The sequence below is a fragment of the Eriocheir sinensis genome, chromosome 19 (assembly GCF_024679095.1).
Source record: "Eriocheir sinensis breed Jianghai 21 chromosome 19, ASM2467909v1, whole genome shotgun sequence".
Classification (NCBI taxonomy): Eukaryota; Metazoa; Arthropoda; class Malacostraca; order Decapoda; family Varunidae; genus Eriocheir; species Eriocheir sinensis.
In genome coordinates this window covers 10,665,265-10,791,066 of record NC_066527.1, presented here as the reverse complement: position 1 = coordinate 10,791,066, position 125,802 = coordinate 10,665,265, and the positions used below count along the sequence as shown (strand labels likewise).

General features: G+C 44.4%; 2 protein-coding genes across 2 annotated transcripts; both read left to right on the top strand.

Annotated features, from left to right (window-relative positions):
• Positions 1-28,719: 28,719 nt before the first annotated feature.
• On the top strand, positions 28,720-123,099 carry LOC127000964 (uncharacterized). The gene is made up of 8 exons (XM_050865136.1): positions 28,720-28,889; positions 29,468-29,667; positions 33,831-34,028; positions 47,845-47,941; positions 52,722-52,828; positions 84,310-84,443; positions 98,771-98,868; positions 122,184-123,099. The coding sequence occupies exons 1-8, from the start codon at positions 28,720-28,722 to the stop codon at positions 122,281-122,283; spliced, it is 1,104 nt and encodes a 367-aa protein (XP_050721093.1). The 3' UTR covers positions 122,284-123,099.
• Positions 40,295-43,805, top strand: LOC127000680 (uncharacterized). The gene is made up of 2 exons (XM_050864656.1): positions 40,295-40,662; positions 43,666-43,805. The coding sequence occupies exons 1-2, from the start codon at positions 40,376-40,378 to the stop codon at positions 43,781-43,783; spliced, it is 405 nt and encodes a 134-aa protein (XP_050720613.1). The 5' UTR covers positions 40,295-40,375; the 3' UTR covers positions 43,784-43,805.
• Positions 123,100-125,802: the final 2,703 nt, after the last annotated feature.

Here is a 125,802-nt window from a genome sequence, read left to right as displayed (position 1 = left end):
CCCGCAATGGGTGTGTCATGGACCAGCTTAAGCGTCACGGGGACGTATTTGTCTGGGATGACCAGTTGTTCTATAGGTACAGGCTTGGTTGGCCATGACCTACAAATGAGGTTGTCCTCTGATAGGAAGAATTGTGAAAAGGGAACTGGCAAATCAGGAAGGTTTGCTTCGTCTCCCGACTCTAGGGCGTAAATTAACCTCTTCCACACCGGGTGGTCTCGCTGAGCAGTGTGTAGCTCCGGTGAAGTGAAGTTGTGGATGACCTCTGGGGTGGTAATCGCGCCTATCGGAGTATTTCGAGATAAGGCATCTGCGACCACATTTGTTTTCCCGGTGATATATTTTATCTCCGGATTGTATGCTTGGATCGTTAAGAACCATCTTACCAGACGACCGTGTAGGTTTTTTCCTTTGAAAAGATCAGTGATGGCCGTGTGGTCCGTATACACCACAATTTTGTACCCCATCATTATGTCTCGAAAATGCTTCAGAGCCCACACAATGGCAAGAGCCTCTAGGTGGGTAACAGAATAGTTCTTTTCCGGAGCTGTTAGTGCTCGACTGGCGAACGCTATTACATGCTTTTTGCCGGACTTATCTGTTTGCATAAGAGCGGTTCCTAGTCCACTAGCCGAAGCGTCGGTACAAAGCTGAAAGGGGTCCTTGAAATCTGGAAAGACAAGGACCGGAGCCTGTGTAAGCGCTTTCTTTAAATCCTCAAAACTCGTTTGTTGAGCTGGGAGCCACTGAAATGGTACGTCTTTCTTTAATAGATGGGTTAGGGAACTCGCGCGTGCTGTAATAACCTGCGACACCCAAGATAGACCGTACCTTGTCTGTAGACGTTGGGTGAGGGAACTCGGCAATGGCTTTTACTTTGTCGTCCACTGTGTGAATGCCGAATTCGTCCACGACATGCCCCAAGAACTTGATCCGAGGCTTTAAGAATTCACATTTGGTGAGTTTGAGCTTTAATCCGACCTCTTGAAGTCTGTGCAGGACTGCTTTTAGTGTTGCCATTTGTGCATGCATGTCTTTACTTGCTATGATGATGTCGTCTAAATACACATAGACAGAGTTGCCCAGCAAATCTCCAAAAATACTGTTCATTGTCCTTTGGAAGGTCAAGGGAACACCTTTGAGCCGGAACGGCATCCTCGTCCACTCATAGTGACCATGAGGCGTGCTAAAAGCCGTTATTTCCCGGGACTCGGGGGCCATAGGCAATTGCCAGTAGCCACTGACCAGATCTAGACTCGTAAAGACTTTATTTCCTCTACCGAGACACATCAGAAGATCTCTAAGAAAGGGAAGCGGAAAATGATCATCCACGGTCGCGTCGTTCACACGCCGGAAATCAATCACAGAACGGTAAGAACCGTCTTTCTTTGGAACCAGAAACAAGGGTGAATTCCACGGGGAGTTCGATTCTTTGATGACACCTTGTTCTAACATATCAGATATAAGTTGCTGCACAACTTCCCTCTGACTGTGGGGGAGCTTGTATGCATTGATATAGACAGGATTGGTATTGGGTTTTAACTTAATGTGGTGTTCAGCACACTGCGTAACTCCAAGCGGCTCGCCTGGCAGAGCAAGCGCCCCCCTATATTGTTCCAGCAGCTGGACTAAGGTAGGCTTATTTTCGGATTAGTGTGCAACTTTTAGGAATGCCTCTAATAGCATCTTCCATTTAGCGTAACCGTTTCTGGGTCGTGATCTGGCGTGTTCCATTTAGCGGAACCGATCAGCTGACGTCACAGCCTGCACCCATTTTAGAGGATCTGGGTGACCCGGAGGGACCTCACTGCCGAGCAGGGTTAGCCAGATCACTTTCGACCCAAGACCCAGGCCAGGACCAAGAGTATCGCCGTCGCCGCCATTTGCATGCCTTATTTCCCATATTTGAGTATTTTTTGCTACAACCACTGCATCCAGGTGGTGCCTGGTGATCCGAAATTGTAGGTACTGTATGCCAGTTACATATTTACCCATAGATATGTGCCGAAAACCATGAATAAGAAGTTAAAAGTGGTGCAGTGGGCAGGGCGTTGAAATTTTCATTTCGGGCCCAGCAAGAGGCCTGTAGTGGCTTTAAACGAAAACAGTTGGATGAATAGATGTGTGGAGAGCCATATATGTATGGCGGGGCAAGGGTTTTGTGGCCGGGCGAGGGAGGGGAGTGAAACGCGACGGCTGTGTTTTATACAGAATAGCACCCACCCGGGTGTCAAATTGGCGCTGTGTCCAGGGGTAATGGGCTCCCTCCCACCACAGGCTCAAGGGCCAATGCGACGGAGATGAGCACCGAGGCCACGCGCTGCTACAGCATATGCCCCCCATTTTACCTTTACCTTACAGTGACTGACGTGTTTATTGCCGATACATGTTGATTTATTATTTATCATTACCTACCCAGTTAATTTTCATCATCATTGGTAACCCCCATTTATGCATAATGTAAAGATGAATCGTTTGTTTCAGTGACTTTGTGTTATTTGGGTCACTGATATCACAAAAAAATACCAATTAGGTTAGATTATCAATGAGTGAAGCAGTAACAATTCAATATTATATTTAAATGGTAATCAATTGGGCAAAACTTAAGAATAACCACTCCAAACCAATATTCGTATTAATTTAGCACGTGAAAGAATTATTATTATAATGCATTTTTGTATACGTTTTACCTTGGGGAGGGGCCAGGGGGGCAAGCCTCTTTAATTATAGAGTTAGGTGGCTCGGATTTTCTAAGTCCATTGTTATTGTTTCACAACCGCCTCTATACACAGACTGAGCCTCATACCTGCCTTGCAGTGCACCCTGCAAACTAGTTCCTAAGTCAGTGCGCGCAGGTCGTAAAGTTCAGTTGGAGTAGTTTAAATATATTTGACATGTGGCGTGGCCCGTCAAAATTTACGCTCCGCGGGACGGATTGGGAGGGCGGCGGTGGGGGGAGGGGGGGGGGCAGCATGCCCACCATCTGATGACACGCCTGACACTCGTCAACAGATTGAATGCTAGGTCATATTGGAATAGACTACAAGGGTATGCGTTAGGGACTTTCCTTACTTTCAAGACTTGGGAATTTTTCCTGATTTAGGGATTTTTCAAGGGAAATTTTGGAAGGCCATTTTTCAGTGATATGGGCTCCCCCCCCCAATACCCCGGTTCCCCACAGGTCCCCAGGTTTGTCTTGGGGGTTAAGGGGGGCTGGGGTGGTGGAGGGGGTGGAGTGGTAATTCTTAAGATTTACCGTGGCTCTTCCGTCATGCTGGTCGCGGGTTCAAGATAAGTACAAGATAAGTAATAATGCGGCTATAGGTCCAAATAGGTTGTTTCCTAAATGACGAGTTTTGTTTAAAATTATATTCCATCATATTTTTGCTGCCGAGGTATAATTTGAAGGCATGAATAGTATTCCAATTGTTGTAGAAAGTATCCAATTTGGATTATCAATATACAGTCATCTATCAAAGGTGGCATATGCTGGGGTGTGTGTCGCCTCACCCACCCTGCAACACCAACTCCGAGGGTCCCTCCGGACAAGTCTCCATGCAGGGCCCCCTTTCATCCTGAGTACCTCCTGGCAGGATTTATCAACTTGCTCAAGTCACAAACTCTGTAGGTGTCATTATTAGTTTCCTCTGATCTTAGAGTGAGTCAAAACTGTAAAGTTAACATGTACCCAGTTATGATAATCATTATTAATAGTTTCGTGTATTTTTTTTATTTCGTGTCAACGTGTTCCATCAGTGTCCCCAATCACACCTGGGAACCCAGTAATGTCTTGAAATTCAGTTTCTTTCTTGATTAATCTGTGTAATAAGAAAAAAAAAATTGTACCTGTTGTTAATTGTGCTCAATGTTTTTATTAGTTAAAAAATGCATTTGTATAGTGGTTTTGATTTATTTTCTTATGTCGGAGGATATAATTGATCTTGATTTTCATGACCCTATTTGTGCTGAGTGAATGAGAGAGTTACAGTTCAGCAGTGTTATCATTAGGTAAGGTTGGAGGCATTTGATAAGCTGTGTGTTGTCTTCTCTCCTGTCCTACAAGTAATGCACAGGGCACCAGTACAGGTGCATAACACGGATATTTGTGTTGGCTGCTGGGGGAACTGGGGTGCCGAGTGTGTAGGGAAGGGAAATGAATAGGTGTACTACTAGTTAGTCTTGGTGTGTTGTGACAAGTGAGTGTGTATTTGTTTTCTGAATGAGTTTATTGTACCGCAGTCTAAAGTCTGTAGGGGGAGGCTGTTCCAGTCACATGTGGTGCGTGGAAAGTATGAGTCCGTACATGTGTCAGTGTTTGTGTGATATGTTTGGTATTTTTGGCTGAGTGTGTTATGAGTACGCTGACTGTTTGCGTCCTGTAAGTATGTGTGTGGGTCAATGTCAATGTAAGTGTATGTGATCTTGTACAGAATTTTAAGTGTGTGCTTGTCTGCACATGTGAAGAGGTTACATATTAATCTGTTGTTTGATCTGTGTTATGATGCCTGGTGTTCAAGTTCATTGTTTATAATGAACCGAGCCACCTTGGTGTTGATTAGTGCTAACTTATAAATGTTTGTGTGTGTGTGAGTGTAAGGATTCCACACCGTAGAACAGCATGCTAGTGTTGGTCTCACAAGTGTGTTGTTCATCAGCGCTTATTTGTCTCTGGCCCTTAAGCCTGCGTCAAGTGAGAACCTATTACCCTGGGACACAGGCAAGTATCTAATGTCTAAGTTAAAAGAGTTTGCTTTCCCAGAAAACCCATTTATCCATCAGCCTGATAGGGTATCAGGACACCTCACTCCCGAAATTGATCTTTCTTTCGGCCACCTCTTTTAATTATTTTTTGGGAGCAGGGAGTAGCGGGCTTTTTTTATTATTGTTTTCTTTTTTTGTGCCCTTGAGCTGCCTTCTTTGTTGTAAAAAAGGGAAGATGAACAGGTGGTGTGCCATCTGCCTAGGCTGGGCCTATGCATTTTAGAGTAAAAGAGTCGACATTAAGATGGTACAGCAAGACAGAAGCTAGAGGGAGTAGACTGGCATGTAGGAGACTGGGGGAGCAGGTTGATGTTTAAAGCAAGAACGAGAACCCCGCAGCTAAATGGCAGGAATAGGGAAGGGGGAAACCAGAACTGTAGCTGTAGGACAGGGGAGAAAGAATCAGTGGAACATCCAATAGTAGAATGCAGCAACCATGAGAGGCAGAGAGGGGAGTTATTAGTAGCACCAGGGAGGAGTGGGCTAGGCTAGAGGAGGACAACGGGGCCATCGCACGGTACGTGTTGGCTGGAGATGCAGTGCTGGGAAAAAAGGGCACAAATGCTTGAATAAGCGCACGGATAAGCAATGTCAGTAAGTTATTCCAGCAACAAACTGAAAAGTAAAGTGTGATAGTATATTGCAGTGAAGAAAAATTAAGCTACACAGCACAATTGAAAGGAAAAGTGTGTGAATAAACAGGAGAGACGCCCGAGAGGAGGAGGACAGCTCAAAAGAAGAAGAGGAAGAATGTTTGTTTACATATCCGCCTAAAAATGCGTTCCATTTACGGCGCGAAAACCTGGACCTGGGTCTGGGTTTATCCCCGAACCTGGTTCCGGGTTTTGTGTCAAATGGAAGATGCTATAAATTAGCTGTGTCTTGTTTGTGAGAATCCTGACACGCCGAGGTTATGCCTGAGACTTGGGCTGAAGGGTATTCAGTTGGTTCCGGGGCTACATTTTTCCCATACACTAGACACTGACATAATCTAACACCGTGTGTTAAGGACACAGGGGATGCCGACGTGTTTATTACCAATGCCTCCGCGATACCTCCCTCCTTGACTGTCGCGAGAGTTACCTCCACCGTCACCCGGTGTATGTGAGGTGCTCTGTCGATACACACATCACTGCCCGTTGGAGGGGCGTTAGGTAACCGGATTTTAACTTTTTTTTTCAGCACGATCCGGAACTATTTGAGGACCTTCTACAACTGCCGTTACTGTCCGCCACAAGTCTGTAATGTTTTCGTGTGGTTTGACCGTAAGAGGTGACACTTGGGCGGTGGCAGACCCTGAGTCTGTGGTGGGTTGGTCAATTTGCCCCTCTGAGGGCGGGATGACAGGTGACATAGGCGATGGATTTACCATCCCCTGTATGCGTCGTCCTTGATACACGATCGCGCTGCTTTCAGGGTTTATGGTTATGTGCAGGTCTTTCATGGCGTTTAATCCTAAGATCCCATCTACAGGTAAAGCAAACCTGCTAGATACATAAAAGAAATCCCGAAAAGGACATGCCTTTTCATGCAAGCTGACTGTTAGTGGTACTCGCCCTAGGATTCCCAACGTGGTGCCTGTCACGCCTACCACGTTCAGGTCGTTCTCTTGGAGCGGCCAATTTTCCCCTCTCGCCTGTCGTGTCAGTGACCTGTAAGCGGAGTCTGAGATTACACTGACTGTCGCACCTGTGTCTACCGCTAAGGTGAGTGAAATTTTGCCCACCTTGCAAGGGAGGGCAATTATGCTTGTCCGTCCCAAGGCGGCAATGACGGAGTCAAGTTGCTCCCAATTAGTATCGTCCTTATGGGATACTTGGATGTACGCCTTGTGGCTGTCACGCAGTCATGCCTTTTTATTCTGAGAAGAGGAGGAGTGTGGTTTACTGTCCGCCGAGGACTTGTTCTTCTGTTCCTCCTTGGCCTTTTGTATTGCATAACAACTGTCTGAATCATGAAAACAATTCCCGTGGACATGGCAAAAGGCAGCCTTCCGCTGATGGTTTGGCCTAGGGTTCCTGTGTGATGAATGATGCCCGCCCCTGTAACCTCCTGATCTCCTATCAGAGCCCTGTCTTGAGTGTGTTGATTCCCTACGTTTCGCGAAGTAAGAATGTTCAGAATGTCCTGATTGTTTGCAAAAACTACAGGTGAGAGATACCTTACTTTGAGCCTGCAATACTGCGGCTGTGGCGAGGGGTTGATGGATAGTGTGTTCTTGAACCTTGACTTCTAACTCTGAAACGAAGTCAACCAACTTTCCGCCCGGTTTGAAGGTCAAGGGAAGGGCAGAACGGCGGTTCTTCTCTGAAATATGAAATAAGTAAAAAAGCAACTCGAAGACTGTCTTCACCTGTTGTTTCTGCATACCGCCCCCGGAGAGCCATTGCGCGTCCTCTAGACTTTTGACACAGTCAACCGTCAGCTGATTTGCCTCAGTCATGGCGTCCCAAATCGGCTTTGTTGAGGAATTCTTTTGGAGGGACTCAACCGTGTGTGCGATCTGTCTAACGATGCTTGGTTTACTCCCGCCTCCGAAGATTTTTACGAAATTCTTTTTTAAAAATCTCATAGTTTACTCCAATGTCCCCCGAAGTGAACGCTGAGGACTGCATCAAAATTGATTGGTAGGCATCGTGATCGGTTGAGTGGGGGTTAAGTATTCCGTAGAACCCGTAGGTAAAGGGGCTCTTTCCCCCGGGATTGAGGAGTATTAAGTACCTGAACGTAAATTTACAACATTAAGATCATCGGTGCCTGCAATGTGCTCCAATTCCTCCTCACTTGAAGGACGAGCCAACTGTTTAAAGGTGTCGCCGAGTTTAGCGAGAGTGTCTTTGTTCATACTATGGTTTAAATCAGTTACAATATATAAGCATATTTTGATAGCTGTAAATATTAACGTAACGTGTCTGAGTTAAAAGCTTGCGCAGTACCCCTAAAAACAAGAAAGGATGGCTAGGAAGGTGCCTGTTAGACGTAATAGAAGTTAAGGGTATAATGTAATGTTATAATGTTATGGTTATATGAAATAATAACCAATAATAGCAGCGGGTTGTTGGGAAGTAAGTGAGTATGCCCTTAAAAGTGCGGGTTCCCCCCCCGAGCGGCGAAGAGAAAAACGTAGCAAGGGCACACTGAGGAAGATGAAATTAGATAAGGGAAATCACAGTTTTACCGCTAGCAGACAACAAGAAGGCTCACTAACGTAAGCGAATGATCGTTACTTTCACAATTATGACTGGTTAACCGTGTTAGATATACAGAAATAAAAGATTCGTGGCTCTGATGTAAAGTTGCTGAGTTTGCATTTGGAGAAGTATTTGGAACAGGTACAATACCGAGAAAATCAGGTGACGTAGAGCTGGGGACGAAAGGGTGTCGACGCCCTGGGGTACGTGCAGCCTGTGGAGTCGCGTTGGAAGACCATGGCCGCGGCAGGAAGGCGGTGAGAGTTGATTGAAGGGCGGACCTCGGGAGACTCGTAATGGCTGCTGGAAACTGCTGACGAGGTGATCTGACTGGCAGGGCAGGGCGGGCGGCCGGAACACTGCTGCCAGACGTAGGACGGCTGCGTGGTTTTTGTTATATTGAGAGATGGGGCAGCGGTTGTAGATAAGGCGACCTGGGTGTGTAACCTCTTGAGAAGACGCCTTGCAGGAACGGTAATGGTAACTGCTTGCAGTCACCGGGAGATGTCCGCGGTTGCCCTGGTCGACTGTTTGCTGGAAGAGGTTTGGACCGATGCTCCAGCGGCAGCCTGTGGTTGTGTGGGCGCAGCAGCGAGTGCCTCCTTCTGCGTGACGCGGAGGGCTTGGAGTGCTTGTAGCTTGTAGCTTAAATCTCGAGTCAATTGAGACAATGTCTGTTCTGAAGTTGATAATATTCAGTGGCATACTATTTTTCGATCCAATGACCCAGTCTCTGCTCTTAATACTTGTCTATTATATATTTTACCCAGAAGAGTTCCATATAAGATAATCAAATCTCGTATGAGATAAAGTATGGTTTAATGATGACTGTAAGCGGGCCTATGGTGATAAGCAAGCTGCTTATCACCTATGGAGACATAATTGATGCCAGTTGCTATGGGATAATTATGTTGGTCTTAAAGCTCATGCTCAGAGAATCTATAATGCAGCTGAAGCTGCATATAATTCTCATATACAGGAGGTTTTTGCAAGAACTACTAAACCACACAAATGGTTGGCTTCTCTTAAATACTCCTTGTTTGGTGTCGATTCTAGCATGCCTCCATTACGCGAGTCTGATGGTTCAATGGCCTTTGATCCTTAAGAAAGGCTAATTTACTTTCTGATTTTTTTTATATTACCAAACAGTGTGATGATGAATTACCAACCTTTGACTTGTTTCCCCTTTCCAAAACTTAGCTCAGCTGCATTTAGATCCAGTAAATTGAAAAGGTACCTTCTAGATCTTGATATATATGGTGGGACGGACCCAGATGTTATTTTTCCTCTATTCTTTAAGAAGATTGCTACGTTCTTAGCACCAAAACTTGCTGTACTATCTAAGTTACTACTGAAGTCTGGTAGTTTTCCTTTTTGTTGGCGCAGGCCAGAATCCCGAAGGGAGCCTCAGCTTCAACTTTTCTTACTGAGTACCGCCCAATTTCAATTACTCCTATCCTCTGTAAGATCTTTGAGAAACTTTTGGCTAAACGGCTTTCCCTATACTGTGATAAATTCAATCAGTTACCTGATTCTTAGTTCGGACTCCGTAATGGTTTGGGAACATGTGACGCTCTCTTGACGCTGCCTCATGACCTGCAGTCTTCTTTGGATAGTGGGCATGATTCTCGAGTTGTTGCTATTGATTTTAATTCTGCTCTTGATGTTGTGAATCAGAGGGCTCTAATTTATAAACTACAACTCCTCGGTATTGGTGGAAGTTTTCACAGTATTTTTAAGGGGAGCATCCGCCTGTTTCTTATAACTAGCCCTAGGGTCTTGATTTCAATGTATATAATGAACCATGATCCTGGTCGTCATACCACAAAGATCAAATGAATCATGCATATTTCTTTTTTTTTCCTTTTTTAGTGTTTTTTTCAATAATTTTGAAATCGATCTCCTCCGTCATTTGTGCACCGTTCTTCTTGTCCTTTACACACAAAATACTTTATAACCTTCTTAACAAAGTCTTTAAAAAAATATTGTTAATTGTATTTTGTTTAGTTGCAAAAAAAAAAAAATTGCATTTTAGAATGTATTGTACTGTATTATGCAATAAAGAAATGAAATTTATATTTTTTTTAACCACTATGTTCTATAACATGTCTAGCTCCTAACCCTAAAGTTGTATAGCAGTCGCGCTAAAACTAAAGGAAGAGATACGTTTTATGGGTGTACTACACTAGTTTTGAGAAAACGGTGATTAAAGATTTTCTTCCACTTTCGTATCATACTGCAATATAAAACAGTATAATGTCCCAGACCTGTTATTGTTTGATTCCTCAGGGTTGATTAATCACATATCAATGCATTTATCTAATGATGGGACTCCTGGCTCCCCCTTTCAAAGGTATTAACCACTCTAAGTCGAAGTATCGCGACGCGCCAAGTCATTAATTGTTGCCCGGTTTGATCTTTCAAACTCGCCTGGTTTATACTCATTGCTTGCAGTGTCATCTGCTTTTCTTTTTCTTTTGCCTTTGGTTGGAGTGGTAGTTCTTCTTTGGTTTCCGCGTTTCAACCCTTTTCTCTATTGATGTTTGTTCCCAACATGCTTGTAAGTGGATGACACTTGTCATGACCAAAATTGTGTTCTATCACTGTCACTTGGGTAGCAATTTCACTCTAAAGTGTCCTGCATATTTGACTTATATGCATTTCAACCATACTTTTAAATGAAACGATTGGTTTGGTGGTTGTGCTAGTGGTAAGAGCTCTTGTAGTGGGGAGTCGCTTGACCTTGAACTTGAGTGTTGGCGTGTAGCATTTATTTGTATTTTCCTTGTATGAGCTGCCACTCTGCGGTTCTTCTCCACATGCCGTTTCCGCCTTGACCAGATGTCAGTGAAAGGCTTCATGGCAAAAGTAACTGCTGTACTGCCTTATCAAAAGCTCATGAAGGAAGATCGCAGTGTAAAAAAAAACAGTATTCCCTGAGGCACCAGTTCAACTGAGTAGGAAGCAGGAAAGCCGTGGTGGATCGGGGGGGGGGGGATGTTGCCAGCTGCACGAGAATATATTAGTATGTCATTATTTTGTCATATTTGTCGAAAATAATGGAACCATGGAGGTATTATAAAAGGAGGCGCCTTACCGCGCCGTCCCCATACAGGCGAGTGAAGCCAGTGGGCGGAGCTTACGAGTCTGTGGGCGGAGCTTACAATCGGCAGATAGACCCAAGACATTGCGATCTCCTGGGCTGAACTAAGGGAATTTACCATTTGTGTTTGCATACTAGACGAAAAAAAAATGATGGTTGGAGTTACGAAAAGTACATAATATTTTCCAATATATTTAATGTAGATCTATTATCAACGGCATTTAAGGTCAAAGCAGTCCCGTGGCTTAAATTTAGCAATGAAAGGGCGTTCCATGACATAGTGTTGCAGTGTGTGGCCCCTCGGCCTGGCACACAGCGTGCAGCAGACACAGGGGAGTTACTAACCTGCAATAGTACCTATAGCCTAGCCTAAGGCGCATTGCTACCACATCCTGAGATGCACTGTGTCGCCCATAGAGGTAAGTAAACACAGTGGTGGGAGACACTAGCATAATGGAGGCTGCTGGTGTTACCAGAGTCACAGCAGTGTCTGAGTTGGGTAGCAATGCTAGTGTTGTGCTGGAAGCTTCCCCCGGCGTCCATGGGGCTCTAGAAGGCTCCGGCCAGGCCAGGCGCCAGGCGGGAAGTGTTGCCAACTCGCATATATTTTTGCTACATGTTCTTGTATGATCTAAAATATACTGTAACATTCTAGACTGTACTGTTCTGGATATATATAGGAGAAGAGGGCGAGAGAGAGTCCAGTCCCACTCATAGTAAGCTAGTGGTAAGTAAACAGTCAGAGTGAAGTGTACTACTAAGGAAGAATATTAAACTACAGAAGCTGTGCAAAGTGTTTACATATCTCCCTCCCACGGAGTCTCCTGACGGCGACACGGAACCCAAGTAACACGTCCGGCATAACACTATTATGGAAATAATCAATAATTCTATTCTTAACATAGCTAAGCGTATAGTCAGTCCCAGGGTCCGAGCACCAGGTGTCGAGGAAGGCAGACTGCCTTTTCATTGTGCTGGATGCCCACATGGGAGGGCACCCAGGTGAAGTGGACCGTGGCACCTGCGGCCTCAAGGGCACGGAGGGCAGTCAGGCACTTAGTCACAAGATCACAGTCTGTAGGGAAGGAGGACACTAGTTTATATAATGCAGCCTGGCTATCGACAAACAAGTATACATCTTTGCGGAAAGCTGCTACAGTGTGGAGTGCCTCAAGTATGGCATACAGCTCAGTCCGGTTCGAGGACAGGTACCCTGGCAGCAGCCTGGTAACCTCAATGTCAGTGTAGAACAGAACTGCAGATTTTTGTCATATGTAGCCCTATCTGATTATACAGTTCACAACTCCTGAAATCAACCACTCAGCGAATGACCAGTGTTGTGTAGTTCTCCAGACTGAAATTGAGAGAGTTCGTAACATGACCGATCATGGTTATTAATCAGTGTCTGTACTCAAAGATAAATTGTGTGTGATGAATGCTCAGTGTGCTGGAAATAATTGTTGGATACTTAATTGTGATACTATAATGAAAATAGCAGACATGAACACTGAGCTAATTGTTATATGTGATATTATTCGTGAAAGAAATTAAGACACTCACTCACTCACTACGATGTTTGAGAATAAATGCATCGAAGACTATTATTGAGGCTAACGTTGAAATTGTTGACGGCCCTCGTAGAGCGCTGCATCAGCGGCGGAGCAGGGCCTGAAACCTCATCAACGGTAACGGTAAACGGTAAACTCACCTGTGAAATGATGTAGAACCCTACGCTCCCTTTTCCTACACCCATATGCTGAACAGGCAGGCATTGTATGCACTTTCAATGCGTCCACTGGATCAGCTGACTGATGTTTTGAGTCTAAGGGGGGAGGGGAGACAGCGGACAAATAGCGCGTTGGCTTCACGTTCGTGACGTCATGGCGGCTCCTCCCATAATACCTCCATGAATGGAATGAAACGATTCCTGTCACCCGCACTAGGACCAGCTCGCCACACCCCGTTATTAGGCATTTAAACTCAGTCTCGGTGGGACATTAAAGTTCGCGGGGGAAAGAAATAAAAACTGCCATTTGATAGCTTATGCAGAGATGGTAATACCAGAACATATAACTTATTTCCGATATTTATCAAATAATTAAAAAAAAATGGGGTGTTGGATCGTCCCCTTAAATAATTTTTAGCTAATCGATTACAGTGTGTGATTGTTGATGGTGTCTGCTCTGCTTCTCGGCCTGTTGTTTCTGGTGTTCCTCAGGGCAGTGTCATTGAACCTTTATTTTTTAACATTTTTATTTCTGACTTAGGCATTGACCTCGAAAATAAGCTTATTTCATATGCTGATGATACAACCCTATACTCCTCTGTCCACTCTCCTAGCAACAGAAGTGAAGTTGCTGCATCTCTGAATAGGGACTTGGCAATGATCACCGCTTGGTGTCAACTTTGGGACATGATGTTAATGCTAATAAAACACATTCCATTACCATCAGTAGATCCCGTACCTTGAATCCACCTCATCCTTGTTTGCATTTTTTTGGTGAACAGATTAACGATGTTTCTAGTATTCGTTTGTTGGGAGTCACTCTTGATTCTAAACTGACATTTGAGAAGCACATCCGTTCCATTGTAGTGCGGCGACGGCCTGATGAACGAGCCTCCCATAACCCACTTAGCCAGTGGGGTACCTCTTTGGCCGACTCGATAAGGAGTGGCTCTCCCGTCACGCTGGTCGCGGGTTCAATCCCAGGCAGCCGGGGAATACCCTCTCCTTGTCTTGATTAATTTCTCGTGTTGGGAAATAGAAAGGATGGAAAATAAGCTCGTCGGGGCATTACAGTGGTGGCATAGCGGTGGGCATCCTCTCCTGCAGTTCTGTTGAGCTTCCCCGAAGGGGTAACAGGTAGGATGGCCCATGCTCCGAGGGTAATAGAAAATGGGAAGAGTTGGAGGTATGTCTCAAAGGGACATTGTGGAGTTATGTCTCAAAGGGACATTGTCAACACACAGAAATTAATATACATAGGGGGGAAAGCCGTGTAGTGCGGCGACGGCCTGATGAACGAGCCTCCCATAACCCACTTAGCCAGTGGGGTACCTCTTTGGCCGACTCGGTAAGGAGTGGCTCTCCCGTCACGCTGGTCGCGGGTTCAATCCCAGGCAGCCGGGGAATACCCTCTCCTTGTCTTGATTAATTTCTCGTGTGTTTCGATACACGCAGAGGCCGTGTTGGGAAATAGAAAGGATGGAAAATAAGCTCGTCGGGGCATTACACCACGTCTTCCACTATTGGACAGAAGACAGGCTTATTTCGTAAGTGCTTCAAAATATTTGCTTATGACTCAACTGTAATCAAATTTTTTTTTTCATGCATTCATTTTGCCCCACTTTGAGTATTGTGCTCCTGTTTGGATGTCTGCTGCCAACCGCCATTCAAAGTTACTTGACAGAGCTATCAATTCAATTAAATTTATTTCCCCGGCACTTGTTCTTGATCTTGATCATCGGCGTTAAGTTGGTGCCCTTAGCATTTTATTTAAAATTTTTACGAATAATCGGCATCCCTTACACAATGCTTTGCCTGATCCTTTTACTCCTGCCCGGGTCACGAGGTTTGCTCTTAGTCAAAACGATCTTGCTTTTAATGCTATGAATTTTTGTACGACAAAATTCTCCCGAAGTTTCTTCCGTCGTTCACAATGTCATGGATTCACTTCCTCAATGAGATTGTCCTTTCTGCAGACATTTCTACATTTAAATCTAGTGTGAATGTCTTTTTGAAACAGTAATTTGATTGTTCCTCCTTTTGGCTTTGACTGGCCAGTTTCTTAACTATTCGTTGCCTTTGCTTTTCTCCAGTACCTTTTGGTATTTTGTGCGGTTCAACTTGTTATATCTGCACCCTGATGGGAGGCTTTGGTAGCTTATCATAATACTAATACTAATACTACTACTAATAATAATCATGATCTTTACCTTTCCGCCCGGAATCGTGCCAAATCTGTTCTTCAATTCACCAAAAATACTTTCATCAATAGAAAATGTCACAACCTTGCTTTCTCTAATTCTTCCCGAGACTTCTCGATCCTAGCCAACAATATCTCTTCCAATTTCACTTCTTCATTTTTCCCTCCTCTCCTTAATCCTGACGGCAGCACTGTCGTCACATCTATCTAAAACTGAACTCCTCTCTCTAACTTTCTGTAAAAACTCTACTCTGGATGATTATAGGCATATTCCTCTAACTCATCCCCCCTCTGACTTCTTTATGCCTGTTATTAAGATTCTTAAGAATGATGTTTTCTATGCCCTCCCTGGCCTCAACCCTCAGAAGGCTTATGGGCCTGATGGAGTGCCTCCTATTGTCCTTAAAAACTGTGCTTCCGAGCTGACGCCCTGCCTGGTCAAACTCTTTAGCAACATCTGCCTTTCCTTCCTGCTGAAAGTAAGCCTACATATAGCCTGTGCCTAAGAAGGGTGACCGTTCCAACCCTTCAAACTACATCCTAGAGCTTTACTTTCCAGCCTTTCTAAATCTTTTAAATATATTTAACTGGAAGATTCATCAGCATCTATCCACTTCTGACCTTCTATCTGATCGCCAGTATGGGTTTCGCAAGGGGCGTTCTATTGGTGATCTTCCTTTCTTAACTGACTCCTGGTAATCCTCTATCAGCCGTTTCGGTGAAAATTTTTCAGTTGGACTAGACCTCTCGAAAGCTTTCGGTAGAGTCTGGCACAACTCTTTGCTTTCTAAACTACCCTACTACGGATTCTATCCTTCTCTCTGTACCTTTATCTCCAGTTTCCTTTAAGGTCGTTCCATCTCTGCTGTGGTAAACGGTCACTGTTCTTCCCCTAAACCTATCAACAGTGGTGTCGCGCAGGGCTCTGTCCTATCTCCCAATTTCTTTCTGATATTCAATAATGATTTTTCCACGACAAAATGTCCTATCCACTCATGCACTGATGACTCTACTCTGGATTATTCAAATTCTTTCAATAGAAGACCCTAGACTCTAGACTGGAGGCTGCAGAACGCTTAACCTCTGACCTTGCTATTATTTCCTATTCGGGCAGAAGAAATCGGGTGTCCTTCAATGCATCAAAAACTCAATTTCTCCACCTATCAACTCGACACAATCTTCCAAAGACCTATCCCCTATTCTTTGACAGCACTCAGCTGTCACCTTCTTCTACACTAAACATCCTCGGTCTATCTATAAAAGTCTTAACTGGAAACCACATTTCTTTCCTCACAAAATAAGCTTCCTCGAGGTTGGGCGTCCTGTATCGTCTCCGCCAGTTCTTTTCCTCCATGCATCACGTGTGAGGGGCTCCACACACACTCAGCTGTCTTGGACAAAGTAGAGTCTAAGACTCTTTGTCTCATTAGCTCCCCTCCTCTTATTGATATTCTTCTACCTCTTAAGTTCCGCCGCCATGTTGCCTCTCTCTTTATCTTTTATCGATATTTTTACGCTGACCACTCTTCTGAACTTGCTAACTGCATACCTCCCTCCCGCCCGAGGCCTCGCTGCACACGACTTTCTACTCAAGCTCATCCCTTTACTGTCCAAACCCCTTACGCACGAGTTAACCAGCATCTTCACTCTTTCATCCCCCACTCTGGTAAACTCTGGAACAATTTCCCTTCACCTGTATTTCCTCCTGCCTACGACTTACACCTTTTCAAGAGGAGAGTATCAGAACACCTCTCCTCCCGAAATTGACCTCTCTTTCGCCCACTCCTCTGAACTCATTTTTATAGGAGCAGTGAGTAGCGCTTTTTTTTTCTTTCATTATTGTTTCCTTCTTTTTATGCCCCTGAACTGTTTTCTTTGCTGTAAAAAAAATAATAATAGCCGGTGATGAGGGACTTTGTCGAACGCTTTACTAAAATCTACATATATTATGTCATAGTTTTTACCTTTGTCAACCGCCTCTATTAATTAGTGTAGAAGGACAACAGTTTAGTAAGGAAAGCCCTACCCTTTGTGAGCCCATGCTGCGAGTCATGAATTAAACTATGCTTCTCTAAATTGTCCCGAATGCTCCAGGCTATAATTGACTCCAACATCTTGCTTACAACTGATGTTAAGCTAATTGGGCGATAATTAGAGGTAGCCGACTTGTCTCCCTATTTGAAAATCGGCGTCACATAAGCTACTTTCCATTGGGCGGGCACATAGCCAGAATTCACCGACATCTTAAAGATATGGATTAGTAGGCCACTGAGGATTTCCCTGCATTATTTCAGGACCAGTGGGAATATTTCGTCTGGACCTGGAGATTTGTTTTTCTTCAACATGTCAATCTCATTCTGGATTACCTACCTAGTGATGATTACATCCCTCAACTTGTCGTTATCTTCGCCCTCATTTACCTGAACTATCCCTGGAATGATTGTTAGATTTTCCTGGGTGAAAACTGAGAGGAAGTAGTCGTTCAACATTTGACTCGTATCTTATCCATTCTCAACGAGCTCACCTGTGTTTGTTTTCAACGGTCCAAGCCTCTCCCTTGTTTTCGTTCTGTACAGTTTAAAAAAAACCTTGGAATCGCTCTTAGCCTCGTTGGCTACCCTTATCTCGTAATTCCTATTTGTTAGGCGGGTGTTGTTCTTTACTGAACTGGCTAGTTCAACATACTTTTTTTTTTTTTACAACAAAGGAGACAGCTCAAGGGCACACAAAAAAGGAAACAATAATAAAAAAAAAAGCCCGCTACGCGCTGCTCCTAAAAAAAGAATGAAAAGAGGTGGCCGAAAGAGAGGTCAATTTCGGGAGGAGAGGTTTCCTGATACCCTCCTTTTAAAATAGTTCAAGTCGTAGGCAGGAGGAAATACAGATGAAGGAAGGCTGTTCCATAGTTTACCAACGTGAGGGATGAAAGAGTGAAGATGCTGGTTAACTCTTGCATAAGGGGTTTGGACAGTATAGGGATGAGCATGAGTAGAAAGTCGTGTGCAGTGGGGCCGCGGGAAAGGGGGGAGGCATGCAGTTAGCAAGTTCAGAAGAGCAGTCAGCGTGAAAATAGTGATAGAAGATAGAGAGGCAACATCGCGACAGTATTTAAGAGGTAGAAGACTATCAATAGGAGGAGGAGAGCTGATGAGACGAAGAGCCTTAGACTCCACTCTGTCCAGAAGAGCTGTGTGAATGGACCCCCCCCAAACGTGAGATGCATACTTCATACCTACCCCTGAGGTGAGTTTCCCCATTCTTTTTTTTTTCCTATAAATTCCTCTCTTTAAGACAGTCTCATGCTTGAGCTTGCAAATCATCCATTTATTGCAGTTATGTTCCTATCTACGTGCTTGGTTGGGGATATGCAGTCTCTGAACCTCTATTTTTACTCTGACTAAATTATTGCACGTCATTTCTAAATGGCTTCCCTGACCATCAGGTTCCCGCCCTAAGATCTGGCACTCATATATCCCTAAGGTTCCCCAATTTACCTCCTCAATATGTTTTCTAAGCCCCTCGTAATAGGCTCTTCTAAAGTCTGGCACAAACACAGGGTTGAGTTCATGGGTTACCGCCCAGTCCAAGTTAAATTTAAGCTACTTGTGGTCACTACAACCTAGCTCTCCCTCCAACGTCTACCTCCCTAATCATATTCTCGTTGTTAGTTAAGACTAAGTCTAAAGTGTTGTTACCTCTGGTAGGCTCAGTTACTGTCAGCTTTAGAAAATCATCTTGTAGTACTTTCAGAAAATCCTTGGATTCTAAAGCTACCACCACGCCTTCCCAGTCTATATTCCTATAGTTGAAATCCCCCATTATGCAGACAGTTTTGCTCCTGCTCGCCCTGCCAACCTCTTGTAGTAAAATGTCCGTGTCCTGTCTGCTAAGGTTGCGTGGCCTGTAAAGAATCCATAGAGTTAGTTTGTCTTTCCCTTTGTGGACGTCCACCCAAGCTGATTCTGAGTCGATGTTTCTTTGAACAGAATCGGTAGAGGAACATTAAAGTGTTTTTTTAACATAACGTGCCACCCCTCCTTCCCTTCTTCCCATTCTATCTTTTCTTTAAACATATAATAACCATTTATTTCCAATTCCGACATCAAGTTTTTGTTTGCAATATCCAACCATGTTTCCGTGAATGCTATAATGTCGAATTTCTCTACACATTCTCTCACCCTCAGTAGATCTATTTTATTCCTGAGACTCCTACTGTTGGTATAATAAGCCGTTAGACCATCCTTTGTTGCACCCTTTCGATTTATCCTAAGCTCCCTAGTCCCATCTGCGATGCATAGCCACTGATGTTATGCCCTCCCCCCTTCCCTATCCTAAAAATCCTGCAGGGTGCTAAGTCATCGCTCGAGGAAATCAGCGAGTACCTGAACCACTTTGAGTGTTTTTTTTTTTTTTTTTTATTTTACAACAAAGGAGGCAGCTCAAGGGCACACACACAAAAAAAACAATAATAAAAAAAACCCCGCTAATCGCTGCTCCCATAAAAGAATCAGAAGAGGTGGCCAAAAGCAAGGTCAAATTCGGGAGGAGAGGTGTCCTGATACCCTCCTTTTGAAAGAGTTCAAGTCGTAGGCAGGAGGAAATACAGATGAAGGAAGTTTGTTCCAGAGTTTACCAGCGTGAGGGATGAAAGAGTGAAGATGCTGGTTAACTCTTGCATAAGGGGTTTGGACAGTATAGGGATGAGCATGAGTAGAAAGTCGTGTGCAGCGGGGCCGCAGGAGGGGGGGAGGCATGCAGTTAGCAAGTTCAGAAGAGCAGTCAGCATGGAAATATAGATAGAAGATAGAAAGAGAGGCAACATCGCGGCGGAATTTAAGAGGTAGAAGACTATCAGTAGGAGGAGGAGAGCTGATGAGACGAAGAGCCTTAGCCTCCACTCTGTAGTCTGTCCAGAAGAGCTGTGTGGGTGGAGCCCCCCTACACGTGGGATGCATACTCCATACGAGGGCGGACAAGGCCCCTGTATATGGATAGCAACTGCGCGGGGAGAAAAACTGTCGGAGACGATACAGAACGCCCAACCTCGAGGAAGCTGATTTAGCGAGAGAGGAGATATGAAGTTTCCAGTTGAGATTTTGAGTTAAGGATAGACCGAGGATGTTTAGTGTTGAAGAAGGTGACAGCTGAGTGTTGTCGAAGAATAGGGGATAGGTGTTTGGAAGATTGTGTCGAGTTGACAGGTGGAGAAATTGAGTTTTTGAGGCATTGAAGGACACAAGGTTTCTTCTGCCCCAATCGGAAATGATAACAAGGTCTGAGGTTAAGCGTTCTGCAGCCTCCAGTCTGGAGTCGTGTACTTCCTGTTGTGATGGTCTTCTGTTGAAAGAAGTTGAATAATACAGAGTGGAGTCGTCGGCGTACGAGTGGACAGGACAGTTTGTTATGGAAAGAAGATCATTGATGAATAACAGGAAGAGAGTGGGTGATAGGACATAGCCCTGTGGAACGCCACTGTTGATAGGTTTTAGGGGAAGAGCAGTGACCGTCTACCACCGCAGAGATAGAACGGCCGGAAAGGAAACTGGAGATAAAGGAACAGAGAGAGGGAAAGAATCCGAAAGAATGCAGTTTAGAAAGCAAAGACTGGTGCCAGACTCCATCGAAGGCTTTCGATATGTCTAGCGCAACAGAGAAAGTTTCACCGAAACTGCTAAGAGAGGATGACCAAGAGTCAGTTAAGAGAGCAAGAAGATCGCCAGTAGAACGCCCCTTGCGGAATCCATACTGGCGATCAGATAGAAGATTAGAAGTGGAATACAAGGTGCCCTTATCGTAGAAGAGGTCCGAGTTATCTGTGTAAACTGTAAAGCCATCCATCACGCTTACAGTGAGCAGCCAGCCAGAGGTTCAATGCTAAGGCCCTGGAAAGACATACCTCACCTTCTTGGCAAAACACCACACACGACTAGAAGCCCACCAAGTGTCTCACTTTACGAACTACTCTCTAAAGCGCCTAAAAATCTCTTCGCTTCCCACTCTACCACTATTATTACTTGCAGAAGGCGATAGGCTGTGAACGCGCCTCAGCTAAAATTTCCTCACTCGTGTCAGATACGTGATGTATACCTGCCTCGGGAAAGCACACTCAAAGCCTATTCCCCTTATCCCTTGAACAAAAGTACCTGTCAATGAGCCTGACTTGATTCTCCCACTACTGGAACCTGTCTTTCAGAAAAGAAGCCAGGAGAGGAAAGGGAGCTGAAACTGAAAGAAAGGGGGAGAGAGGGAGGGATGGGTGGCAACTTAGTGGGAATGTGAGGAACGGGAAAGAGCGTTGGAGGGGGGAAGGGTAATGGCAATCAGTGGCTGCGGAAAAGGCAGGGAAGGAGGAGGAGGAGAAGAACGAGGAGGAGAAGGAGGAGGACGAGGAGAAGGAGGAGGAAACATAGAAACATGGAAATGCAGGCAACAGATAGCCTTTTGGCTCATTACGAGGTCGCCCGCTCTGGTGATTTAATCAGCTCGACAGTCACTTGGTGCCCACAGAGCAGATTAAAGCACTTCGGTATTCAATTTACTCTGGTCGCAATGAAATGACGATCGATTCGATTTTTAAAGAAATTGATGGAATTCGCATTTATTGCTTCTGAGGGAAGATTGTTCCAGTGGCGGATGACTCGGTCTGAGAAGAAACTCCTGCCAATATCTGTATTATATCGCTTCGCTTGAATATGTAGACCGTTGTTTCTAGATCTTAAGTTAGTCTGTAGCTCAAAAAACTTGGAGTGGTTGACATTACTGAAGTTCTTCAGGTACTTGAACACCTGTATCATTTCTTCTCGTAAGCGTCTCTTTTCCACCGTAAAGAGATTGAGTCGATTGAGTCGTTCTTCATATGTGTGAAGGAAAGTGACCCGGCGTAGTTTGGCGGAGGTGACGCCAGATCAAACCCCTCTTCAGGCCCGGTATCCCTCAGCTTCCCCGGGCGCAAGCAAGATAAACACAAGTGACGTTTTAATCGACCCTTGGAGAGGTGGAGGAGGGGTCGAGGTACCGCTTCCAGGAGTGAAGCAGGGATTAAAAACAGTCTTCCCTCACAATATGGATGAGCTCTCAATGGTGGAATAATTTTCGTAGCACGTCGCTGAACTCGCTCTAATAATTATCTGTCCTTCCTGTAGCTAGGTGAACCGAGACTATACCGCATACTCAAGGTGAGGTTTTACCATCGAGTTATATAAGGATAACATTACTTACGGTGTCTCATACTCGAAGTTCCTTGTTATGAACCCGAGGATGGTGTTGGCTTTATTATCTGCTTTTTTTCACAGTGCTTTTCATGTTGATGGTGACTCCAAGATGCGATGCTGCACGACCTGCAGTGGTTTCCCATGCATGATGTACGTATGGTCACTGTTTCTGGATCCAAAGTGCATGACTTTACGTTTGTCCACGTTGAATGACACTGGCCACTTTTCTGACCAATGGATGATCTCGTCAAGGTCCCTTTAGATGCTTTCGCAATCTGCGGTCGTGAGGGCCCTTGCACCCACTTAGGTGTCGTCAGCAAACTTTGATAGGGAGGATTTCAATACTGCTACTAAATCGTTGATGTTTAAAATAAATAGAATGGGTCCCTGCACTGATCGTTGCGGTACTTCACTAGTGACTGGAAGCCACTTAGGACCCTGCCCGTTGAGTAACACTCGTTGTTTACTATTGGTAAGCCAGTCTCTTATTCATGCAGTCAGGTTGTTTCCTATACCCGCTGACTGTAGTTTCTTTAGGAGTCGCTCATGTGGTACCTTGTCAAAGGCTTTTTGGGAGTCCAGATATATGTCATCGCTTGGGATGTGATTATCCCAGTTTTCCAATATACCTTGGAAGAAGTCTAGTAGATCACTACAGCAGGAACGCTTGTTTCTGAAACCGTGCTCGGCATCCGACATTATATTATTGTCCTCTTGAAAACTGACAAGTTTGTCTCTAACGATCTTTTCGAGAATTTTGCCTGCTTCTGATGTTAAACGTATGGGCCTTTCGGGTTAGGGCAACGCTCTTAGCTCCTTTTTTTAAAATCGGTGGCCATTTTTCACTCTTTAGGTACCTTGTTTTGTTGTAGTGATCGATTAAATATGCAAGTAAGTGGCTGTAGTATTTGTTGTTTTATTTACTTTTTCAATAACCGAGGGGACAAGTTGTTGGGTCCTGTTGATTTGTTCGTTTCGAGTTTGTCAAAGTACTTTTTCACATCGTGGGCGCTTAAGGGGCGCGTTTGAGCCAAGAATAAGAAATATCCCCCTAAAATTCTATTTTCTGTTTTTCGCATTTCTACTTTGGTCTATGTTCATGGATAACTGTTTTAAAATATCTTTGGCGGTACGATGCCTGTTTTCAAAGGAAATTAGTCATTATCTGACACTATCTCAGGCCTAGAGTGGCGCGTGACCGCGCGACCGCGCTCTAGAACAAAAGTGTTATGTGTTTATTACGTTATTTATATGATTTTTAGGCAGTTTTTCAATATATGTAGCTGCAAAGCAGCTGACTGACGAAGTTATTGACAAGCTCTCCTCATACTATACAAAGGCTGTCAGAGACAAGCATGAGACTGTTGGTAGCATGAGGTCAGCGATAATGGCCAGCTATTATCACCACACTGCCACCAAAAATGAATAACATCGGCTGTGCCCCAAGAGTCAATCCTCATGGTGCTGGGTGCAGAGAAGCCTGGCAAAAGGGGAGAGACCAGCACCACACACTGACAAGAGGATTTACTTGTCCCACATATCATATGACAACCTCAGCCTCATCAAGACAGTGTACCGTGACCTCACAAGACCAGAGCTGCTGGAGAAGTGCTTGGAGGGGAGGACACAGAACATAAATGAGAGCCTACACGGAAAGGTCTGGAGGAAGGCTTCAAAAGACAAATTATGTGGCCTACATAGGACTGTCTTTGTGTCCCACGTCACAATCCTGGAGCATAACTTTGGGCACAGTGAAGCCAACCTCCTGACCTCGCTTGGGTTCAAGAGGTCCTCCAACTTCATAGATTCTCTTGAGCGGAAGGAAAAGAGGACAAGCAGAACCAAGAACGAGAAGAGGAAGAAGAAAAAGACAAGAAAACAAGTCAGCAAGGCAGCAGAAAAAAACATTATAAGCCTGGAGGCTTCTGAGTAAAAACCTATCAACAATGAGTGGGGTGGTTCCCCATGATACCCACACCATCGAGTGTATAATATCCTGCCTAATATCATGCCAGACAATCAATGAATTCATGTTTAACACTGACACTGAAACGGATTAAGTGATGGTCGCAGCCGCTTAATTGTTCATATACCTCACAATCGCGTATGAGGACACGGAGGAGGAGGAGGAGGAGATGGAGGAGGAAAAGTAGGAGGAGGGCTTGGAGGAGATGGAAGAGTTGGAGGAGGAAGAGTGGGAGGAAGGGAGAGAGGAGGGGAAGGAGGAAGAGGGGAGGGAGGAGGAGGGGGTAATAGCTGTGAAGGATGGGGGAGGGTAGGCAAGGGAGGAAGAGGAAAAAGAATGAAAAGGAGAGAAGGAAGAGACGGATGAAGGGGAAGAAGAGGAGGAAAGGGGGGAGGAGGAAGAAAAGGAATGAGAGGAGGCAGAAGGGAAGGGGAAAGAGGAAGGTATCGCCGATGAGGATGAGAGAGAAGCGGCGAAGGGAGAGGAAAGGAAGGGGTAGATACGAGAGGAGGAAGAAGTGGGGGACGAGGCCACGAGCGAGGAGAGAGGGGCAGGGAGGGATGCGTGCGGAGCTTGGCGACACCCACAAGCAATGCAACATTTAAGTGGGGAGGACATTGTTTTCTTTATTTTTTCCAGGAACGAGGAGGCAGGTAGTGAGACAAAAGGATCTCCTGAGATTCACCTAAGTCCACTGGGATTTCGGCCAAACGGCGGAGAAAGGCAGCCGGGGACTTTCCGTTCAAAAACGTAAACAGTATACCACCCTGAAACAGTACCTCCTAGTAACACTTACAGTATAATGAATAAAAAAAAAATCCTGGAGTAAAGTTAAGAGGAACTGTGTGTGTGTGTGTGTGTGTGTGTGTGTGTGTGTGTGTGTGTGTGTGTGTGTGTGTGTGTGTGTGTTGACCCTGCCCCAGCCTCAATTGACCCTGCCCCAGCCTCGGGGATTCACGTGTGTCAGCTGCTCTCAGTGCTTCGGCGCTTTGGCTCTCCTTATCTTCTACCCAGCGGTTCCTGAGGCTGTTCTGTTGCTGTAGTGCTGCTGCTGTGACTGAACAACAACTACTACTACCACCCAACACTCTGCTAAGTGTTGTTTCTGATACATTCCATTCCATCACCCTCACCCTAACACACTTGCTTTCCCTCGCTGTACTAACCCCATACATCTCACAACTTCACAGTGGTGCACGCAAACTCCTTCTAAACGTTTTACACGTATTTTTTTCGTATTCATTTTCCAGGAAGTGTTTATATTAGATACTGTTTCAGGCTGTAATTTTCCTTGATAAACGGAAATTCCCAGTCCACCAGACAACCCCCCGCTCGCCGGCCGTATTCCCCTGGAAGCCTTTGTTTCACCTGGGACCCTTTGTTTCACTATACGCTCCGCGGAAGGATCAGCCAATATGCCCTCAAATTTGAAACGTGGTTTTAATTGTGGCCTTCCCCAAGCTCCGTAATACTTTAGGACAAGTAACGGGGCAAGCGAGACTTGCCGTTTCTGCGTCAAGGTAGGGCATGATGAAAGAAAAATCAAGCACCTGGAATCCACGATCCACTCGTTGACACGCGACATTAAATATTTGGCGGAGAGAGTCACAGCGTGTCGCAGGTGTGCCTGCTCATCTACTCGCGGGGGTACCTCACCCCCCCTTCCTTCCACCCCTGCTTCTCCCCATACAGTGCCTTCTCCCTTCACTTCTCCCTCCCCCTGCATCTCCCCCTCCCCCTCAACCGCTTCTCCCCTCTCCTCACCCGCCATACTTCCCTTCCCTTCTGCCGCCGCTGACTCTCATTCATCACCCCCCTCTCCCCTTTCCTCCACCTCTTTCCCCCCTTCCATCTCTTCCTGCTCTTCCTCGCATTCTCTCTCCTTGTCCTCCATTACATCACCTCCCCCCTCCTCTGCTACCGCTACCTCCCCCGCCTCCCTCCTTTCCCCTCCTCCTCCCCCCCTCTTTCCCCTCCCCCCCCGCCTCCCCCATCACCGCCTCCGCCACCTCCGCCACCACCTCAGCTACCTCCTCCTCACCCCCTTCCCCTTCGACGTCATCCCCCTCCTCCCCAACCACCTCCGCCACCACCTCAGCCACCTCCTCCTCTCCCCCTTCCCCTTCGACGCCATTCCCCTCCTCTCTCTCCTTCTCCCACTCATCGTCCTCCTCCTCCTCCTCCTCCTCCTCGTCCTCCTCCCCTGTTGCCGCCCCTCCCTCTCCTCCTGTAGCGGCTTCCCTTCCGTCTACTGACACAGTTTCTAAGAGGAAAGTCCTGGTAGTTAGGGATGGTCAAGTCAGGTTCTTTGACAGGTACTTTTGTTCAAGGGATAAGGAAAACAGGCTTCGAGTGTGCTTTCCCGGGGCAGGCATACAGCACGTATCTGACAGGATGGAAGAAATTTTAACAGGGGAGGGGACACAACCTATCGTCTTCTGCAGTTTCGGTGGTAATGACATCGGTAGAGTATGTAGCGAAGAGATATTTCGACGCTTCAGGGAATCGTTCGCTAAAGTGAGAGACTTCGGAGGGGTGCCGGCCGTTTGTAGTGTTTAGCCGAGGAGGGGGGTAGTTGAGGGGTGGCTTTCCAGAGCCTTAACAGTAGACAGCAGGCTGGCGTCCCACTGTAACCGAAATGGTTGGCTTTTCCATGATAATTGAGACCTCTTCTACGATAAAGGCACCTTGTATGCCAAGGATGGCGTGCACCTGTCACTCCAGGGGGTGGAGGTTCTCGCAGACTCCCTCGAGCAATCACTTAGCACCCTACAGGATTTTTTAGAGTAGGCGACGGATATAAGAAAGGATGGAACAAGATGAATCTACTGAGGGGGAAACCAAGTGTCGAGAAATTCGACATTATAGCTATAACGGAAACATGGGTGGATACTGCAAACAAAAACTTCATGTCGGAGTATGAAATAGATGGTTATCAGATGTTTCACAAAGATAGAAAAGGAAGAAGGGGTTATAGTTAAGACACACTTAAATGTTCCGCTAACAACTCTGTTCATCAGTTTGAGGGGTTATATTGCTCCAAGATTGCATAATGAGGGATTTTAAGTATAGAAATATAGACTGGGAGAGGCGTGGTGGGTGATCTAGAATCTGAGCATTTTCTGAAAGTAGTTCAAAATAATTTTCTCAAGGAGACAGTAAATGAGCCCACCAGGGGTAACAACATTCTAGACTTGGTCTTAACTAACACCGAGAATATGATCAACGATTTTTGATGTTAGGGGAGAATTAGGTTGCAGTGATCACAGGGAAATTACGTTTAAATTAGATTGGGCGGTTACCCATGAACTCAACTCTGTGTTGGTGCCTGACTTTAGAAGAGTCCAGGATGAGATTAGTATGTTGAAGAAAAACAAATCTTGGCCCAGATCTGACCGATTTCTTTAAGATGTCGGTAAATTCTCAAATCGCCCAATTAGCTTAATATCAGTTGTAGGAAAGATGTTGGCATAATTTAATTACTAACCTGTGTCCTTCTGTACTAAAAGTAATCGAGACGGTTGACCGAGATGAAAACTATGATATATTATATTTAGATTTCATGATACCAAGATAGCGCTGAAGTCATCCTCAAACTTTACTTAGCACTAGTTAGACCTCATCTCGATTATGCAGTTCAGTTCTGGTCCCCATACTATAGAATGGATATCAAGATGTTAGAATCTGTACAGAGGAGGATGACAAAAATGATTCAGGGGGTGAGAAACTTGCCTTATGGAGACAGGCTGAAGCATTTAAATCTACACTCTCTAGAAAGGCGAAGATTGGTAGGAGACTTGATTGAAGTCTATAAATGGATGAAGGGCTTTAATAAAGGGGATTTCAATAAGATTTTGAAAGTGAAAGAGCCAGGTAGGACGCGTGGCAGTGGTTTTAAGTTAGACAAATTCAGATTCAACAAAGACAAGGCAAGAATTGGTTCACCAATATAGTGGTGGACGATTGGAACAGGCTTGGGAGCCATGTTGTGGGTGCCAATACCATAGATACACTCAAGAAGAGGTTAGATAAAGCCATGGATGGTGAGGTAAGGTGGGGTTGAGTGTACAGGAGCTTCCTTGTATAGGCCAACCGGCCTCTTGCAGACTCCTTACGTTCTTATGTTCTTATGTTTTTATGTGTGTGTAATTCACCACGGCCTGATCATGAGTTGGACTCGTAATCGCCGGTAGGTACCCTCCCGACATGAGCAAGTGCTCTTTTATAGTCGATCTATGGGTACTTCCAGGACCTCACACACCACACACCCCATCTCCCTTTCTCAAGGGGGAACAGTAACCACTCCTAGTCAACGGAAAGAATCCGGCCTGAGCGTGCTCGAACCGTCGCCCTGCCAGGCTGGGAAGCCTAGGAGCGCAGCGCTCTAACCAGTTGCGCCACGGTGTGTGTGTGTGTGTGTGTGTGTGTGTGTGTGCGCGCGGGGGGAGGAAGTGTAAGGTGTGGGCAAAGCAAGAACAAAGCAAGTGTTTTAGATGCAATGTGTTGTGATTTATGCAACCAAAATTAACACTTAGCGGAGCAGTGTTGTGCAGTAGGTAGGATGGCTATAGCAGCAGCAGCTGTAGCGAGCAGAGAGCCTCAGGAAGGTGCAAAGAGCACAGAGCAAGGAAACAAGGTGGCGCGCGAGGCACGACAGAGCTCAAGTAGACACGTCTACCTCCAAGGCCAGGGAAAAGTCAACTCTAAGAAAAGGTCAACTAACACATTAGGGTAAAGAGAAACTATTCATTAACACAACAGTAGGGCATGGATTATTTATTCCCGGGTGTCCTGAGGGACGTGGTCGACGAAAAACGTACTTGAGAAAGAATATGGCGACTGAATATGATGTCTTATGTCGTCTTATACAATCGCGCCTTCTATAGACATGACTGAAATGGGCATCTTATCCATAATTCAACACTCTCTTGACTACCGTTTATTCTTTTGCGTAGAATAGGTGTAAATTTTACTACTGATTAGAATGAATCCAACGGTTATCAAAATTTAAATCAAAGCAAGGAAAATAATTCCTAATCAATAGACGATGTCAACTCACTCACTAGAGCTAAATGCTTTGCATATGCCAATGGTTAAGTATTGTACACTAGTTATAGATTGTGGCTGTTGTTTTGATACACGTGTGTGTGTGTGGGGGGGGGGGGGGGTTGCATTCCCCCAGAGAGAGAGAGAGAGAGAGTGATTGGTAATAATTTTTCCGGCATTACATTCTTATATAATTATCTACTTATATTGGCTTATTTCTAGGTACCAGCTTATTCATTTATCTATTCATTTATTTATCACAGGTTCGGAGTTGACTTAGAGCGGCTACAACAAAAAGAAACGCAGAAGTCAAGGTCAGGTCAAACTCGTGATGGTGAGTGGCTCAGGCACTGGTTCAACCTGTCGGGGCCATCCACGTGTTCTGACTTTGCCACACAGAGAGGAGGAGGCCAGCACGTGATTGCCTACTCTTATTACAACACCAACGCCACCATCAGCAAGGGTATGTGTGTGTGGAGGTGTGGAAGGAAGAAGTGGAGAGTGGGAGAAGAGGAGGAAAGAAAGGAAGGAAAAAAGTTGAGGAATGGAAAAAAGAAAGTAATGGAAGAAGCGAAACATGGAAGAAATTACGAAAAGGAGTTTAAATAATGGAAGGACTGCAGAACAGACGAATGAGAAGGAAAGTGAAAAGAGAAAGGGAGAGAGAAAGAAGGACTGAGGGAAAGAAATTAAGAGCAAGGGAAGGAAGGAAGGAGGTAGAATTGAGGGAGGGAAGGAAATAAGAGTGTAAGAATGTCAAGAAGTAAATAAAAAGATAAAAGATAATAAAAATGGAAAAGTTAATAAAGAGAATTGAGATCGAGAAGTGATAATTATGAAGAACCAGCAAATTTTAACCTCCGGTAATTTGCAAAATTCAGGATAGAACATCTGGGCCTTCCGGTACCAAAATCATGGGGATGAAAACGTTTATTTTTTTTTCTTTACATTTGGCATATAACACCGATGATTAGCGCGGCCACGTATGCCCCCAAATTACCTTTACCTTAATATTTTTTTGGGGGGGTGGCTGAGTGGATAACGTGACGGCGCCGCGTTCAGGATGACGCGGGTTCACGCTCCCCGCCCGGTGCCACAAACTGGGATTTTTCAGTCACCGCCGAGTGACTAGATTCTAGGATCAAAGATGAGCTCCGAGGGGCAGCATGAGCCATTGAATGATGGTGCCGCTATAAAACGTTTGCCTGCGCCACAACAGGCTGGGGCCGACCATCAGGCCCTATGAAGAAAGCCTAACGGCGCCATAGGCAAAAAAGAAAAAAAAAATACGATTGAGAGGAGATCAGTTCATGGCAGATTTTAATGACGTGGTAGATAATTTTGTAGTGTAGGTTGCGAGGAAATGAAAGATTTGATTGTGCTATACGCAGATGTAAAATTTTAATTTGTGTTTTGATATCATTGCCATCAACGTGTTTTAAATCTATTATATGATAAATAAAGGTAAGAAGTATTCCGCTATGTATGGTCTATGGCCTGAGTCAAACTTTTCATATTCCTAAAATGTTACGTATGCAGGCAATATGAACAGCCATCTGTGAAATCTCACTGAATATATTGATTTTGCTGAAATTTTATCGCCTGCGCGGTCTCGACGTTCAAGACAAAAATAAATTTAAAATGTCATCTATCAAGCTGCAGTTCAGTCTTGTTGGGCATGTGAGTAATTTACGTGGGCAGGATTGTCAGGTAACCTAACATAACATTCCTCGCCATTTACACTCAGTTGAGTCGTGTCAGTCAAATGTCAAAGAAAGACATCAAAGTCACCACACCAGGTTTCGCCACTGGCTATGTCTGCCTCGGTGTGAGCGTTCAGAGTTACCAATCTTTGTTTCGTCAGCAAATTTGAAAGTGTAATTACTGAATCAAACCAGCTATATCACTGAGGTAGAATATGAACAGTAGCAGTTCAAAAACAGAGCCCTGAGAACCATCACTCAAGTGGAAAAGAGCACAAAGAGTTGAGGAAAAAATCCTATTTAGGAAATTCATATTGAAATCAAAGGGTAAAGAAGAACGAAAGAGTGGAGAGGTTGATAAAGTGAGACTGAAGGGTGGAAAGTACCTGTAGAGTCTGTCCTAAACCCTATTCACGCACATCGGCGATCTTGGGACGAAACTGCGACGAACCTGGTTCGTTCTGATATCGTTGGAAACTGGTGCACTCTGGCCCGTCCTACTGCGTGGAATATTTTGGCACGACGCTTGCACAAGTATTGCCCGAATGCTGGACGGAAGGTACACACCAATAACGATGCCTGCCCGTTATACGAACTATAGAGCAATCTTGAGATTTGATTTTTTTTCAGAAGACTATTCCTGCCCGACTAGTACCCGGCAACGAAACGACAATAAAAAATACTGCCCGATTGCTAAACGAATGCCGCTCATTTGTTAGACGAATGGAGAACGACTCCTGTCAAGGTATGTGCAGCGCCCTTTCTCTCACTCGCTAATCCCTAGGTCTGGAAACAAGATGCGGCCTTGACATTAATTTTGTGCTGCTGTCCTGAACCCACCCAACACCCACCCCCCAACCCATACCCACACCCATACTCACACACACTTACGCTGTCTCTCTCTCTCTCTCTCTCTCTCTCTCTCTCTCTCTCTCTCTCTCTCTCTCTCTCTCTCTCACAAAGAGAGAGAGAGAGAGAGAGAGAGAGAGAGAGAGAGAGAGAGAGAGAGAGAGAGAGAGAGATTACAGGTGTCAACTCATCCCACGAGTCCATGCCCTGAGAATCATGGGTCTCGGGCCTCTCCTCCGTGAGCTCATTGTGCTCCTCCAGCATCTGTGTCTGACTCTCGGTAGCGAAGCTGTCAGGTGACTGGGCCATGATGTCAGGTGGATATGCAAGGGCAGCAAGCAGGGGTGTCAGGCCAGAGCAGCACGCAGGGGGGCGCCAGGTGGGTTGTTAGCAGCGTAGGGTAGCAAGCAGGGCGACAAGGAGAACCAGGACGTCAAGTAGGGTTGCAGGTCTTCGAGGGGAAACGAGCGTGGTGGAGGTTTTTGTAGCCAACAGGCTGCCACGTTGCCAAACCACTTATAAATATACTCGCATATCGGGCAGCATTCGTTTAGCTATCGTCCAGCATTCGATCAGATGAACGATTCTCTGGACAGCTATCGTGCAGCTGCTATGCAGCTGTCGGGCAGCTGTTGTAAGGGCCAAAAACCGATCACTGCACGAGTGCTTGCTGACGAAAGCTGCACGATTGCTGCACTATAGCTGGACGATCACTGAGATTTCCTTTACCTACAGCACTCCTGCCCGATCTTTGACAAGGTCACGGCCACACCGAGGGCTGCAAGAAAAATAAGCGCAGCGCTTATTTTTCGTCCACCTTGCCGACTCATCGGCTAACATTGTTGTGCACGGATGTAAGGGCCGCCGGCAACCCTCACATAACTATGTGTGTGTGTGTGTGTGTGTGTGTGTGTGTGTGTGTGTTTCCGTGTGCGTAGGAACATCACGCCACCGTAACTACCACTTAACCACGCGTGATGCTTCACGTGAGTTGCCGATGCACGCTTCGAACCCGCGAGGAGAATCGGTGATGTTGACTGATATCCGTCTGTTAATATCCGCAGTGACCTCCAGCCTTCTGATGGCAACATACATCTACTCCACTCAGCTGAGGTCCTCATTTACATAGAAGACATCACTTTCGTGGGCTGAAGTGATTCATCATTGAGAGTGGAGAGGATGCTAGACGGTTAGATTACTGTACGTGTTGGAGGAGTTATGTTAGTGTTATTAACTTGTTATTTAATACACCTAAGGTTAAGTTAGCAAGTGTTTGCCTTCCCACTTCCTGAGATACCTATCATTTTCTGTCCTGAACCTTCGGCATTGGAGGCGAACGTAGTTCTCGCAATCTCTAAGCTTTTACAATGGATTTCCCCAACGATGACTAGACGATGTGCTACGATTATAAACTCGAATGCTGCACGAATGCCAATAGTGCAGGTGTCGCTTTCAAGATCATATATGTGTGAAAGCCCCTCGAGTTGTCTTCCACTCTCCCGACTGCCCCTGAATTTTCTCTGCTCACGACTGCCTCACGACCGCGCTCGTCACATCCGAGTCGACCGCGAGGCGACGGAGCTAGGAGTGAACCACAAACGAAACAGGACTGCGTATCGCAGTCGTGGTGCACCGTGTTCAGCAGTCCTGACGCAGTCGTGACGCTGTTGCAACGACTTTTCATCGCCGACTGCATCAAGGCACGGTACCAACGCATCAGAAAGCATCTGATTGATCTAACTGCTTAACTTCGACCCACGTCACATCCGACGATGAGGCGGACACGATTTTTTAAGGAGCGCTTTAAAAAATCGTGAGGCGCGACAAGTCACGCCATCAAGTTACGAACGACCTAAAAATCTGCGCTTTATTGGCAAATTAAAGTACAAATTAAAGACAGATGAAAAGATGTGTTAAAACCTTGCGTGGCGGTGCGGTCGGACCTTTAGTCGCGCATGTGTGACAGGGGCTGAAGGGAATAAAGAGGAAGAGTAGATTAGGAATTGATATAGATTTTTGGAATTGATTGATTGAAATATCCAACCCCTCAACCTCCCTTCCATCACCCCTACAGCTAGCACCAACTACAAGAAGTATTTTGCCTCCCTCCACAAGCGGGCCCGCCGGATAGCCAAGGTATACCCAGGCTACCTGATGCGAGTGTACCATAACGTGACGACAGACGACACCACCGCTATGACATTCCTCTGCAAGTTGCTATGTACCCATGCCCATCTCGACTTGTGTGACGTCACCAAACTCCCGAATCTTGGTGAGTTATGGTAAAAGTAGAAGTAGTAGTAGCAGTAGTAATAGTAGTAGTAGTAGTAGTAGTACCCGCAGAAGTAGTAGTAGTAGTTTTGGTAGAAGCAGTAGTAGTAGCAGTAGTAGCAGTAGCAGTAGTAGTAGTAGTAGTAGTAATAGGGATCACCAACCCATGAGAAGCTGCCTGGTAAGAAGAACCAAAACTCCATCAGCCTTACCAGATCCCTCATCAACAGGATCATCGCTCAGGAGGCAGTGGGCGAAATAGACCAAACAGAAATAAGAGAAATCAAAAGAAGAATCTCAGAAGAAATACAACAGGCCCAAAAAGACGAGCTGGACTGTCTAACACACCACCTGTCCACAGAAATGAGTAGACAAATCCACACAGCACAGGAGGCAGGCGCCTCTAACTGGCTGACGTCACTACCAATCAGAGCAAAAGGCTTCAGCCTCAACAAACAAGAATTTGTCAACACCGTAGCTCTGAGATATGGCTGGCCAGTTGAAGGGCTGCCTGATCTCTGTGCATTTGGATCACCAAATGATGTCACTCACACTATGAGATGTGAAAAGGGAGGTTTCGTCTGTATTAGACACGATGAGGTGAAGGATCTGACAGCCAGCATGCTCGGGAAGGTATGGCAAGACGTCACTATCGAGCCGGCACTGCTTCCCCTGGACGGCGAACCCTTTCGGTACAGGACGGCCAATACCTCACAGGAGGCACGGGTAGATGTAAGTGCCCGCGGATTCTGGGTGCGCGGACAGCGGGCGTTCATGGACATTCGCATATTTGACCGGATGGCTGCCTGTCACCGTGAGCTCCCCCCCGGATGCCGCCCACCATAGGAACGAGCAGGAGAAGACAAGGGCATACAATGTAAAAAAAGAATCTAACCTGTGGATCAGGGCAGCTTCACCCCCCTCGTCTTCACCACATCCGGCGGGAAGGATCCGATGCTTCTACGCTCGACTCGCGGAACTGTTCTCAGAAAAGAAGCATCAGCCAAGGAGCCACATTGTAGCCTCGATGAGGTGTCGCCTCTCGTTCTCCCTGCTCAGATCGGCCATCCTATGTCTCAGGTGCAGAAGACACTCTGACCCAAAAGCCACCAACATCTCCAATATGGACTAAGAGCCCACAGTGGTGGAGAGTGACATTAGGGTGGGTCGTGAGTGACATGAGTAGGGAAGGAAAGGGGGATCTAGACGCAATAGATGATAGGGAATTATGAACAGTGCTAAGTAGTATAAGTGATATGGTTGGATGCCACAGTCAATAGCGAACAGAGTTGGGGCTAATGACCTCCAAGCTATGGAACCCTCCATGACTTTGTGTCGGGAAAGTAAACATGGGTGGAGATATCTTTTATGTAGTAGTAGTAGTAGTAGTAGTAGTAGTAGTAGTATAAACTGTAGGAGTAACAGTGGCAATAATAGAAGTAGCAGTGGCAGTAGTAGTAATAGCAGTAGTAGTAGTAGTGATAGTAATAGTAGTAGTAGTTGTAGCAGTAGTAGTTGTTCTTGTTGTTGTAATAGTAGTTGTTGTAATAGTAGTTGTATTATTATTATTATTATTATTATTATTATTATTATTATTATTAGTAGTAGTAGTAGTAGTAGTAGTAGTAGTAGTAGTAGTATGCATATCAAGTGTTGGGGGGGCTCCATTCACACAGCTCTTCTGGACAGAGTGGAGTCTAAGGCTGTTCGTCTCATCAGCTCTCCTCCTCTTACTGATAGTCTTCTACCTCTTAAATTCCGTTGCGATGTTGCCTCTCTATCTTCTATCGATATTTTCACGCTGACTGCTCTTCTGAACTTGCTAACTGCATGCCTCCCCACTCCTGCGGCCTCGCCTCACACGACTTTCTGATCAAGCTCATCCCTATACTGGCCAAACCCTTATACAAGAGTTAACCAACATCTTCACTCTTTCATCCCTCACGCTGGTAAACACTGGAACGATCTTCCCTCATCTGTATTTCCTCCTGCCTACGACTTCTACTCTTTCAAGAGGAGGGTATCAGGACACCTCTCCTCCCGAAATTGATTTCTCTTTTTGGCCACTCCTCTCTACTCTATTCAGGAGCAGTAAGTAGCGGACTCTTTTTTTTCATTATTGTTTTCTTTTTTTAAGCCCTTGAACTGCCTCCTCTACTGTAAAAAAAAGTAGTAATAGTAGTATAGTAGTAGTTAGTGGTAGTAGTAGTAGTAGTCGTAGTAGTAGTAGTAAGAGTTGTGGTAGTGGTAGTCACTGACCAGCCTGGTGAACAAGCCTACAACTTTGCTCTCCTCAACGACCTGGAGCAGATGGGTCAGCACCCTACTCGTATTCCCGACCGTCTTGGAGACAGGCCCAACATTCTAGACCTCTTCCTTACCTATAATCCTTCTGCTTACTCTGTCAAACTGTTCTCTCCGTTGGGCTCCTCCGATCATAACCTTATTTCTGTATCCTGTCCTATCGCTCCTGTACATCCTCTGGACCCACCGAAGAGGCGACGCTTCTGGCATTTTGCTTCAGCTCGGTGGGACAACCTGAGGATGTACTTATCCGATTTCCCGTGGAATGACTACTGCTTCCAGGAGAGAGACCCCTCTGAGTGTGCTCAGCGCATCACAGAAGTGATTGTCTCTGGAATGGAGGCATACATTCCACGTACTTTCTCTACTCCTCATGCCCAACGCCTTGGTTTAATCATGTTTGTTCTCGTGCTATTAAAGATAGAGAGGCAGCTCACAAAAGGTTCCAGAGCCTTCGAACTCCCGCTAACTTTGATCTTTACATTTCAGCCCGGAATCTTGTCAAATCTATTCTCCGACTTAGCAAAACTTCTTTCATTAATAGAAAATGTCAACACCTTGCTTCTTCTAATTCTTCCCGTGACTTCTGGCATCTAGCCAAAAATATCTCTTCCAATTTCACTTCTTCCTCTTTCCCTCCTCTCCTTAACCCTGACGGCAGCACTGCCGTCTCATCTGTCTCTAAGGCTGAACTCTTCGCTCAAACTTTCTGTAAGAACTCCACCCTGGACGATTCTGGGCATATTCCTCCTACTCATCTCCCCTCTGACTCCTTTATGCCTGTTATTGAGATTCTTCAAAATGATGTTTTCTATGCCCTCTCTGGCCTCAACTCTCAGAAGGCTTATGGACATGATGGAGTGCCTCCTATTGTCCTTAAAAACTGTGCTTCTGTGCTGACACCCTGCCTGGTCAAACTCTTACGTCTCTGCCTATCAACATCTATCTTTCCTTCCTGCTGAAAGTATGCCTTTGTACAGCCTGTGCCTAAGAAGGGTGACCGTTCCAATCATTCAAACTACCACCCTATAGCTTTACTTTCCTGTCTATCTAAAGCTTTTGAATCAATCCTTAACCGGAAGATTCAAAATCAACTTTCCACCTCTAACCTTCTATCTGATCGCCAGTATGGATTCCGCAAGGGGCGTTCTACTGGCGATCTTCTTGCTCTCTTAACTGACTCTTGGTCATCCTCTCTTAGCCGTTTCGATGAAACTTTCTCTGTTGCGCTACACATATCGAAAGCCTTCGATAGAGCCAGGCACCAGTCTCTGCTTTCTAAACTGCCCTCTTTCGGATTATATCCCTCTCTCTGTTCCTTTATCTCCAGTTTCCTTTCCGGCCGTTCTATATCTGCGGTGGTAGACGGTCACTGCTCTTCCCCTAAACCTATCAACAGTAGCGTTCCACTGATCAATGATCTTCTTTCCATAACAAACTGTCCTGTCCACTCATACGCCGACGACTCCACTCTGCATTATTCAACTTCTTTCAATAGAAGACCATCACAACAGGAAGTACACGACTCCAGACTGGAGGCTGCAGAACAATTAACCTCAGACATTGCTATCATTTCCGATTGGGGCAGAAGGAACCTTGTGTCCTTCAATGCCTCAAAAACTCAATTTATCCACCTATCAACTCGACACAACCTTCCAAACATCTATCCCCTATTCTTCGACAACACTCAGCTGTCTCCTTCTTCAACACTAAACATCCTCGGTCTATCCTTAACTCAAAATCTCAACTGGAAACTTCATATCTCCTCTCTTGCTAAATCAGCTTCCTCGAGGTTGGGCGTTCTGTATCGTCTCCGCCAGTTCTTCTCCCCCGCGCAGTTGCTATCCATATACAGGGGCCTTGTCAGCCCTCGTATGTAGTATGCATCTCACGTGTGGGGGGGCTCCACTCACACAGCTCTTCTGGACAGAGTGGAGTCTAAGGCTCTTCGTCTCATCAGCTCTCCTCCTCCTACTGATAGAGCCGCGATGTTGCCTTCTTTTTCTATCTTCTATCGATATTTCCACGCTGACTGCTCTTCTGAACTTGCTAACTGCATGCCTCCCCCCCTCCCGCGGGCCCGCAGCACACGAATTTCTACTCATGCTCATCCCTACACTGTCCAAACCCCTTATGCAAGAGACTCTCTCACCCAGACAACTTGGGAGCCCGTCTCATCTGTCTCTAAAGCTGAACTCTTCGCTCAAACTTTCTGTAAGAACTCCACCCTGGACGATTCTGGTCTTATTCCTCCTACTCCTCCCCCCTCTGACTCCTTTATGCCTGTTATTAAGATTCTTCCAAATTATGTTTTCTATGGTTCTCTTGGTCATCCTCTCTTAGCCGTTTCGGTGAAACTTTCTCAGTTGCGCTAGACATATTGAAAGCCTTCGACAGAGTCTGGCACAAGGCTTTGCTCTCTAAACTGCCCTCTTTCGGATTCTATCCCTCTCTCTGTTCCTTTATCTCCAGTTTCCTTTCCGGCCGTTCTATCTCTGCGGTGGTAGACGGTCACTGCTCTTCCCCTAAACCTATCAACAGTGGCGTTTCACAGGGCTCTGTCCTATCACCCATTCTCTTCCTGTTATTCATCAATGATCTTCTTTCCATAACAAACTGTCCTGTCCACTCATACGCCGACGACTCCACTCTGCATTATTCAACTACTTTTAATAGAAGACCCTCTCAACAGGAAGTACACGACTCCAGACTGGAGGCTGCAGAACGCTTAACCTCAGACCTTGCTATCATTTCAGATTGGGGCAGAAGGAACCTTGTGTCCTTCAATGCCTCAAAAACTCAATTTCTCCACCTATCAACTCGACACAATCTTCCAAACACCTATCCCCTATTCTTCGACAACACTCAGCTGTCACCGTCTTCAACACTAAACATCCTCGGTCTATCCTTAACTCAAAATCTCAACTGGAAACTTCATATCTCCTCTCTCGCTAAATCAACTTCCTCGAGGTTGGGCGTTCTGTATTGTCTCCGCCAGTTCTTCTCCCCCGCGCAGTTGCTATCCATATACAGGGGCCTTGTCAGCCCTCGTATGGAGTATGCATCTCACGTGTGGGGAGGCTCCACTCACACAGCTCTTCTGGAGAGAGTGGAGTCTAAGGCTCTTCGTCTCATCATCTCTCCTCCTCCCACTGATAGTCTTCTACCTCTTAAATTCCGCCGCGATGTTGCCTCTTTCTATTTTCTATCGATATTTCCACGCTGACTGCTCTTCTGAACTTGCTAACTGCATCCCTCCCCTCCTCCCGCGGCCCGGCTGCACTCGACTTTCTACTCATGCTCATCCCTATACTGTCCAAACCCCTTATGCAAGAGTTAACCAGCATCTTCACCCTTTCATCCCTCACGTTGTTAAACTCTGGAACAATCTTCTTTCATTTGTATTTCCCCCTGCCTACGACTTGAACTTTTTCAAAAGGAGGGTATCAGGACACCTCTCCTCCCGAAATTGACCTTTCTTTCGGCCACCTCTTTTGATTCTTTTTTGGGAGCAGCGAGTAGCGGGCTTTTTTTTTATTATTGTTTTCTTTTTTTGTGTTCCCTTGAGCTGTCTCCTTTGTTGTAAAAAAAAAAAGTAGAAGGACTCAGGTCGGCCATCCAATGTCTCAATGGTACCAGACACTCTGGGCCTAAAGGCACCAACATCTCCAATATGGACCATGAGGCCACAGTGGTGGAGAGTGACATTAGGATGGGTCGGAAGTGACATGAGTAGGGAAGGGAAGGAAAATCTAAACGCAATAGATGATAAGGAGTTATGTATACATTTAGTGCATGTATAGATTTAGTGCTAAATAGTATTAGTAATATTGTTGGATGCCACAGTCATTAGTGAACAGAGTTGGGGGTTGAGTGAGCAGAGTTGGAGCAATCCATGATTGTATCGGGAAAATAAACATGGGTGGAGGTATCTTTTATGTATTAGAAAAAAAAGTAGTAGTAGCAGTAGTAGTAGTAGTAGTAGTAGTAGTAGTAGTTGATGTAAGTGCCCGCGGATTCTGGGTGCGCGGACAGCGGGCGTTCATGGACATCCGCATATTCGACCCGATGGCTGCCTGTCACCGTGAGCTGCCCCTGCAAGCCGCCAACCACAGGAACGAGCAGGAGAAGACAAGGGCATACGGTGAAAGAATCCAACATGTGGATCAGGGCAGCTTCACCCCCCTCGTCTTCACCACATCCGGCGGGATGGGTCCCAGGGCCCAATGCTTCTACGCACGCCTCGCGGAACTAATCTCAGAAAAGAAGCATCAGCCAAGGAGTCACGTTGTCGCCTGGATGAGGTGTCGCCTCTCGTTCTCCCTGCTCAGGTCGGCCATCCTATGTCTCACTGGCACCAGACACTCTGGCCCAAAAGCCACCAACATCTACAATATGGGCTATGAAGCCACAGTGGTAGAGAGTGACATTAGGGTGGGTCGGGAGTGACTTGAGTATGGAAGGAAAGGGGGATCTAGACGTGACAGATGATAGGCGATTTCGTGTCAGGTAGTATTAGTGATATGGTTGGATGCCACAGTCATTAGCGAACAGAGTTGGGGCTAATGACCTCCAAGCTATGGAGCCCTCCATGATTATGTGTCGGGAAAATAAACATGGGTGGAGGTATCATTTATGTGGTAGTAGTAGTAGTAGTAGTAGTAGTAGTAGAAGTAGTAGAAGAATATAGTAGTAGTAGTAGTAGTAGTAGTGGGGGTGGTATTATTATCATTATTATTATTATTATTATTATTATTATTATTATTATTATTATTATTATTATTATTATTATTATTATTATTAGTAGTAGTAGTAGTAGTAGTAGTAGTAGTAGTGGTGGTGGTATTATTATTATTATTATTATTATTATTATTATTATTATTATTATTATTATTATTGTTATTATTGTTATTATTATTATTATTGTTATTATTATTATTGGTAGTAGTAGTAGTAGTAGTAGTAGTAGTAGTAGTGGTGGTGGTATTATTATTATTATTATTATTATTAGTAGTAGTAGTAGTAGTAGTAGTAGTGGTGGTGGTGGTATTATTATTATTATTATTATTATTATTAGTAGTAGTAGTAGTAGTAGTAGTAGTAGTAGTAGTAGTAGTAGTAGTAGTAGTAGTAGTAGTGGTGGTATTATTATCATTATTATTATTATTAGTAGTAGTAGTAGTAGTAGTATTAGTATTAGTATTAGTAGTAGTAGTAGTACTGGTGGTATTATTATTATTATTAGTAGTAGTAGTATTAGTAGTAGTAGTAGTAGTGGTAGTGGTGGTGGTATTATTATTATTAGTAGTAGTAGTAGTAGCAGTAGTAGTAGTAGTAGCAGTAGTAGTAGCATCGGTAGTGGTATTATTTTTTATTATTATTATTAGTAGCGGTAATGGTAATAGAAGGATATAAGTTCGGCTCCGATGGTCAATACGAGCTAAGTAAATTATCATTATTATTATTATTATTATTATTATTATTATTAGTAGTAGTAGTAGTAGTAGTAGTAGTAGTAGTAGTAGTAGTAGTAGTAGTGGTGGTGGTATTATTATTATTATTATTATTAGTAGTAGTAGTAGTAGTAGTAGTAGTAGTAATAGTAGTAGTAGTAGTAGTAGTAGTAGTAGTAGTAGTGATGGTGGTATTATTATTATTATTATTGTTATTATTATTATTATTATTATTATTATTATTATTATTATTATTATTATTATTATTATTATTATTAGTAGTAGTAGTAGTAGTAGTAGTAGTAGTAGTAGTAGTAGTATTTGAATTATCATTATTACAATAATAATAATAATAATTATTATTATTATTATTATTATTATTATTATTATCATTAGTAGTAGTTGTAGTAGTAGTAGTAGTAGTGTTAAAATCATTTGAGGGAACAACACACGGTGACCCAATAGCCATGGCTATGTACGCCCTGGGCCTATCAGTCCTCCAAAATGAAATCGTGTTCGCAGAAACACGGGTGAAACAGTTGGCTTATGCGGATGACCACTCAGGTGCTGGTAAAATCTCAGACTTAAAAGGGTGGTGGGACACTGTGAACACCGCCGGCCCTGAGATAGGATACATCCCTAACGACACCAAATCTGTCCTTATTGTCAAACCTGAACATTATGACCATGGGGCAGAAACTTTTAGAGGAAGTGGCGTCATTGTGACAAAAGACGGACAACGACACGTAGGTGCAGTGATCGGGACAGAGGTATATAAGAAGGAGTACGTTGGAGACAAAGTAGCTGAATGGGTGAAGGAAATAGCTTTGTCTGCCATTGCCAAGACTGAGCCACACGCTGCCTGTTCAGCGTACACCCACGGCATCCAACATCGGTGGACGTTCCTGATGCGCACCATCCCGGCATCAGTCCACTCCTCCGACCACTGGAAAATGCCGTCAAGAATGTATTCTTGCCAGCGCTAGTGAAATCTCATGCTTTGCGGGAGGAGGAGAGGGATATGCTAGCACTTTCCCCAAGACTGGGTGGGATGTGGATCACCAACCCTGAGAAGCTGGCTGATAAGGAAAAGCAAAACTCCATCAGCCTTACCAGATCACTCATCAACAGGATCATCGCTCAGGAGGCAGAGGGCGAGATAGAGCAAACAGAAATAAGAGATATTAAAAGAAAAATACACACAGCACAGGAGGCAGGCGCCTCTAACTGGCTAACGTCATTACCAATCAGAGCAAAGGGCTTCAGCCTCAACAAACAAGAATTTGTCGACGTCATTGCTCTGAGATATGGCTGGCCGATTGAGGGACTGCCTGATCTCTGTGCATGTGGATCACCAAATGATGTCACCCACACCATGACATGTAAAAAAGGAGGCTTCGTCTGTATTCGACACGATGAAGTGAGGGATCTGACAGCCAGCATGCTCGGGAAGGTATGCCAAGACGTCACTACCGAGCCGGCACTGCTTTCCCTGGACGGCGAACACTTTAGGTACAGGACGGCCAATACCTCACAGGAGGCACGGGTTGATGTATGTGCCCGCGGATTCTGGGTGCGCGGACAGCGGGCGTTCATGGACATCCGCATATTCGACCCGATGGCTGCCTGTCACCGTGAGCTGCCCCTGCAAGCCGCCCACCACAGGAACGAGCAGGAGAAGACAAGGGCATACGGTGAAAGAATCCAACATGTGGTTCAGGGCAGCTTCACCCCCCTCGTCTTCACCACATCCGGCGGGATGGGTCCCACGGCCCAATGCTACTACGCACGCCTCGCGGAACTAATCTCAGAAAAGAAGCATCAGCCAAAGAGCCACGTTGTCGCCTGGATGAGGTGCCGCCTCTCGTTCTCTCTGCTCAGGTCGGCCATCCTATGTCTCAGGGGCACCAGACACTCTTGCCCAAAAGCCACCAACATCTCCAATATGGACTATGAAGCCACAGTGGTGGAGAGTGACGTTAGGGTGGGTCGGGAGTGACTTGAGTAGGGAAGGAAAGGGGATCTGGATGTAATAGATGATAGGCGATTTAGTGCTAGGTAGTATTAGTGATATGGTTGGATGCCACAGTCATTAGCGAACAGAGTTAGGGCTAATGACCTCCAAGCTATGGAGCCCTCCATGATTATGTGTCGGGAAAATAAACATGGGTGGAGGTATCATTTATGTAGTAGTACTACTAATAGTAGTAGTAGTAGTAGTAGTAGTAGTTGAGTGAAGGAGGAGGAAGGAAACATGGGGTGTGTTTAAGATGAGTTTATTCCCGACTAGTTTCGCTTTCGCTTCTTCAGGCCAAGGAATTGAGGTGGCTCAGGTGTCATCGCGCTATATATATGACACTTGAGACGTCGCTATATATAGGACACTTGAGACGTCTTGCTCGCAACTCAGAGGCAAGGTCAAAGGTCAAGTCACGCCCCTCTGCCCGTCTACCGTCGAGTGGCACGAGGGTGTCACTTTCCTTTTCTTATTTTGTCGCATCGTTCCCACGACGGCTGCACACACCTTAGCTGCTGGTAGTAGTAGTAGTAGTTGTTGTGATTGTAGTAGTAGTAGTAGTAGTAGTAGCAGTGTTGGTGGTAGCGAGTGTTCTAGGTGCTAATCGGTTCATGGATAGAGAAAGGGGGGGGGGGGGGAGAGGGAGCACGGGCCTTTGCCATAGGCGGCCCGTAGCAGGGAGCCGACAGACCGACTCTGTCGGCGATCGAAATCTAGCCGACCAAGTCGGTCTGTCGACGAGGACTGGCGTGTCTCTGTGACTATTGGGCAAACATCACACAGGTCATGGACATGGACAAGACACTTAAAAGAGGTGATTGTGTGTATGTGTGTTTGTGTGAATGTTGTCTGTATAGGTTAACATTTAAGTGTTGGTGTATGTGTGGAACAATGTGTATGAGTGGACAACAAGAGGGCATGGACGGACAGTCAAAGATAAACGAGTACAAGAAAAGTTAAACCTTGAAGACGCATAAGACACACAGACAGACAAGGGAAATACACTTAACGAGTCTGCTCTGCAGCGCCCATTTTCTTAATGTCACTGAGGGGAAGGAGCACGCAGTTTGAGCGGTGACTGCTACAGTAGTAGTAGTAGTAGTAGTAGTTATTAAGAACATAAGAACGTAAGAAGTCTACTAGAGGCCGGTAGGCCTGAACAAGGCAGTTCGTGTGAACCTAAGCTCCTGTGAACCTAACCCCACATAGCATCGCTGTCCATTAATGTAACTAATCTATTTATGTATGTGACTATTGTATTGGCACTCACAACATGACTGCCCAGCCTGTTCCACTCATCTACCAGTCTGTTAGTAAACCAATTTTTACCTATGTCCGTATTGAATCTGAACTTACCCTGTTTAACCCCTTTACTACGTGTCCTACCCGGTTCTCTTACCATCAGAACCTTATTATAACCCCCCTTATTAAAGCCCTTCATCCATTTATAAACCTCGATCAAGTCTCCTCGCACCCTTCGCCCTTCTAGAGAGTGCAAGTTTAATTGTTTAAGTCTTTCCTCGTGTGACAAGTTTTTCAACTCGTGAATCATTTTAGTCATCCTTCTCAGTACCGATTCTATCATTTTGATATCCATTGAATAGTAAGGTGACCTGAACTGAACCGCATAATCAAGATGAGGTGTAACTAATGCCAAATATAGCTTGAGGATGACTTCGGCGCTTCTGTTGCTCACGATCCTTGAAATGAATCCCAGTTCACTATTTACTCGATTTCTAGCTTGAATGCATTGTGCCCTTGGACGGAGATCAGCGCTCACTCAGACCTAAATCCTTCTCGCACCCAGACCTGCCTATAGGAGTGTCATTTAAGGAATAGTTATGAGAGGGTTGTTCCTACCTACACTCAGAATACTGCACTTCCTGACATTGAAATCCATCTGTCATTTCCCCGCCCAGTCATTCAATCGGTTTAGTTCATCCTGGCGAATACCAGCGTTCTGATCCGACTCAATTACTCTACCGATATTGGTATCACCAGGAAACTTATTGACGTCACTACTAACACCTGTATCTAAGTCACTGATATAAATGATAAACAACAGTGGAGCCAGTGCCAAGCCTTGTGGGACCCAACTCGTAACACAGCCCCAGTCAAATCTTTTACCATTGATCTGCATCCTTTCTTCATATTCCTAAGCCAAACCCTGACCCAGTTCAAAACTTTAACCTCTACTCCGTGATCTGAAATTTAAACAACAGTCGGTGGTGAGAGAGTTAGTCAAACACTTTACTAAAATCAAGATAAATTACATCATAGTTTTCATCTCTGTCTACGGCCTCAATGACTTTATTGTAGAAGGACAAGAGATTGGTGAGGTATGATCTATCTTTCGTGAACCCATGCTGCGAGTCGTGAATTAAGCTGTTTCTCTAGATGATACCGAATGCTCCTGGCTATTATCGACTCCAGTATCTTGCCTATAACCGATGTTAAGCTACTTGGCCCATAATTGGAAGCAGATGACCTGTCACCCTTTTTGAGAATCGGCATCACATTAGCTACTTTCCATAGGCTGGACACATAACCAGTATTTACCGCCTCCTTGCATTCCTTTTGAACTCGGGAAAATATTTCTTTAAGACCTGGCGATTTATTTTCTTTAGCTTATCTATCTTATCCTGGACTACCTTGTTGGTGATGATTATATCCCTCAATTTGTCGCCATCGCCGTCCTCATATACCATATATCTACCTGGTTCTCCTGGCCCTCATGAAACCCTAAATCTCCCCAATTTACTTCTTCAATGAGTCTTCTACGTCCCTCGTAATTTCCTCTTCTAAAATCTGGCGCCAACTCTGGGTTTGGTTCGCGGGTTACCTCCCAATCTAAGTTAAAACGAACCGCTTTGTGGTCATTATTTCTTAACCCTCCGCTCACCTCCAACTCACGTATTAGGTTCCCATTATTAGTTAGGACTAAGTCTAAAATGTTGACTCCTCTGGTAGGCTAGCTTAAAGAAGTAATATTGCATAACTAAGAAAATCCTCGACTTCCAGGTTACCCACTAGGTCTCCCCATTCTACATTCCTATAACTAAAGTCCCCCATTACGCAGACATTACTCCAGCTCGCCCTGCCAATTTCTTATAGTAACATACCCATGTCCTGCCTTCTAAAGATAGGTGGCCTGTACAAAACCCCAAGAGTGAGTTTTTCTTTCCCTTTGTGAACATCCACCCAAACTGATTTTGCATCGATGTTAGTTTTGACTAAATTGTTAACGGAACATTTAAATTTGTCTTTGACATAATGTAACACCACTTCCCCTTCTTCTCTTTCTATCTTTGTGAAACATCTGAATCTAAAACCCGTTATTTAAAATTCCAACCTAAAATTTCTATTTGCAGTGTCTATTAATGTCTCAGAGATCGCTATTATGTCGAAATTTTCTACACAAGCTTACCCCCTCAACATGGCTATTGTATTCCTGAGTCTTCGATTGTTAGTATAGAAGACCCTTAGCCCATCCCCTGTTACTCCCTTATAATTTTTACTTAGATGCATGGTTGTATTTTGTGTTAGATTCCCTCCCCATTACTCGTCCCCCCCCTCCTCTATGCTAAAAAAAATATCTCAGGGTACTAAGTTTTCGCTCAATACCCTGAGGAATTTTTTAGTATACATGAGGGGGTAAGGAGTAATGGAGAAGGGCGTCTAACACAAAATACAACCAGGCAGCTAGTAATAATTATAAAGGAGTAACAGAGGACGGGCTAAGTTGTTGTTGTTGTTGTAGTAGTAGTAGTAGTAGTAGTAGTAGTAGTAGTAGTAGTAGCAGCAGTAGTAGTAGTAGTAGCAGTAGTAGTAGTGATATTATTATTATTATTATCATTATTATTATTATTATTATTATTATTATTATTATTATTATTTAGTGGTAATAGTAGTAGCAATGGTAGTAATAAGAGCAGTAGAATAAATACCAGCCGTAATAATAAGAGTAGAAATAGCAGCAGTAGTAGTAGGCGTTATAGTAGTAACTGCAGTAGTAAGAGCCGCACCAATCCTCTCCTTCCCAGGTAACTTGGTGCAGCGCGGGGTGATTGGCCGAGCCTGGAGGTTTGCCGTCCTCGGTGACCCCACTGTTGACCTCTTCCTCAGCAGGGACTCGGACAGGTCAGCTGTGGGCAGGGGAGGGAGAGGCTGTTGCTGTTGCTATTACTGGTCTTCATTGTCTTTCTGGTGCTGTTCTTCTTTTATCGTTCTTCCTCTTATTATTATTATTATTTTTATTATTATTATTATTATTATTATTATTATTATTATTATTATTATTATTATTATTATTATTATTATTCCTATTGTTTTTATTATTATTTTTATTATTATGATTAGTTTTATCTTATTTTGTTGTTGTTGTTGATTGTGGTTGTGGTTGTGGTTGTGGTGGTGGTGGTGGTGGTATTATTACAGTCGTCCCTCAAATAGTACGGGGGTTAGGGACCCAGGATCCCCGTACTATTCGAAAATCCGTATAAAACTAGTGCCCCCCTTAGAACCACTCCCTGGGCTGTGTTTGAAAGAGGGAATCGGGACTCTCGGAACGTCACGAGTGCTCTCAGATGCGTGACGCGGCAGCACGGGTTGCCAACTCGGCATGTCCGCTGGCTCCCGGTTTTGAGAGGTGGAGCGATTTCGTGCTGTGATGACGTCATCAGCAAAAATGGCGGCCCAAATAAACACATATAAGTGTTTCCATTGCATTTCACCTCTCTGTGCCACCATAACCACTGCAACTTCCTTTTCATCTTCTGTTGTAAGGAGTTCGTCTGCCTCGACAGCTAGTAATGTATGTTAAACGTCGCCAGGAAGATCAGCGTACGCCATGTTGCTGCGAGTGAGACGCCGTTACCATAGCACCGACGAGGCTTAGTAAAAGGACGGCCTTTATCTCCACTCTTGCAGCACTCTTGGAGCTCCTGCGGCGATAATTTCTTTTACACTATGATTTTCAATGTGTTGGCCCTGAGGGAGTAAGCCATTTCAAAGGTTGTAGTTGGGACCGAAAGGGACAACTACCTCCCGAACCAAGACCAAGACCCAAGATGATAGATGCAGCTAACACTGCTCTCATCCACGTGGTATGCTCACCTTACGGCAACGTAACTTATCCCAAAACGTAACTTCTCCGAAATCTGAATTCTTCTGCAAGGTGAACACCTATCTCGAATGCTTTGGGGTGCTTTCAGCAGGTGTTTTGGTAGAACAGTGTTGCCACTCACGCCATTGACACTTGGTGCGACGAGCGGAAAATTAAAAAAAATCCTAAAAAAATACTTCCATGACAATCCGTATAAAACCTAAACCGTACTATTGGAAACCGTACTATTTGAGGGACGACTGTATTATTATTATTATTATTATTATTATTATTATTATTATTATTATTATTATTATTATTATTATTAATATCATTATTATTAGTTATTTTAAGTATTAGTATTCTTTTATTATTACTATTATTACTATTATCATTATTATTATTATCTCATTATTATTATTATTATTATTATTATTATTATTATTATTATTATTATTATTATTATTATTATCATTATTAGTATTATTACTTGCAGTCGCAAGTAATAGTAGTATTAAATAGTAGCAGAGGTAGTAGTAAACAAGAAAGTAAATTTTAATGGTATTAGTAAATACATTTACAGAGAATTACAGTTTAACAATTTCAGCGAGTCTGTCGAGCCGAAGCTCCTGACAGACAGATGTCAATTTATAGAAATGTTTTATTCCACCTTTAACACATAACAATAAATTTGACAAATAAAATACATCCTAAGAATATATACATTCCTCAGTGAGTAGTTTACTACATACAAAAATGTAGGGCTGCTAGGGGTTCTTTTGTAAAAAAAAAAATTCTTTTAAATTTTGTGCGACTGCTTGTCTTGAGTAGTTCTTTTATATTTAGTGGCAAGCTGTTATAAAGTTTAGGGCCAGTGCATAGTTTTTTTTTTTCTTTTTTTTACGTTGTTGCCTATTGCGCCGGTAGGCATCTTCCCGGTGGAGCCTGATGGTCGGCCCAAGGCTTCTTCCAGGTAGGGCCTGATGGTCGGCCCAGCCCGTTCTGGCGCAGGCGAGTGTTTATAGTGGCGCCATCTTGCATTGGCTCATGCTGCCCCCCGGAACTCGTTCTTGATTCGCTTGGACGGCTTCCTCAAGAGTCCGGGTTGATGGGTGGTCTTCAGGACAGCATGTGGGTAGTTTTAAGCCACTCGGCGGTGACTGAAAAATCCGAGTGGTAGCGTGAGGATTCGAACCCGCGTCGTCCATCACGCGGCGAATGTGGGTCCAGTACGCTATCACTTCGGCCACCGCCTACCCTATACTATACCCTATACTATTTTTATACAAAGATGTTCTAAACTGTGGACAAATCACATCTACGTTATTGTTTCTAGTCTGGTGTAAATTATCAACAAATTTGTTTTTTTTATATGAAAATTTTGAGAAAATTTTATAAATCAGTAATAATGAGAAGTCTTTATATACTCTATAATATTTCAAAATTTCCATTAAAGAAAAATATCGGACACAATCAAACTTACCTTAGAAAATATACACCTAATAACTTTCTTCTGAGATAGGCAATCTTGGAACGGCCATGTGCTGGTCCAGATGGGTACACAGTATGTTAGGTGAGGGCAGCATATGTATAATAAATACTGATCAGAGCGTCTATAGTGAGATTATACCGAATCTTGTACATTATTCTGCACACTTTTGAGATTTTAGTGCACACTTCATCTATATGTAGTTTTGCTTTCATCATCTTTCACTGACCAGCCTGGTGAACAAGCCTACAACTTTGCTCTCCTCAACGATCTATAGAGCATTTGGTTCAGCGTCCTACTCTCACTCCCGACCGCCTTGGAGACACACCCAACATTCTAGACCTCTTCCTAATCTCTAATCCTTCAGCTTACTCTGTCAAGCTGTTCTCTCCGCTCGGCTTCTCCGATCACAACCTTATTTCTGCTTTCTCTCCTATCGCTCCTGTACAGCCTCTGGACCAATCTCACAAACTGCCGTCCTATAGCTTTACTTTCCTGTCTTTCTAAAGCTTTTGAATCGATCCTTAACCGGAAGATTCATAAGCATCTATCCACTTCTGAGCTTCTATCTGATCGCAAATATGGGTTCCGCAAGGGGCGTTCTACTGGTGACCTTTTTGCTCTCTTTACTGACTCTTGGTCATCCTCTCTTAGCCGGTTCTGTGAAACTTTCTCAGTTTCGGTGGACATATCGAAAGCTTTCGATAGAGTCTGGCACAACTCTTTGCTTTCTAAACTGCCCTCATACGGATTCTATCCCTCTCTTTGTACCTTTATCTCCAGTTTCCTTATCGGCCGTTCTATCTCTGCTGAGGTAGACGGTCACTGTTCTCCCCCTAAACCTATTAACAGCGGTGTTCCGCAGGGCTCTATCCTGTCTCCCACTCTTTTTCTGATATCCATCAATGATCTTTCTACAACAACCTGCCCTATCCACTCATACGCCGATGAATCTACTTTGCATTTTTTATCTTCTTTCAACAGAAGACCCTCTCAACAGGAGTTACAAGGCTCCAGACTGGAGACTGCAGAACGCTTAACCTCTGACCTTGCTATTATTTCCGATTAGGGCAGAAGGAACCTGATGTCCTTCAACCCGTCAAAAACTGAATTTCCCCACCTATCAACTCAACGCAATCTTCCAAACACTCAGCTGTCACCTTCTTCTACACTAAACATCCTCGGTCTATCCTTAACTCAAAATCTTAACTGGAAACTTCACATCTCTCATTTAACCAGCTTCCTCGAGGTTGGGTGTTCTGTATCGTCTCCGCCAGTTCTTCTCTCCTGCACAGTTGCTACCCATATACAAGGGCCTTGTCCGCCCTCGTATGGAGTATGCATCTCACGTGTGGGAGGGCTTCTCTTGGACAGAATATAAAGTCTAAGGGTCTCGACTCATCAATTCCTCTCCTCTTACTGACAGTCTCCTATCTCTTAAATTCCGCCGCCATGTTGCCACTCTTTTTATCTTTTATCGATATTTTCACGCTGACTGCTCTTCTGAACTTGCTAACTGGATGCCTCCCCCCTCCCGCTGCCCCACTGCACTCAACTTTCTACTCAAGCTCATCCCTAGACTGTCCAAACCCCTTATACAAGAGTTAACCAGCTTCTTCACTCTTTCATTCTTCACGCTGGTAAATTCTGGAACAATCTTCCTTTATCTGTATTTCCTCCTTCCTATGACTTGAACTCCTTCAAGAGGAGAGAATCAGGACATCTCTCCTCCCGAAATTGACCTCTTTCGACCATTCCTCTTTTCTCTTTAATATAGAAGCAGTGATTAGCGGGCTTTTTTTTATTGTTTTTTCTTTATTTTTGCACTTGAGTTGCTTGCTATGTTTAAAGAAAAGAAATAGTAGTAGTAGTAGTAGAATAGTAGTAGTAGTAGTAGTAGTAGTAGTAGTAGTAGTAGTATAGTAGTAGTAATAGTAGTACAGTAGTAGTAGTTGGGGAGGCTGTGGCCGAGTGGTTAGCGTGATTGCGTGGCCAGTCCGAGGACAGGGCGTGGATTATAAGTTTGAGTCCCACCGTAACACACTGATTTTTCAAGTCATCGCCGAGTGGCGGAAGATAACCTAAATGCTGTCGAGATCATCATTCAACCTTAACTCTAGCGACTTTGGTCAAGATAAACGGGGGGCAGCATGGGCCAAGCAAGAGTCATACATCACTGCAGACACTATAAATAAAATTAGCCTGCGCCACTAATGGGCTGGGGCCGTCCATATTGCCCCCTCAAGAAAGCCTACGGAGCTACAGGCAGCACATAAATAAAAGATATTAATAGTAGTAGTAGTAATAGTATTTTTTTCTGTTCACAGTTGGGTGCTGGACAGAGAGGTGGACGCTGTGCATGAGTGGCTGGCGAGTGGTCGAGCATTCCATGTTATGAGAGATCATCCCAACCACAAGGCGGTCATGCTGGCAGGTTCGTGCCCTCTACTGTTACTGTTATTTTTCATTATTATTATTATTATTATTATTATTATTATTATTATCGTCAATCACTTAGGGGAGTAATAATGTTTTCGTTGTTGTCTGTCTTTCTCAAGGAATGTTTAGCTGTCTGTCTGTCTGCCTGTCCCTCACCAAAATATCTCAAAAACAGATTGAATTGTCGTGACCAAATACACATCAGAACATTTTGATTTGAATATCTCTGACTCGATAACTTGCTGGGAGATTCCAATAAGTCAATGACTAATTGATGACGAATAATTAAAAAAAATTAAAAGCACCCATATGAAGAAACCTGTCTGTGCTTCGAGGCTAGACCCTAAGTGCTTCCATTGGCTACAGGAAGGGGTTGGCAATCAATCAGTCAATTAATGGGGGCATACGCCGAAGGACGCGTCACCTCGCCCACCTAATTACACCAAACCAATGGGTTCCTACGATAAAATTTCCATGCAGACCCCTTTCCCATCCTAATTACTTTTTGGTACGGTCTATGGACATGGTGAAGCCACGAACTCTGTGGGCGTCCCCTTGGCCTCCTCCACTCACGGTCGTCTCTTACAAAAATAACCCGATGAGCAGGGTCGGCTTTTGGGTAGGGTGCCACATACCCGTATAGCCGGAGTTGGCGTTGACGGACTATGCAGGTAATATAAATTATGTAGAGTCAGTCTCACAGAGTAGTAGTAATAGTAGTCAGTTTAACAAAGCAATCCCAGCGATACCCCATGATTCTGCGTTGACGTTTAATACCACAGGCATCAATCCGCCTCTCCAATTCAGTGTCCAAGTCTCACAACCATAGAAAAAGACAGGGGGCACAAGCGACTTGGAAGATCCGGATCTTTGTTCTTCTGTACAAGCACTGACAACGCCAGCAGACAAATGGTCGAAATCCTAAACAGAAACTTCGCGTCTGTGTTCACGGTCGAGAACACCCAGTCCGTACCCGAGAGCCCTACCCCACCGATGGGAATTACTCCCCTTGAAATTAGCACACTCGACGAACGGGATGTGAAAAAGTATCTATACAAACTCGAGACAAACAAGTCCACCGGATCCGACGACTTGTCACCCAGGCTGCTCAAGGAACTCAAGCAGCAAATCCTCAAGCCACTCACCGCCATCTACAATCTGTCACTACAACAAAACAAAGTTCCGAAAGACTGGAAACAAGCGAACGTAACACCGATCTTCAAAAAGGGAGACAAAAGCGTGGCCCTAAACTACAGACCAATCAGCTTGACCTCAGTGGCCGGAAAAATCCTCGAGAAGATCATCAGAGACAAACTCGTTAGGTTCCTTGAAAACAACATTATTTCCGATGCTCAGCACGGTTTCAGGAATAAGCGCTCATGCTTAACCAATTTACTGGACTTCTTCCAAGGTATCTGTGAAAATTGAGATAATCATATCACCAGTGATGTTATATATCTAGACTTTCAAAAAGCCTTTGACAAAGTGCCACACGAAAGACTCCAAGAAACTCAAGTCGGCGGGATTAGGCGACAACCTGACAGCGTGGATCAAAGTGGAAGAAAACAACGAGTTGTACTCAACGGACAGGCCTTCGAGTGGCTCCCGGTCACAAGTGGAGTGCCACAGGAGTCAGTGCTGGGGCCCATACTCTTCATCATATATATTAACGACCTAGAACTTGGATTAAAATCCAATCTTTCAAAATTTGCCGACGACACAAAGCTGGGTGGGAAGGCCCTCACGACGGCAGACTGCGAAATTATCCAAGGAGACCTGGACCTGATCACTTGGTGGTCGGAAAAATGGCAGATGTCCTTCAACACTACCAAATGTAAAGTAATGCATATCGGATCCAGAAACAGCAATCACACATACCACATGGGTGGCGAACCACTACATGTAGTGCAAGAGGAAAGAGACCTAGGGGTCACCATCAGCAGTGACTTGAAACAAACAAAACACTGCAAGTCCGCCTGTAAGAAAGCCAATACAATGCTTGGGTTCATATCGAGGAACTTCGAATACAAGACGCCGGGAGTTATGTTATCCTTGTATAATTCCCTGGTGAGGCCCCACCTGGAATACGCCGTGCAATTCTGGTCTCCAAATTACAGGAAAGACATTGAATTACTTGAGAGAATACAGCGCCGCGCCACGAAGATGATACCATCATTGAGGACGAAGCCCTATGAAGAGCGACTCGAGCGACTCAACCTCTTCACGTTGGAAAAGAGACGACTGCGGGGAGACATGATACAAGTCTTTAAGTACCTGAACAAGCTCAGCAACGCTACAAACTAACCTGAGAACAAGAAACAACGGAAAAACAATGCAAGCAAGGCGATGCCATACCGACATAGGCAGGAGTTATTTCTCGAATAGGGTTGTTCGCCACTGGAACAGCCTCCCTGCAGAAGTGGTTAGCGCAAAGAGCATCAACTCATTCAAAAAACGCACTGATCGCCACTTTGCTGCAACGGGAGTGAACTGAACATATCCAAGAGTAGGTGCACAAGTGCTTTAATCCTTCCCTGCAAGCCACTCCTATGGCAAACGGATTGATTAAATCACTGAAAGCAGGCAGCCTAGTAATGACCCAACAGGCTTTCTGCCGCCTGCTAGTCCATGTTTCCATATACTCCTACTAAGCTAGTCAATAACACCGTGGGCCAAGCCAATTCGCTATAAGATTTCTTGACGAGACCCGCCGTTCTAAACTACTCAACCAAGGTATGTGAAATTTTCCAAAGTACGTATCAGTGTCCTCACCACATGCATAAACAGTACTGTTTCATCCAGTAAGCCAAACACCTGTCCCTTGGACTTGGCCAAGGAGACCTGGAGTCCCAGGCGTTTCGCCTCCTCGCACAGTGCCTCGAGAGCCAAAACCAGAGCCTACAGCGACTCGCATGGATTACTGCATCATCGGCAAAAACAAGGTCAGTGACCCTGGTATTAACAATGGATGCTCCACAATGATTCTAGTCCATAACTCTGGCCAGTACCCAGTCCATATAGTGTCAAAAGTTATTGGGCAAGGACACAGACCTGCCTTGCGAGATGGTTTATTTGAGATCATGATGCTTACCGAGTGGCTTGGGAGGTGACTCAGCTGAGACCATTTGTGCTTCCATATGGTACCATTAATGCTCACAGCGAGTACAAGAGGGGATTGGGAAGTGGTTTGGCCTAGACCATAAATACTTTCAATGGGATGGGTAGGGGCTTGGTAGGTGGTGTGACCAGAGTGCTTCTAATGGGGACCGGAGGGGATTTGTAAGACGTGCTTTCAGTGTATGCAAGGGGGTTAGGACGTGGTACAGCCATACCGTGAGGGCTTCTAATGGGACCGGAGGCGTTTGGGAAGGGGTCATGCTAAAATCATGAGTGGTTCTAGTGGGTACCGGAGGGGCTTGAAGGGTGGTTCGGTTAAAACCATGTGTGCTTTTAATGGAAACAGGAGAAGCTTTGGATGCGGTCCTGCACAGACTATGACTGCTTCCAGTGAGTATCAATAGGACATGGGAGGTAGTCCGGCTAAGACCATGAGAGCTTCTAGTAGATACAGGATAGGTTAAGAAATGATCTGGCTAAATCATGAACTCTTCCACCACCATAGGATCATTGGAAGACGTCTTACCCACATCATGAGTGCTTCCAATAGGCACCGAAGGGGCTTTGAAAATGGTTATCTTAAGACGATGAGAGCTTCTAGATATCACCGCAAGGGCCTTTGCGGTGGTTCGGCTAAGACCATGAGCGCTTTCAGTGGAAACAGGAAGAGTTTTAGAGTCGATTCAACCCAGATCATGAATGCTTCCAGAGTGTACAGGAGGGGTTTGGAAGAGGGTCTGATCTAGTAGAGAAGAGCAGATTGGCTACTCACTGTGAGGGCAATGAATGGCTGTTCGCCGATAACTGGGACGTTTTCTATGGCGCAGATCCCTTGTACGCCAAGGATAGCACACATCTCTCACTCAAGGTGGTTGAGGTTCTCTCAGATTCCATTGAGTGACGCTGTACAATGTTTTAGGACAGGCAACGGGGGAGGACCATGCAAATACAGCTGTGAAGTGATCGTATGGGTGTGCAAAAGAGTGGAATAAATGGCTTATTATGCTAACGAAAACTTCTTAACGAAATTTGAAATGCATTGTTACCAGATTTTTCAAAGACTGAGAGGGAAGAAGGGGAAGATGGGGTCATATTTATCGTTAAAGATACACTCCTTCTAATGTTTCTACCCTAAGTTTCTGTCCATAGCTTAATATTGCCTCGATGTATGCAAAAATATCACTTGCTCTCGTGCCCACAACTTTGATTCTTCAGAATTTTCCACCATCTGACCAAGACTTTTTGTCATTCCGTTTCTGAATACGTCTGTGCAGTTTATCTCTTACCTAACTATCAACGATGTATTTTTTTTACTATTTGAACTTTGAAGTGAAGCACATTTTCATTAAATCTCCCTTCGCTGAAATCTCCATCTTAGGAAATTTAAATGTCAATGTCAGCACTAGCTTTGTCTTTCATCTTCTATGACGGACCAGCCTGGTGAACAAGTCCCCTTTGCCCTCCTCAGCAATCTAGAGCAGCTGGTTCAGCACTCCACACGCATCCCTAACCTCAAATCTTTGAGCTTGTCCTTTCAAGCTGTTCTCTCCGTTGGGCTTCTCCGATCACAACCTTATTTCTGCATTCCGTCCTATCGCTCTTCTACAGCCTCTGGACCCACCGAACAGGCCGTGCTTCTGGCATTATGCTTCACCTCGGTGGAATGACCTGACGATGTATTTTTTCCGATATCCCGTGGAATGATTACTACTTTCAGGTTAGGGAATCCTCTATGAGTGCCCAGCGCACACCTACGTAGGTGATTGTCTCTGAAATGGATGCACACACTGCACGTACTTTCTCAGCTTCTCATGCTAAAAATGCCTTGGTTCAATCATGCTTGTTTTAGTGCTATCATTGATAGAGAGGTAGCTCACAATAGGTACCTGGGCATTTGTACTCCTGGCAATTATGATCTATATATTTCTGCCCGGTATCGCGCCAAACATATTTCACTCACCAAAAACTCTTTCGTTATTAGAATATGCCACAACCTTTCTTTCTCTAATTTTTTCAGAGCCGTCTGGCATACAGACAAAAGTATCTTTAACAATTCCATTTCTTCATATTTTCCGCCTCTCCATACTCCTAATGGAAGCCCTGCTCTCATGCTTGTCTCTAATTTTTTTTTTTACGTTTTTGCCTTTGGCGCCGGTAGACTTTCTTGGTGGGGCCTACTGGTAGGCAAGTGTTTATAATGGCGCATGCTGCCCTCCGGAGCTCCTCTTTGATCCTCTCTTTAGAAAAAAATAAATTCGGGTTGAGAGGAAATCTTCAGTACAGCATGTGGGTAATCTTAGGCCACTTGCCGGAGGCAGAAAAATCCCAGCCTGTAGCGGCGGGCAGGATGCGAACCCGGGTCGTCCTGGAAACGATGCCGGCACGCTAGCTCTCAGGGAAGCGGCTGGAAGCAGGCAAGTTACGTGCAAAAGGATTCAGGACTGCGCATGCGCGAGAAAGCCACGTCTCGTGATTGGTGGAACGTTGCTCCTCTCCTTCCGCTGGCGGCTTCCTCAAGGTGCCCGTTAGGTAGGTTACGTTAAGTTAGGTTGGGTTAGTACAGTTAGGGGTGGCGAGGGGGGCTTGTTAGGGAGATCGAGGGGGCGAAGCCCCCCCCGTTACGTAGGTTACGTTAAGTTAGACTGGATTCGTTTAGTTAAAGGGGGCGAGGGGGTAGATTACGTAAGGTAAAGTTAGGTTAGTGAAATTTACAAGATCACTTGTTTATATTTGCCAGTGAAAGGGAAGGGGTGGGGCAACGCTTCACCAATCACGCATGCGCATGCGCATGCGCATGCGCAGTCCTGAACCCTTTTGCATGTAACTCGTCTGCTTGTGGGCGCAGCCACCAGTCAGCCACCGCCACCCCACCCCCATGACTTATTTTCTCATATTTTGTGTGACATAGTGTGTGCAGAGAAAGAAGGAAGGAAAGAGTCAAACGGTGGTGTGTGTGTCATTCGCTAGGGTAACCATGGTGGAAGTAAAATACTCCCTAGCTTAGTTACGGCTTAAGGTGATGAGTGGTGTTAAGACCGAGTGGGCAAGTTAAGTATTCCCCCGTGTTTTTAGTGGGAATACTTGCTATGTTTCTTCGTATGTTGGTGGTACTTATTCTTATTTTTTCACGTTAGTTTAACTTGTTAGTTATATCCAGTGTGTGCGGTGTTTTATAAATAATTAGACTAAGTTCTAAGTGTTATAAGTGACGAAACGTAATATCAAATGGTTGGACCCTCCCTGGACCCTTTGTTCACCATCAAAATGTCTGGGTTTTTTTTATACTCAATGGCAAAAAAACAAAAAAAGAGAAAATATTGTAATAAAAGCCCGCTAATCGCTGCTCCGATATATATAAAACAAAAGGGTTCATTGGAGTGGCCGCAAGAGAGGTCAATTCCGGGAGGAGGGGAGAGATGCCCTGATACTCTCCTCTTAAAAGAGTTCAAGTCGTAGGCCGGAGGAAGGAAGATTGTTCCAGAGTTTACCAGAGTGAGGGATGAGAGAGTGCTGATTAACTCTTGCGTAAAGCCCCAAATATACTGCCGAATTTTGGTTCACGAATGTGCGCGAATATGCAAGTCATTCTGTGTCGTGGACAAGTTCGGCATCTTTCTTGCCTGTTCTTGGCTATTTGGGGACATGTCTGCGTCCACCGCGCGACTATTGACAGTTGGTCACGACCGCCACGAAAGTTTCATGTTGCATGAAAAATTAGCGGCCGTTCGCCGAATGTGCACGAATGCTAAATGGACGACGAATTGTCGCCGACATGTCCCAGACAATTCGGGGTCCAATTCGCGGTGTTCGGCGAATTGTTGCCGAATTTTGACCGTTGAAATTTTAATTTTGTTGGCGAATTTGTCGCTGCCATGTCGCCGACTATTCGGGGACATGTAGGCGAATGGCCAGGACTATTCGGGGACATGTCCCCGAATATTCGGCGAACATTCGGCGAACATTCGGCGAATTAATCACGACACAGCAATCGGGTCGCGGTGGGAGGTGTACACGGGGGTCTATCTATCTATCTATCTATCTATCTACATCTATCTATCTATATTTATCTATCTATCTATCTATCTATCTATCTATATATATCTCTATCTCTCCTCCTCCTCCTCTCCCTCTTTCTCCTCCATGTCCTCCGCCTCTTCGCTCGTCCCTCCCTCCCACACCTGTCCTTCACCTTCCTTTTCCCCCTCTTCCTCCTCCCTCTCCTCGTCCGTTCCTCCCTCCCCCACCTCACTCTCCCTTTCACCTCCTCCTCCTTCCTCCTCCTCCCCCTCCCCTTCCTCCTCCTCCTCCTCCGCCTCCAATTCCTCGCCTTCCTCTTCCGTCCCACCTCTCCCCTCTTCCCGCCCACTCTCCTCCTCCTCCTCTCCCTCTTTCTCCTCCTTGTCCTCCGCCTCCTCGCTCGTCCCTCCCTCCAACACCTGTCCCTTACCTTCCCTTTCCCCCTCTTCCTCCTCCCTCTCCTCGTCCGTTCCCCCCTCCACCACCTCACCCTCTCTTTCTCCTACTCCTTCTTCCTCCTCCTCCTCCTCCTCCTCCACCTCCACCTCCTCCTCCTCCTCCTCCTTTCCACCTTCCACCTCTTCCACAATTTCTCCTCGTTCTTCACAGCAGGTCCCTCCCCTCCCTTCCCGCTCTCCCCTCCCCCCTTCACCCACCCCTCCTGGCCCCTCTTCCGACCGTTGGGTTCTTGTTGTTGGTGATAGTCAGGTTCGTTGTGTTGACAAGTATTTTTGCTCCAAGGATAAGAACAGGACGAGGGTGTGTTTCCCAGGGGCAGGGGTGGGCCATATATCAGACAGGATTGAGGCGTGTATGGCAAGCGAGGGATCGAACCCCATTGTCTTTCTCAGCTGTGGCGGAAACGACGTTTCCCGTGTTCCAAGCGAGGACCTTCTCAGGCGTTTTAGAGAATTGTTAGGCAGGATACGTGACGCTGGTGGGTCGCCAGTAGTGTGTGGCGTCCTGCCAAGGAGGGGCGTTGGCGATGGATGGCTGTCCAGGGCGATAGCAGTGAACAGCAGACTTGCTGAGCACTGCGGGCGCAATGGGTGGCTGTTCGTCGACAATTGGGACCTCTTCTTTGGCAACGACGCTCTCTACGCCCGTGACGGGATACACTTGACGTTCAAGGGTGTTGAGGCTCTCTCAGACTCCCTTGAGCGAGCACTTGGTACCCTGAGGGATTTTTTAGTATAGGCGAGGGGGGGAGGAGTAATGGGAGCGGACATCTAGCTCATAATATAACCAGGCAGCTTAGAATTAATTCTAGGGGAGTAACAGAGGACGGGCTAAGAATCTTCTATACTAACAGCAGGAGCTTCAGAAACAAGATAGACTTACAAAGGGGTGAAGCTTGTTCTGAAAATTTTGAAATAATAGCGATCACTGAGACATGGATAGACACTGCTAATAGAAATTTTAGATCAGAATTTGAAATAACGGGTTATCAGATGTTTCACAAAGACAGAAGGGGCAGAAAGGGAGGTGGAGTTGCGCTATATGTTAAAGACTCACTTAAATGTTTAGTTAACCATTCAGTCAAAACTAACATGGATTCAGAATCAGTTTGGGTGGACGTTTACAAAGGGAAAGAAAAACTAACTCGAGGAGTCCTGTACAGACCACCCAGCCTTAACAGGCAGGACACGAGTATATTACTACAGGAGATTGGCAGGGCGAGTATGAGTAGAAATGTCTGCGTAATGGGGGACTTTAATTATAGGAATATAGACTGGGAAGACCTAGTGGGTGACCTGGAAGCCGAGGACTTTCTTGAAGTTATACAAAATAATTTCCTTAAGCAGGTAGTTACTGAGCCTACCAGAGGAGATAACATATTAGACTTAGTCCTAACCAATAATGGGAACTTGCTACGTGAGTAGGAGGTGGGCGGAGAGTTAGGAAATAGTGATCACAGAACGGTTCGTTTTAGCTTAGACTGAGCGGTAACCCGCGAACCAAACCCAGTGTTAGTGCCACTTTTCAGAAGAGCAAATTACGAGGGGCTTCGAAGACATCTTGAAGGGGTAAACTGGGATAATTTAGGGATTCATGAGGGCCAGAACTGTGGATTGGAGAGCCAGGAGAACCAGGTAGAAATGTCTTACAATAACTTAGTTAGAGTAATAGTAGAGGGGCAAGGACAGCATATACCACAGCGAACACTTAGAAAAGAAAACAATGATCCTAAGTGGATGACTCGTGGACTAAAACACGAGATTGGGTTAAAGAAGGGTATTTATCAGAAAATAAAGAATGGTGAAACACATCTCAGGGGCCGGTACGTCGAACTATCTAGATTAGTTAAGAAAAACACCAGGATAGCAAAAAGGAACTATGAGATCAAAGTAGCAAATGAGGCGAAAAGTAATCCTAAGGGCTTCTTTCAGATGTATAGAACAAAAACACGGGAGAAAATTGGACCGCTGAAAACAAACACAGGGGAGCTAGTAGAAAATTACGAAAATATGAGCACATTGTTGAACGACTACTTCATATCAGTATTCACACAGGAGGATCGAACGACTATACCAGAAAGGGTTCAGGTGTACGAGGGCGAGGATGGCGACAAATTGAGGGATATAATCATTACCAGGCAAGTAGTTCAGGATGAGATAGATAAGCTTAAGAAGAATAAGTCGCCAGGTCCTGACGGGATATTTCCGAGGGTATTAAAGGAATGCAAGGATGTACTCAGTGACCCACTAACCGACATCTTTAAGATGTCGGTAAATACTGGCTATGTGCCGAGCCTATGGAAAGTAGCTAATGTGACGCCGATTTTTAAAAAGGGGGAGAGGTCAGTTGTTTCAAACTATCGCCCAATTAGCTTAACATCGGTTGTAGGCAAAATGCTGGAGTCCATAATAGCCAGGAACATTCGGGAGCATTTAGAGAAACATAGTTTAAGTCACGACTCGCAGCATGGGTTCACAAAAGGTAGGTCATGACTCACCAATCTCTTGTCCTTCTACAATAAAGTATTTGAGGCGGTTGACAGAGATGAAAATTATGATGTAATCTATCTTGATTTTAGTAAAGCGTTTGACAAAGTTCCTCACCAACGACTGTTGCTTAAATTACAGGCTCACGGAGTAGAGGGTAAAGTTTTGAACTGGGTCACGGCGTGGCTTAGCAATAGGAAGCAAAGAGTGCCAATCAATGGTAAAATATCTGACTGGGGATGTCTTACGAGTGAGGTCCCACAAGGTTCGGTATTAGGTCCACTTTTGTTTATTATTTGTATCAATGACTTAGATACAGGAATTAGTAGTGATGTTAGTAAATTTGCAGATGATACCAAGATCGGTAGAGTAATTGAGTCGGATCGGGACGCTAGTATTCTCCAAGATGAACTCAACAGATTGTATGACTGGGCGGATAAATGGCAGATGGAGTTCAATGTATGGAAGTGCAGTATTCTGAGAGTAGGTAGGAACAACCCATCACATAACTATTAGGATTTAGGGGTCTTAGTGAACTCTGATCTCCGTCCAAGGGCACAATGCATTCAAGCTAGAAATCGAGCTAATAGGGTACTGGGATTTATTTCAAGGAGCGTAAGCAACAGAAGCCCCGAAGTCTTCCTCAAACTATGTTTAGCATTAGTTAGACCTCATCTTGACTATGCGGTTCAGTTCTGGTCACCTTACTATAGAATGGATATCAAAATGTTAGAATCGGTGCAGAGGAGGATGACTAAGATGATTCAGGGGTTGAGAAACTTGCCATACGAGGAAAGACTCAAACAGTTAAACTTGCATTCTCTAGAAAGGCGAACGGTGCGTGGAGACATGATCGAAGTTTATAAATGGATGAAGGGCTTTAATAAGGGAGACATTCATAAGTTTTTGTTGGTAAGAGAACCAGGTAGGACACGAAGTAATGGGTTTAAACTGGATAAATTCAGATTCAACAGGGACACAGGCAAAAATTGGTTTACTAACAGGGTGGTGGATGAGTGGAATAGGCTTAGCAGTCATGTGGTGAGTGCCAATACAATTGTCACATTCAAAAATAGATTAGATAAATTCATGGACAGCGATATTAGGTGGGGTTAGATACACGGGAGCTTAGGGTCAAAGGAGCTGCCTCGTACAGGCCTACCAACCTCTTGTAGACTCCTGCGTTCTTATGTTCTTATGTTCTCTCTCTCTCTCTCTCTCTCTCTCTCTCTCTCTCTCTCTCTCTCTCTCTCTCTCTCTCTCTCTCTCTCTCTCTCTCTCTCTCTCTCTCTCTCTCTCTCTCTACATATATGGAATAAAATAATAATATAATAATAAATAGTAAGCAAAAAAATATGAAAAACAAGAAGAATCAAGAATTTATAAAATAGGTATGAAACTAACATTTTCATTCATTTCATAATTTATTTACTATTTATTACTTTATCTATTTCTTAATATCATTATTCTGCCATTATTTAACCTTTGAATCATTTTTTAGTTATTTAAATTTATTTTTTCTTTCAGTTACTGGTTTGTTTATTAATATTACGTAAACATTCATTCATTCTAAAATATTTGAAGGAGGGCAAAACAAGAACAAGTCACATTTATACATTTTATTACACGTACTTTTTTTTTTTTTACAACAAAGGAGGCAGCTCAAGGGCACCAAAAAAGAAAACAATAATAAAAAAAGACCTCTACTCGCTGCTTCCAATAAAGAATTAAAAGAGGTGGCCGAAAGAAAGATCAATTTCGGGAGGAGAGGTGTCCTGATACCCTCCTCTTGAAAGAGTTCAAGTCGTAGGCAGGAGGAAATACAGATGAAGGAAGATTGTTCCAGAGTTTACCAGCGTGAGGGATGAAATATGGAAACATGGACTAGCAGGCAGCACAAAGCCTATTGGCTCTTTACTAGGCTGCCTGCGTTCAGTGATTTAATCAATCCGTTTGCCATAGGAGTGGCTTGCAGGGAAGGATTAAAGCACCTGTGTATCTACTCTTGGGAACGTTCAGTTCACTTCCTTTGCAGCAAAGTGGCGATCAATGCGTTTCTTGAAGGATTCGATGGTCTCTGCGCTAACCACTTCTGCAGGAAGGCTGTTCCAGTGGCGAACAACTCTGTTCGAGAAATAACTCCTGCTGATGTCGGTATTGCATCGCTTTGCTTGAATTGTTTTTCCGTTGTTTCTTGTTCTCAGGTTAGTTTGTAGCGTGAAGAGTTTGGAGTAATCAACGTTGCTGAGCTTGTCCAGGTACTTAAAGACTTGTATCATGTCTCCCCGCAGTCGTCTCTTTTCCAACGTGAAGAGGTTGAGTCGCTCGAGTCGCTCTTCATAGGACTTCGTCCTCAGTGATGGCATCATCTTTGTAGCGCGGCGCTGTACTCTTTCAAGTAATTCAATGTCTTTCCTGTAATTACGAGACCAGAATTGCACGGCGTATTCCAGGTTGGGCCTTACCAGCGAATTATACAAGGATAACATAACTCCCGGCGTCTTGTATTCGAAGTTCCTCGCTATGAACCCAAACGTTGTATTGGCTTTCTTACAGACGGACTTCCAGTGTTTTGTTTGTTTCAAGTCACTGCTGATGGTGACCCCGAGGTCTCTTTCTTCTTGCACTACATGTAGTGGTTCGCCACCCATGTGGTATGTGTAGTTGCAGTTTCTGGATCCGATATGCATTACTTTACATTTGGTAGTGTTGAAGGACATCTGCCATTTTTCTGGCCACCGAGTGATCTGGTCCAGGTCTCTCTGGATAATTTCGCAGTCTGCCGTCGTGAGGGCCTTCCCACCCAGCTTTGTGTTGTCGGCAAATTTTGAAAGATTGCATTTTAATCCTAGTTCTAGGTCGTTGATATATATGATGAAAAGTATGGGTCCCAGCACTGACCCCTGTGGCACTCCACTTGTGACCGGGAGCCACTCGGAGGCCTGTCCGTTGAGTACAACTCGTTGTTTTCTTCCAGTAAGCCAGTCTTTGATCCACGCTGTCAGATTGTCGCCTAAGCCCACCAACTTAAGTTTCTTGAGGAGTCTTTCGTGTGGCACTTTGTCAAAGGCTTTCTGAAAGTCTAGATATATAACATCATTGGGGATATGATTATCCCAGTTTTCATAGATACCTTGGAAGAAGTCCAATAAATTGGTTAAGCATGAGCGCTTGTACCTGAAACCGTGCTGAGCATCGGAAATGCTGTTATTGTCTACAAGGAACCTAACGAGTTTGTCTCTGATGATCTTCTCGAGGAGTTTTCCCGCCACTGAGGTCAAGCTGATTGGTCTGTAGTTTGGGGCTACGCTTTTGTCTCTCTTTTTGTAGATCGGTGTTACATTCGCTTGTTTCCAGTCTTTTGGGACTTTGTTTTGTTGTAGTGACAGATTGTAGATGGCGGTGAGTGGCTTGAGGATTTGCTGCTTGAGTTCCTTGAGCAGCCTGGGTGACAAGTCGTCGGGTTCGGTGGACTAGTTTGTCTCGAGTTTGTCTAGGTACTTTTACACATCCCGTTCGTCGATTGGGCCAATTTCTAGGGGAGTGATTCCCATCGGTGTGGTAGGGCTCTCGGGTACGGACTGGGTATTCTCGACCGTGAACACAGACGAGAAGTTTCTGTTTAGGATTTCGACCTTGTCTACTGTCCTGTGTTAGTACGTCACTTTCATCTTTTAGGGGACCGATTTTGTTTTTTGTCATATTTTTGGTTCTTATATACGTGAAGCACTTTTTCGGGTTGGACTTGGCTTCGCGTGCAATTTGCTTTTCATAGTCGCCTTTACGCTGGCGAATGAGAGTTCTGCAAGCTCTGAGGCTTTGATGGTACTGTTCGCGTGCCTCGTCAGTGCTGTTTTGCTTTAGCAAGTTGTATTTTCTCTTCTTTAAGTTAATCGCCCGTCGAACCTGGGTAGTCATCCATGGTGGGCTTGTGGCATTATTTGTTCTCCTTGTCTTCATGGGAACAGTTGTTCTCTCTACCTCCAGGAGTTTGTTCTTGAAGCCATTCCACGCGCCGTCCACAGGAGTGAAGTTCATGGGCTCCCAAGTTGTCTGGGTGAGAGAGTCTCTTGCATAAGGGGTTTGGACAGTGTAGGGATGAGCATGAGTAGAAATTCGTGTGCAGCGGGCCCGCGGGAGGGGGGAAGGCATGCAGTTAGCAAGTTCAGAAGAGCAGTCGGCGTGGAAATATCGATAGAAGATAGAAAAAGGAGGCAACATCGCGGCTCTATCAGTAGGAGGAGGAGAGCTGATGAGACGAAGAGCCTTAGACTCCACTCTGTCCAGAAGAGCTGTGTGAGTGGAGCCCCCCCACACGTGAGATGCATACTACATACGAGGGCTGACAAGGCCCCTGTATATGGATAGCAACTGCGCGGGGGAGAAGAACTGGCGGAGACGATACAGAACGCCCAACCTCGAGGAAGCTGATTTAGCAAGAGAGGAGATATGAAGTTTTCAGTTGAGATTTTGAGTTAAGGATAGACCGAGGATGTTTAGTGTTGAAGAAGGTGACAGCTGAGTGTTGTCGAAGAATAGGGGATAGATGTTTGGAAGGTTGTGTCGAGTTGATAGGTGGATAAAATGAGTTTTTGAGGCACTGAAGGACATAAGGTTCCTTCTGCCCCAATCGGAAATGATAGCAATGTCTGAGGTTAATTGTTCTGCAGCCTCCAGTCTGGAGTCGTGTACTTCCTGTTGTGATGGTCTTCTATTGAAATAAGTTGAATAATGCAGAGTGGAGTCGTCGGCGTATGAGTGGACAGGACAGTTTGTTATGGAAAGATCATTGATCAGTGGAACGCCACTGTTGATAGGTTTAGGGGAAGAGCAGTGACCGTCTACCACCGCAGATATAGAACGGCCGGAAAGGAAACTGGAGATAAAGGAACAGAGAGAGGGATATAATCCGAAAGAGGGCAGTTTAGAAAGCAGAGACTGGTGCCTGGCTCTATCGAAGGCTTTCGATATGTGTAGCGCAACAGAGAAAGTTTCATCGAAACGGCTAAGAGAGGATGACCAAGAGTCAGTTAAGAGAGCAAGAAGATCGCCAGTAGAACGCCCCTTGCGGAATCCATACTGGCGATCAGATAAAAGGTTAGAGGTGGAAAGTTGATTTTGAATCTTCCGGTTAAGGATTGATTCAAAAGCTTTGAATGAACAGGAAAGTAAAGCTACAGGGTGGTAGTTTGAATGATTGGAACGGTCACCCTTCTTAGGCTGAGCTGTACAAGGCATACTTACAGCAGGAAGGAAAGATAGATGTTGATAGGCAGAGACGAAAGAGTTTGACCAGGCAGGGTGTCAGCACAGAAGCACAGTTTTTAAGGACAATAGGAGGCACTCCATCATGTCCATAAGCCTTCTGAGAGTTGAGGCCAGAGAGGGCATAGTAAACATCATTTTGAAGAATCTCAATAACAGGCATAAAGGAGTCAGAGGGAGATGAGTAGGAGGAATATGCCCAGAATCGTTCAGGGTGGAGTTCTTACAGAAAGTTTGAGCGAAGAGTTCAGCCTTAGAGACAGATGAGACAGCAGTGCTGCCGTCAGGGTTAAGGAGAGGATGGAAGAGGAAGAAGTGAGGAGATATTTTGCACTGGTGATCTCCTAGCCTCTCTTAACTGACTCTTGGTCATCCTCCTTACCCGTTTCGGTGAAACTTTGCTATTGCGCTGGACATATCAAAAGCTTTTGATAGGGTCTGGCACAAATCTTTGCTTTCTAAACTACCCTCCTACGGTTTCTATCCTTCTCTCTGTACCTTTATCTCCAGTTTCCTTTCTGACCGTTCTATTTCTGCCGTGGTAGACGGTCACTGTTCTTCCTAAATCTATTAACAGTGGTGTCCCACAGGGTTCTGTCCTATCTCCCACTCTCTTTCTGTTGTTCATTGATGATCTTCTTTCCAAAACGAACTGTCCTATCCATTCCTACGCCGATGATTCCACTCTGCATTATTCAACTTCTTTTAATAGACCCACCCTTCAGGAACTTAACGACTCAAGGCTGGAGGCTGCAGAAGCAACAGCCTCAGACCTTACTATTATTTCCGATTGGGGCAAGAAGAACCTGGTGTCCTTCAACGCCTCAAAAACACAGTTTCTCCACCTATCCACTCGACACAATCTTCCAAACAACTATCCCCTATTCTTTGACAACACCCAGCTATCACCTTCCTCAACACTAAACATCCTCGGTCTATCCTTAACTCAAAATCTTAACTGGAAACTTCATATCTCATCTCTTACTAAATCAGCTTCCTCGAGGCTGGGCGTTCTGTACCGTCTCCGCCAGTTCTTCTCCCCAGCACAGTTGCTGTCCATATACAAGGGCCTTGTCCGCCCTCGTATGGAGTATGCATCTCATGTGTGGGGGGGCTCCACTCACACAGCTCTTCTGGACAGAGTGTAGGCTAAGGCTCTTCGTCTCATCAGCTCTCCTCCTCATACTGATAGTCTTCTACCTCTTAAATTCCGCCGCAATGTTGCCTCTCTTTCTATCTTCTATCGATATTTCCAAGCTGACTGCTCTTCTGAACTTGCTAACTGCATGCCTCCCCCCCTCCACTCGACTTTCTACTCATGCTCATCCCTATACTGTCCAAACCCCTTATGCAAGAGTTAACCAGCATCTTCACTCTTTCATCCCTCACGCTAGTAAACTCTGGAACAATCTTCCTTCATCTGTATTTCCTCCTGCCTACGACTTGAACTCTTTCAAGAGGAGGGTATCAGGACACCTCTCCTCCCGAAATTGACCTCTGATTTTGGACACTCCTTTAACCTCTGTTCGGGAGCAGTGAGTAGCGGGCCTTTTTTTCTTTTTTTTTTCTTTACGCCCTTGAGCTGTCTCCTTAGCTGTAAAAAAAAAAAAAGATGCCAGAAGTCACGGGAAGAATTAGAAGAAGCAAGGTGTTGACATTTTCTGTTAATAAAAGAAGTTTTGGTAAGTCGGAGAATAGATTTGGCACGATTCCGGGCAGAAATGTAAAGGTCAAAGTTAGTGGGAGTTCGAAGGCTCTGGAACCTTTAGTGAGCTGCCTCTCTATCTTTAATAGCACCAGAACAAACGTGATTAAACTAAGACTTTTTAGCATGAGGGGTAGAGAAAGTACGGGGAATGTATGCCTCCATTCCAGAGACAATCACCTCTGTGATGCGCTGAGCACACACAGAGGGGTCTCTCTCCTGGAAGCAGTAATCATTCCACGGGAAATCGGAAAAAGTACATCCTCAGGTCGTCCCACCCAGCTGAAGCAAAATGTCAGAATCATCGCCTCCATAGTTAGTAGAGTTAGGTGAGAGATAAACAGCACATATGTATTTAGTAATAGAATGACAATGAAGTCTTAGCCAGATGGTGGAAAATCATACATATTACCACATATTATCACACACGGTATTTACTCGCCCACAACAAGTTGCGAGAAACGAGGTGGGCTCTTCAGCTGCTGGTGAAGAAGTGTGTTGCACTCGGATTCCAGTGCTTTAATATGTCACATGGGCATCAGATGATCAGCTGTCAGGAATCTTGGCACTGTCGGAGAATTGTCCCCGACATGTCGCCGACACTTCGGGGACATACGAAGACAATTCGGAGACTTGTCGCCAATTATTCCGCGGCAAAAAAAAAAAAAAAAAAAAAAAAGTCAAAATTTCAGATTTTGAACTCGGCGACATGGACGCGAATAGTCGTTGACATGTCTCCGAATTGTCCCCGAATTGTCATGAGCATTCGCCGACATGTCGCCGAATGGTCACGACCTGTAAGAATCTTGGTCATGTCGGCGAACAGGTCGCCGAATTTTTTCACGAACTGAGTCGGCGACAAGTTCGTGGCCAAAATTCGGCAGTGTATTTGGGGCTTAAGGGATTTGGACTCTCTCTCTCTCTCTCTCTCTCTCTCTCTCTCTCTCTCTCTCTCTGAAGCAGAAATATTGGTGGAATTTTTGTTCATCGTCCAGCAGTCATTTCTTTAGTGTCACGCATTCTCCTTCTGTTTTCCTTTTCTTAAGGATTTCTGTACCCAGTTGTTTTTTAACAAATATATTTATCTCAAGTTTTGGCAGTTGCTAATCCTGTGTGTGATAAAAGTGCCTTAAAAAGACTTGGTGAAGAAAATGCTAATTGTAATCTGGTTTAAATGATGAAAAAAATAATCATATTATGAGGTATAATGACAAATAATTAAAGAGCGCCCATGCACGGCACGATAACTATTCCTCCCTGCTGTCACCTCGCATGGTCAGACTCTTTCGTTTCTGCCTTTCAACATCTGCCTTTTCTTCCTGATGGAAGTACTACATAAAACCAGTATCTACAAAGGTATAGGCTTTCTTGCCTTTCTAAACTTTTGAAACAATCCTTGACTGGCAAGTTCATAAGCTTCTATGAAATTCTGACCTCTATGATTTCCAATATGGATTCCGCACGGGGTGTCCTCACCTGCTGGATGATGTTACTTGCCTAATTCAGTCCTGGTCATCATATTTTAGTCGTTTCGGTGAAACTTTTGCTGTTGCCGTAGGCATCTGAATAGCTTATGCCAGAGTCTGGCACAAATATTTGCTTTGTAAGCTACCCTCCTACGATTTCCATATCTCTCTATATATACTTTTGTCTACAGTTTATTTAATGTTGATCTTATTCTGCTGTGGTAGACGGTCACTATTCTTCCCATAAACCTGCCAACAGTGCTGTCCGGCATAGGTCTATTCTATTTCCCATCCCCTTGCTATTGTTCACTAAGACACGTACCTGCTGTGGTGATGTTAGGAGCATCAATTGTCTTTGAGTATGCACGGTGTTATAAACTCGCTCAGCACAACTATAAGGCGTGTTCATTACTCCTGCAGAAGGACAAGAATTTCCTGTCCTACTCTATGGCTCTGAGACATAAACACTTAAGAGGCAGACACTTGAAGAGGTGGATTGACGCTTTTGGTAATAAGTTCATGCAAAGAATCATGGGATATTATCGGGATGATTTTGTGTCAAACCGTCGATTTATAAGGAAGACAGATGCAAAACCTATTACCTGTATAGTCCGTGAACGCCAGCTCCAGTTATACGGTCATGTGGAACGCTACCCGTGAAGCCGACCCTACCTACCGAATTGTTTCAGTAAGCCTCGGAGTCCACATCTGGGGGGGTGGACTACAAATCTCCCAGATCGGACTCTTTTTTCGGTACTGATCACAAGAGATGTCTTGATAACTCCTCTAACTTCTATTCATAAACTTCGGCAACATTCGCGGTCTTTGCTCTAACTTCCATTATGTGGAACACCATCTCTCCTCCTCTAAACCTGACCTTCTCTTCCTCACCTTGATAACAACATACCATCGGTCTCTACTAACCCAATTACTTTTTTACGAGGTGACTACCCTATATCTATGTCTGTCCTTCCTATTATTCCAAGTGATGTTACATCAACTATAAAGTCCTTGAAAAACTAAAGAATCAAATGCAAATGAGATCCCTGTATCTATAATTAAAGCTAACAATGAACAACTGGCTATCCCATTATTTAAACTATTCAACCAATTCATTGAACAGGGTATATTTCCACGACTTCTGAAACATGCCACAGTAATCCCAATATATAAAAATGGTGCTAGGGATAACCTTGGTAATTACAGACCGATATCACTGCTAAGTACTTTCTCTAAAATCTTTAAAAAAATGATGAAAAAATACTTAATTAATTTCCAAGAAAGTAAATCTATTATAACGCCTCAACAATTTGGATTTCGACAAAATATGAGTACTTTCCAAGCTTTGAATAACCTCTCTGAAAATATTTACACCGCCCTGGACTCCCAACATCATTTGTTCGGTATTTTTATTGATTTCTGTAAAGCATTTGATACCGTTAAACATGACATATTACTACAAAAATTTAAACATTATGGCATCCGAGGTATATTACATGACTGGTTTAAGGATTATCTCTCTAATAGAACACAAACTACTAAAATTTTAAATAACTTATCTTTACCACAAAACATACAATATGGAGTTCCACAGGGTAGTGTACTAGGTCCTATTCTATTCTTGATTTACATCTTCCCCAGATATTTCCTCATCTTAAATCAGTACTCTTTCCTGACGATTCTACATTATACATTACTGGACAAGACGGTGCATCTATGACTGAAACTGCTAATTCTGACCTAGAAATTTTAGAAAAATGGTGTGTTAGTAATAGACTAACTATTAACCTAAATAAAACGTATTACATGTTGTTTACTAACAAATCAACAGACCCACGTCCACCTCTAAAGTATAACAAAAATATTATTAAAAAAAAAATAAGCAACACAAAATGTTAGGTATTACCTTTGATGAAAGTATGTCATTTAAAACACACATATCTCCCTTAAGTAATAAATTATCAAGGAACATATCATTAATTTACCAAGTAAAAGACCTCATGCCAACTAATGTCCTACGAATAATGTGCAATGCCCATGTATTACCACATTTTCAGTAATGTACACCAATTTGGTGCAACACTTATCCAGCACATTTACTTCCCTTATTTCGTTTGCAAAAGAAAATAATTATAATTATTTCAAACCGTGGTTATTTTGACAACACAACCTTTATTTAAAAAAAATGAACATCCTAAAACTTTTTGATATTAATAAATTACAGATTGGCATATATATATATATATATATATATATATATATATATATATATATATATATATATATATATATATATATATATATATATATATATATATATATATACAAATCAATCAACACAAGAAATATGACAGTCTCAGTCTTACTACCACAACACAATTATCCCACCCGCACCCGTGAATATGTCCGTGTTCCACAACATAACCTGTCAGTCTTCCAACACTCTCAAGCTTACTCTGGTACTAAAATTTGGAATTCTGTGCCAAATCACGTTCAACTATTACCAACATTGCATACATTTAAGAAACATTATAAGCAGTATATTCTTGCTCAGTATTGATAAAGCTACCTGTATCTAATGTATATGAGTAGATTAGTATGTTCTATTTGGGTAAAATATGTATTATGTAATGATTTTTTTTTACATATGTATGTCTATTAGCGACTGAACCAAAAAAATACAAACAAGCTGCCCAAAAAGCAAGATCGGCTTTAAATGGGCTGCTTACAAATTACTAAATTCATTTCTCATTATTATAAATCCATTTTTTTTTGTAAGCATAATAAAGTGTTTTAAGTGTGTTTCACCGAAACACAGGTTTCTGGGACTACTGACAGCAATCTATACTCTGTTCCCTCCTACTATCTTTGTGCTAACTTTCATTCCAAAGCTGCATGTTGCGTCCATGTGCGCGACGACATCAATTATTGCTCTCGTGCCCAAAACCGTGACTCTACTGAGTTTTCCACCATCTGGCTAAGACTTCATTGTCATTCTACTACTAAGTACATCGGTGCTGTTTATCTATCACTTAACCCTACCAGCTATGTAAAACTCTTTGACTATTTGAACTCTAAAATGGGGCACATCTTGACCCACTCTCCCTTCGCTGACATCTCCATCTTAGGAGATTCCAAAGTTCACCACCAGCTTTGGCTTTCATCATCTTTCACACACTAGCCTGGTAAACAACCCTACAACTTTGCTCTCCTCAGTGACCTTGAGCAGTCGGTTCAGCACCCTACACGTATTCCCGACCGCCTTGGAGACATGCCCGAAATTCAAGACCTCTTTCTAACCTCTAACCCTTCGGCTTACTCTGTCAAACTGTTCTCTCCATGGGCTCCTCCGATCACAACATTATCTCTGTATTCTCTCCTATCGCTCCTGTACATCCCTGGACTCACCGAAGAGCCGGTGTTTCTGGCATTTTGCTTCAGCTCGGTGGGACCACCAGAGGATATACTTTTTCGATTTCCCTTGGAATGATTACTGCTTCCAGGAGAGAGACCCTTCTGTGTGTGCCCAGGGCATCACTGAAGTAGTCACCTCTGGAATGGAGACACACATTCCACGCTCTTTTTCTACTCCTCATGCTGAAAAGCGTTGGTTTAATCACGCTTGTTATCGAGGCAGCTCACAAAAGGTACCAGGGCCTTCGCACTCCTGCTAATCACTATCTTTACATTTCTCCCCTGAATCATGCCAAATCTATTCTCCGACTAACCAAAAACACTTTCATGAAGAGAAAGTGTCGTGTTGCTTTATCTAATTCTTCCAGAGACTTCTGGCATCTTGTCAAAAATATCTCCTCCAATTTCACTTCTTCATTTTCCCATCCTCTCCTTAATTCTGACGGCAGCACTGCCGTCACATCTGTCCCTAAGACTTAACTCTTCGCTCAGTCTTTCTATAAAGACTAAACTTTGGACTATTATGGGAATATTCCTCTTGCTCATGCCCCCTCTGACTCCACTATGCCAGTTATTATGATTCTTAAGAATGATGTTTTCTATGCCCTCTCTGGCTCATTCCTCAGAAGGCTTATGGGCCTGATGGAGAGACTCCTATTGTCATTAAAAACAGTGCTTCTGTCCTGACTCCCTGCCTGGTCAGACTCTTTGGTCTCTGTCTGTCAACATATATATTTCCTTCCTGCTGGAAGTACGCCTACATAGAGCCTGTGCCTTAGAAGGGTGACCGTTCCAATCCCTCAAATTACCGTCTCATAGCTTTACTTTCCCTTTTTTTTTTTTTTTTTTTTTTTTACAGCTAAGGAGACAGTTCAAGGGCATAGATAAAAATAAAATAAAAACAAATAAAAAGGTCAAAGGAGTGTCCAAAACGAGAGGTTAATTTCGGGAGGAGAGGTGTCCTGATACCCTCCTCTTGAAAGAGTTCAAGTCGTAGGCAGGAGGAAATACAGATGAAGGAAGATTGTTCCTGAGTTTACCAGCGTGAGGGATGAAGGAGTGAAGATGCTGGTTGACTCTTGCATAAGGGGTTTGGACAGTATAGGGGTGAGCATGAGTAGAAAGTCGTGTGCAGCAGGGCCGCGGGAGGAGGGGAGGCATGCAGTTAGCAAGTTCAGAAGAGCAGTCAGCATGAAAATATCGATAGAAGATAGAGAGGCAACATGGCGGAATTTGAGAGGTAAAAGACTATCAGTATGAGGAGGAGAGCTGATGAGACGAAGAGCCTTTGACTCCACTCTGTCAAGGAGAGCTGTGTGAGTGGACCCTCCCCCACACATGAGATGCATACTCCATACGAGGGCAGACAAGGCCCCTGTAAATGGATAGCAAATGTGCGGGGGAGAAGAACTGGCGGAGACGGTACAGGACGCCCAGCCTCGAGGAAGCTGATTTAGTAAGAGATGAGATATGAAGTTTCCAGTTGAGATTTTGAGTTAAGGATAGACCGAGGATGTTTAGTGTTGAGGAAGGTGATAGCTGAGTGTTGTCAAAGAATAGTGGATAGTTGTTTGGAAGATTGTGTCGAGTAGATAGGTGGAGAAACTGTATTTTTGAGGCGTTGAAGGACACCAGGTTCCTCTTGCCCCAATCGGAAATAATAGTAAGGTCTGAGGCTAAGCGTTCTGTTGCCTCCAGCCTTGAATCGTTAAGTTCCTGTATGGTGGGTCTTCTATTGAGAGAAGTTGAGTAATGCAGAGTGGAGTCATCGGCGTAAGAATGGATAGGACAGTTCGTTTTGGAAAGAAGATCATCAATGAACAACAGAAAGAGAGTGGGAGATAGGACAGAACCCTGTGGGACATCACTGTTAATAATAAATCCTGTCTTTCTACAGCTTTTGAATCTATCCTTAAACGGAAGATTCATGCGCATCTACCCCCTTCTGACCTTCTATCTGATCGCCAGTATGGATTTCGCAAGGGAAGTTGTATTGGTGATCTTGCTTTCCTAACTTACTTTTGGTTATCCTTTCTTAGAAGTTTTGGTGAAACTTTCCCCGTTGCCCTTGACATTTCGAAAGCATTCGACAAGGTCTGGCACAAGTCTTTGCTTTCTAAACTACCCTCCTACGAATTATATCTGTCATATCTCCCTCTCTTCCTTTTATTCATCCATGATCCTTTCGAAACAAACTGTTTTTTCCACTCGAACGCTGATGACTCTACTCCGCATTATTCGGCTTCTTTCAACAGAAGACCCTCTTAATAGCTACATATTACAAGACTCTAGACTGGAGGTTGCAGATCGCTTAACCTCAGACCTTGGTATCATTTCTGACTAGGGTAAGAGGAACCTCGTGCCCTTCAAAGCCACACAAACTCAATATATCCACCTATCATCTCGACACAAGTTTCCAAACACCTACCCCCTTTTCGTTGACAACAATCAGCTGATACCTTCTTCTACACTAAACATCGTCGGATTCTCCTTAACTAAAAATCTTAACTGCAAACTTCACATCTCTTCTTTTACTAAATTTGCTTCCACGATGTTAGGCGCTCTGTATAGTCTCCGCCAGTTATTCTCTCCCACACAGCTGTTGTCCATATACAAGGCCCTCGTATGTAGTATGCATCTCATGTGTGGGAGGGCTCCACCCCCTTCGCTCTTGGACAGATTGGAGTCTAACGGCCGTACCATACATCTCCCCCACCACCTTCCTCTTCCTCTTCCCTTACACGGTGTCCCCTTTCTGCTGGGTACTATAACTTGACCTCGACCCCTTCCCTCGCTATATCTTCGAGTTGGGTTGGTAGCCTCTGCAAACACCTCTACATGGAAATCTTGATAATTGAAGCATTTTACATACATTGGTGTGGTTATACTATATAATGTGATTATACTTTGGTGATTATACCAAATAAAATAGTTGATAGAATGGGAAATATATAGGTATAATTGCGTATATAGCGTGATTGATAGGGTTGGCATCCCTGTGCGGCCCGTGTTTCCACCCTTTCACCGCTCCACGCAGTCAGCCCAGGAGTCCACACGTGCCCGCCGCTACCACTTCTCTGCCCCTCGCTACCATCCCGTCAAGCAAGGAGCCGTTAGAAAAGTGATCGAGCCCCATCGGAGCTATAGCAAAAGACTACCTGCTTGAGTTAATCAAGCAGGTATGTTGACACGGCAAGGGTTAAAAATAATGATACAACCCTGAAGTTTTTAACAACATTGTAAATCATTTTTTTATCCGATTCATATTAAATCAAATAAGTTTTAGTATAATTCCCGGATCATTTACAACAATATTAATGAAAGAAATGCAGGATTGACACATAAAATATGCGAAGGGGATAACAAAGATGTCCCTATCTCGACCCCTTGCCAGATTCCAACATTTTCGCCCTCCAACACCTTCCCTTCCCCTCCGGAAAAACCCCTTCGCGTATTATGGTAGGAGGAAATGACCGAAGAGGTTGCCTTATGGTACGGATTCTCATGATTCTCATCAACTCCTCTCCTCATGCTGACAATCACTTACCTCTTAAATCCGCCGCAGTGTTGCATATATTTTTATCTTCTATCGATATTTTCATGCTGACTGCTCTTCTGAATTTGTCAATTGCATATCTCCTCCCCTTCAGCGGCCCCGCTGCACTCGACTTTCTACTCTTGCTCACCCCTATACTGTCCAAACCCCTTATGCAAGAGTTAACCAGCACCTTTATTCCTTTATACCTTCTGCTGGTAAGCTCTGGAATAGCATTCCTTTGTGTGTACTTCCTCCTGCCTATGACTTGCCCTCTTTTAAGAGGGGAGTTTCAAGACACCTCTTCTCCAGAAATTGACCTCTGTTTTGGCATCTAATTTTGTTTCTATTGTTGGAGCAGAGCGTAGCGGGCTTTTTCGTTGACTTTTTGTTTGTGCCCTTGAGCTGTCTCCCTTGCTGTAAAAAAAAAAAAAAAAAAAAAAAAAAACATGGAACAATCCTGAGTTAACCCGGTAGCTGCGTGGATCATGTTTCTTAAAGGCCCCTCTAAGCGAATTAATGATATAAAATCATCGCTCTCGCACACCACTTCATAATAAATATCAACGCATGTGTGATCAGTTTATGTATCATCTATTTTTTTATTTTTTTATCATGGCAAAAATGTGGCCCGTCGCTGGTACACGGTAAAGCCACAAATTTGTCCAGTCGCTGCTACCGGGTTAAGGTGGCCAATGGGATTCTCACAGGATTTATGACATGAGCAAGTACATAAATCTTACTTTGAAGTACTTGGTATGCGAAGAGGACCTACATGGAGTCTTATCCGGAGGAATACCCGAGTTTGGCATCGTAGGGTTTACGAGGCGATGCATCCCCGTCGTATACGCCTCTTGATTGAATAAACACTAAACTCTAGCAAATGACCTACAGTTGAAGAGGAAGGGGAAGGCGCTTATTTTAAAGGCTAATGTACCCTGAGGGATTTTTTAGTATAGGCGAGGGGGGGAGGAGTAATGGGAGCACATCATACAACCAGGCAGCTTAGTAATAATTATAGGGGAGTAACAGAGGGCGGGCTAATAATCTTTTATACTAACAGCAAGGGGTGAAGCTTGTGTAGAAAGTTTTGACATAATAACGATCACTGAGACATAGATAGACACTGCCAACATAATAAATTTTAGATCGGAATCAGATGTTTCACAAAGCCAGAAGGGGAAGAAGGGGAAGGGGGTGGAGTTGCGCTATATGTTAAAGACTCACTTAAATGTTCAGTTAACAATTCAGTCAAAACTAACATGGATTAAAATCAGTTTGGGTGGACTTTTACAAAGGGAAAGAGAAACTAACTCTAGGGGTTCTGTATAGGCCACCCAACCTAAATAGGCAGGACGCGAGTATACCACTACAAGAGATTGGTAGGGCGAGTAGGAGTAAAAATGTCTGCGTGATGGGGACTTTAATTATAGGAATATAGACTGGGAAGACCTAGTGGGTGACCTGGAAGCCGAGGATTTTCTTAAAGTTACACAAGATAATTTCCTTAAGCAGGTAGTTACTGAGCCTGCCAAAGGAAATAACATATTAGACTTAGTCCTAACTAATAATGGAAAATTGCTAAGTGAGTTGGAGGTGGGGGAGAGTTAGGAAATAGTGACCACAGAACGGTTCGTTTTAGCTTAGACTGGGCAGTAACCCGCGGACCAAACCCAGTGTTAGTGCCAGATTTTAGAAGAGCAAATTACGAGGGGCTTTGAAGACATCTTGAAGGGGTACACTGGGCTAATTTAGGGATTCATGAGGGCCAGAACTGTGGGTTGGAGAGCCAGGAGAACCAGGTAGCAATGTCATACAATAGATTAGTTAGAGTAATAGTAGAGGGGCAAGGACAGCATATACCACAGCGAACACTTAGAAAAGAAAACAATGGGGTTAAAGAAGGGAATTTATCAAAAAATAAAGAATGGTGAAACACATTTCAGGGGCCGTTATATCGAACTATCTAGATTAGTGAAGAAAACACCAGGGTAGCGAAAAGGAACTATGAGATTAAAATAGCAAATGAGGCGAAAAGTAATCTTAAGGGCTTCTTTCAGATGTATAGAACAAAAACAAGGGAGAAAATTGGACCGCTGAAAACAAACACAGGCGAGCTAGTAGAAAATTACGATAATATGAGCACATTGCTGAACGACTACTTCCTTTCAGTATTCACACAAGAGGATCGAACGACTATTCCGGAAAGGGTTCAGGTGTACGGGGGCGGGGATGACGATAAATTGAGGGATATAAACATTACCAGGCAAGTAGTTCAGGATGATATAGATAAGGTGAAGAAGAATAAGTCGCCAGGTCCTGACGGGATATTTCCGAGGGTATTAAAGGAATGCAAGGATGTACTCAGTGACCCACTAACCGACATCTTTAAGATGTCGGTAAATATTGGTTACGTGCCCAGCCTATGGAAAGTAGCTAATGTGACGCCGATTTTTAAAAAAAGGGGGAAAGGTCAGCTGCTTCAAACTATCGCCCAATTAGCTTAACATCGGTTATAGGCAAGATGCTGGAGTCCATAATAGCCAGGAACCTTCGGAAGCATCTAGAGAAACATAGTTTAAGTCAAGACTCGCAGCATGGGTTCACGAAAGGTAGGTCATGCCTCACCAATCTCTTGTCCTTCTACAATAAAATATTTGAGGCGGTAGACAGATATTAAAATTATGATGTAATCTATCTTGATTTTAGTAAAGCGTTTGACAAAGTTCCTCACCAACGACTGTTGCTTAAACTACAGGCTCTCGGAGTAGAGGGTAAAGTTTTTAACTGGGTCAAGGCGTGGCTTTGCAATAGGAAGCAAAGAGTGAAAATCAATGGTAAAAGATCTGACTGGGGATGTGTTACGAGTGGGGTCCCACAAGGTTCAGTATTAGATCCACTTTTGTTTATTATATATATCAATGACTTAGATACAGGAATAAGTAGTGATGTCAGTAAGTTTGCAGATGATACAAATATCGGTAGAATAATTGAGTCAGATCAGAACGCTAGTATTCTCCAGGATGAACTAAACAGATTGTATAACTGGGCGGATAAATGGCAGATGGAGTTCAATGTAGGGAAGTGTAGTATTCTGAGTGTAGGTAGGAACAACCCCTCACATAACTATTGCTTAAATGACACTCCCATAACCAGGTCTGGATGCGAGAGGGCACAATACATTCAAGCTAGAAATCGAGCAAACAGGGAATTGGGATTTATTTCAAGGAGTGTAACTAACAGAAGCACCGAAGTCTTCCTCAAACTATATTTAGCATTAGTTAGACCTCATCTTGATTATGTGGTTCAGTTCTGGTCACCTTACTATAGAATGGATATCAAATTGTTTGGGTCGGTGCAGAGGAGGATGACTACATAAGATGATTCAAGGGTTAAGAAACTTGCCATACGAGGAAAGACTCAAACAGTTAAACTTACATTCTCTAGAAAGGCGAAGGGTGCGTGGAGACATGATCGAGGTTTATAAATGGATGAAGGGCTTACATAAGGGGGATATTCATAAGGTTTTGTTGGTAAGAGAACCGGGTAGGACACGTAGTAATGGGTTTAAACTGGATACATTCAGATTCAACAGGGACATAGGCAAAAATTGGTTTACTAACAGAGTGGTGGATGAGTGGAATAGGCTTAGCAGTCATGTGGTGAGTGCCAATACAATTGTCACATTCAAAAATAGATTAGATAAATTCATAAGAACATAAGAACATGAGAACGCAGGAGTCTGCAAGAGGCCGGTAGGCCTGTACGAGGCAGCTCCTTTGACCCTAAGCTCCCGTGTATCTAACCCCACCTAATATCGCTGTCCATGAATTTATCTAGTCTATTTTTGAATGTGACAATTGTATTGGCACTCACCACATGACTGCCAAGCCTATTCCACTCATCCACCACCCTGTTAGTAAACCAATTTTTGCCTATGTCCCTGTTGAATCTGAATTTATCCAGTTTAAACCCGTTACTTCGTGTCCTACCCGGTTCTCTTACCAACAAAATCTTATGAATGTCTCCCTTATTAAAGCCCTTCATCCATTTATAAACCTCGATCATGTCTCCACGCACCCTTCGCCTTTCTAGAGAATGCAAGTTTAACTGTTTGAGTCTTTCCTCGTATGGCAAGTTTCTCAACCCCTGAATCATCTTAGTCATCCTCCTCTGCACCGATTCTAACATTTTGATATCCATTCTATAGTAGGGTGACCAGAACTGAACCGCATAGTCAAGATGAGGTCTAACTAATGTTAAATATAGTTTGAGGAAGACTTCGGGGCTTCTGTTGCTTACGCTCCTTGAAATAAATCCCAGTACCCTATTAGCTCGATTTCTAGCTTGAATGCATTGTGCCCTTGGACGGAGATCAGAGCTCACTAAGACCCCTAAATCCCTCTCGCACCCAGACCTACTTATGAGAGTGTCATTTAAGCAATAGTTATGTGAGGGGTTGTTCCTACCTACACTCAGAATACTGCACTTCCCTATATTTTACTCCATCTGCCATTTATCCGCCCAGTCATATAATCTGTTGAGTTCACCTTGGAGAATACTAGCGTCCTGATCCGACTCAATTACTCTACCGATCTTGGTATCATCTGCAAATTTACTAACATCACTACTAATTCCTGTATCTAAGTCATTGATATAAATAATAAACAAAAGTGGACCTAATACCGAACCTTGTGGGACCCCACTCCCAGTCAGATCTTTTACCATTGATTTGCACTCTTTGCTTCCTATTGCTAAGCCACGCCTTGACCCAGTTCAAAACTTTACCCTCTACTCCGTGAGCCTGTAATTTAAGCAACAGTCGTTGGTGAGGAACTTTGTCAAACGCTTTACTAAAATCAAGATAGATTACATCATAAATTTCATCTCTGTCAACCGCCTCAAATACTTTATTGTAGAAGGACAAGAGATTGGTGAGGCATGACCTACCTTTTGTGAACCCATGCTGCGAGTCGCGAATTAAGCTATGTTTCTCTAAATGCTCCCGAATGTTCCTGGCTATTATGGACTCCAGCATCTTCCCTATAACCGATGTTAAGCTCATCGGGCGATAGTTTGAGGCAACTGACCTGTCCCCCTTTTTAAAAATCGGCGTCACATTAGCTTCTTTCCATAGGCTCGGCACATAGCCAGTATTTACCGACATCTTAAAGATGTCGGTTAGTGGGTCACTGATTACATCACCTAACTCCTTTAATACCCTCGGAAATATCCCGTCAGGACCTGGCGACTTGTTCTTCTTAAGCTTATCTATCTCATCCTGAACTACTTGCCTGGTAATGATTATATCCCTCAATTTATCGCCATCCCCGCCCTCGTACACCTGAACTCTTTCCGGTATAGTCGTTCGATCCTCCTGTGTGAATACTGAAAGGAAGTAGTCGTTCAACAATGTGCTCATATTTTCGTAATTTTCTACTAGCTCCCCTGTGTTTGTTTTCAGCGGTCCAATTTTCTCCCGTGTTTTTGTTCTATACATCTGAAAGAAGCCCTTAGGATTACTTTTCGCCTCATTTGCTACTTTGATCTCATAGTTGTTTTTTGCTATCCTGGTGTTTTTCTTAACTAATCTAGATAGTTCGACGTACCGGCCCCTGAGATGTGTTTCCCCATTCTTTATTTTCTGATAAATTCCCTTCTTTAACCCAATCTCGTGTTTTAGTCCACGAGTCATCCACTTAGGATCATTGTTTTCTTTTCTAAGTGTTCGCTGTGGTATATGCTGTTCTTGCCCCTCTACTATTACTCTAACTAAATTATTGTAAGACATTTCTACCTGGTTCTCCTGGCTCTCCAATCCGCAGTTCTGGCCCTCATGAATCCCTAAATTATCCCAGTTTACCCCTTCAAGATGTCTTCGAAGCCCCTCGTAGTTTGCTCATGGACAGCGATATTAGGTGGGGTTAGATTAACGGGAGCTTAGGTTCAAAGGAGCTGCCTCGTACAGGCCTACCGGCCTCTTGCAGACTCCAATGTTCTTATGTTCTTTAGGTCTATGGGGTGGACGCAACACATGGCTAGAGGGACTTTCCAAAATCCGAGACACAATGTTTGACCAGCCAATGAGCCTACACAGGAATCATGACCAACACCTGTTGGCCAACCACCTCTGGCCAGTAATACAAGTAAGTTGGAATGAATGTAATTTATTATTATTATTATTTTTATTATTATTATTATCATTATTATGATTTCCATTTTTTCTATTATTATTATTATTATTATTATTATTATTATTATTATTATTATTATTATTGCTGTTATTATTATTATTATTATTATTATTATTGTTATTATTATTATTATTATTAATAATTTCATTATTATTATTATTACTATTACTATCATCGCTGTCACTATCATTATTATTATCGTTATTATTATCACTATCATCATTATGATTATTATTATTATTATTATTATTATTATTATTACTATTGTAATTATTACTATTCAGTCAATCACCTCACCCACCCTACGACGCCAAGTCCGGGGGTCCCTCCGGGCGACTTTCCATGCGGTCCCCCTTCCCATCCTGAGTACCTCCTGGCAGGATCTATCGACTTGCTCAAACCACGAACTCCGTGGGCGTCCCCTTGGTTTCCTCCACTCAGTCTCTTATAACAGAGACAACCTGATGAGAAAGATCAGCTTCAGGGTAACGTACCACGTGCCCGTATAGCCGGAGTTGGCGTTGGCGAACTATCCAGGTAATATATGTCGAATCAGCCTTACGGAGTAGTCGCCGGTTTGACACCAAGTCATTCCAGCGGTATCCCATGATTCTGCGTAGATATTTATTACCAAAGGCATCAATCCGCCTCTCCAAGTCCCTATTTAGTACCATTGTCTCACAGCCATTGAGTAAGACAGGGGGCACAAGGGACTTGAAGATTCGGATCTTTGTCCTTCTGCACAGTTATCGACAGCGCCATATACTCGTGCTGAGCGAGTCCATAAAACCGTGGGCAAGCCAATCCGCCGAGACTCACCGTTGTTATGAACTACGCTACCAAGATACGTGATACATTCTGAGATATCGATGTCCTCGCCACACGCATGAACAGACTATACTGTTTCATCTAGCAAGCATCCAAACACCTGTACATTGGTCTTGGCCCCGGAAACCTGAAGTCCCAAGGGCTTTGCCTCCTCGTGCAGTGCCTCGACAGCCATCACTAAAATCTCTAGCGACTCCACCAGGATTACGGCTTCATCGACAAAAACAAGGTCAGTGATCCTCGTATTGCCAATGGATGCTCCCCAATGACTGGTCCACAACTCTGCCTAGTACCCAGTCCATACAAGCAATTGTGGGCACCGCTAACCGAAAAGTTAGTTTCGCTAACTAAAAAGTTAGCTTCGCTTACACTAAACAGCTAAATTGATAAAGAAATTAGTGGAAGCTAACGCTAACCGCTAACTTGTTTTCTATGGATTTAGCTTCGGTTTAGTATTTTGGATCTAAAACCATTAAAAACAGACCTAGTGACCTGAAATGTCAATATGTTGTAGCGTAGACATAGAGCTTGCAGAAATGTATAGCATGCCAAAAACAGATGATGATAAAGGTGTACACAAATAAACATATTAATTCAACATACACTTTATTTATGCCTTACGAAAATACCAAAAAGTCTTCCTAATATTTGTCCAATTACCCTGCTTTAAAGCGTAATTTACCGAAAAGTGGAAGCCCTGGAATTATTGCGCCATTTGGCTCAACTGGTTCTGTGTCTGCCCACAATGGACATGAACATACCTGCATGATTTTTTTTAGTGGGCTCAAAGTTAGCGGAGGAGGAACTACATCTAGCGGAAGCTAATTGATCCGTTAACTGTTTGTAAAGTTAGCGAAAACGATAACCCGCTAACGAAAAAAGTTAGCTGTGCTAATTAGCCGTTAGTGGATTAGCGGAACCATGCCCACCACTGCATACAAGTGTTTAAATGTGATGGGGCAAGGACACAGCCCTGCCTCACTCCCGCATTCACGGGAAAGAAGCTGAACAAGCCGCCCTCCTACACTTCACAGTACTCTCAGTCCTAGAGTACAGGCCAGTGAGCCAACCATTCTTCCTCGCAGAAATCCCACGGAGTCGCAAAAGATCCCAGAGTGCCTCGCGATGCATCGAGTCAAACGCCTTCTAGAGATCGACATAAGCTGCAATCATCCCCTGTCGAAACTCACGTCGACGCTCCATCAGTACGCAAAGCGCTAGGATACGGCCAGATTGTTGACTTACCAAGCGTGAACCCGGACTCTTCAGGTCTCTGCAATTTCAGCAGCTGGCTGCGAATTCGCATCAGCAATAGATGGGCAAGCACCTTGCCTGGCACACTGAGCAATGCAATGCCATGATAATTGTTGCAGTCCTGGCGATCCCCTTTCTCTTTCCAGATAGGGAAATGCCATACGGCAGTCAAGACTGCATGTAACCCACGGATTATGCCCTCACCTCATATTTGAGCAGCTGTGCACTGATGTTACAGGTGCCATGTGTCTTTCCATCCCTCAACTTTGCCACAGACTCTCTGACCTCAGTCAGAGAGAGCGGGCTTTCGTTGATGGGTGGATAAGCATCCGCCGCCTGCAACCCAGCAACTGGAAGCTGCCCACGTGGAGGGTCCGCCATGTACAGCTGCTTAAAAAACTCAGCCCAACGAGCCCTTCGCCCATCCATGTCCGACACGAGGCAGCCATCAGCTATTCGGATAGCGTTCGCCTGAGGGGGAGGTCGGACGTCCTTCGCATTTAAATGGCCTCGACCTCTTCAGCGAGACCTCTGACATACCTCTCCTTGTCTCTCCTCTAGTCCTATGCGTCAGAGCCCTGTATTGGCCCTGATTCCCAGCAAGTCTGGCAGCGCGACTCTCATCAATATTCTCTAGCGTCTCCACCGAGGCAAAGCCACTCCTTGATCTTGGGCGCTCTCCAATGCACTCCTTGGCAGCTCGCAGAGTCTCACGTTTGAAGGTATCCCACAATTATATAGGTTCCTCAGGGTGCTAAGAACATCGAGCCGATATAAGACTGTCACTGCACATGCCAGGTCCTTCAGCCTCTCGAGATGGAACACAGTATTGTTGCATCTCGAGATTTTTCTTGACCTGACATGAAGCTTGAGTATTGCAACAACAAGCCAATGGTCAAAGAACTCAGCACACCAGTAGGCCCTGCAGTTCTGGAGGATCCTCCACCGAGTACTTACGAGGATGTGGTCAATCTCCTTAACCACCTCTCAGGCACCGCGATACCAAGTCCAGCGGTGCAGCTCTAATCTCTGGTACCAGGAACCCGCAATTCTCAACCTTCTGGATCTTCGAAAATTGAGGAGAGAGCTGTTGATGTTCCTGGTACCAGAACCACATAGCTCGTAGCCAACCCTGTCAGTGCCAGTAGTACAATGAACCCTATACTATGGAACGGACACTTGCCCTAGCCTTGTCATTAAAAGCCGCGAATTTTGGAAAATCAACCGCTTTGGTGCGAATCGCCATAACGCCCTTATTTATGGGGCTACATAAATGTTTTTGGTATCAATCGATGGCAAAATGAAAGGGTTATATTTCTGAATTAGCGACCGGGCTAGAAAACCAACTCAAAATGGCTAAAAGAATCGAATAAATACGCAAAAAAAGACGGAAAAAACCTATTTTTGAGTTCCTAACCTTGAAACTCGCTCATTTTTTTGAGAACTTCAAAACAATTTATTTAACAAATGATTTACCCCTGACAATGTGCTTTCCAATTTGGTGCATAACATTTCCCTACTCCCAGTAGTTTCGTCGCTTGAACTCGAAACGTAAACCCTGTCGAGAGCGATTTTGACAAACTCCAGACACTTTGCCGTTTTCGTCTAGTGTGGCCTTGCTATTGCCTCTAGAAGTCTGTAATTTGGTATGTAGCCCCTCTTGGCAATGGAAGTTGACTAACTCGAAGGATGTTTTGATAGCTCGATTCCAGGTTCATCGTCTAGCCGTCACAAAATAGCCTGTTTTTTGGCCCTTTTGCCGCGATTTGGACACGTACTGGTTTTTTGCTTTTAACTTTATTTTTTATTTATTTAAAGCTTTCCATTTCTTTCTGATTATTAATCTGTATAAATGAGCTTTTATTTGCCACCAAGTACGCCTTCCTAGCTTCAGTAGTTTTCGCTCGACCTCGACCAAAATTCGCAATGAATATTCACCGAATCGACTCATTTCACGCGCCGCGACGGAAAACCTTCCTGACGCCACACAAATTAATATATCTGTATAAAAAATCATATATGAATACTTCAATATGTGAAACCATTTTAAGCTATCCATATAAAAAAGTTACTATTTTTATATAATCATTTCACTATATAAATCAACCCATATTAAGCGCCTTATTATACATGTTATTTCTATTTTTTTTTCTAGTATTCAACCATATTTCTTTCCATTTGGCACTAATGACAGCAGAAGTAGCAGTAGCAGTAGTAGTAGTGGAAGAAGTGCTTTTTTTTACGTATTGCCTGTACAACCTCCGTTGTCTAGTGTTCAGCGTGCCTGGCTACTACTACGCCCGCCCGGGTTCAAAGTCCGGCCCGGGCAGTTGGCGTGCAGCTCACCCAGCTGTTCATCCTCCCTTACGGGTTGGACAATACATGGGTACCTTGGAAAACCTAGGGAAGATAAACTGAAGTAACCAGGATGTCACACTCGTCCTGTGTCCCGGAGTGATGTACACCCTCCCATCACAGGCTCAAGTGCCAATGCGACGGAGATGAGCACCGAGGCTACGCACAGCTTTAGCATATGCCCCAAACTCTACCTTTACCTACGGCGCCTATAGGCTTTCTTGGTGGGGCCTGGTGGTCGGCCCCAGCCCGTTATGGTGCAGGCAAATGTTTATAGAAGCGCCGCAGTGCTTGTAGAAGAAGTATTAATGATAGTAGTGGTGGTAGTAGTAGTAGTAGCAGCAATAGTAGTAGTAGCAGTAGTAGTAGTAGCAGCAGCAGTAGCAGCTGTAATAGTAGTAGTAGTAGTAGTAGTAGTAGTTGTAGTAGTAGTAATAATAATGTATCAGTAGTAGTAGTAGTAGTACTAGTAGCAGTATTAGTCTTAGTATTATTATTATTAGTAGTAGTAGTATAATTAGAAGTAGTGGTAGTGGTGGTACTAGTAGCAGTAGTAGTAGTAGTGAGTAGTAGTAGGTTAGCCTTGGTAGGGGTAGGACGTGCGTGTGGGTCGTTCCGTGTTTATATGCTGTTTTTTTTTCTAGTGCAAACACCTTGAGTCTGTAAAAATAGACATAGTGATTAAGAAAGTGAATATCAGTGCAGCAAGGAAATCTCGATGGACGTGTAGGTTCGTGTCTATAGTGTTGCGTGATTTAGAAATATCGTAAAACACACGGGTTGAGCATCTTAAGATAGAACGGCGGGTGGCGACCGTCGATGCCCCGCCCTGACCTCTGACCGAGCAATTAATGGAAAACCATATGAAGCGACAAGAGAGGCTCGCCCCACACCTCCCAAACTGGCGGTTCTGTAGCTATGTATATTTAATTTATTACTTGTATTTAGTTCAAATTAGCCTTGAAAGAGAGTGAAAAACCGGTGTTGGCAGTCGACCCGCAGACAACTGCATACGGTGCGGTGGCGCGGTGTTGTTGTTGATTATAGTCGAATCATTGTTATCAATATTTTCATTTATATTTCATATCCACCTGAAAAAAAGCAAATATATACTTAGCGTAATGAAATGATTGACATGGAGACATAAGTTAACGTAAAGGAAATAAATGGAGCCAGCCACAGCGTCTTTGCAGCTTAAATTTTGTCATATAAATCAATTAATCATTTCATACACCTTGATATAGGCTACAACGTTTATTTAATGACACTATTATTATTGGTATTAGTATTGTTATTATTATTTTTTATCATTGCTACTATTATTAGCGTTGCCATTGTTGTTATTGCTATTATTAATAGTATTACTATAATATTCTTGTCATTATTATTATTATTCATATTGCTTGTGTTCATACTGTCACTGCTATCAAAACTACTGCTTACATTATTATTGACGTTCGTGTCATTAATATACTTTTAATACTTTGTTTACTTCTGGTCTGATGCAATTACAATTATTACTCTCTCTCTCTCTCTCTCTCTCTCTCTCTCTCTCTCTCTCTCTCTCTCTCTCTCTCTCTCTCTCTCTCTCTCTCTCCTTCACACCGACCTCTCCTGTCTCTTCCCCACCCACCCTCTCTTCACACTCTACGCCCCTATCCCCGGTCCCCTCGTTCCCCACACCGCTCCAACCGCCCCTTGGTTACACTAACCTCTCTGTAACCTCGATGCCATGCTGACACTAACAAATTTCTCCACACAGCACTAATAATATCTCCATCCCAACTCTCTCTCTCTCTCTCTCTCTCTCTCTCTCTCTCACCCTTTGAAAACAATGTGTCAGCCTATTGTATTAATTATATATCTATCTATATATCTGTCAATATCGCTAAATTAATAGGAATATTAATAATAGTGGCATTCCACAGTATATAGCATTACTACTTTCAATCATAATCAATAATCAGTCACTATTACTACATGTACTACCATTATTCCTGCTGTCATTACTATCAATATCTATAATTTTACAAATGCCTGACCCTCCAAATCAAAGAAGATGCTGCGTTTGTACAAATGATACAGATGTATAAATTGTGCATGTGCTAAGGAGAAAAGACGCTGTACGAACTGTAAGAAGAGCGATAGGTGCCAAAAACCCCTCGGCAGGGATCAGAGCAGGGAGGATAACGATGAAGCGCGACACCGCGGTGACAATGAGGGCCGCCGGGGGAGGAGTGAGCGGGGGGAGGGGGTGTCGGAGGGAGCTGCTGCACAACCGCCACCTCCATATCCCCCTCAACCGGTACCACCCCTTCCATTGGCACCGCCAATGCTACCACTGCCAACACCACTACCACCATCCCCTCATCACTCTTTCTCTTCGACTGGACAGGGCGCGACGGAGGTCGGGAGAAGCTTTGCTTGGAAGGGGCTAGCGGAGGGGGAAGCAACGAGGTGGGTGGATGACACATACCTTGAAGTTGTTGGGTGGTCTGCTAGCAATCTTTTTGAACCACCCAGATGTGGAGCCACGACATTTATCATCAAAGAAATTGTCACCCTGTTAAATAACTACATCCAGAACACACAACTGGCGCCCCTATCCCTGAAAATTGTATTCACTCTCTCCCATCTCTTCCTCCAAAAAGCACACCCAAAACCCAAACAAGCCGAAAATATCGAGGCATTAAGAAGGCGAGTTGCCTTGTGGCAAACTAACGAGTTAGATGCCCTCCTTGGAGAAGCCAGGGCCATACAGGAGAGGCTCCCCGGACCCCAACAAAACAACACCTCCGCAGAAGACAGGGCCCGGACGTTTGCAGACAAAATGCGACAAGGCAACGTTGCGTCTGCAACACGAGCCTTGTCAGAAAATTCCACACGGGTTGTGCTTCCACTCACCAGGGACACGATCAATCAACTCGAAGAAAAACATCCTCCACCGATTGACGTGAAGGGAAAGAGACTGGTAGGATGCCACCAACCACAGAATCCAGTTATATACGAAAGGATAACATGAGAGTTGGTATGGAAGAAGGCCCTCCAGACTCGTGGCAGCGCGGGGCCCTCAGGACTTGATGCACGGGGATGGCGAAGCTTGCTGAGCAGCGCCAACTTTGGCAATGCAGCTGTGACTTGCGCAACACCATTGCAGCACTGGCAAGAAAACTCGCCTCCTCCAGCTGCCACTATGTGGACGCCCTGACTGCATGCCGCCTCATTCCCCTGGACAAGAGGCCGGGATGCAGGCCTATAGGAGTCGGAGAAGTCCTGCGGCGCATCGTAGGCAAATGCATCATGGCTGTCGTCAGAGAAGATGTGAGAATGGCAGCAGGGAACCTCCAAGTTTGTGCGGGGCAGCAGGCAGGAGAAGAAGCAGCAGTCCATGCCATGCGGGAGATATTTGACCACGTGAAGTGCGAAGCAGTGCTTCTTGTTGACACCAAAAATGCCTTCAACACAATAAATTGAAAGACTATGATACACAACATTAAAACCAAGTGCCCTAGCTTAGCTATGTATGTCGAAAACACCTATACATACCCGACCGACTTATACATAAATAGCCACAGTGGAAAAGTGAAAGTGTTAAAATCATCTGAGGGAACAACACAAGATGACCCAATAGCCATGGCTATGTACGCCCTGGGCCTATCAGTCCTCCAAAATGAAATCGCGTTCGCAGAAACACGGGTGAAACAGGTGGCTTATGCGGATGACCTCTCAGGTGCTGGTAAAATCTCAGACTTTAAAGGGTGGTGGGACACTGTGAACACCGCCGGCCCTGAGATAGGATACATCCCTAACGCCACCAAGTCTGTCCTTATTGTCAAGCCTGAACATGATGACCATGCCGCAGAAACTTTTAGAGAAGTGGCGTCATTGTGACAAAAGACGGACAACGACACTTAGGTGCAGTGATCGGGACAGAGGTATATAAGAAGGAGTACGTAGGAGACAAAGTAGCTGAATGGGTGAAGGAAATAGAAGCTTTGTCTGCCATTGCCAAGACTGAGCCACACGCTGCCTATTCAGCATACACCCACGGCATCCAACATCGGTGGACGTTCCTGATGCGCACCATCCCCGGCATCAGTCCACTCCTCCGACCACTAGAAAGTGCCGTCAAGAATGTATTCTTGCCGGCGCTAGTGAAATCTCATGCTTTGGGGGAGGAGGAGAGGGATATGCTAGCACTTCCCCCAAGACTGGGTAGGATGGGGATCACCAACCCTGAGAAGCTGGCTGATAAGGAGAACCAAAACTCCATCAGCCTTACCAGGTCACTCATCAACAGGATCATCGCTCAGGAGGCAGAGGACGAGATAGACCAAACAGAAATAAGAGAAATTAAAAGAAAAATCTCAGAAGAAAGGCAACAGGCCCAAAAAGACGAGCTGGACCGTCTTACACACCACCTGTCCACAGAAATGGGTAGTAAAATACACACAGCACAGGAGGCAGGCGCCTCTAACTGGCTAACGTCATTACCAATCAGAGCAAAGGGCTTCAGCCTAAAAAAAACAAGAATTTGTCGACGCCGTTGGTCTGAGATATGGCTGGCCAATTGAGGGACTGCCTGATCTCTGTGCATGTGGATCACCAAATGATGTCACCCACACCATGACATGTAAAAAAGGAGGCTTCGTCTGTATTCGACGCGATGAAGTGAGGGATCTGACAGCCAGCATGCTCGGGGAGGTATGCCAAGACGTCACTACCGAGCCGGCACTGCTTCCCCTGGACGGCGAACACCTTCGGTACAGGACAGCCAATACCTCACAGGAGGCACGGGTTGATGTAAGTGCCCGCGGTTTCTGGGTGCGCGGACAGCGGGCGTTCATGGACATCCGCATATTCGACCCGATGGCTGCCTGTCACCGTGAGCTGCCCCTGCAAGCCGCCCAGCACAGGAACGAGCAGGAGAAGACAAGGGCATACGGTGAAAGAATCCAACATGTGGATCAGGGAAGCTTCACCCCCCTCGTCTTCACCACATCCGGCGGGATGGGTCTCAGGGCCCAATGCTTCTACGCACGCCTCGCGGAACATGTTTACTTTCCCGACACAAAATCATGGAGGGCTCCATAGCTTGGAGGTCAATAGCCCCAACTCTGTTCGCTAATGACTGTGGCATCCAACCATATCACTAATACTACTTAGCACCAAATCTATATATAACACCCTATCATCTATTGCGTCTAGAACCCCATTTCCTTCCCTACTCATGTCACTTCCGACCCACCCTAATGACACTCTCTATCACTGTGGCCTCATAGTCCATATTGGAGATGTTGGTGGCCTTTGGGCCAGACTGTCTTGCGCCCCTGAGACATAGGATGGCCGACCTGAGCAGGGAGAACGAGAAGCGACAGCTCATCCAGGCTATAACGTGGCTCCTTGGCTGATGCTTCTTTTCTGAGATCAGTTCCACGAGTCGTGCGTAGAAACAAGGGGCCCTGGGACCCATCCCGCCGGATGTGGTGAAAACGAGGGGGGTGAAGCTACCCTGATCCACATGTTGGATTCTTTCACCGTATGTCCATGTCTTATCCTACTGGTGAGTGCCAATACAATTGTCACATTCAAAAATAGACTAGATAAACTCATGGACAGCGATATTAGGTGGGGTTAGATACACGGGAGCTTAGGGTCAAAGGAGCTGCCTCGTACAGGCCTACCGGCCTCTTGTAGACTCCTGCGTTCTTATGTTCTTATGTTCTTATGTTCCTGTGGTGGGCGGCTTCCAGGGGCAGCTTACGGTGGCAGGCAGCCATCGGGTCAAATATGCGGATGTCCATGAACGCCCGCTGTCGGCGCACCCAGAATTCACGGGCACTTACGTCAACCCGTGCCTCATGAGAGGTATTGGCCGTCCTGTACCGAAGGTGTTCGCCGTCCAGGGGAAGCAGTGCCGGCTCGGTAGTGACGTCTTGGCATACTTCCCCGAGCATGCTGGCTGTCAGATCCCTCACTTCATCGTGTCGAATACAGACGAAGCCTCTCTTTTCACATGTCATGGTGTGAGTGACATCATTTGGTGATCCACATGCACAGAGATCCGGCAGCCCCTCTATCGGCCAGCCATATTTCAGAGCAACGGCGTCGACCAATTCTTGTTTGTTGAGGCTGAAGCCTTTTGCTCTGATTGGTAATGACGTGAGCCAGTTAGATGTGCCTGCCTCCTGTGCTGTGTGTATTTTTCTACCCATTTATGTGGACAGGTGGTGTGTTAAACGGTCCAGCTCGTCTTTTTGGGCCTGTTGCCTTTCTTCTGAGATTTTTTTTTTCATTTCTCTTATTTCTGTTTGGTCTATTTCGCCCTCTGCCTCCTGAGCGATGATCCTGTTGATGAGGGATCTGGTAAGGCTGATGGAGTTTTGGTTCTCCTTATCAGCCAGCTTCTCAGGGTTGATGATCCCCATTCCGCCCAGTCTTGGATGAAGTGCTAGCATATCCCTCTCCTATTCCCCCAAAGCATGAGATTTCACCAGCGCCGGCAAGAATATATTCTTGACGGCATTTTCCAGTGGTCGGAGGAGTGGACTGATGCCGGGGATGGTGCGCACCAGGAACGTCCACCGATGTTGGATGCCGTGGGCGTACGCTGAATAGGCAGCGTGTGGGTCAGTCTTGGCAATGGCTGACAAAGCTTCTATTTCCTTCACCCATTCAGCTACTTTGTCTCCTACGTACTCCTTCTTATATACCTCTGTCCCAATCACTGCACCTAAGTGTCGTTGTCCGTCCTTTGTCACAATGAATCCACTTCCTCTAAAAGTTTCTAGGGCACGGTCATAACGTTTAGGTTTGACAATAAGGACAGACTTGGTGGCGTTAGAGATATATCTTATCTCAGGGCCGGCGGTGTTCAGTGTCCCACCACCCTTTTAAGTCTGAGATTTTACCAGCACCTGAGAGGTTATTCGCATAAGCCACCTGTTTCACCCGTATTTTTGCATACGCGATTTCATTTTGGAGGACTGATAGGCCCAGGGCGTACATAGCCATGGTTACTGGATCACCTTGTGTTGTTCCCTCAGATGATTTTAACACTTTCACTTTTCCACTGTGGCTATTTATTTACAAGTCGGTCGGGTATGTATAGGTATTTTCGACATACATAGCTAAGTTAGGGCACTTGGTTTTAATGTTGTGTATCATAGTCTTTCTATTTATTGTGTTGAAGGCATTCTTGGCGTCAACAAGAAGCACTGCATCGCACTCCACGTGGTCAAATATCTCCCACAAGGCATGGACGGCTGCTTCTCCTCCTGCCTGCTGCCCCGCACAAACTTGGAGGTTCTCTGCTGTCATTCTCACATCTTCTTTGACGAGAGCTATGATGCATTTGCCCCCGATACGCCGCAGGAGGCGAGTTTTCTTACCATTGCTGCAATGGTGTTGCGCAGATCACCAGTTGCATTGCCAAAGCTGGCGCTGCTCAGTAAGCTTCGCCATCCCCGTGCATCAAGTCATGAGAGCCCCGCTGCCATGGTTCTTCCACACCATCTCTGCTGTTATTCTTTCATATATAACAGGATTCGGTGGTTGATGACATCCTGCCAGTCTCAGTCCCTCCAGGTCACTCGGTGGAGGATGTTTTTCCCTGAGTTGACTGATCGTGTCCCTGGTGAGTGGAAGCACACTCCGTGTGGAATTTTCTGACAAGGCTCATATTGCAGACGCAACGTTGCCTTGTCGCATTTTGTCTGCAAACTTCCGGGTCATGTCTTCTGTGGAGGTGTTGTTTTGCGTAGAGTGTGAAAAAGAAGGAGGGTGGGGAAGAGACAGGAGAGGTCGGTGTTTGTGTATGAGAGAGAGAGAGAGAGAGAGAGAGAGAGAGAGAGAATAATTACCTTCGCCAACGAAGTTGGAGGGGGTTATAATTTCGGTCCGGTCGGTATGTTTATTTATTTGTTTGTTTGTTTGTTTGTTCGTGAACAGTCTCCTGTGAACAATTTTGCGGATATCTCAATAATTTTTTTCAGGGAAGCTTCGTGTCTATCTAGAATAGAGCCCATTAATATGTTTATGTCAAAGGTCAAAGGTCAATGTCAAGGTCGCACAAAACATAATTTTGGCCATAACTTCGGTTCTCGTCATCGTAGCGACTTTGGACTTGGTTCATATTTTAGCGCATGGAAAGACACACCTTGCATGACCTTGACCTTGTCGTTTGACCTTGACCTCGAAAAGTTCGCCCAAGGTCAAAAAATAAAAAAGGTAAAAGGTCAAGGTCGCACAAAACGTCAGATTCACATATTTTTGGCCATAACTTCGGTTCTCTTCAACGTAGAGACTTCAAACTTGGTTTATATTTTAGTTCATGGAAAGGCGCACCTTGCATGGCCTTGACCTTGACCTTTGACCTTGACCTCGAAAAGTTCGCCCAAGGTCAGTTTCCAAAAAAATATAATTTCATCAAATTTCGAAACAAATGCTTCCATATGACGCGCCTTGCATGGCCTTGACCTTGACCTCGAAAAGTTCGCCCAAGTTCAAAGTTTCCAAAAAAATAGAATTTCATCAATTTCGAAACAAATGCTTCCATATGATGTACCTTGCATGGCCTTGACCTTGACCTTAGACATTGCCCTCGAAAAGTTCGCCCAAGGTCAAAGTTTCCAAAAAAAATGTAATTTCATCAAATTTCGAAGTAAATGCTTCCTTATGATGCATAGGATCACAGTTGATGCCCATACCAATTTTCAGGACGATCTTTGGCGGAGGTGTGCACTCCGAGTGCTATGCATCTAGTTGTAATTGCAATCATAACAGAAGTACACGAAGTATTAAAAGTACAGTGATCACACTAACGCCAATAATATTGTAAGCAGTTGTATTAATAGCAGTGATAGTATGAACACAAGCAATAATAATAATAATAACGACAAGAATAAAATAGTAATAATAACAATAATAACAATACTGATGATAATAATAATAATAATAATAATAATAATAATAATAATAATATTAATAATAATAATAATAATAATAATAATAATAATAACAATGATAACAATAATAATAATAATAATAATAATAATAATAATAATAATAATAATAACAATGATAACAATAATAATAATAATAATAATAATAATAATAATAATAATGTCACTAAAAAACGTTGCAGCCTATTTCAAGGTATATGAAATGATTACGTAATTAATTCATATGACAAAATTTAGGCTGCAAAGGCGCTGTGGCTGGCTCTGTTTCTATGCTTTCCGTTATCTTAAGTCTCCATATCAATCATTTCATTACGCCAAGTATATATTTTTTTTCTGGTGGATATGAAATAAAAAATATAATTATTGATAGCAATGATTCGACCATAACCAACAACACCGCCTAACCGTATGCAGTTGCCCGCGGATCGACTGCCAGCACCGGTTCTTCACTCTCTTTCAAGCCTAATTTGAACTAAATACAAGTAATAAATCAAATATAAATAGTTACAGAACCGCCAGTTTGGGAGGTGTGAGATGGGCTTCGACTCCCTTGTCGCTTCACACGGTCTTCCAGTGGGTAGCTGGCAACCCTCCGTCCCAGCCCTTTAACTGCTCGGTCAGAGCCTCAGAGGTCAGGGCGGGGTAGCGACAGTCGCCACCCGCCACCGGCCTGCTGGTCGGCCCCAGCCCATTCGTGGTGCAGGCAAGTGTTTTATAGTGGCGCCATATTGTTGGCTCATGCTGCCCCCCGAAACTCATCTTTGCTCCACTGTAGAGAGTTTGGCTAGAGCACCACTGTTGTTGTTGCTGCTGCTGCTGCTGTTGTTGTTGTTGCTGCTACTGATGATGATACACCTTTCTCCATACATCTATCCTCAGAACGACACTCTGCAGCACGACAGCTTCAACTGTCAAGACCCGACACACCTGGGCGCCAACCCCTTCCCCAGCATGAGAGTCGGGGACCTCTACTGCGGGTAAGTGGGGATTGGGGGATGGAAGCAGGGAGGATTATGCTGTAGGTGCATAGTGGTTTAGCATGTCGTCCTTGTGGGAACCCTGGGAATGAGTCTCCATGACGATAAAGTGCTACCACTCTGACACCAGTGTTACTCCGGGCGTTTACTCATAAAGGTCCTGCTGCATGGCCGTCAGGAGACCTTGCAGACAGATAGGGGAAACTCAAACGCATCGAGAGGACATTTACTCTACTCATCCTTGTAATTGAACACTGTCTCAACACTTTTCCCGGTATACGGGTGAAGTGTTTTCACCTCAGGGAACTAAACGTCCCTGCCCTGCATAGTCTCAGGTCACCCTTGGACAAGGTGTAATACCTGATCTGTCTCCCATGCCAGGATCACGGTGAAGCCTCTGGGCAGCACCAGTGGTGGATTGGACTGCAGGCAGAGGATCTCTTTATGAGACAATGGCTGGAGTTCCAGGGTCCTAGTCAGCTGGACCGTGCCTAATTATTTAGGCCTGCGGTGTAGAGGAGTGTGGCGACCTCTACTCTAAAAAGCCTCCCTGGGAACCAGTTGTGGGTGTGAGCTCCCCGTCCCTCCCCTCTATCGACGGTACTCCCATCCCTATTCTGCATAACAGCTGGTTCTTGTTTTCTCCTGAAAGAGATGTCTTCCGTGGGCCATTTCAGGTTGTACCTCCCGGCTTTTAGGTGGAGTTTCTGAGGGTTTAGCTAATACTCAAGGAATATTTCAGCTTTTTGGTCTCTCAGGAAGGGCGTCTGATACTCTCTAGAGTTGGTGGAGAACACCTGGTGACAGGTGCCACTGGCCAGGCCTCGAAAGGGTCGCAGAGTTGGGTTAGAGGTTTCGGAAAGTGGGAACGAATTGCTGGTTCCTCTCTTCCCTTGCGAGCTCTGCTCTGAGTGACTACGCCGGCCCCGTTCTATGGGACAAAACTTCGAGGACAATAGCTGGAAAGCGCCGGGTTGTGAAAGTCTCTCTCGTGACCGAGGCTCAGGACAAGCAATTGGTCTTTGAGGCGTTTTCAAGACCCTGTGGGAGCGAATTCCCAGTGTTGGAGGCTTCTAACACAGCAGTATCTAATTTCCATGTACAATTTTTATACAATTCAATTTATGGTCACACTTTAAGTTATTTCGAAAGCGCTTTTAATATTTGCCCAAACTGTTAACTCGCCTAAATTTCTAACAATGCCTTCGAACCTTAAGTGTGACGTCTGTCCCGGACGATTTGCAGCTCAGTACTTCCAGCTGAGTAGAACTTGCCGCCTCTGCGTTCCAAGAGTACAACTTCAGAAGGCTGTGACTGAATGGAAAGTCAAACATAATGATCTGGAAAAAAAATTCGAAGCTCTTCAGGAATTTGTTGCAAGTAATGAGGCAATGACTCCACCATCGATGGTGGAGAGGCACTCCACCGACACTGTGCCCTCTCCAGACGAATCTCCTGCTTCACGGGAGGACGTGTTACCTGCCTCACAGGCTGACTCCCAGCCTGCCTCACAGGCTAACCCCCAGCCTGCCTCACAGGCTAACCCCCAGCCTGCCTCACAGGCTAACCCCCAGCCTGCCTCACAGGACAACCGCCAGCCTGCCTCACAGGCTGACCCCAAGCCTGCCTCACAGGCTAACCCCCAGCCTGCTTCACAGGCTAACTCCCAGCCTGCCTCACAGGACAACTTCCAGCCTGCCCCACTTAACGCTTCTCTTCCTGCTTCACAGGATGTCGGGTTCCAACCTGTAAGGAATGGAGCCAAACCGAAGCAGGTAACCGAGGATTTACTGACCCCCACTATCTTCAATGGGTTCCAGGTGCTGGCAGACACCATGGAGGATGAGTTTGAGACTCGCCTAGTTGGGGACTCCGTGGTGCGTGGCCAGCTGGTTGAGTTCTGTGGTCGTTCATCAAAAGGCCGCAGAAAACGTTACTGCTATCCAGGTGCCAGACTGGACGACATCACCGCAGCGTGCGATGATGTCACGAGAAATACCGACCGAAACACCCTCTTTGTCATTCATGCGGGGACAAATGACGTAAAGACAACCCGTTCTGAGGAACTGCTTGAGAAATACCGCCGCATGATCAAGCAGTACGTATAAACGTAAAACGGATGCCAGTAACATCATAATCTCAGGAATCCTCCCGAGGGTCGGTGCCGAATCTAACTTTTACAGTAAGGCCTTCAGCACAAACAACGGACTTCAGTCCCTTTGCTCACAAGAAAACGTCCAGTTCGCTAACTTGTGGAACAGCTTTTACTACGATTCAGACTTGTTCCTTGTTGATGGCATCCACTTAAACCCTGTTGGAGCAGCCCGTTTCAGGAGGCTGCTCTGTGACAAAGTGGCTCTTCGAAAGCCAAAAAAACGCGGAGGCGAGAACACCAGCAGCTCCATCGTAAGGGAGCACTCAAACCGCGAAACCCCCCACATTAAAGCTTGCTATATAAACGCTCGTAGCCTACGCTGCGAGGACTTAGAAGTCCTCGCAGCTACAAATCATTATCACATCACCGGAGTCACAGAATCTTGGATAGACACTTCAAATACATATTTCATTGCGGAATATAGATTACCGGTTTATACCATCTTTAGTCATGAAAGAGAGAACAGACGGGGTGGAGTAGTTATCTTTTATATCCACAACTCTCTCCATCCAGTATATGTGAAAACAGATATAACCAATGTAGAAAAAAAATAATAAAGGGGGCTTCTTATCCCGTATGTGGGGTAAGAAGCCCACTGGGTAGGCCTTTTACCCCACTCTAGTTTACAATAATAAACTCACGGAAACATAAGGAAAATATTATTTCACAATAAAAAAATATAAAATGTATTCCCTTTTTGAAAACTATATCCTATAAATTTATCTTGATGTGAAATATAGGAACACAGTCAAATTTGTGTCTCCTAATGAATAGAATGTAAAACTAAACAATTAATTAATTTTCTAAAAGGTATCCCCTTCTTTTAGACTAGTAATATTAGACTAGCTTCCCTTTCTTCTGAATTTTTGTAACAAAAGGAACATCTACTTTCATGAAAAATATATGGAACTAAATATTCAAATAATTTGATAAAATATGTCCTTTCTGTTGAATATTGATATCTGAAACAGTTAAAAACACCAACTTCCTTATAGCCTCAAACTCAAAAGTGTTCACTTATGGATGCTTTTCAAAAACTTAAATATGCCGAATGGACAACTGGAGTAGGCCTAGATCTGTATGTATGTCAAAACTGCGAGTCTGATTAGGCATTACAGTATTGCTATTTTTATTTTATTTATAGCAATACTGTAATGCCTAATCAGACTCGCAGTTTTGACTTACATACAGATCTAGGCCTACTCCCGTTGTGCATTCTGCATGTGACCAATTTCTACAACCCCGGACACTGGACCCATTTTTCTGAAGGTCTGCTATTAGGAAATGGTTCCCCACACACCAAACAAGGCCATTCATCCTCATCAGACGAAGCTGGAGATGGAGTTTTTTTCATTATTGCTGATAATGGATGAGTTGCTGATAATAAATTAGAACTCTGAGATAATTACACAAGATAACCTCACATGTGGGGTAAAAGGCCTCCCTGTGGGCAACTTGCCCCAAAGGCACAGGGGGCCTCTTACCCTGGCAACTCATATATACACAAAATGTCACCATCTTTCCTACAAATAAGTAGGCAGAGTATAATCACATGCAATATGGTCTAAACATCTTAGAGCAAGTATCCATAACTATCAGGCTAACTCTGCAGTTTTTTGTCGTTAATTAGGTATCATTAAAATCACTGAAAACTTACAAGAAACTAGTCAAAAAGAAGAAATGTCCCCTTGTAGCCAGATCAACTGTCCATTGTTTACTCCAGTAGTTCCTGTGAGCACACAGAGTTGGCGTTGCCTACTTGATTATGTGACTGGTTGAGAAAAGAAAGAAAGACAAAACCAAGGGGGGGCCTTTCACCCCAGGGGGGCATCTTACCCCACCTTACCCTATCAACTTAGAGTGAGGCTGACAAACTAGAGTTGGACAGAATTCGCCGCGAAACCAAGAAATTAAAAAAACGAAGCAAGAAAAATCTTGAAGAATATATAGCGGAAACGAGTAAATCTAATACTAAATAATTTTTTTAGCTATATAAATAATAAAAAGTCACTCACTTGTGGTATCAGACCGCTTGTTAATGATAACGGTAACCCCACGAACGATGAAAATGAAATGGCTACAATCCTAAATAACTTTTTCGCATCCGTATTTACCGACGAAGATTGTTTATCACCTCAACCGCCGGAGGTTAGAAGGACCGAAAAGATGTTAAGTGGCGTGCTCATCGTGGAAAGTGACATTTTACGCACAATTGAAAAGATTAAAGTAAGCAAAGCTCCTGGTCGAGACAAAATTACCCCTAGGGTCTTAAACATCAAATTTGTAAACCGCTCTCCATCATATTTAATAAATCTTTAACAGCTGGAAAAGTTCCGTCGGATTGGAAACTAGCAAATGTCACACCAATTTTTTAAAAGAGGGAGACTATCATTTGCGACAATATGGTGAAATTCTTCGAAGAAAATAATATAATAAATAATTCGTAACATGGCTTCCGTAGTAAACGTTCGTGTTTAACTAACTTACTTGATTTTTTTCATTATATCTTTGAGGTGTTCGATGAAAGCAGATCAGTAGATATCATATATCTGAATTTTCAAAAGGCAGTTGATAAGGTCCTCCACCAACAATTGCTCAGCAAACTATTGGCGAACATAATCTCGGGTAACATTCACAATTGGCTTGTGGACTGGCTCTCTGAGCGGAAACAGAGAGTATTTCTAAACGATACATCTAACTGGCTCGATGTCAGAAGCGGCGTACCTCAAGGATCAGTGTTTGGCCCCATGCTCTTCTTAATTTGTGTTAATGATATCGATGATGGGCTTACTTGCAAAGTATCAAAATTTGCTGATGACACAAAAATTGCTAGTAAAGTAACTGCGACACTCGACGAAGAAGCTTTACAATCAGATCTAGATCGACTTGCACGTTGGGCCAATCAATGGCAAATTAAATTTAACGTTGACATATGTAAAGTGTTGCACATCGGAAAAAATAACAATCGCGTTCGGTACGTAATGAATGGCCAACAACTTTCTGCAGTAAGTAAAGAAAAGGATTTTGGAATCACTATATCAAGCGATTTAAAGTCCGGTCAGCATTGTTCAGAGGTTGTTAAAACTGCAAACAAATTGGTTGGCTTCATCGGACGAGTCTTTACTAATAAATCGGAAAAAGTAATATTAAAACTGTATAATTCGTTGGTTCGACCCCATCTAGAGTACTGTGTACAGTTTTGGTCTCCCTATTAAAGAAAAGACATAGAAAAGTTGGAACGGGTTCAAAGAAGAGTAACAAAGATGATTTCTAGGTTGAGAAATTTGTCATATGAACAAAGGCTTAATTAAAGTAAATTTATTCAGCTTATCAAAACGAAGAATGCGAGGCGATCTAATAGAAGTGTTTAAAATGTTTAAAGGATTCAGTGATATTAATGCGGAAGATTACTTTACAATTGATCGATCAAATATAACAAAAATAAATCACAATTTGAAGATAAGTGGTAAAAGATTCTCGTCGCACAAAGCTAAACACTTCTTCTTCAATCGAGTTGTTAATGTTTGGAACTCTCTACCCTGTGATGTCGTTGATAGTACCAAAGTTACGGCCTTCAAGAAAAGATTAGTGTCATCATTTCATTATTCAATGAATAGCCCGTGGAAAAATACCGCGGACGTGACCGCCATTTTGACTGAGAGAGCGGGAACTCAGTCCCTCACCAAGGCGGGAAACCAGGCAGGCGGGAAACAGCACCTATTTCAAATCATATTCGTTATTGCTGCCAAAGCTGAATTATGAGTGGGATGCATGACCCACTATTACCTTGCATGGTGTTAGGGTATTAATAAATAATAATCCATAGCCGTAGAGCGTTTAGTGTAAGTGTTACACAGAAAACGAGATGTCAGTGTGGCGAGAGCTAGCATCTTGACCGCAGCTGAGGCTTGTGGGTCTCGCCGGGCCGCTCGCAGCCATCTTCCGCCCAGACTCCAACGCAACTAGACGTCCCCCACCAACTTCCCGCGCCACGTTGTTCATCGTGGTGGTCTTTCCAGCCTTGTAGTATCCACAGTCAGTGAGACTGTGTACTGCTGGCGAGGGAAGCCCTTGGGAGGTAAGGTGGGCATGGCGTGTTGCAGAGAGGAACGAGAGAGGATTGAAGAAGGACTCCAGGGCTCCAGACCACGAGGTAGATCAGGTGTGGCTCCCGCTTCGTCCATCTCCAGTTAAGTAATCTATTTGTATAGGATGTTTTAAGATAGATACCTAGGTTGCTGTGTGCCTGGAATTAATTAAATATTTCTTAATTTCCAGCGAGTTACTTTGTTGCTTTAAATAAACTTAAGAGCAGGTTCATCTGGTCTTTGCTTAACCTATGGTAGTGTGACTGGTCACATATATATAATAAGTGACTAGAAGGGGATGTGAGTCTGATAACTCAATTTTCATATATTTTATTTTATATTTTTATTGCCGAGAATTTACGGGATTTTCGGAAGTCCAGACCTTTCAAGAACCCCACATAAAATGGCGCCCGATCAGTAAACTGACCTCACACTCGAAATATTTATCTCGCAAGATAACTATATCACAGTGGAAACAGGAAGCGGAAGAGTTAGGGTACGATGCTAAAGAAGCCAGAGAGTACATAATCAAAGAGCAAGAGAAAGCGAGAGAAAGAGAAAAATGATCAATACCAGCGAGAATTACGGAAACTGGAAGCTGAGAGAGAGCGAGAAAAGGAGGCCCATGCAGTAAAAATGGCCGAGCTAGCGGCGAATAATGGGAATGGTAATAACTCTCAGAATAATAAAGTAGTTTCTCCAAAGCTAAAGCTTAATAATTTCAAGGAAGGTGACAATATTGAGATATTTATAGCGCGGTTTGAGGAAGCCGCTAACTTAATGCAGTATGATGAGGTCACCAAGCGTGTGCAATTCATGAGTCATTTTGAAGGTAAAGCTTTGGAGGTGATTCATTGATTGGTTGATAACTCTCGTGAGTATAAAGATATGAAGGAGGCATTATTGGCAGCTTATGGAATGTCTGTTGATGAAAAATTTTAAGAATCAGTTTTCCTCTGCCTCCATAAATGACGATGAGACAGCAATTCAATTGGCTGCTCGCCTCAAGGGGTATTTAGAACAATGGCTCAAGAAAGACGATGCTGAGGAGACTGTTGAAGGTGTGAAGGACCTAATATTGCGTGCGCAGTATGTAAAATCCTGCTCAGATGAATTACTCACGAGGCTCAAAATAGACAAGGTGAGGAAATTGAAAGTTATGAAGGATATGGCTAATTCCTATTTTGAGGCCTGCGGTAGGACGAAAAAGCCTGTAATTAAAAGCAATAACATGCAGAGGGAAGTCCCTAGAAAGATTGGTTCAGGGGTCGCCACCAACCATGGTGCGATCAGCCAAGCGTGGCCTTCAGCCAAAAGTAACCAACAGTATGCACCGCGTCCGAAAACTGGAAGTTATGGGTCACAACCGTATCAGGGAAATAAGTGGCACAAAAACGCTGCAGTAAGACAAGAAAGTGCAACGCATCATGGTAATTATGGTAGAAAGCAGGGTTCGCCACCACATGTGCCTTCCGTGAACGGCCAGTCTCGCGATGAGGCGCAGAATCAATGACTAGTGACCGGCGCAGCCACTTATCAGTACGATGATCGGTTGAATTTGAGTAAAAGTTGGGACAGAGAGGTTACGGTGATGAGGGATAGTGATTCTACCATTTGTACATTGAGGCACAGCTTAGCTAGGAGCCATGAATTCACAGGCAAACGGATAAAAATATGGCTGTTGAATAGCGCGCCAGTGATAGCTCCTGAAGTCAAGATAAAAGCCAAGTCACGTTATTACACAGGCTGGGTCATGGCGGTGACACTCGAAACACCGTTCTATGATTTAGTGATTGGCAACATTCCCGGAGCTACTAACGGGGTAGGTAAAAATGCCGTCACTCAAACACCTAACGCGGTGTTGGATTCAGAGGATTTTGGAGAAAGTGAAAGGGTATAAGGAGAAGGTGAGCCTCAGATTGGTGCAGCAGTAGTGACCCGATCAGCTGCTAAGCGTAAGAGTACTGTTAGGCCTCTCATGGTTACATCTCTTGGAGATCTAACTAACAGCGAGGACGTAAGGAAGGAGGTGGAGAGAGACGACACCATGCACGGCATACGCAAACGTTATCAGGAAAACAGTGTCATTAAGCTGAACGACAACCGCGTCAGTTTTATCAAGCAGCGTGGCTTGATAAATAGGCAGATTATCTCTCCCTCTGGTGAAAAGAAATTGCAGTTAGTTGTGCCTGCGAGATACAGAGGGGCTGTTCTCAAGTTAGGTCACAGTACTACTCTAGGCGGTCACATGGGAAGAGCCAAGACACTCGCTCGCGTACAAGCACAGTTTTATTGGCCAGGGATAGGCCAGGAGGTAGCTAGATTTGTGAGGTCGTGCGATGTGTGTCAAAAGACTAGAGATAGGGGTAGGGTAAAGCCTCCTCCTTTACAGCCACTGCCCATTATTGAATCTCCCTTTGAAAGAGCAGCGATAGATTTGGTGGGGCCAATAGAGCCCCGAGCCAGCGATGGCTCCCGGTATATTCTTACCCTTGTAGATTTTGCCACGCGTTGGGCAGAAGCAGTGCCTCTGAAGAATATTGAAACGCAAACTGTGGCTGAAGCTCTCATGACTATATTTTGCCGAGTAGGTATACCCAGACAAATACTGAGTGATCGGGGTACTCAGTCCAGACCTTTCAAGAACCCCACAATTAGACAAGTATTTTGAATCCAACCAGCAACTAAGATATTACTCATTGTCGTAATAACTTTAAGTTCTTTCGAATACTGGTGTCCTTGTCCGCTTTTATCGCCCAGTTAGTGGAAGCAGTAATGGTAGTTCTTTCCTCTTTCCTACATAATTTCCATGCAGTTTTTCCATGGTCCATGGTTCTTTTTCCTTTCCTGCCAGCTTTGGCTGGAGGGATGGGGGGTTGGGGAGGAGCCTTCGCCTTTGCTGTCCTTCATCTTCCACCTTTGATTAGATAGTTAGTGTAGCTTGTCACAAACGGCCTCGTAAGGACCAGCAGGTCTGCTGTTGTTTGTTCTTCCTTTGTGTTCCTATCTGACTCATTCGCCCTAATCTTTTGTGTATATACATAAGACTACATCTAGCGAATTCTGTTCTAGAATAATGAAGCAGGTTTAAGACACCAAAATCGTTACACGAAAGAAAAATGCTGGACATTAATGCAACACTGCCTGGCCCAGCCCCGCATTGCAGAAATCAATGGACACGCGCAGAAACATCGGGCACAAGCTTGCCCCTTCCCCAAGGCATAACAGTATTAATCAATCAATCAATAGGGGCCGGGGGTGGCGCCTCATCTCGCCCTCCAAATGACGCCAACCCTGAGGAGTCCCTCCAATCAAGTCTCCTTGTGAGCCTCAATCCTATCTTAAATACCTGATGGCAGAATCGATCGCCTTACTCAATCAACGCATTTTGTGTGCGTCCCCTTTACTTCCTCAACTCTGAATCATAAACGACCCTGTGAGCAGAGTCGACTCCTTGGTAACATACCACATGGCCATATAGCCGGTCTCGCGGAGTATTCGCAAATTATACACAGTCATTCCAGCAATATCCAATGATTATGCATAATCACTTCATACCATATGCATTTGAGGAGTAGGTAGTTATACAGCTGGCGAATCAGGTGCAAGCTACTCCCGGTGAGGTATATATGGGAGGCGAGGGGGTGCTGCAAGCCCACCAAGACCCTTCCTGTGTCCTCAGTTTCCGTGTCCCTATTGTCTTACCATCACCAGAGTAATTCAGCATGCTCTCAAAAGACAATTTCTCATATTTCCCACACCACACTACATACACGCTACACACACACACACCACTTTCTAAAAAAAAATCCCAAATTCAAAATTCATGATGGCTACAACTAACCGTGACTCAAGAGTCCCCATCTGGGGGGAGGAACATAAATGCCCCCAAATCGGATTCCCTTTTCGGTACCGACAACAAGAGGTGTCTTGATAACTCCTCTAACTTTCTATTCATCAACTTCTGCAACATTCGCGGTCTTTCTTCTAAATTCCAATCTGTGGAACACCATCTCTCCTCCTCTAAGCCTCACCTCTGCCTCACCGAAGCACAGGTCTCAGAGCAATCTCTACTCTGTTCCCTCCTACTATCTCCATCCTAAAATTAATTCCAAAGCTGGATGTTGCGTCTATGTACGCAACGACATTAATTGATCCTGTGCACACGACCTTTGACTCCTCAGAATTTCCCACCATCTGGTTCAGACTTTATTATCATTCTATTACAAAGTACATCTGGCTGGAGTAGGTAAGAAGACACCTACCGAAACGGGCGCAAGCCACTCTGGGTGAAGTATATATGGGAAGTGAGGAGGGTGCTGAAGCCCTCCAAAGACCCTTCTCATGTCCTCACTAACCGTTTCCCTATTGTCTCATCAACTCCAGATAGTAGTTCTGCATGCTCTCTAAGGACAGATCCTCTCTCTATCCACACCACATTCACACAACATACACACCTTTTCCCAGAATTCAAAATTCAAAATGGCGTACAATACTAGTGCCTCGAAGTCCCAACAAGGGGGGGGCACAAATTCCGCCAGGGAGGACTCCCCGTCTGGCTGCTGACTTGAGAGGTGTCTTGATAACTCCTCGAACCTCTTTCTTATCAATTACTTCAACATTTGCGGTCTTCGTTCTAATTTTCATTCTGTGGAACACTATCTCTCCTCCTCTAAACCTCACCTTCTCTTCCTTACCGAAACACATGTTTCTGAGGCTCCTAACAACAATCTCTACTCTGTTCCCTCCAACTATCTCTATCCTAAATTTTAATGCAAAGCTGGATGTTGCGCCTACGTGCGCAACGACATCACCTGCTCTCGTGCCCACGAACTTGACTCTTCAGAATTTTCCACCATCAGTCTAAGACTTCATTGTCATTCTGTTACTAAATACAACTGTGCTGTTTATGTCTCAACTAACTCTACTAACTATGTCAAATTCTTTGACTACATGAACTCTAAAGTGGAGCACATCTTGACCCACTCTCCCTTCGCTGAAATCTCCATCCTAGAAGATTTCAATGTTCACCACCAGCTTTGGCTTTCCATCCTCTTTCACTGACCAGCCTGGTGAACAAGCCTACAACTTTGCTCTCCTCAACGACCTAGAGCAGTTGGTTCAGCACCCAACATGTATTCCCGACAGTCTTCGAGACAGGCCCAACATTTTAGACCTCTTCCTTACCTCTAACCCTTCTGCTTACTCTGTCAAACTGTTCTCTCCGTTGGGCTCCTCCGATCACAACCTTATATCTGCATCCTGTCCTATCGGTCCTGTACATCCTCTGGACCCACCGAGGAAGCGATGCTTCTGGCATTTTGCTTCAGCTCGGTGGAACGACCTGAGGATGTACTTTTCCGACTTCCCGTGGAATGATTACTGCTTCCAGGAGAGAGACCCTTCTGTGTGTGCCCAGCGCATTACAGAGGTGATTGTCACTGGAATGGAGGCATACAATCCCCGTACTTTCTCTACTCCTCATTCTAAAAAGCCTTGATTTAATCACACTTGTTCTCGTGCTGTCAAAGAGAGAGAGGCAGCTCAAAAAAGGTACCAGAGCCTTCAAACTCCCGCTAACCATGATCTTTACATTTCTGCCCGGATTCGTGCCAAATTTATTCTTCGGCTTACCAAAACCTCTTTCATCCATAGCAAATGTCAAAACCTTGCTCTTTCTAATTCTTCTCGGGACTTCTGGAACCTAGCCAAAATATCTCCTCCAATTTCACTTATTCATCTTTCACTCTTCTCCTTAACCCTGACAGCAGCACCGTCGTCTCATCTGTCTCTAAACCTGAATTATTCGCTCAAATTTTCTGTAACAACTCCACACTGGACGATTCTGGGCGTATTCCTCCTATTCATCTTCGGAATGATGTTTTCTATGCCCTCTCCGGCCTCAACTCTCAGAAGGCTTATGGACCTGATGGAGTGCCTCCTATTGTCCTTAACCCAAGAACGTCGGCAGACCCTTTTCAGGGCTTTCACGAGTCGTGGCTGTGGTACGGTGAACCCTAAAAAGGGCTCACCATAAAACCCATAATTCGAGCTAATTGTAAGCGGTGGTGGCATAGAGCAACCCACCATACATGCCCTGGGTCATTGTGGTGGATGAGTGATCTTGAGATGGGCTTTTTGTCATAAGTGGTGCTGTAAGGTCATGGCAGAGTGAATTTGCTATCCACACAGTAATCACTTGTCAAATTATGTAAAGTCGACAACAAGGGACTCTAGGCTAGATGCCACGTGTCACGAGACTGTTTATTTTGTAACAAATACCACCCAAAAAGAATGGAGTTTGAGTAAAAGTAAATATTTTTTAACAGCTTTATGGTTATAAGAGGAGTACTCTGATGTACGTTCCATGCTCTTTTCTTTGTCTCAAAATGCAGTGTAATTTTGCCGTTTCTCGGCCACTTCTCGGCTTTCCCATACCCGAAGCCCACGGGTTAAAAAATGTGCCTCTGTGCTGACACCCTACTCGGTCAAACTCTTTCGCCTCTGCCTGTCAACATCTACCTTTCCTTCCTGCTGGAAGTATGCCTTCATACAGCCTGTGCCTAAGAAGGGTGACCGCTCCAACCCCTCAAACTACCACCATATAGCTTTACTTTCCTGCCACTCTAAAGTTTTTGAATCAATCCTTAACCGGAAGATTCAAAAACACCTTTCCACTTCTGACCTTCTATCTCATCGCCAGTACGGGTTCCGCAAGGGGCATTCTACTGGCGATCTTCTTGCTCTCTTAACTGATTCTTGGTCATCCTCTCTTAGCCGTTTCGGTGAAACTTTCTCAGTTGCGCTATACATATCGAAAGCTTTCGATAGAGTCTGGCACAAGTCTTTGCTTTCTAAACTGCCCTCTTTCGGATTATAACCCTCTCTCTGTTCCTTTATCTCCGGTTTCCTTTCCGGCCGTTCTATTTCTGCGGTGGTAGACGGTCACTGTTCTTCTCCTAAACCTATCAACATTGGTGTTCCACAGGGCTCTGTCCTATCACCCACTCTTTCCTGTTATTCATCAATGATCTTCTCTCCATAACAAATTGTCCTATCCACTCATATGCTGACGACTCCACTCTGCATTATTCAATTTCATTCAATAGAAGACCCTCTCAACAGGAATTGCATGACTCCAGACTGGAGGCTGCAGAAAGCTTAACCTCAGACCTTGCTATCATCTCCGATTGGGGTAAAAGCAACCTTATGTCCTTCAATGCCTCAAAAAACTCAATTTCTCCACCTACCAACTCGATACAATCTTCTAAACATCTATCCCCTATTCTTCGACAACACTCAGCTGTCACTTTCAACACTAAATATCCTCGGTCTATCTTTAACTCAAAATCTTAACTGGAAACTTCATATCTCCTGTCTCACTAAATCAGCTTCCTCGAGGTTTGGCGTTCTGTATCGTCTCCGCCAGTTCATCTCTCCTGCACAGTTTCTATCCATATACAGGGGCCTTGTCCACCCTCGTATGGAGTATGCATCTGACGTGTGGGGGGCCTCCACTCACACAGCTATTCTGAACAGAGTGGAGTCTAAGGCTCATCAGCTCTCCTCCTCTTACTGATAGTCTTCTACCTCTTAAATTCCGCCGCCATGTTGCCTCTCTTTCTATCTTCTATTGATATGTTCACGTTGACTGCTCTTCTGAACTTGCTAACTGCTTACAAACTTACAATTTTACTTTCCTTTATGATCTAGAGCAGTTGCTTCAGCGCCCTACACGTATTCCAGACCCTCTTGGAGACACGCCCAATATGCTAGACCTCTTCCTAACCTCCAACCCTTCGGCTTACTCTGTTAAACTGTTCTCTCAGTTGGACTCCTCTGATCACAATCATATTTCTGTATTCTGTTATCTCGCTCCTGTACAGCCTCTGGACCCACCGAAGAGGTGGTGCTTCTGTCACTTCGCTGCAGCTCTGTGGGACGACCTGAGGATCCGACTTCCCGTGGAAAGATTATTGTCTCCAGGAGAGAGACCCCTCTATGTGTGCCCAGTGCAACACAGAAGTGCTTGTCTCTGAAATGGAGGCACACATTCCAAGTACTTTCTTTATCCCTCATGCTAAAAAAAAATTGATTCACCCACGCTTGTTCTCGTGCTATCAAAGATAGACGGGACTTGCAAAAGGCACCAGAGCCTTTGCATTGCTGCTAATAATGATCTTTGTATTTCCGCCCAGAATCGTGCCAAATCTATTCTCCGACTAACCAAAAACTCGTTTATCAATACAAAGTTTCGCAGCCTTGCTTTCTATAATCCTTCAAAGACACTTCTGGTACCTAGCCAAATATATCTCCTCCAATTTCAATTCATCTTTACCTCCTCTCATTAATCCTGACGGCGGCACAGCCTTCACATCTGCCTCTAACGCTGAAGTCTTCGCTCAGACTTTTTGAAAAAAACTCCACTCTGGACGATTCTGGGCATATTCCTCCTACTCCTCCCCCCTCTGACTCCACTATGCCAGTTTTTATGATTCTTAAGAATGATGTTATCTATGCCCTCTCTGGCCTCAATCCTCAGAAGGCTTATGGACCTGATGGAGTGCCTCCAATTGTCCTTAAAAACTATGCTTACATGCTGACATTCTGCTTGGTCAAACTCTTTGGTTTCTGCCTTTCAGCATCTACCTTTCCTTCCTGCTGGAAGTACGCCTGCATACAGCCTCTGCCTAAGAAGGGTGACCGTTCCAATCCCTCAAACTACCGTCCTATAGCTTTACTTTCCTGTCTTTCTAAAGCTTTTGAACCAATCCTAAACCGGAAGATTCATAAGCATCTATCCACTTCTGACCTTCTTTCTATCTGATCGCCAGTACGGGTTCCGCAAGGGGCGTTCTACTGGTGATCTTGCCTTCTTAACTGACTCTTGGTCATCCTCTTTTAGCTGTTTTGGTGAAAGGTTTACTGTTGCCTTAAACATATCAAAAGCATTTGATAGACTCTGGCACAAATCTTACTTTCTAAACTAACCTCTTACGGATTATATCCATCTCTCTGTATTTTCATCTCCAGTTTCCTTTCCGGCCGTTCTATCTTTGCTGTGGTATAGTCACTGTTCTTCCCTGAAATATATTAGCAGTGGTGCCCCATGGGGCTCGGTCCCATCTTCTCTCTTTATGTTATTCATCAATGATCTTTCCACAACAAACTGTCCTATCCATTCGTACGCGGATGACTCTACTCTGCATTATTCAACTTCTTTCAACAGAAGACCCTCCCAACAGGAAATACAAGACTCCAGACTGGAAGCTGCAGAACGCTTAACCTCATACCTTGCTATTATTCTGATCGAGGTAGGAGGTGCCTGGTGTCATTCAATGCATTAAAAACTCAATTTCTCCACCTATCAACTCGACACAATCTTCCAAACAACTATCCCTTAGTCTTCCACAACCCTCAGGAGTCACCTACTTCTAAAGTAAACATCTTTGGCCTATTCTTAACTCAAATTCTTAACTGAAAACTTCAAATCTCTTACTGAATCAGCTTTCTCAAGGTTGGGCTTTCTGTATGGTGTAGGCCAGCTCTTTTCCCCCGCACAGATGTTGTCCACATACACGGGCCTTGTCCGTCCTCATTTGGGGTATGCATCTCACAAGTGAGGGGCTTCACACACACAGCCCTTTTGGACAGAGTGGTCTAAGGCTCTTCGTCTAATTAACTTTTCACCTCTTATTGTCACTCTCCTATCTCATAAATTCCGCCACTGTGTTACATATCTTTCTCTCTTCTACCGATATTTTCATGCTGACTGCTCTTCTGAAATTGATAACTGCATGCCTCCCCCCCTCCCGCGGTCCCGCTGCACTCGACTTTCTACTCTAGCTCATCCCTATACTGTCCAAATCTTTTATGCAACAGTTAACCAGCATTTTCATTATTTTATCCCTTCTGCTGGTAAACTCTGGAACAACCTTCCTTTATCTGTATTTCTTCTGCCTATTACTTGACCTCTTTCAAGAGAAGAGTGTCAAGCCACTTCTTTTCGTGAAAATGACCTCTCTTTTGGCCTCTTGCTCTGTCTCGTCTTGATGGAGCAGCACCAGCGGACTTTTTTGCTGCATTTTTTTTCTTTATTGACCTTGAGCTGTCTCCCTTGCTGTAAAAAAAAATCAACTCGTCTTATGAAGTCACTGTTTATTGTTCATGTTCAACGGCAATAAAGTAAGACAGGGAACACAATCGACTTCGAGGTCCTCTCACTATGCAAGAACTGTGCTAAATGTGCATGACTGTAAAGGCCTGTACCTTGGCCTTGGTCCTGGACTGGGACACCCAAAGACTTCGCCAATTCGTGCATTGCTTCGAAAACCATCACCATAACCTCCATCAATTCTGTAAAAGTTATTGTATTATCTGCAAAAACAAGATCATGACCTTTGTATTGCTAACAAATGCTCCACAATGCCTTTGGTCCAAAACATTGCATAATATCCAGTCCATGCAAGTATTAAAAAGTAATGAGGCAAAAAAACTGTTCTGCCCCACCTCCGTGTTCACAAAAAGCATATCCTCCTTAAATTTTACACTATTCAGGTTTAGAGTGGAGGCCAGGCAAGGAGGTATCCTCATCCTTATCAAGTGTCACCAGCGATTTCGTCATTGTGCCCACGAAGCGTGGACTATTCTTTCAATTATCCCTCCTTTCCTTAACCCTGACGGCAGCACCGCCGTCTCATCTATCTCTAAGGTTGAAGTCCTCTCTCAAACTTTTTTGTAAAAACTCCACTCTGGACGATTCTGGGCATATTCTTCATACTCATCCCCCCCATCTGACTCCTTTATGCCTGTTATTAAGATTCTTAAGAATGATGTTTTCTATATCCTCTCTGGCCTCAACTCTCAGAAGGCTTATGGACCTGATGGAGTGCCTCCTGTTGTTTTTAAAAACTGTGCCTCCGTGCTGACACCCTGCCTGGTCAAAATATTTCGTCTCTGCCTATCAACATCTACCTTTCCTTCCTGCTGGAAGTACGCCTTCATACAGCCTGTGCCTAAGAAGGGTGACAGCTTCAACCCCTCAAACTATCGCCCTATTTTTTTTTTTTTTACAAAAGAGTCAAGGACAACAAAAAGAGTGTAGAAAAAAAAGCCCGCTACTTGCCACTCCCACAACAGAAGATATTATAGAGTAGCCAAGAGAGAGGTCAATTTTGGGTGGAGAGGTGTCTTGCTACACTCTTCTTGAAAGAGGTCGTCATAGGCAGGAGGAAATACAGACGAGGGAAGCCTGTCCCAGAGTTTACCAGTGTAAGGGATGCAAGAGTGAAGATGCTGGTTAAATCTTGCATAAGGGGTTTGGACAGTATAGGGATGAGCAAGAGTGGACAGTCGAGTGCAGCGGAGCCGCGGGAGGGGGAAGGCATGCAGGTAGCAAGTTCAGAAGAGCAGTCAGCATGAAAATATCGATAGAAGATAGAAAGAGATCTGAGAGAGAGAGCTGAAGAGACGAAGAGCCTTAGACTCCACTCTGTCCACGAGAGCTGCGTGAGTAGAGTCCCCTTACACGTGAGATGCATACTCCATACGACGGCGGATAAGGCCCCTATAAATGGAAAGCAACTGTGCGGGGGAGAAGAACTGGCGGAGACGATACAGAACGCCCAACCTAGAGGAAGCTGATTTAGTGAGAGAGATGTGAAGTTTCCAGTTGAGATTTTGAGCTAAGGATAGACATATGATATTTAGTGTTGAAGAAGGTGCCAGGTGTGTATTATCGAAGAATAGGGGATAGGTGTTTGGAAGATTGTGTCAAGTAGATAGGTGGATAAATTTGATCTTTGAAGCATTGAAGGACACAAGGTTCCTTTTACCTCAATCGGAAATGATAGCAAGGTCTGAGGTAAAGCGTTCTGCAGCCTCCAGTCTGGAGTCATGTAATTCCTGTTGAGAAGGTCTTTTGTTGAAAAAAGTTGAATAATGCAGAGTGGAGTCGTCAGTTTGTTAAAGAAAGATCATTGATGAATAACAGGAAGAGGGTGGACGATAGGACAGAGCCCTGTGGAACACCACTGTTGATAGGATTTATGAAAAAACAGTGACCGTCTACCACAGCGGAGATGGAACGGTCGGAAAAGGAAGCTGGAGATAAAGGAACAGAGAGAAGGATATAAACCGTAAGAGGGCAGTTTAGAAAGCAAAGACTTGTGCCGGACTCTATCTAAGGCTTTCGATATGTCTAGCGAAAGTTTCACCAAAACGGCTAAGAGAGGATGACCAAGAGTCAGTTAAGAAAGCAAGAAGATCGCTAGTAGAACGCCCTTTGCGGAAGCCATACTGGCGATGAGATAGAAAGTCAGAAGTGGAAAGGTGCTTTTGAATCTTCCGGATGATTGATTCAAAAGCTTTAGATGGACAGGAAAATAAAGCTAAAAGGCGGTAGTTAGAAGGATTGGAGCGGTCACCCTTCTTAGGCACAGGCTGTATGAATGCATACTTCCAGCAGGAAGGAAAGGTAGATGTCGATAGGCAGAAACGAAAGAGTTTGACCAGGGAGGGTGTCAGCACGGAGGCACATTTTTTTTATGGACAATAGGAGGCACTCCATTAGGTCCATAAGCCTTCTGAGAGTAGAGGCTAGAGAGGGCATAGAAAACATCGTTCTCAAGAATCTTAATAACAGGCATAAAAGAGACGGAGGGGGGATGAGTAGGAGGAATATGCCCAGAATCGTCAAGAGTGGAGTTTTTACAGAACGTTTGTGCGAAGGGTTCAGCCTTACAGATAGATGAGACGGCGGTGCTGCCGTTAGGGTTAAGAATTATAATTAGAAAAAGCAAGGTTTTGACATTTTCTATTTATGAGAGGTTTTGGTAAGTCGAAGAATAAATTTGGCACGATCCCGGGCAGAAATATAAAGATCACGGTTCGCAGGAGTGCTGAGGCGCTGGTACCTTTTGTGAGCTGCCTCTCTATCTTGGATAGCACAAGAACAAGCGTGATTAAACCAAGGCTTTTTAGCATTAGGAGTAGAGAAAGTACGTGGAATGTGTGCCTCCATTCCAGAGACAATCACATCTATGATGCGCTGGGCACACACAGAGGGGTATTCCTCCTGGAAGCAATAATCATTCCAAGGGAAATCGAAAAAGTACATCCTCAGGTCGTCCCACCGAGCGGAAGCAAAATGCCAGAAGCATCGCCTCTTCGGTGGGTCCAGAGGGTGTACAGGAGCGGTAGGACAAGATACAGAAATAAGGTTGTGATCGGAGGAACCCAACGGAGAGAGCAGTTTGACAGAGTAAGTAGAATTGTTAGAGGTACGGAAGAGGTCTAGTATGTTGGGCCTGTCTCCAAGACATCTTTCCCTCCTCTCCTTAGTCCTGACGGCAACACCGCCGTCTCACATATCTCTAAGGGCGAACTCTTCTCTCAATTTTTCTTTAAAGACTCCACTCAAGACGATTCTGGGCATATTCCTCCTACTTATCCCCCCTCTGACTCCTTCATGCCTATTATTAACCCGGTAGCAGCGACGGACCAAATTTGTGGCTTTACCGTGTACCAGCGACGGGCCAAATTTTTCCCATGATAAAAAATATAAAAAATAGATGATGCATAAACTGATCACAAATGCGTTGATAGGTATATATAATGAAATGGTTTGCGTGAGATGATTTTTTTCTCATCAATTTGCTTAGAGGGGCCTTTAAGAAACATGATCCTCGCAACTACCGGGTTAAGATTCAACATCTACCTTTCCTTCCTGCTGGAAGTATGCCTTCATACAGCCTGTGCCTAAGAAGGGTGACCGTTCTAATCCCTCAAACTACGGACCTAAAGCTTTACTTTCTTGTCTATCAAAACATTTTGAATCAATCCTTAACCGGAAGATTCAAAAGCACCTTGCCACTTTTAACCTTCTGTCTGATCGCCAGTATGGGTTCCGCAAGGGGCGTTCTACTGGTGATCTCCTTGCCTTCCTAACTGACTCTTGGTCATCCTCTCTTAGCCGTTTCGGTGAAACCTTTGCTATTGCGCTGGACATATCAAAAGCCTTTGATAGGGTCTAGCACTAATCTTTGCTTTCCAAACTACCCTCCTACGGTTCCCATCCTTCTCTCTGTACCTCTATCTCCAGTTTCCTTTCTGACCGTTCTATTTCTGCTATGATAGACGGTCACTGTTCTTCCCCTAAACCTATTAACAGTGGTGTCCCGTAGGGTTCTGTCCTATCTCCCACTCTTTTCCTGTTGTTCATTGATGATGATCTTTCCAAAACGAATTGTCCTATCCATTCTTACGCAGATGACTCTACTCTGCATTACTCAACTTCTTTTAATAGAAGACCCACCCAACATGAACTAAACGATTCCAGGCTGGAGGCAGCAGAACGCTTAGCCTCAGACCTTACTATTATTTCCGATTGGGGCAAGAAGAACCTGATGTCCTTTAACGCCTCAAAAACACAGTTTCTCCACCTATAAACTCGACACAATCTTCCAAAACAACTATCCCCTATTCTTTGACAACACTCAGCTATCACCTTCTTTAAAACACTAAACATCCTCGGTCTATCCTTAACTCAAAATCTCAAATGGAAACTTCATATCTCTCCTCTTACTAAATCAGCTTCCTCGAGGCGGGGCGTTCTGTACCGTCTCCGCCAGTTCCCCCCCCCCCCCCCCCGCACAGTTGCTATCCATCTACAGGGGCCTTGTCCGCCCTCGTATGGAGTATGCATCTCATGTGTGTGGGGGGCTCCACTCACACAGCTTTCCTGGACAGGGTGGAGTCTCAGGCTCTTCGTCGTATCAGCTCTCCTCCTCATACTGAAAGTCTTCTACCTCTTAAAGTCCGCCGCCATGTTGCCTCTCTTTCTCTCTTCTATCGATATTTTTATGCTGACTGCTCTTCTGAACTTGCTAACTGCATGCCTCCCCTCCTCCCGCGGCCCCGCTGCACACGACTTTCTAATCACGCTCATCCCTTTACTGTCGAAACCCTTTATGCAAGAGTTAACCACCATCTTCATTCTTTCATCCCTTACTCTGGCAAACTCTAGAACAGCCTTCCTTCGTCTATATTTCCTCCTGCCTTTGACTTGAATTATTTCTAGAGGAGTGTATCAAGACACCTCTCCTCCCGAAATTGACCTCTCTTTTGGCCGCTCATAACTTTTGTCTTTGTAGGAACAGCGATTAGCTGGCTTTTTTTATACCATTTTTTGTTGCCCTTGAGCTTTTCTTTAGCCGTAAAAAAAAATGTAGTTCGTAATTCTTGATGTCTTATTTATTGGTAAACGAAAGAAAATAAATGATCGATGAAAGGTTCTTTCATTCAACATCTTTCTTGCGTGAAAGCCCTGCAAAATCAAGCAGAATTGGCCTTTTTGAAAAAATCTTATTTATATAACAATATTTTGTGAGTACCACTCAAACTGTAGCTTCCTCCCCTTCGAGGAAATTTATCAAAAAACATTAGGGCGTCAAGCAACTGGACAGAGAGCGTAGCTTCCATTGTTTGATATTAGTAGGCGACACTGGCTTCCGCTTCCAGTGTTACGCTCCGCCCTCAACCTCTGACCTTAAGTGCCATCAACTTTGACCTGCCAACCCTACTGGAATCGGCAGTCGTTCACCCAAGCTCTTGGTTCACCCCACACAACAACCAGCAGTCAGCTGAGGGCGGGGTGTAACATTCTGAAAGCGGAAGGTAGGGACCTGATGGAGACACAAACAGCTGGTAGTCCTAGTGTTGGTTGAGGGGGGGTGTCGAGTTGGTTGACGCCCTAATGTTTTTGATAAATTTCTTCAAAAGCGAGACTGATACACCCTAAGCTGGTACTCAGTAAATACTGTATGTATATATATATATATATATATATATATATATATATATATATATATATATATATATATATATATATATATATATATATATATATATATATATATATATATATATATATATATATATATATATATATATATATATATATATATATATATATATATATATATATCCTTTTTTTATATTTCATAGGGCTTTCATGCAAGAAAGATTTTTAATGGGGAGAAGTATCCAACGGTCATATATTTTTTTTTCTCGTTTACCAATAAACGAAACAACGAGAATGATCGGCTGCATTTTTATTAACAATAGTATCACTTATTGAATTGAAGTGTAATTGTTACAAGTCCCAGACGAACACAGGTAATTTATGATAATTGAAAGAATAGTCCAAGATTCGTGGGCACATTGATCAAATCGCTGGTGACACGCACAGGCTGGCAACACTGCACGGAATCCCATGGGGTCACAGGACATCACAGAGTGCCTCGCGATGCACTGAGTCAAACGCTTTCTTGAGAGCAACATAGGCTTAAAACATTCCCTGTCGAAACTCATATCGGAACTCAAACATATGACGAAACGCTAGAATACGCATAAGCAAAGATGGGCCAGGCACACTTAGCAGTGTTGTATTTCGGCAGCAGTTTCAGTCCTGGTAGTCCCCTTTCCGTTTCCAAATAGGAATGACCAGCCGCCTCTTTCAGTCAGTCGAAACCATGGATTCCATTACGTCAGTCGAAGCCATGGATTCCATTACGTCAGTCAAAACCATTGATCGTGGCCTCACCTCCTGCTTTAACAAACTCCGCACTGATATTATTTTTTTTACAAGGGACGCACCGCAGGGAGAAAAACAAAAACAACAATAACAACAATACCCGAACGACGCTTCGTTCAACTTCATATTTACTATAGTAGAAGTGCAAAGTTTTGGTGCCATTTGATTAAAATAATATTACTTGGAGTTAAGGACAGATCTCCTAGTCTGGACCATAGGGTATGTGTGGTCTGAATATCTATGTAAATCTCTCTCTCTCTCTCTCTCTCTCTCTCTCTCTCTCTCTCTCTCTCTCTGATGTGGAAGAGGTTCCAATGATCCGTCACCAGAGTTGGCTGTGATTTGCCAGCTTAACACACACACACACACACACACACACACACACACACACACACACACACACACACACACGACGAGGCGGTGGCTGAGCGGATAGCGTGACCGCGCTAATCATATCTGCTCACTTTTCTTGTTCCAGGTGTGGGCCATACAAGACTCGTGAGAGGTGGAGGGTGTCCAGAACCAGGTGTCCAAAAGTGTGTCGACCCCTCAAACACCCGTCGTGGACTCGTTGTTAGGGAAGGAGAAACGGAAAGACGGAAGGAAGGAAGGGAGGAAGGAAGAATGAACTGGGAAGAGAGGAAGAGTAAAACAAGCAGTAAAGAAGGAACGAAGAATTTTTTTAATCTTCAAGAGTAATGGATATAGCAAAATATGTATTGTATAGATTCCTACAATGAAAAGTAATACAACCAAGAAGAACAAGAAAACATAGAAAAAACTCTCAGTCATCGCCAAGTGGCCTGAGTCTACACACATGCTGTCTTGATGAGCCCGGACTATAGCGAAGCTCTCTCACGAGATCAGGCAAAGTTTCAGGAGACAGCAAGAGCCAAGAAAGCATGTCCCCACTGAAAGTAAATAAATAAATAAATAAATGCACGCGCAACTAACGGGCTGAAGCCGACCACCAGGCCCAATCATGGGTCAACCGACGGTTATGAAATAAAAATAGAAAATTAAAATAAAAAAGCAACTTTGGTAGTAGTAGTAGCAGCAGTAGTTGTAGAAGTACTAGTAGTAGTAATAGTAGTAGTAGAAGTAGTGATAGTAGTAGTAGTAGTAGTAGTTGTAGTAATTATAGTAGTAGTAGTAGCAGTACTACAAGTATAGTAGTAGTAGTACTGCTTGTTGTAGTTGTGGTGACAGTGATGATGTTGGAGATGGCCTGATGTGTATTAAGAATTGTATTAGTGTAATAATAATGATTATTATAAACAATATTATAACTAATAATAATAATAATAATAATAATAATAATAATAATAATAATAATAATAATAATAATAACAATACTAATGATAATGCTAATTATAATAATAACAAATAGTTTCAACTATCAAAATTCCTAGAACTACTATTACCATTACTGTTACTACTACTACTACTACTACTACTACTACTACTACTACTACCACTACTGTTAATAATAATAATATTAATATTATTAATAATAATAATAATAATAATAATAATAATAATAATAATAATAATAATAATAATAAAATAAAGATGATAATGACATTGATAAATTATCCTCAATATGCAACCTTCAATGCCGCAAAAACTCAATTTCACCACCTGCCATCTCGACAATCACCTATCCCCTATTATTCAATATCACTCAACAGTCCTTTTCTTCTACAATAAACACTCTCCGCTTATGCTTAGCTTAAAATCTTAGCTGCAAACTTCTATTTTCTTCTCTTGGTAAATAAACTGCCTAGACGTTAGGCGTTCTGTATCGTCTAAACCGGCTATCTTCATCTTCTGGGATATTGTCCATATACAGGGATCTTCATCGCCCTCTTATGGAATAGCTATGCATCTCGTGTGAAACTAAGATTATTTTACTAATTTGCTTTCCATTTTATTACGCACGGAAATCAATCAATCAATCAATCAATCTCGTGTGTGGGGACCCAACACACAAAGCTCGGCTAGACAGAGTTTAGTTAAACTAAGGCCTTCAGTAAGCCGATACCGGTAAAGGCGGCCATGGGAAGCAGCGCATCATGGCTACCAACGCTTGGCTCCGGGCGTCACTAGAACCCCATTCATACTTTGGCGAAAGTGCTCGACGACTACTGCGAATCGGACTTTCGCCGTAGTCGCCGGACTAGTCGCCATACGGACCTCGCCAGTTTCTCGTACTGAGTGTTCAGAGTCGCCGGTGTCGCAGCAAAAGATCACCAAAGAGTAAACATGTTCATTCTTTGGCGAATTTGTGCGGCGAATATCCAAAACTATGTGTTGTCGTGCGGGCTGGTAGGTCCTCGTAGGTCTAGTCGTCGACGTCGCCGCGGTCCCGTGCGGGGTCGAAGGGCCTCGTCACCTACTTGAAGGGCCTCGCCAGTTTGTTTTGGGTGTCGACGAGGTACGACGTCCTATCAGGAATTGGCGAGGACTTTCGACTTCGACGAAGCTTTGGAGACGCGCACGATTTTGCAAGTCGATACGATGCACTTTTAGTACCTACGAGGGCTTCTACGAGTTCCTTTAGGCTCTCTAGAACCCCAGCGAGGCCATTCGAACCCCTTCGAGCACTCTCGAATAGCTGAGGGCTCGATACGATTACCGCGAGATGCCCTGGGAACGTGTATAAATGACGCAGGGTCGACTTTTTAGACGCCCACCACCTACGCTGCACTATGTCGCCTCTCAAGGGGGGCGACTTCGGGGTATTTATTGACGAATATATTTAAAATCGGACGAGTACATTTTTTTCGCTCAGCATGGCCGGGAAAGCCTAAACTACCAAGTGGTGAGGTTTGTATTCGTAAAATTAAAACCCCTCCCCCCTGGAGCCCATTTTTAAATGTCCTGCGCTGTTGCGTCATAGCCGCACACACGCGTCAACATATGCGGTGTCATTCATTGCTTGTATATACGTAAATGTTGGATTATAATATTTTTCCCACCCTTTTCCACCACCACCTGCTTCGTCAGCCCTTACTCCACCACCACCTACATCACCACCAACTGCGGAATCAGCTACATTGCCTCATGAGACATTATTGCAGCTCCGACAACAGATTATTCACAGATTTGTGAACATTGAGCCTGATTACAAGCAAAATTTTCATCTCCATGTCGCTCTCTTAGCTACAAACACTGTTCGAGAGGCAGAATTGCCCAGTGCGGTTGTGGTGGAAAACCTTGACTTTCTGACACCTTCACCTTTGTGGACGTACCATATGCGCAGGAGGACCCCCCCGTAGTCGCCCCCCTCAAGTCCGACCTGACACCCAAGAAAAGATCAAAAAAGGACGTCAAGAAAAGCAAGCGTGGAGCGGAAGGCATGGTAGAGCATACTGAGAACCTGTGGCTGGATGAAGGCGTGGTAGTTGGGCGGAGCCTCGTAGAAGTGGGGGAGGAGTTAGATACGGTGCTGGTGGCTAAGGTCTCCGACGAGGCCCGAAAGATAGCCGCGCTGTTGCCAAGCTGGGCACCTATGAGGAGGTGGAGCGCCCGGAGGAGCCATCAGGGAGCTTTCTGGATAATTTGGCACACAGGAGAGCAGCTAACCTGACGGAGGCGCAGGCGGAGGAGATGCACCACATCCTGGCTCAGGACGCGGACGTGTTCAGCCGAGACGACTCGGACTTGGGTCGCATGGGGTTGGTGAAGCACAGCATCAAAATGGGAAGTAGTGCGTCCATCAAGAACCCACCACAACGTATAGCACCAGAGAGTCGAGAAGAGATGCAGAACACCGTCAACGAGTTGGTGGCCCAGGGGGTAATTGACCGGTCAGACAGTTCGTGGTAATTAGCAATAGTCCTGGTCAAGAAGAAGGACGGCATGCAGCGCTTCTGTGTTGACCACAGGGCGCTTAATGACGTGACTGTCAAGAACTCTTACCCCCTGCCGAGGATCGACGACACACTAGACGCGCTGGTAGGGGTCAGGTGGTTCTCCATACTCCAGGTAACCTGAAGTCAGTTTATTACCTTTCGGAGATGACTGAAGAGGACAAGTCTAAGACCGCCTTTTCCTTCGGGCAGGGCCTGTGGTAATACATCATGCCTTTTAGC

Coding starts and splice junctions, on each gene's coding strand:
- LOC127000964 (XM_050865136.1), top strand. CDS start 28,720: ATGGCTATAGCAGCAGCAGCTGTAGCGAGCAGAGAGCCTCAGGAAGGT. Junction 28,890..29,467: donor AGGTCAACTAACACATTAGG/GTAAAGAGAAAC, acceptor TATTTATCACAG/GTTCGGAGTTGACTTAGAGC. Junction 98,869..122,183: donor GTCGGGGACCTCTACTGCGG/GTAAGTGGGGAT, acceptor TTCTTGTTCCAG/GTGTGGGCCATACAAGACTC.
- LOC127000680 (XM_050864656.1), top strand. CDS start 40,376: ATGGACATCCGCATATTCGACCCGATGGCTGCCTGTCACCGTGAGCTG. Junction 40,663..43,665: donor CTCTCGTTCTCCCTGCTCAG/GTCGGCCATCCT, acceptor CTCTCTGCTCAG/GTCGGCCATCCTATGTCTCA.